Source organism: Anas platyrhynchos, chromosome Z (genome assembly GCF_047663525.1).
Source record: "Anas platyrhynchos isolate ZD024472 breed Pekin duck chromosome Z, IASCAAS_PekinDuck_T2T, whole genome shotgun sequence".
Classification (NCBI taxonomy): Eukaryota; Metazoa; Chordata; class Aves; order Anseriformes; family Anatidae; genus Anas; species Anas platyrhynchos.
In genome coordinates this window covers 55106261-55250439 of record NC_092621.1, presented here as the reverse complement: position 1 = coordinate 55250439, position 144179 = coordinate 55106261, and the positions used below count along the sequence as shown (strand labels likewise).

The 144179-nt window shown below is 42.6% G+C and overlaps 2 protein-coding genes and 1 long non-coding RNA gene across 10 annotated transcripts; all 3 read right to left on the bottom strand.

Annotated features, from left to right (window-relative positions):
• Positions 1–13733: 13733 nt before the first annotated feature.
• Positions 13734–16435, bottom strand: LOC140000702 (uncharacterized). Its single transcript, XM_072031356.1, has 2 exons — positions 15015–16435; positions 13734–14882 (listed from the first exon to the last, which is right to left on the bottom strand). Exons 1-2 carry the CDS (start codon positions 15269–15271, stop codon positions 13805–13807), a joined length of 1335 nt encoding a protein of 444 aa, XP_071887457.1. The 5' UTR covers positions 15272–16435; the 3' UTR covers positions 13734–13804.
• Positions 16436–28647: 12212 nt separating this feature from the next.
• Positions 28648–39383, bottom strand: LOC140000786 (uncharacterized). The gene is made up of 3 exons (XR_011805991.1): positions 39238–39383; positions 36372–36558; positions 28648–31294 (listed from the first exon to the last, which is right to left on the bottom strand). It is a non-coding gene; the product is annotated as an uncharacterized lncRNA (long non-coding RNA).
• Positions 39384–77177: 37794 nt separating this feature from the next.
• PCGF3 (polycomb group ring finger 3) lies at positions 77178–133587 on the bottom strand. Of its 8 annotated transcripts, none has more exons than XM_072030870.1 (11): positions 133157–133546; positions 132509–132664; positions 108087–108129; positions 101268–101385; positions 98153–98249; positions 90541–90596; positions 89446–89556; positions 88903–88991; positions 87511–87648; positions 84374–84454; positions 77178–82604 (listed from the first exon to the last, which is right to left on the bottom strand). In XM_072030870.1, the coding sequence occupies exons 4-11, from the start codon at positions 101374–101376 to the stop codon at positions 82557–82559; spliced, it is 729 nt and encodes a 242-aa protein (XP_071886971.1). In that variant the 5' UTR covers positions 101377–101385; positions 108087–108129; positions 132509–132664; positions 133157–133546; the 3' UTR covers positions 77178–82556. The 8 variants fall into 8 exon arrangements, with proteins under 8 accessions (XP_071886971.1, XP_071886970.1, XP_038026288.2 ...); XM_072030869.1 differs by having other exon boundaries at positions 132501–132664; positions 133157–133540; XM_038170360.2 differs by lacking the exon at positions 108087–108129 and having other exon boundaries at positions 133157–133583.
• Positions 133588–144179: the final 10592 nt, after the last annotated feature.

The following is a 144179-nucleotide window of genomic DNA, read 5'->3' as shown; positions in this document are numbered from 1 at the left end:
TTCATGGTCTCCAAGGAGAGATTAAGTCATTTTCAGTATGTCAATTATTTTCAGTGTTTATATCAGCAAATCTGTTCATAGGTTTTCAGATATCTGGTGAGTGGCAAGGGATGTTTTCAGAAAGGAAGCACCAGCTACAGATGCACCTCAGGGTAACAGCCACAAACAACAAGAATGGCTTTGAGCTCCTTTTCCCTCTCTGCTTCCACTTCCCTAACTGCTGGTAGCCCTGCAGTGAATTTCAGCTTTGCACAGAGCAATCTGCTTGCCCTGATATGTCACCAAGTAGCTAGCAGTCCCTGTTGCTCTGTCAGAAAGAGTCCTCCCTGTGAAATGTGCTGCCAGGGGAAGTTTCCCAAGAGCCCTGAGAATAAAAATGTCCTTTCTTGATCTAACTTTAAAAATTCTGACAGATGGCTGAGTTTCTCCATCTTCCTTCCCTCCCACGTTCAATTCAGTAGAGTCCTGCCTACATGAATCCAAAGCACACTGTGAAATGTTCTTTGACTTGCCATTTGTTTTGCTGCCAGGAGAAAGCCAAAAACGTCAAATACAGAATGCCAAAGGGCTCCCTACCAATTATGTGAGCCTCCCCTGTCCTACTGCAGATGTTTATAAATCCCAGGGTTTTTCCCCAATATCTGCAGAGTGTTGGGGGAGTAGAATCTCTACACCATGCCTCCAGAAGATGCCCAAGCAAAGAATAAAGTTAAAAGTAAGTTTAATGGTCAATGCAGTGTCACTGTAGCAGAAGAGGGAAGGATTTTGTGTCTCCTAGTCTTCCTGCAACTATGGTAGGACTTTCCAGCAGGGAAATAGATTGACACTGGTTGCAATCAGTAAGCTAATACCCCAGGTAAAGCCATAATGCTCATATGGTGAATGGGAAGTTATCAGCCCAGCACACAGAGGTGAGACAAGGAGAGAAAGAGAAATCAGATCTTCCCACACTGTTATAAATTTCAAAAACTTCCTATTAACGAAGCACCAGGGCTCTGTAATGGACTGTCCATCTTAGGTAGGTAATAACTCAACTGCCAAAACAAAATAACAAAACCCAACAACAACAACAAAACAAGTTTAGTTGTTTTGTTTTGCCCTGCTCTCTGTACTGCACTCTTAGTAATCAGGCTGTCAGCAGAGAACAGAAGAGCATTTGAGCTGGGTCAGAAGTATGTCAAGGATACATTTACATGAAAAGCACACTGCTTGTAGAGTGATCTTAGGTCTTAGGTGAAGATTTTTTCTGCACATAGGAACACTCACCCTTCATATAGCTCTCACTACACAGTCATACGCAGAGCTGTCCTGAGACAGCACAGTTACAGTACTATGGGACCAACAAAGGGCTATGGAAATTCTTCTCCAAAATGACAGTGACATCTCTTTAGGATATTAGCAAAATTTCACCCTTTAGGTTTGTTTTTCACCCCACGTGATAAAGGCATACTTCTGCACCACTTTGTCATCTTAGGTCCTCTTCACTGAAACTACAGGAAAATGCTGCCACGGCATAGTTCATGAATCCCTCTGTAAATCTCAGCAGATTACATTTACATCATCTCATATCCCATTAGGCCATGGTTGTTGTGTGCCTCTGTTGTGTAGATTTCATGTCACATCTCATAGCATCACAGCCACTCATGGTGCAGCATGAGGTAACGTCGCATAGTCATTGATGGTGATGGTGCCAGTAAATCACCCTGCTGTCTGGATAACCAACCAAGCAGGCAGTCCATGACGAGGGACCAATCAGGCAGATAAATCATTCTGCCTGGGTAATGTCACACACTTCCCACATAGTACAAATAATCTACAGAAAAGGTTTGCATGGATGTAAAATCACTCTACCCCTTATTCCATGTTTCCATGTTTGTCTGATGTTACCTTTTATGTACATTTATATATATATATATATATATATATATTTACATATTTACATATTTGCTCTGGTTATAGTAGAGATGGCCAAATATGGAAATTGCTTGAGATGACATGGTGAGAATAAACAAAAAATAAATACAAGTTGTCACCATTGTGGATCATGCTATGCATTATCTAAAGATACCCAGTGCCCTCACAGCTCTGTAAAATGCACCAGCAACTAAAAAAGGAAAATTTCCCCTGACACAAACTAAATCACAGCTAAGTTCAAAGCAAAAGCAAAACAAATAAAGCTTTTGGTGGAGAAAATTTAGAAAGAGAAGGAGCTATCCCAGGTGCCCAGCCTGGCCCCCACAAGACTCACATGGCTGGGCAGCACCACCTTCTATCAGAACTGACAGCATCCTAGCAGTTATATAAGCAAGCAAACAAACAAATGCAAGGGCTCATGCTTCAAAAAATAAATATCCCCCTGGGTATGAATTTGGCTGTCTCTGGGTACCTTAATCATCAGCCAAGTTCCAGAGATGCTGTTATATCTGCAACTCCTGCTATATTCAGGCAGCTATTTCACCCCAACCTCCATATGTGTGTATGTATGTGTGTCTACGTGTGTGTGTGTGTGCACAAAGGCTTATGTAGCAGCCTTTCTATCTGTAGTTTGTTGTTTACTTTGCATTTAAATTTACATGTGTTGCAGGTAAAATTTTCACTGTGGCATAGTTTTGACCCGCAGAAACTTGCTCAGGTTTCTTTGAAAAGGAACCCAATCAGACCCTGTGGAAAGGATGAACGATAACTTGCTGGAAAACCAACAGAAACGTAAGAACTGCCAGCAGCAGACAGCGCTCCCTGCCTTGCCATATAAATGACACCACACATTAGGATTTTCTCTTGTAGCAGCTGTGCCAAAACACTGATATGCCATCCCTCCCCCAGACCTGTTGTTTCCAAACAAAAGTAAGAAGCCATTCCGAGGTGACCTTCAGTATACAGGCTGCCCAGAGAAGCTGTGGGTGCCCCATCCTTGGAAGTGTTCAAGACCAGGGCTTTGGGCAACCTGGTCTAGTGGGAGGTGTCCCTGCCCATGGCAAGGTGGTGGAATTAGATGATCTTTAAGGTCCCTTCCAACCCAAACCACTCCATGATTCTATGAGTCTCTGAGAGATGACATGACCAACATGAGTGTGCCATGCCCCTGTCCCACTGAGGCTGTGGGGTGTTATGGCAAGCAGCTTTTCCCTTGTTGTCGGGTTGGCTGCTCAGCACAGGGCTCCTGACACCCTGCAGCAACGCCAATTTCTCGCAGGCATGCAGTCTCCTTTACTCCAGCCTGCAGAGAAGCCTGGAGTAAGTCGTAGATGTCAAAGCAATGGAAGCGTGCAGCTCTCTGAGTATACCTCCACATCCCAGGAGCAAGCTCTAAAGCAGCAATAAAGTACCCACTTTACTACTTACACATTCTACCCCCTTCGTCCAGCGATGAAGAGCATTACAAGGCTGGCAGTGATATTTGACTGGCGAAGATACTTCAGAGAAGCCATATTAAACTCTTTGTGTGTATATATGTGTATGTTTGTGTGTGTGTGTATTCGTATCTGAGAAGAATGGATTGAAATTGTAACAAACAGCAATAACCTACCCTTTCATATTCTTCTCCTAGTTACGTGCCAACATTCATTTTTAATATTTTCAAGCTTTATTGGACAGTTCTTGTTTAATCATTACATGGGAAATGCTTCATGCACAAATGAAAAGTGGAGAAAGGGATGCTCCAGACACCCTGCAGGACAAATAAAAACAACATATGCAGCGGGGCTCTCATGTTATTCCAGGGCACAAGCAAGAGGTTTACTCATTTGATCGTACTGTTTTGTAGACTGTAGAGTGGGAAAGAAACATGAAAACACTTACCAGGACAAGATGTTCCTGCCACTTCTCATTACTCAAGCCGAAATACTGCCTTGCATCAGTACAAAAATACCTGTATGTCTCAGGAAATACCTGTGTCAGAGAATCAGTTTTGTCTGTAGCTGGAGATAGGGTGAGGAATTGAAAAAAATGTAGGGGGATAGAGACTAACAGGATGAATTGTCACCATCTTCAAAATTTTGTGCTATCGTCACAGAAGTATTTTCAGCACAAGAAGAAAAGGGAACAATTTTTCACCATGGTGTTGTCTTGTCCCACAGATGACCCCTTACTTCTTTAGAGATGTGGGATTTTAAAAACCACAGACAAAACTCACATTTGTGATTTTGCAAGATGTTTCTTCATATACTCCATATACAGGTACCAAGCTGGTTTCCAAACAGTCTGCTTGGAAAACTTGACAGGGGTTATCTAAGAATCATGGTTTATTATTTGTGACTTGTCCATCTGTTCACTGAAGGAATACTTTCTTTACATACAGCCTGCTCACAACTGCAGTGTCAGCCTTCATTGTGCTTGTTTCTCCACATGGACTCTGTCATGTACCCTGTTCTGTCCCAGTGCTCTGGGGGATAACAGCAGATACAGAAGGGAGGAGGAAGCAATCTTTGGAATAGTCACAGGAAATGCACAGTACGTAGGATCAGCCGCTGCCCTACAGATGCAAGGAGATAAAAGCCTAGAGTAAGAGCACTTTGGAAAGATCAATTCTGGGACGGATCCTGACACTCTGACCAAAGGACTGAGCTTGTGAAACAAATGGGAAGAGTTGAAAGTGCACTAACATCAAGAGTGTTGTAGAAGAGCATGCTGTTTGGGATTGACTGTCCTCGCTTTCCTCTGGTAAGAAGATTGCTGCAGATCTCTTTACTTAACCTAATAGTGCTCTTCCCAATATCACCTCTCCACAGCCTCCGTACCTCCTCTGCATCACTACTTCTGCTTCTGTGGGAGAGCCACAGCTGTGTGCCTGCAGTCAGAGGACACTTACAACCTTATTCCTGACCCATTTGTGCTACGCCTGACAAAAGATATTTTCTTGCCTGGACGTTTCCTAAAGAATACTGCTGCATAATGTTGCTTGCTCCAAGGATCCAGAACATACCCCTGCATCTTGCCAGTCTATATCCAAATAAAGTGTCTTTTCAAGTTTTCCCTGAAGATTTAGTTCCACAGTCATTAAACTAGGCTTTCATCCTGAAACAGCACTTGCATAAACTACAGTCACCAGAAAAAAATCAAGGTAGAGGTATAACAGAGCAGAGAATAGGTACAGTCAATCTCCAGAGATGCACACAGAAAGGAGAACTGCCATCACCTGGAGGTCCAGAGGCCAGAGCACACACCCCTCTACACAGCCAAAACACTACATTGAGCAGTCACTTCTCTACGCTGTATCTTGTCTGTCCTAACACTGTCATGGTCTGTTTATCTATACTGGGACTGTACCATTTCTTATCAAGTGTCTGAACACAGTAAAATAGTAAAATAGTATCCTGAGCGTACCACAGGATCACACTGCAGATGTAGTGACCATATGCTGAAGACTGAATTGAGTGCAGACATACATCCTGTTACCTTCAGCTTGCAGAGGTTGTCCCAGCTTTGAATCTAGCATTCAAAAAACCAGCCCCCAGGCTCAGGCCTCTGGTAAATATAAAGCAATTATCCCACAAGAACTACTCACATTACAATACATAATTTCCCGCCACACACTGATTGTCCTCAACTTTTTTTGAGAGTGGGGAGAGGAACCTTGCATTCCTCTGAACTGAAATGCAAATGATTTCAGCTGTCATTGAATGAATCCATGCCCATCATTTTCCAGCTCTGCCCAGAGGTGTTCTTGTCCAGGCAGAAAGAGCTTTATCCAATTAACCCACAAAAGCTGATGCTCGGGAGACCTTTGAACACTTTACAATGCTCCCTCAGAACCATGAAAGGGAAACTTTGCAATCAAGCACTCAGTAAAGAAAACAGCTACAAACCACGCTTATCAGGTGATGGTACTTCAGAGGCAGTATGGAAAAAAGCTTTTTCTCTTACTGTCAGGTCAAGCCTGGAACAGCTGGCTCCGTGCCACAACAGAGACAGAACCACTCTGCTTCTGCAGCCCTCCCCTGCACATGCAGAGAGGGAGGAAGAGCAGAGAAGCCCTCCAGAGGACACAATGCCATGTTTGGTTCATTCTTGTACAAATCAAATACTGCTTCCCAGAAGAGACGTATCAGATCAGGGTGTGAGTGAACGCACTCCATCTTGAACACTGGTTATGCAGATAAACTTTGAGAGGCAAGAGTAAATTGGGAACACTGTTATAAATCTCTATCAGCAAGGTCTGCCTCACCTTCAGGCCTTCAGAGTTCCTTCTGCAATTCAATCACATCCTAGTCAAGCAATGGTAACTTTAGGCCTCACTTGGCTGTTGTTACGCTGAAGAGAAGATAATGAATTTTGATTCACACATGAAGTTTCTACAAGGACAGACTTGTAGAGGGTTAATATATTACTGTTTTATAAAGGTTACATATTAAACATTCATTATAACATAATATTTTAAAAATTAAATGATTTTTTAACAGGGTTTAAACAGGAAGTCCTGCCAGATGGCCCAGGAAATGCTCACCTATTTAAATATATATAAAACACATGCATATCTTACTCCCCTTATTGCATATACCTGCATTTTTGTAGGCAGACACCTGGGAGCATATTTATCACGGGGAACAGAGTTTGAGAGACTTTGTCTCACAGACAAAACCAACAACATCAAGGGATCCTCATTCAACTTTGCTGCACTACTCTCAATGGATAATCATGAGGTGCATTCCAAATATACAAATATCCAAGCTTCTGTGGATAGCAGTTTGTCTGATGGGTGCACATACCACAGAAGAGAAAGGACTGTGACTGAGAGAAATAACATCGGCAGAAGTAGGAACACTGGATGGCTAAAATCAACTATCTTAAAAAGGAGACTGGTCATTTGTTACTGTCAGCAGACACCAGGTTTTTCACTACAGCGTTGCACAGTCATCAGGCCAGAGAGCCTGTATGCTGGCATAGGCAGACAAAACTGGGGCAAGTGGCACAAACTCAGCTGAGTCTGGAGTTACAGAAAAGTCTTTTGCAGAGCAAGTATCTCTGAAGCCCCATTCCAGTGTTCTGGTCAGCTGCGGTGCTGCTGAAAACTGTTCTGCATATTCTCCATCACCGGGAGTCCTCTGGCTCATCTCAGCTCAGGTCCTCAGGAAGTGATAAGGTGAAAACACAAAGCCTGTTATGCAAGACTGCAAATATAGAACCAGCATTCCAATGTTGTTTGTATGAGCGAAGTACCAGGACAGATGCAGGAAATGATTTGACACATACAGGTTTAATTAGAATTAGGCTTGTCAGATCTAACCCATATCCTAATTCAGATACAGTCATTCATGCTTCTTTTTAGGGAGAGAAATGGATATTTTAGAGACCAAAACATGGTCAGCTTTTAGGCATCCACCTTAGGACAGTAACAGTTCTGTCCTCACAGTGACTGTTTCTCGCTGCCAGCTGAAGGTCTAGGTGGAGCCACATCTATTTATATATCCATATATATAGTGGATATATAGCCACATCTATTTATTCAAGCAGATTCCAGACAGGACATCTCGTACTGCCAAGTCTGTGGGAAGTGGTAGTTTGCATCACCCACTATGGCAATGAAAGGCACCTGCTTTAACTGGTGAAACCAAAGTGCTCTCTGCAAGTTAAGATGCCGTGTATTTCTGACAATTGGTATTTGGCAGTGGTGACTCACCTATTCTCTGTATTTGTATTCTGTATTTGGGAGTAATGACATGGCTGGTTTCGGGGTGAGAAAGATGGAGAGATGGAGAGAAGGGTCTGTGCTCTTCTCAAACAACTTGCATTTTTCAAGAGCTGCTTGTGTGGATAGAAACAGCTGAAATGGAATGATGCAGAAATGTAACACTAGTGAACTTGTATTAATGGGGAATGATGATAATCAAAAAAATGAAATTAAGCAATTCTACACAGTATAGCCAAGTTTCAGGTTCAAATGAATGTTTCAAGAACTGAGATAAGGTCAGGAGAAACCATGGTACAGAAATACATCTCTGTAAATGGGAACTGGCTGACAATTCACATAACTGCCAAATATCATCAAGGTTAAAATAATAAAATAATAATAATAATAATAATAATAATAATAATAATAATAATAATAATAATAATAATAATAATAATAATAATAATAATAATAATAAATCATTGTTATTATATTAATATAATATTATTAATAATATAATTAATAATGATTAATAATAATTAATAATAATTGATATTATTATTAATTATCTGTTATCTTCTATTATTATTATTATTATTATTATTATTATTATTATTATTATTATTATTATTATTATTATTATTATTATTATTATTATTATTATTATTATTATTATTATTTCCATAGTGGATACTTTTGGCACAAACTGGGATGGTATCCTGGAAGAAGGATCTTTCCACACTTCTGTTTCTTTCAGCAAGTATCTGAAGTGTCTGCAGCCACTGTTGGGAAGAAGATAACCAACTGACAGACCTCCAGGCTAATCTGGAAGAAAATTTTTATAAGTTTTCTTGCCTTAGAGGTCCATTGTTTCTTCAGGGGGTTGTGTCTGAGCATCAGAAACCCTGCTGACTCTTTCCAGGCTTCTGAAAGAACCTCTTCAATAACCCTATCACTCAGGAACTCTGCTGAGAGGTTGAACTGGATCTGGCTGGGATGGAGTTGCCTGTCCCTGAGCAGCCCATACAGCACTGAGCTGTGCACCTGAATCTAGACCCAGGCTGGTATCACACCAGTGTTTCAGCCAGGGCCAAGCAGCATGGCACAGTATCAGGGCTGGTTCTCCAGCTTCCCCAAAGACCTGCAGACTGGTGTGGGCAAGAGGTGAGGGGACAAAGCCAGGATAGCTGACCCAGCCTGACCAGAGGACATCCCAAACCCTCTCAGGCTCAGCACCAGAAGCCGGGGAAGGGGAAGAAGGAGCAGGGGAACTCTCATTATGAAGCCCTTCGCTTCCCGAGCACTGCTGCACATACCAAGGCCCTGCCTCCCTGGAGGTGGCTGGGCACTGCTTGCTGATGGGAAGCAGAGAATAATTGTTTTCTCCATGGCCTTTCCTCTCCTTCCATCAAACACCTCCTATCTCATACCCACTTGCTTTTTTTCCTCCATCTCATTTTCTCCCCCTCATCCTGCTAAGGAGGGGGAGTGAGAGAGAGGCTAGGTGGTAACATAGCAGCCTACCAGTGTTAAACCCCAACATGAACTCAATGTTACATGTGGGAAATAGAAAGCACCCAGGCTATCATCTTGACTGCAGTCAAACCAATAGTAAACAAGCCCTAGAGCACAGAAAAGAAAAGAGCACTTCTAAAGTGGAAGAAGAAACAATAAAGCATTTGTGCTTTTATCAGAGATAGTTCATGTCTAACTGAATTGGTGACACTCACTAATCACTTATTTTACAAACAACAGAAATGTGCTAGTATTCCCTTGTCTGTATTTCAGTGAAACATTGATCAGCTGTCAGATATATAATTTTTACTTAAGATGGAGAGAAAGGGAATTACTGGGAAAAAAAAAAAAAAAAGAGAGAGGCAAGAACAAATAGCACCAAAGGTGTTGAGGAAGACTAAAGACCTGAAGAAATTTCAGGGAAATTATGTGTACCACACTGATGCTGGTATATGCAGAAGGATTCCAGTATACAAAAAAGTTTGTTCCGTGGCTGACAAAGGGCAGCAATTGAGTATAAATCTTTTGGGTAAGTTTCTGGTGTCTAATCAAGGGCTGGGTGGTGATTCAAACATGAGTCTTTTGCCTCCATCTAACTGAGATAACTATTTAATCAAAACTTAAAAGCAATCTTTGCTTGAGACCTCTGCCATGTGTAAATTTGGCTTAAAACTAGCTGACAGGTTCAAAATTTTGGAACGGAAGAGAAAAACTGCCATATACACTCCCACACACATTAATCCATAGCCTTTTCCATCTAGAAAGCCTGTTTTAAAATATTCATCTATGTATAAATAATGTATTAAATTATTTATAATGCAGCACATTTAATTATAATTAAATATTAATGGCAATACTAAAAGGAGGCAGACTGAAAAGATCATATGAAACACTGAAAGTGTAAAGCATTAAACAAGGTTGTCAGAAAGTGACATTCTGCTTCACTACCAGATGATCAGTGCTCTCATACATTAACCCCCTCAGCTGGCAAACCTCTTGTTTGCAATGAATTTGGGAACCCTTCCCCTCTGGAGGATGGGGGAAGAAGACCCTGTGAGCTTGCCTGGAGACATTCTCTGACAAAACTAGAAAAATGCGTGAAGGAAAGAGGAAAGCCAATGTACAAATAAAATAAAATAAAATAAAATAAAAGCTTCTGTGGCTTAGCACCAAGTGTTCAGCTTTGCAGATCCCCTGTGCTGGTGGAGGGCACAACCAGCACCTGTGCACTTTTTGTGAAAGATCTGACAAAAATTGAGCTACTTTGGATGGCTTACATTATTGCTTTAGATGCATCTTTGGTCACCAGATCACAGCAGCACTTCAGAAAAAAATAATGTGGGCAAGCTCAGTCAGACTGTGTTTAAACACTGTGTGAAAAGTAAGGCTTTAAAGGAAAATGGCCACACTAAAGGCCAGGGAGACAGCAGGAAGATACTTCTGCTCCCAGTGTGTACATTGCTGACACAGTAGGGATAAGTACACTTTCTGGATCCTGACCCTTTCTTTGTCTTAAACATGTCATTAAAAGATTCAAAGTGTCAAAATAAGATCGAGGAAATTGATTCTTTATAAAACTATGCACAATTAACATCCACAGTGTCTATCTGAGAAAAACCTCCAAGTGGAAATGTAACATTTTATATTATCTTTGTTTTGTTAAAAAAAAAAAAAAGCCTAATTTTAAGGGTATAGTAGGTTTACAGGGCAAGGTTTTGGTAGTGGGGGGCCATAGGGATGGCTTCTGCAAAAAGAATCCAGAACCTGCCCCATGTTAGACAAGGACCCGCTGCTAGCCAGAGCCAAGCCAATATGCTATATTGTTTGCAGCTCTGTGAGAACAGATTTAAGAAAGGGGGGAAAATAACAAGAATGGCTGCTTCACAGGGAGAGAAAAAGGAGTGGGAAGCAGCCCTGCAGCGCCCAGGTGAGTGCCGCAGGAGGGCAGGAGGTGCTGCAGGCAGGCAGCAGCAGTTCCCCTGCGGGCTGTGCAGGGAGAGGCCCCTGGTGGAGCAGGCTGTCCCCCTGCAGCCCATGGGTCCCCCATGGAGCAGATCTCCACGCTGCAGCCCCCCCATGGGTGGAGGAGCCCCCGCTGGAGCAGGTGGATGTGGCCTGGAGGAGGCTGCGGCCCATGGAGAGCCCCCGCAGGAGCAGGCCCCGGGCCGGAGCTGCAGACCGTGGAGAGGAGCCCACGTGGAGCAGGGGCAGAGAGGGACCGAGAAGGAGTGGTGGAGATGAAGTGCTACAGACTGACCACAGCCCCCATTTCCCCCTTCCCCTGCACTGCTCGGGGGTAGGAGGGTGGATGGAGGGAAGGAGGTTTTGTTTTCCTTACTTTCTCTAGCTTGCTAGTAATAGGTGACACATTTTACTATCTCCCTACTCTGAGTCTGTTTTGCCCACCACAATAATTGTTGAGCATCCGTATCTCAACCCTTTGCACTCCATTTTCTCCCCTTTCCTTTTGAGGAGAGGGAGAGAGAGAGACGCTGTGGTGGAGCTCAGCTGCCCACCCAAATAAAACAACCATATTGGGATTTATTTTTTTTCCCCAATTTACGAGCCATTTTCTCAGCATACATGTACTTCTCAGACATCACCAATAGGCATTTCTGGGATTAAATGACTCTAAATTTCTAGATGACTTTTATAAGCAACATTATGTAAGACATTCGGCCAGGCTTTGGCGGCTCTGATGTATTTCAGGCATGTAAGACTGTGCACTTTGGTGAAAATTCAAGTCAGAACTGATCTGAAGGAAGCTAAGCTATTCCAGTTGTAGGTAGCTGCATTGATCCTATTTTTTTGTTTTCTGTGGGGTAAATAATCTTAAAGAAAACTTTTAATAAGACTATTTCGATGCTGCAGCTGCAGTAAAAAATAACAAAGTTGTTTAACAAACCTTACATGACTCATATGTATAACTTTGTCAATTATGGATTTTAATTACATGCTATTACATAAAGGCTACTGGTTTTCTTACACAGAACACTTCTTCACCTTTAAATTTACAATTATCTTTTTAGCAATACACAGACTGCCTCTTAATTTGTATATAATATCATCTTGCCCTCACGTTTTGTAATAATACATGTTTTTCTCTTCTGAATTCTGCACTTTTTCATTTCAGTTCTCCACACAATTACACTGCATGTAGTGCTTTTGCCTGTGACTGAGAGCCACATGTCCACTCAGACAGAGTGCTTTGGAGAAATTAGTTCAAATCGTGCCTATATATTTGGGATCTCTAAGGTCAACAGCAGCAAGCATGCAGGTGAAGGTTCAAATTCCAAGTGAGATAAATGCAGATTATCATAATCATGACTTCAGTCTGATTTGACTGAACAGAAAATATTGGAGTGTGAGTGTACAAACATGCGTATTTTGTTATGGGGCTCCCTTAAAAATAGTTGCTGTTAAACAGAGTTTTCACAATGAGCAAAAAGTTGTATCTTTAGTGAGGCCTTTTTTTTTTTTTTAATTCAGCAACTTCCAGATTCATGAAACAGGGGCTATATCCCCAGGAATTCCTGTGACAAAAGGATCTCCCAGAATCTGGGAGACAATCCAATTACAATTTAAAGAAACTCACAGCAAGAGTGGCTGACTAAAGATAGAAGTCTCTGAGACTACCAAGAAAAGAAAAAGAAAGAAGCAGGGGAGGAGGGCAAGGGGACAGTACTTGCCTTTTTCATCTGAGTAAAGTGAGTGAGGAGAAATACAGATTTTTTTTGTAAGTTTTGGGGTGAATGGGATCAAGGTCTCCAGTGTCAGTTTTGGGCTGGTTTGCTTTCACTCCTTTCTTCTGTTTAATGTCTTTTTTGTTGACATGGACAGTGGGATTGAGTGCACCCTCGGCTAGTTTGCCAATGCCACCGAGCTGTGTGGGAAGGGATGACATGCTGTAGGGAAGGCAAGCCATCCAGAGGGACCTGGACAGGCAGGAGGGGTGGGCCTGTGTGAACATCATGGGGTTCCACAAGGCTAAGTGCGAGGTCCTGCATCCGAGCTGGGGCAATGCCAAGGATAAAGAGAGCTTGGGCAGAGAATGGATTGGGAGCAGCCCAGAGGAGAAGGACCTGGGGGTGGTGGTTGACGAGAAGCTCACCATGAGGCAGTACTGTGTGCTTGCAGCCCAGAAAGCCAACCGTATCCTGGCTGCACCAAAAGCAGCGTGGCCAGCAGGGCTGGGGAGGTGATTGTCCCTCTCTGCTCTGCTCTCGTGAGTGAGCACAGGTGCAGCACCTGGTGCTTGGACTTGTTGAACCCAGGCACCCCCTGGCACCAAACCTCCCGCTGGGAGCAGCTGCAGAGCTGCAGGCCTGCGGCTGGGCAGCACGCGCTGTCAGGGGGAGCACAGCAGTGGGGCCGGGCACCTGGGGAGGGCAGGGGAGCGCCGAGACAAACACCCCAGCCCTCCTGGCCAAGGGCAGCATCGCCGTGCCCCAACCCCACCACACCTCACAGCGGGCACGCCAGGAGGCGGTGGGCACAGCAGCGGGAAGAGGGGGAGATGGCAGTAGGGCTGGGGATGGCGACACCAAATACATTGTTAGCTGCACTGAGACTTTATATAAATATGATTTATTTTCTACATTGTATAGTTTTATGTCCTGAGGGCCTTCCGTGTGCCCCACCCGCTGGCCCGGCCCTGTTGTGGCCAGCTCCTGGGGCGCTGCCCTAGTGTTGCCGGCGGGGTGGCCTCTTCTTGGCTGCTGGAGAAGAGGCCTGGGAGGTGGGGGCCCTCCTCTTCGGGGCACGCCGGGGCCCCCTTTGGGGATGGTCCCTGCCCTGGTCTGCTGTGGAGGCTCCAGGCACAGCCTCCGGTGTCTCCTCCTGGGGCGCTTCTTGTGCCAGGCTGGAGGGGGGGAGGCCGAGACCTCCTTGAAGGGCAGCACTGGAGCTGCCCGCGAGTTCCTCCGTGCTGGCTCCAGCAGTGCTGTTGGAGGGCTCTGCACCAGCACCAGGAGGCCCCTCTCGGGAGGCAGAAGGCCTGGGGGCAGCTGCGGGGCTGCCTGCCTGTCCCATGGCAGCACGGGAGCCCTCCAGGCCCAGCAGGCGGTGGGCCACCCAGCTGCACCGCTGCACGGTGATGCTGATGAGCTGCTGCACAAAGGTGGCTGCGTGCTCCGGCATGGAAAGCTGCAGCAGCTGCACCAGGCGATCTTCATCCAGCCCCAGGAGGCCCACGGCGGAGGTGAGGAGGTCTTCCACCATTTGCGCCTCCGCGTGGTCAGCCCCATGGATGCGCCTCAGCTCCTGGCGCAGCCAGGGCAGCACGGGACGGATGAGAGTTGGGTGGTCCCGCAAAAGGGAGGCCCAAACTTCAGGCTGGAGGCCTCCCACAAGAGCCGGCCCTGCAGCTGATGGTGGTGCTGCAGGACGGTGACGGGGGTCGGTGGTGGCTGCGCGGCCACGAGCTCTCCCTGCCGGCTGGGTGATGAGAGACGCTTCTGCCGGCGCTGGGATGACGACCTCCTTAAATTTGTTGTCTGCCCGCACCGAGTGCACGATGGAGCTGACCCTCCTCTTGCAGAGGGGGCACTCGGGCTTGCTCTCCACCCACTGCTGGATGCATCGGAAGCAGAACTGGTGGAGACATGGCATCACGTAGCCCACGTTGTCCCAGGTGTCAAGGCAAATGGGGCAGCGGCTCTCCAGTGCCGTGGCCATGCTCTCCAGCTGCTGCAGTGGGCTGCGTGGAGCAGGGGACGAGGGGCTGCTCCTCCTCACTGCTGCTGCACCAGCAGCTGTCACGCTGCAAAAGGCAGAGAAGAGGCCACGGTCATCGGCTGCTGTGGGGGCAGCTGCAAGAGCTGTGCAGGTCCCCAGAGGAGGAAAGCCTTCCAGCTGCCCAGGGCCCAGGGCAAGGTGTCCCCACCGCGCTTACCTCTGCTGCTGCGAGCGCTCCTCCTGGGTCTCCCGACGGCCCGAACGACGCAGGGCCGTGGAAGAAGCTCTGATGGCTCTGGGAAGGGCACTGAGAGCTGCTGCAGCAACTCCCAGGGCACGACACCAGCACCAAGGCCAACCTCGCTCCTCACTCCAGACCTCACGCAACCGCTCAGCCGGAGTGCGGGCACTAGCCGGCGCGCTGGGACTCTGCGCCCGCATATGAGCAGCGAGGGCCACGCAGTCACAATCCATTGCTCACAGACGTCACAGTCCATCGCTTGGAGACGCCACCAGCCACCCGTAGGAGGTATCCCAAGGGCCCATCCTCACCTCGGCAGCTCTCTGGCCCCAAATTCTGAGCCTCCCGCAATGCTCGTGTCCACTCCATGTCCCCCAACTTTTGTCTTGCCCGTGGCACTGGTGTTTCCCAGCAGGCCGGGGTCCCTGGCTGTGCCTTCCCAGGGCCCCGTCCCGGTCACCTTGGCTACGCCATGTGTCTTCAAGCACATACAGCAGGAGGGTCCGTTCGATCACAGCTCGGGCCTGCCTCTCAGGCTGCACCACACAGTCCCTCCAGTCCTGCCCATGCCCCAGCACTGCTGGCCTGCCCTCTGGGCTCCCGTGCTTCCTCCCACGCTGGGTGGAAGTCAGCCCTCTGCTTGCTCCCGGGGACTTTCTCCCGTCTGTCTTTACTCGCTGGGGAGAGCAGGGCTGATGGTGCCCTCTGCTCAGCACCCATCAGGCCTCGCCCAGGCACTGTGTCCTTTGTAGGGTCCTGGGCAGGAGAAGGCAACCAGGGCTGGCTCAGCATGGCTCAGAAGAGGTTTAGGGGCACCTAACAGCACGCTCTGGTGCCTTTGGGGAAGGCATCAAGGAAAGGGGGCCTGGCTCCTCACAGCAGTGCCTGGTGGGAGAGGGAGGGGCAGTGGCATCAGATGAAACTGGCCAGGTTCAGGCTGGATAGAAGGGAAACAAAAGCACAAGGTAAAAAATCTAAAAGACAAGAAAAAATGTTTTTACAAATACATCAGTGCAAAACGGAGGACTGAGGAGAATCTCCATCCTTTACTGGATGCAGGGGGAAACCTTGTTACAAAAGATGAGGAAAAGGCGGAGGTGCTTAATGCCTTCTTTGCCTCAGTCTTTAGCGGCAATACCGGTTGTTCTCTGGATACCCAGTACAAGTCCTACGAGGAGCGGCTGAGGGAGCTGGGCTTGTTCAGCCTGGAGAAAAGGAGGCTCAGGGGCGACCTTATTGCTCTCTACAGGTACCTCAAAGGAGGCTGTAGTGAGGTGGGGGTTGGCCTGTTCTCCCACGTGCCTGGTGACAAGATGAGGGGGAATGGGCTAAAGTTGCGCCAGGGGAGTTTTAGGTTGGATGTTAGGAAGAACTTCTTTACCGAAAGGGTTGTTAGACATTGGAACAGGCTGCCCAGGGTAGTGGTTGAGTCACTATCCCTGGAGGTCTTTAAAAGACGTTTAGATGTAGAGCTTAGGGATATGGTTTAGTGGGGACTCTTAGTGTTAGGTCAGAGGTTGGACTCGATGATCTTGAGGTCTCTTCCAACCTAGACGATTCTGTGATTCTGTGATTCTGTCCTACATCCAAGCTGGGGCAATGCCAAGGATAAAGAGAGCTTGGGCAGAGAATGGATTGGGAGCAGCCCAGAGGAGAAGGACCTGGGGGTGGTGGTTGACGAGAAGCTCACCATGAGGCAGCACTGTGTGCTTGCAGCCCAGAAAGCCAACCGTATCCTGGCTGCACCAAAAGCAGCGTGGCCAGCAGGGCTGGGGAGGTGATTGTCCCTCTCTGCTCTGCTCTCATGAGACCCCACCTGGAGCGCTGCATTCAGCTCTGGGGCCCCCAGCACAAGGAGGACATTGATGATGAGGGACAGGAGACCCTATGAGTGCCTTCAGGATCTTGAGTTGCTATGAAAACTGCATAGTCACATTCCGTAATAAAGCATTTGCACAGCTCCTTAATTGTTTCAGTGTCCTCTAAAATATCTATAATGCTTCAGAATGAAGCTGGTGCCTACTACCCTCTCCCCCTTGGCCTGTGACAATATAATGTGATTTTTACACAGAATCACAAAGTGGTATGGGTTGGAAGGCACCTCTGGAGACTGTCTAGTGCAATGCCCCTGCTCAGAGAAGGGTCATCTACAGCAGGCTGCTCAGGGTAGTGTTAAGTTCAGTTTTGAGTGTTTTCAAAGACAGGGGCTTCATCACCCCTCTGGGCAACCTGTGCAAGTATTTGAAGAGTAAAGTTTTACCTTTTGTTTTCTTACATCACTTTGTTGCTTTTAGGTGTTTCTTTGTCTCTGAATCTGCTTTCTTTTTGCCTGTACCCTCTGTATCTATTCCTAACCCTAGAAGACAGTATCAAAGCTCCTGTAGATGCACTGTCCTTCAACAATTATTATGTTCAGCTCTGGCAACCCCAGCACAAGAAGGGCATGGATGTATTAGAACGAGTCCAGAGGAGGGCCATGAGGATGATCAGAGGTCTGGAGCAGCTCTCCTATAAAGACAGGCAGAGGGAGTTGGGGTTGTTCATCCTGGAGAAGAGAAGGCTCCAGGGAGACCTTACAGCAGCCTTCCAGTACCTAAAGGGGGCCTACAGGAAAGCTGGGGTGGGACTCTTTGTCAGGGTGTGTAGTGATAGGACAAGCTGTAATGGTTTTAAACCAAAAAAAGGTAGATTTAGATTGGATATAAGGACGAAATTTTTTACTCTGAAGGTGATGAGGCCCTGGCACAGGCTGCCCAGAGAAGCTGTGGATGCCCCATCCCTGGAGGTGTTCAAGGCCAGGCTGGATGGGGCTTTGGGCAACCTGGTCTGGTGGGAGGTGTCCCTGCCCATGGCAGGGGGTTGGAACCAGGTGGTCTTTAAGGTCCCTTCCAACTCAAACCATTCTATGTTCCTATGATTCTGCTTCTTTTTTCAGCTTCTCTATCTCCTGTGCTACGTGCAACGTTTTTATATGAAAAAATGTGCACTGAATCTTACGGACAATTACATATACATGCCTCCATATTTATCTGAAAAACTTTACTGATTCTTATGGAGGCTTTCTAGATTTGCATCTATGTTAACAAAACATGGTTCTTAACTTGAAAGCTCTGTTTGGAGCAGTGTGGCAGAGCACAGAAGATTGCTGTTAATTCTGGGTTGACTCAGGGGAGTGGCAGATGGCTTCTTCTCCTGGAAACACAAGGGAGGTTACAGAGAGCAATCACCTTGAAAATCCCACCCAGAGCAGGATCATCATGAGCTAACAGCTCTTCATAGCTTTCTCTGGTACTTGGAGATGTCCACTGAAGGAGACTGTACTATCATGCCTAGATGGTGATTTGAATGGTCACACTTTCCCATCCAGTGTCTGTCACACATATTTGGATTTCAGTCCCTGGGCTGGCACAGGAAAGTGTCCAGTTGATTCAAAATTATTTGGGATTGACTGCTGATCAATTCCATTTACTCTTCCTTGTTGTTAACAGCTCTAACTCACCTTTGCTGGGCAATCCCTGCTGTTTAACCCTTGCAGGTTCAGATCTGACCTTCTGCCTCAGCCAGCATGGCTGTGAATCAGCAGATTGCTTGGGTATAAATTTGGAGCTCTGTGTTAGATTGCTATTCCCATTTGCACTCCTAAAGATGATTAAATTAACTACAAACTTAGCTGGGTGCAACCTGTGTTGGCAGCACAGCCTCTGTCAGGTAGAGGACAGATGCAGCGGTGTTTTGCCAGCAGATGCAAGCCCTCTGTACCTGCACCCAAGGGAGATGCAGAACAGCTTTTATCCAAGAGGTGTCTGATCACATGGCTGCAATCCTAAATCCAAATCAGTGTGATCATCATAATAACGCATCATCTACAGCTCAGGTACCATTGAGAGTAGAGAGAGAAAATGGAGGTGGAGAGAAAAATAGTGAAGCCAGGCAGCCCAAAACCATTTCTCACTTTCCCTTTGAAGTTTTAGTCTGGAGAATATACTCTACTTCATCCTCTGTTCCTCTGTAGTCAGAAATGATGGGGAAAAAAAAAAAAAAAAGGAGAGAAAAAAAAAAGTGGTGGTGGTGGTGGAGAACCCCTGGTTATCTTTCTTCTGTTGAATGATCAGAACACAGACCTTTAAAATATATCCTGTAACTCTTGGGCCTCAGAAGTTGCCCTGGTCCAGTCCTGCTGTACACACCCAAAATGTTTCATCAGTTTGACAAAATATTTCAGCAAGGGTGAACCTGTACTTTATTGCAGGAATCAAATGGTACAGAAAGTCCTGTGATTGCTTTGAAACAACATAATAAGAACACCTCAGATACAGAAGTAGGAGACATCTTGTACAGTGTTCAGCTTCACCTAGAGGTCTAATTTCTGTTCCTGGTCTGCTCTCCTACTCTCTTGGGAGAGTATTCTCTTTCATCTCCCAATCTTTTTCCCATCCCTTTAGGTTGGGGCTTTTCAGAGGAGGGAGCAGTTTTTAATCTAGCTCAATAGGATCCTCATCTTAGCAGGAACTCCTAGGGACTTGCCAACAATTAATAAATAATAATTATGTGCACAGCATAGAACCTTGGTAGCAAGGTTCACGTTATCATCTTTTGTCTTTCAAGTACCCACCCATACAACATTTATACCCTTTAACATAGGCTTTCTGGGGGAGTTTGAAATTGTTTGCGAAGTACTTTGCACATGAAAAGCCTCTGTTTAAATGTCATGTATCTATTATTAATAGTAATAATGCAGGTGCAGCAGCAGGCAAGCACGACTGCCTTTTTGAGGATCACAGATGCTTCCCACCCATAAGAACAAAGAAATGTTTCAAGCTCTAGCTCCCACATAAATATATATAACACCTTTCAAACCAAAAATGTTGACTCAACACTAAATTAAGTATAAGGAAGGCAGAGCAGCATGGGGAAGAGTTATTCAGAGAGGGGTAGCAGGCTAATGTCCTCTTCATTTGGGACACTCAGTGGCCCGTAATAAAGAAATGATCCTAGCAGTTAAATGGGAAGCAGAGATTCTAGATCTGTGCAAAATAGAGGCTGTAGGATGTACATTATTTCATCTGACACAAGTAGAGCAGCAAAGAAGCAGCAGCAGCACAGTTTCCAGCACAAGCTAACAAGTGGCATGTCAGTTGCTGCCTGCGTATTCAGTCATAATTTCTGCTACTTCTTGCTTTTGTCCCAGGAAACAACGTGTGAGAAGAACATATTCTAAGGACATGTCAATGAGATCTCCCTCCTCTTCTCCTGCTTAATAGGAGAAATTGTCTTATCTCCTACACATTCATCCTGTCCTTTCCCACAGCCCCAGCCAGTTGCTGAAGACAAATTGACAGGGAAAAGCCCAGGTGTCCATACACCTCCTTACCCCTTGCTGGCACAGTGAGGAGCAAAGCTGGCTTCTGCTCCCTCCCTGGTCTTTGTATCACACCTTAGGAAAACAAACAACAACAGAAAGGTAGCCAATGTCCTCAGCGCTCAGCCAGCAAGCAAGGCAGAAACATAAATCTCTGCTCTGAAGAGTCTGAAGAGAAGCAAGAAAGGGGCACCGAGTGCTACACACAGCCCGTGGAGCATCAGGCCAGCTAGACATTATCACTCAGGGCTAGGACTGGACGCTGGAGCTACTCTGCCAGCAAGATTATTGGTCAGCTGGCACCAGATAGCCTGCTCCCCTTCCAGAGGGCCAGAAATCAAATTTCTGACTTAATGGCTTCAGTTATCGTGCCACAGCTAGACAAGCTCTGACAGACCAGAGGGGAGTTTGTTTCATCAAGCCTCATTTTAGTTTCAAGCCTTGTTCTGTCCAGGCACACTAGCCTCCTTCAGAAATTGCTCCCACAAAAGCTCTCACTCCACATTCTCATTGCAGAGAGCATGTGGGTAGCTCCTGAAGACAAAGGAATGAATATTAAATAGCGTTCATCCCTGGGTTAGTGATTAGTTTCCCACACCTGCACTTGTCTAAATTAATCTTCAAATTAGAAGCAGATATTCACAGTTTCCTATCTTTCCCTCCCCTGGATATCTATATTCAGAGCCATGGGCACAACCCTCCTCCTCTCTGCATGGGTAAAGATGCCAGTGTGGCTGCTGGCTGATTGATGGTAAGTTGCACAGCGCATCCACACCTGCTTCAAGCCAAGAATCACCAGCAGTGTTCGTTCTGGCTGCAGACCGTTCTGGGGCTGCCAAGCTAAAAACTGACTGGCATTAAAAATATATATAATTAAAAAATAAATAATAATAATAATAATAATAATAATAATAAAAAAAAAAGCATGACAAATGTCCCTCCAGGACTTTGGATAGCTGTTTCTGTTAGTGCCCTGTCAAGAAAAGTTAGCCAACAACCACACTTGGAAAGTGCCACTGACAGGAGGAATGTGGAGTGAGCCGTGCATGATGTCCCACCTGCTCCCCACCCTGCAGCTCCGTGGGGATGCAAGGGAGGAACAAAACTGCAGGCCCAACTCTGTTCCCACAAGCCAGATGGTTACATCAGGTGCTCACAGATCTAAAGCACTGCTCCCTTACTCCTGATTCACTGAAGGCTAAAAGGAAGCTGTGACTGGAAAAAAAAAAAAAAAAAAAGGAAGAACAGCTCTCCCATTTTGAGAAGGCCATATCTCCACCTCACCCTCGAGAGCTTGAAAGTGCTTCGTCTGAACAGTGAAACATCCCTGTCAATTGATCAGGTCTCCCTTTGAACAGCAGTCACAACTTTTGCAAAGATGAGCACACAAATTAGACAAGCTGGTGGCCAGGAATGATTTGACTGGCATGTAACCTGTTCTGACAGGTACCTCAGAACAAACCACAGATAACAACAGCCTTCCCCTGTGCTGAGACATGGCCATCCTCAAAGGCAAACAAAGCTTGCACTTTGTAAACTTGCTTACGTGACATCTCTATCACATAATGCACCATTGCAAAAAAAAAATACCTGAGCTTCTCTTGCAAAAACCATCTCCAGAATTATGATCAGCTAAAGAGCATCAGTCCTATACAGCTATACTTTTTTTAGTGCCAATACAAAGATACAAGAGCTATCTCAGGTATTTCTCCTTGTCTCTAAATCTGTGAGGGTTAGGTATGCCTTTACCCATGAAGGAGATGGGGCATCTAGGCAACACTCCTGCACAAGGCTCCCCACTCGTGTAGGACTAGGAATTAGGACTCTGCACAAATACTGGAAAAGAACCCTTCCCCATGCCTGAGTGGCCTCTGAGCCTTCTTGTTGCCATCCCCTGTTACCTACCAAATGGACAGTAGGGCAGGATTTTTCCACTTACTTAAGCAATGGAATACCGATACCTGAGCTATTTGCTGTCTGTTCCTGTTTCACCGTCTCTGCAATCACTGCAGCTGAATGAAACAAAATGTAGTCTCTAATTCACAGTGCCCTCTCCAGCTGCAAAACCCATGTGGAGGATCCATGCTACAGAGCAGCAGCCTGACACCCTGCCACATCAGCAGTAACACAAATGGTTGGTTGGAAAACTGGATTATGAGCTGCTCATAAAAATTTGCATTTACCAAGGCACATAAAGCTTTGCAGGCATGTGAAGCAATGACATAGTGAATACAGCCATGGGAAGCAGAGTCACTATGAAGCCCGTGAAGCTGTCGTGATGTTAGAAGAGAGCAAAGAGGATTTTATGGGGGAAGCCAAATGGGAACAATTCTGGTATTTGGAATGGCAAAAGACCATGAGGTCACTCACAGTTTCCCTATGGGACAACCTGTCTGGAATCTCACTCCTGAAGGTATTCCAAAAGAGATCATAGACTTCACTAACAGTTACTTGTTTGTGTGTTAATTTGTTTTCATACAACTTAGTCTGAGCCCAAAAAACCCCACAATTCTCCTATTAGAAGCCCAGTGTCTGGCTGCTGTACAGATCTTCAAGCATTCCCAGGCAAGCCCTCAGCATCAATCTTCCACTCCTAGTGAAACCCATCCTAGTTTTTGCAAAGGAAATCCCAACCCACCAGAGTCAAAAACTGTTGTCAGTTCAATCTGAGAAAAATAAAATGAGCTGAGAAGACACATGACTGATTACTTGCGTGGGACCCAGAGTCTCACTAGTCTCACTATATATTTGGAAAAGACCAAAATCCTACATAAGGTAGCTCAAGATGACACCTCATAGGGTTTTGGAGAATAAACATACCTGCTTTATAACCATCCCAAGGTTATAGACAGAGTCTGATTTCCGCAAGTCAGTACCTGACCAACACTGTAGAGCTCAGAATAGATGTCATCAACAAACTTCAAGTGACTGATCGGCTAATTTGATGAGCTAATATGACTGATTAGCTATAGCTACTGGGACTGACAGTTCGGTCCTTGTGGAGAATATCATGGAGATGAAGGAGTGTTCAAATGATGATGTACAGGTTTTGAAGTCTACAAGGATATTCTACCAAACTTGTTAAGAACAAATTCCATGCTAGGCCAATTGCAATGAAGTTTTTCTATTATTTCTACAAAGCTGTCTCACTTTGAACACGTGAGACAGTTCAGTGTTGGGTAGTCATCTGTCTCAAAATGCTGAGAAGATGGGGCTGCATTCATTCCAAACTGGCTGTCATAAAGGCCTTCACCTTTGATTACATTGAGGCAGCGGTGATCTCAGCCTTATTGTAGTTCTCTGCGTAATGTAGCTCCCAAAAGAGATCCCAAGGTCCAGAACAGACATGGAAATAACTCGTGGGTTAAGAGCTGACTGCCTTCTTCCCCCCAGACAGCTGAGATGCATCTCTCTTTCCCTCTCTCAAGCGTTTGCTGCTCTGCACACTTTTCAAAACTTTGGAAGTTTTGAAGATGTTTCCCCTGCTCAGCTGCCAACCCTACGTTAACCAATCACCTGATCTTTTGCATTCCAGCAAAAGTCTCCAATCAGTTAGGAAGGAAAGTTAGTTCTGAAAATACTCAGTCACCTCTGTGCATGCCAAACCCTTAATGGCACTGTGCCAAACGCAGATTGCAGTGATGAATCGCGTTGTGGAATGAATGGCAACATACATATTTGGCTCCAGATCCAAAATGTCACTTCTTTGGCCATTTTATTTAGGGTAGCACTCCCCTCCCCTCCCATTCCCTCCCAGGCCCATTCCTTACTTCCCACCAATACCCACCCCCTCCCCTCCCCTCCCCTCCCCTCCCCTCCCCTCCCCTCCCCTCCCCTCCCCTCCCCTCCCCTCCCCTCCCCTCCCCTCCCCTAAACTCCCCTAAACTCCCCTCCCCTCTCCCCTAAACTCCCCTCCCCTCCCCTAAACTCCCCTCCCCTCCCCTAAACTCCCCTCCCCTAAACTCCCCTCCCCTCCCCTAAGCTCCCCTAAACTCCCCTCCTCTAAACTCCCCTAAACTCCCCTCCCCTCCCCTCCCCTCCCCTCCCCTCCCCTCCCCTCCCCTAAACTCCCCTCCCCTCCCCTAAACTCACCTCCCCTCTCCTCCCCTCCCCTCTCCTCCCCTCCCCTAAACTCCCCTAAACTCCCCTCCCCTCCCCTAAACTCTCCTCCCCTCCCCTAAACTCCCCTCCCCTCCCCTAAACTCCCCTCCCCTCCCCTAAACTCCCCTCCCCTAAACTCCCCTCCCCTAAACTCTCCTCCCCTAAACTCCCCTACACTCCACTTTACTCCACTCCACTCCCCTATGCTCCTCTACACTTCCCTCCTCTACACTCCCCTCCCTACACTATCCTCCGCTACACTCCCCTCCCCTACACTCCCCTAAACTCCCCTCCCCTACATTCCCCTACACTACACTCCCCCAAACCCCCCTACACTACACTCCCCTGCACTCCCCTCCTCTATGCTCATCTCCCCTGCACTCCCCTCCCCTGCACTCCCCTCCCTACACTATCCTCCCCTACACTCCCCTCCCCTACACTCCCCTACACTCCCCTCACTATCCTACACTATCCCAACACTATCCTACACTAGCCTACTCTCCCCTACAATGCCCTACATGCCCCTGCCCTGCCCTGCCCTCCCCTCCCATTCCCTTCCCTCCCATTCCCTCCCTTTCCCTCCCCTTCCCTCCCCTTCCCTCCCCTTCCCTCCCTTCTTGTCCTTTTTTTTTCCCCCTCTCTTCTCTTCTCCCCTCTTCTTCTCCCCTCTTCTCCTTCCTTTCACGGATCTGAACGCAGAAGGGGGAGAAGCGTAACTCCACATCGCTTCAGTCGCTCTGGCAGCTTGTGTCACTGGCTGATCCATGGGAATCCATCAGCAGCAATCGGAAGCGTTCCAGCTGCTGTGGGACCAGTCAGGGAACAGTCTCAAACTGGGAAGCGCTGACTTCCTTCAGCGGCTCAGACAGGTGACTTTCAATTTCGCCCTGGCTGGGTTGTGTCCCCTTGCTCTGTCCCCACCTACACTGCAGTTTGGTTTAGAAGCAGCAGCACGGTTTGGAAGTAGTTCCACTACTTCCATTTTCGGTGATTTGGCTTGGCTCGCCAAGTGGTTTCTGTCAACAGAACACAAGAAGGAGATTTTGGTTAGAAACAACTACAGGAGGAGCTCCTTTCCACATGGGCAATGAATATTTATCCTTTCCTCATGGAGACTACAGTGTAAGAGATAAGGACAGATCATTCCGAGAGATTTTTCAGAGAATTGTCCCTTGGGGGTGCTTAGTCCAGAGGACCAGAGTTCATCTGTCCAAAGTACACCATGGAAGCACTCTGAATTACTTCCTAACAGAAGCATGGCCTTACCATGTCTGATAGGGCTTTGGCTGGTTTCAGCATTCTTCTTCACTTCATAAATACCTACATTAAGTACTGTCCCATCAAGCAAATACCTTATTCTCTTGATATCTCTGAGTTGATGGAAGACCCAAGACACTTGGCTCTTCACATCATTGGAAGAACCAAGTGTACTTCCAATATTCACAGCTTCGGAGGAAATGGAGATGAGGTTGAGAGTGGATGAAAAACACCAAGTGTTCTTCCCATCTTCACAGCTTCTAAGCAAGTGGAGATGAGGCTGTGCAAGAACCAAACAAACTGCTGATCCAGAAGCAGCCTAAAGACTGTCTTTAACCAGGGCCTTGCATTCTTCATCTTTCTACCATTACTCGCCTTCAAGGGCATGATCCTTATCTTATTGACTTCCTACCACTACAGCAACACACCTGCTTCTCTCACAAAACTTACGGGTGGGAACTGGAAAGATTCACCAGCATTCTGTATTTCACTCCTCATCTCAATTCTCTTTTGGCCTGCGAAGCTTTTCAGATCAGAGATGAAGATCAGATGTAATCTGGAGTTTGGGATACTGCAAAGGAAAAGAAGAATCATCCTGAGAACTCTTTTCAACCTCACTTGCAAGCGCCAAAGTCAAGAATACCAAAAGGAAAAAGGATGCCACTTGATCGTGGTAAGCATAAATTTGAGCACAGGTCTCCTCTAAGTGAAGCGAGGTTAAACAGGTTCCAAACAAGGTTAAGGAGCACACCCACAATCATTTCCATAAAACTGTGTTTTCAAACAAATGGTTGAAAGATTTAGATTTTCTTACAAGCGACGAATGAAAAAGAAAGAAAGAAAAGAAAATGACCAGGACATGCAGTCTAGCTTACTCTAGCTTACTTTGCCGAGTTCAGAATCTGCGTCTTGGGTCACAATCAGGAAGCAGCATTGTGCAGAAATGCCAAAGCCTCCCCAAATTTGTTCTATCTTCATCAACAAGGGCTTTGATACTGCTGCCTCCTCAGCAACATCGGCAATTGACTAGGAAAGTTGGTGTCCACCAGGTCTAATCAGGACTAGGAAATCCCTCTTGCCACAGCTGCACACTTGCACCAGAGTTGGCAGGTCAGAGCGATGGACAGAGAAGCATCTAGAAGAGTGTTAGAAAACAGACTTTAGAAGAGATTTCCATCAGCCCAGGAACAATTACTTGCTCATCCCTTCAGACTGAACTCTAAGTAGAGGCAGGTGATCCCAAGCTGCGTTCCTGACATCTATGCTGCAAAGTCATCAAATGTGACATGTTATTCTACCAGTCTGTAATGAACATAAACAAGAGTTGGAGTTGAGGATGTTGGTTTAGAATCAAGCTCAAAGTGTTAGTCCTTGGATATGGTTTTGTCTGCAAGTGTTTTCACTGTTTCCCAGACAGTGTCTCCAGCAAGCTAGCCGTTTGTTTCGTTTGTTCTGTTCTGTTTTGTTCTGTTCTGTTTTGTTTTCTCAGTAAGGTTTCTTAGAGAGAGAAGATTGAAGTGATCGTATTGCATGCCCATCCATCCCTCCCCTTTGCTTGTCCAGAGCTTTTACCTTGTCTACCACGATGCATGAACTTGGTCATAGGCACAGTTGTTTCAAAGACATTCTGCTGCTCGACCTGTTGTGAAAACAGAAAGCTAAGTATTTGGACGAGAACATGCTTCCACCTGCACTATGACCTCCACAACTAGATATGGAGCCATATCAGCCAGAAGGAAGTTTCCTTCACAGCTGCTGCTTCTTACACTATCTGGACTCTTACTTTTACTCTTACTTGCCTTTCCTGCATTAGCAAAAAAAAAAAAAAAAAAAAAAAAAATTTGGAGATTACCTTTGCCATCTGATGTCTTCGTTTCCAGAAACTACCCTGAATCACCTTTATGAGAACTGTCCCACACTGCGAGACTGCGAGCATGGGTGTTGCAATCAGGCCAGATATGTCCCTTCTACGTCAATAACCAAATCTGTCAAGTTAAGAACATGGAATTAATGAAAAGGAAATCCTTCTATTTTGATCTGAGTTCTTTTTTTTTTTTTTTTTTTTTATTTCTAGACCAAGAAGAACCAGCAAAAGTCGGGTGAAAAATGAAATGAAAAATGTTAAGGCCAGGCAGCTTGCTCACTGCAAGCGCTAATCTGAAAGCAGATGGAGTGCATCTTCATACACTCCATCCTGAGACACTCCACTCAACAGGCCAGCCCAGCTGATGAAGTGCATTGCTGTCCTGAAGTTTCATGTGATGGGCTACTTTTAAGTCTCTTGTTTATGCTGTAGTACTTGAGGTCTATGGCAGGACCACAGCACACTCTTATTTGTCTACCCTTCTTTCTTGATCGTGTGTGGGAAAGAGAGAACGTGCAGAGGCCCTCAGCCACATGTTGCACCTGTCACTCTGTGCAGCTACATCACTGAGCCAAAGTACCAAACTTCATGCTTGTGAAAGGACTTTACACAAACTACAGAAATCTAAAATGAAGCATCCAAACACTTACAGAAGGGTGGGCCCTCTCGATGCACCTCAACGTGGGATCCACAAGTCCTCACGTGGTTTCATCCAGCACACTTCTCTGTCCCTCCTCGCTCAACTTGCTCAGAGGCAGCTGTTCCCAAGGTGTCACAGTGACATCATTCAATTCTGTTGCTGAAGTCATCACCGTAGGCCCCTGGCAGCGGCAACACAACACTCTCTGTTGCTAATGCGAATGTCTCAGAAACAAGTAGAGAAGTACCACTCTCCCCAAGCTGACTTGAATTGGAGTAGTTCCAAAATTATTCTCTGCCCCCCTACATCTGGGGAAGGTGTGTGAGAAATCTTTTCCTTAAGAAAGGATTACAAGCCAAAAAAAGCTTGCTTCGGATACGTTCCCCTTACTTTTAGAGCTGTTCACCTTTGATTTCCAAGGAAGAAAAAAGAAGGTGAAATCAACAATTCTCCTCCTCCGAGTTGGGAATAGGAAATAAGCCCAATTATTTAGGAAGCCTGAAAAAGGAAACTCTACATTTCCTTGTTAAACACCTTGTTGCTTCTGAAAACTTTTCCAGTACTTTGCAGCTGCAGTGCTTTTCGGTGGGTGGGCAGCCGAGCTCCATCACAGCCACTCTCTCCCTCCCCCTCCTCAAAGAGAAAGGGAGAGAAAATACGATGCAAAGGGCTCAAGGGTTGAGACAAGGACAGGGAGATCGCTCAACAAGGATCGTGATGGGCAAAGCAGACTCAGCATAGGGAGACAGTAAGATTTCCGGCCTAACTACTACTACTCCCAGGCTAGACAAGTGAGAACCAAAGGAAAGAAACCAAAACCACCTTCCTTCCCCCCATCTGAGCTCTTCCAGCTCCTCCCCCCGTGCAGCGCAGGGGAACAGGGGGACTGGACTGGGGGTTGTGGTCAGTCTGTAGCACTTCATCTCCACCACTCCTTCTCGGTCCCTCTCTGCCCCTGCTCCACGTGGGCTCCTCTCCACGGGCTGCAGCTCCGGCCCGGGGCCTGCTCCTGCGGGGGCTCTCCATGGGCCGCAGCCTCCTCCAGGCCACATCCACCTGCTCCAGCGGGGGCTCCTCCACCCATGGGGGGGCTGCAGCGTGGAGATCTGCTCCATGGGGGACCCATGGGCTGCAGGGGTTCCCCAAGGCTCCATTTTAGGACCAGTCCTCTTCAATGTTTTCATAAATGATATGGATGAAGGAGTTGAAGGTTTTTTTGAGCAAGCTTGCAGATAATAAATTGCATGGAGCTGTTGACTCTGTCAAGTGAGGTGAGGCCTTGCAGAGAGATCTGGACAAATGAGAGAGCTGGGCTACCACCAACAATATGAAGTTTAGCAGCAGCAAGTGTCAGATTATCTACCTGGAAAGGGGCAACCCTGGCTATATGTATGAGATGCTGGAGAGCAGAATGCACAGAAAGGGATCTGGGGCTTGATGCTGTGACAGAAAAGGTTCAGGCTATATATCAAAAAAATGATTCTCCACTGAGAGAGTCATCAAACACTGTAAAAGGCCCCCAAGGAAGTGGTTACAGCACCAAACCTGCCAGAGGTCAGAGGCATTTGGGCAAAGCTCTCAGACACATGGTCTAATTTTTTGGATGGTCCTCTGAGGACCCAGGAGTTGGACTCGATGATCCTTGTGGGTCCCTTCCAAGTTGGGTATTCTACGGTTCTATCATTCTGCTCCGGCACCTGGAGCACCTCCTGCCCTCCTTCTTGGAGTCTGCAGAGCTGTTTCTCATTCCTCTCTCCCAGCCGCTGCTGCACAGGAGTATTTTTCCCTGTCTTAACTGTGCTCTCCCAGAGGCCCACCCAGCATCGCTCCCTGGCTTGGCTCTGGCCAGCAGCAGGTCCGTTTTCGGAGCCATCTGGAGCTGGCTCTGCTCTGACATGGGGTAGCTTCTAGGCTCTGCTCACAGAGGCCACCCCTGCAGCCCCCTGCTATCAAAACCTTCCCATGTAAGCTCAGTACAAGATCAGCTATATTTTTTTTCTAATTAATTCCATGCACCCTGAAACTTGAAAGAATAAACCATTGTCAACTCTACTTTGCTAACAGAATTAGCTATGGTTCAGTAACTCCTATATAGTTAAATACAATAGCTAACCCAGTAATAGCTATATAGCAGCTACTTGAATCTGTATCAGACGTTAGTTACACTCACGAGCTCTAATGTATTCTCTGCATAGGTGGACTCAAATGGCGAAGTTTCTTCCTGGTTTTGGAAGCAAAACCTGTAATTATCTTACCCAAAAATGCTAACTCAGATTTTCTTAGCTGTGAACAGTGCTGCATACATTTCATCTGCACGAAGTACTATTAGCATACAAAGGGCAGTGCTAAACAGCAGTGAATTAAGGCAGGTGGCAATATTTGTTAAAAGAACTGGGCTGTAGGTCAGATATTTTCTAACGTTTTATTGATGAGCTGCAGGATAAAGGTCAACAGCATGCTACTTAAATTCACAGAGTCACTAAATTTGGAAGTGTTATTAGCATCCCTGAGGTGTCAGAAATGGTATCCAATAGAACTGAGAAAAAATAAGTTTATGTTTTGCTTGGAAAATACCACATTTCTGCATCTGAAAAAAATTAAATTAAATTAAAAAAAAAAATCTAGCTCTTCTGTGGGGAGGGAATATTTCCTTGAGGTCATTTAACTAACAATTTATGGTTTGTCTTCTTTACAAACTGAGTTTACACGGGGTCTGAACATAATTATTGTACCTAGTTTGCACCTTGAGAAAAACTTAAGGTGTGGATTTTTTTTCTTTGTTTCTGTTTTTGCTTTGTTTTGCTTTTAAAGTTTTAAATACTTTTTTGTTTTGTTTTGTTCTTTTGCTATGGTCTGAATTTTTGGTTAGACCTGTGTGGAGCCAGGAGTTGGACTCGATGATCCTTATGGATCCCTTCCAACTCGGGATATTCTTTGATTCTATGACAACTAACATCACCTGCAACAGCCGTAAGCCACGTCATGTTTCCTGGTGGTGGGAACACAATCCAGAGCTTGGTGAATTCTGCCTCACACTGAAAAGAAGTTGAAACACAGAAAGATCAACAAGCAATTTTAAATTTCAAATTGTAAATTTTATGTCATTAGAAACACTTGCCATCCACAAGCTAGTTACTCCTGTGTTAAATTTTCTGACATATCTTGCTTACTTAACAAAAAGTCAGAAGTATTGTAAGGCCCCTTTTTTTGCAACAATCTGAGAATTATGACCAAGTGAGTTTTTGCCCTTTTGCCCCATGGGAGATTTCCATTTTACGTTGACTCACTCTCATAGACAGCAGTATAGCAGATCTGCCAATACATCATCCAAAACGCAGTTTCCCAAAGGTATGGTGTCACGCCAAAACACAGCAGAGCCATTATGGACAAAGTAGAGCAGGGCAATGTTCTCCTGTCTTTCATGAACTCTTAGAATATCAGTGCAGCACGGACAGCTAATGGTAATTTTTGGCAGAAGATACAGCCTTTGGTGGAGGTTTTAATACCCCACCCCTTTTCTTTACCTTCCAACATTGCCACAATTTTATATGAACAGCCAGAACCACATTAGTCCCTTTCACCAGAGATTTGTCTCCAGAGTCTTCAGACTCATATGCAGAAACATTACTCATTTGTTTGTGCTGTGCTCCAGACTCCACGGGTGTCTTTGACTTTCATAGCAGCTTCTCAAGAGGAGAGCACGGACACACTTCCCTCCTCCTCCAAGTTCTCTTTCCTGCAATTGGCTGTTTGTCCCTGGTACTCCTCATGCTGAACAACTCCTTCACTCATCCCGATTCCAGCTTCCTTATGTCACTCTTACCTTGGTAGAAAGTTCAACCTGGAGCTGCACGTCCTGAATCAGAAGTGGCGTGTGCTTAACCTGTACCATTTGAGATAAGTCCCTTTAGATTGTGAGTGTTGCCTATGCTTTGTCTGAATGTATTAATGATAACCCAAATCCTCAAAACTCCACCTAGGAAATACATAACTCAGTTGCCATCACCAACAGAACTTGAGTTGTGTTTACAAAACAGTGAATTGGACAGGTTCATGTAGTAGCCAGGGATCCATATAGCATTTTAGGGCAATTTTCAGTGTCTAGGCTTAGACACTAATAGCACCAAATCAGTGCCCATAACTCTGAATTGAAAGTGTCACAACCCTGGGCACCTGCTATCTGTTGATTAGTCCAGATTAAAATACAACTTAAAGAAGTTCCTATTTGTTACAACAAGAACCAGAACATGTCTTTCTTCCAGGGCTTAGGTTCACAGATCTGTTGCAAAGACCATTTCAGCTTGCTTGCCATTCATGAACATTCAGTCTTGTCAATCAGCAACAGGAGCATCCATCTGTCTGCCCGTCCAACAGAGCAATTGCCAAAAACACCATCCAAATGAGTGCATTCAGACGAGCAGACATGGATAACTTTGTGCTTTGTACCTGTGGTCTACGAGGGATATGTGGATACTGGAGAAATGAAACAGAGAAGCTATATTCTGCCTTTTCCTGTCTCTGCACAGGCAGAGGGGCTTTCTTTCAGAGGCTCAGCTTTTAATGTTCCCCTGCACAGTCTGTCTAAATAGTCAGCTGGAAGCAGGGAAAAACTGCCTTCAGCCCTGTGTTCAAGATGACAAGATGCAAGCCACCTCTAGTGGTTCAGAAACCACTCAGCCACATCAGTACAGATTTGTTAGCTGTAGAGTACATCTTATTTCAGAGTCAGATGGTATATTGTTAAGCTGGGTGAAGTTAGCTTGTGCTCCTTTGTGTACTGTTCCAAGCACAGATCTAAGGATGTTTTCCCACCAAGTGATCTCTTACTACAACCCCACAGAAGAGAAATTATTTACCTGCTCCTTCTGCTTTTGCTTTACCTAGAAATAAACCCTTCAGGATTAATACATAACCCAGCAGTCCATCAGAAAAGCTTCTTTGGGCACCTCAGAATAACAAGAAGCACAAATTTCTGCCCTGCAAGGGATCTGTGTAATCTGTGGAAATAACTGCACTGCGGAGTAAAATAAAATCTCCAGTATTTTCTGTGTAGGTTCACCTGAAGCACAAGGGACACTGACAGATCAGCCTCAGAGAACCATCACAGGAGGCATGATCCACAGGGCTCGGTTTGTTGTGTGTGTTTTACACAGTGATCATGTGGAAGTCATTACGTTTTACAACTGCCCTAAGCATAGCTCAGTGAAATGGGCCTCACTGAAAAATGCTCTTGATCCAGGACAGAGATTAAAAGAGATTGTGGAGGGATCAAACATCTGAGGCAATGCCCCCTGCAAAAAAGCTCTAATATTCTCCCTTTGCTTATATAGTAGAAGATCCACCTGCAGAACTCTCTGCAGACAGAGACCTTACTCATTCCCTTTGCAGAAATACATTTACTTCTTGGAGGCAGTGAGCCAGCTCTCATTTTCTGAAAGCAAAAAGACTAAAAGCAGGTTTTCATCACTCAGCTCAGCCCTGAGCTAGCTTCAGGATCAGAACAGATTTCAGAAAATACAGGCACAGTTCATCTCTTCCCCAGATCTTGCTTATCTCCTCTTCGTTAAGAACCACTTCTCCTCTTTGTTACCCAAAACAGGCCCCTTCATCCTATCCATCATGGTCTAGATATGGAATTATCACTAGCACCAGCATTGTCTGCTGAGTGACTTGCTCAGTAGTTGTTTGTGCCTGTTGCTTTCCTTAGGAAATTGAACCCTGCACACCCATCCCAAGTTGTCTGCAGTCACAATTTCCCACTTTCTCTAAATGTAGGATAAGGGATAAGTAGGGAGCTTGCCAAGCTCAGCAGTAAGTCAGAGGAAAGCCCCTGGGTGCTAATCCCCAGCCCCCTCTCAGCTGCTTGCATCTGACGTGCTGGTATTACAGGACTAGTGAATACAGAGTTCAATTAGTGCATATTTATTTAGTGCAGGTAGCGTGTCTTTTGATTTATAATGTGCAGAGTTGTTTTGTGCTCTTTAAGATGTTTTGTTTGTTTTTATTTTCCCATCAGTGTCTTAAAAAAACTGAGAAATTTTCACCTGTCCTAACATTTTTCATTTTGTTCCTTGTTTTTCAGTTCCTCTAGACCCTCTGCTTTCGTATACCTGCTTGCAATCAGGACCACTTCACTGTCACATTTCCACTTCAGTGTGATGCCCACATTATTAAAACCCCACAGAGCTCTGCAAGAAACAGTACCATTTATTCCAGGAAAGGAAACAATCAACACAAGAGTGTTATTAGTCCCACTGTATTTTTGGTCACGGTGGACTTAAGATTTATGATGGACTCTTCAAAGTTTGTCAGAGTATTTTTGGTCAGCAGACCACAACTTGGTCAGCTTAGAGTCTGCAAAGTGAAATACGACTAAAGGATGAGAAAAGTAGAACTGTTCAGTGTAATCAACATTTAAGTAGAAATAAACTTCATTTAAATTGAAGATGAGTACCCAAAGGGAGTACTCATGATTCTGTAGGCAAGAGCACCCAACCAAACAGGGATGATCTGGATGTCTGTGTACAGAAAGTAAAGCAGGACTATTCTTTCAGCATCAGCTAGAATTTAATCTCTTAGCATTGTGATTTTTTTTCTAGCTTCTCACAAGTTAAATTCATGCAGATCCTTTGGCTGCATAACATCTTGCTTGGGCTGTGAATGGTAAAGGAGAGGTATTTTAACACTAATGATGCCTACGCCTTCTGAAGCCTGATGTTTCTGTCACCCACTGCAGACAAACTGCTTCTCCCCAGCATGCCCTGATCTGGAAACTGCAAGCACAGAATCATTTAGGTTGGAAAAGACCTCTAAGATAATCAAGTCCAACCACTAACCTAGCACTGACAAGTCTACCACTAAAACATGTCCATAAGCAAGTTTACCAAGAGGCCCAAGTCTGCCCTCTCAAAGTCCAAGGTGGTAGTTTGGCTAACCCCAAAACCTTATTTTTCCATGAATAAAAAACTCTACATGGTCCCTTTCATCCTTTCTCCACCTGTGTGCCTGAAAGCAGTGAGACAGTACCTAGTACCTAGACCAGAAATAGAAAATTCCTCTCCACTACTCACAGGTAGGAGGCTTGATGAAGCCTTGTGCAAAGGAGATGCTGAACAAAGATGCAAAGCTAGACAAACATTTTTGGAAGAAAAATAAAAGAGGAAAGGCAAATAAAGTGAATAACAAGAGGAAAAGGACCAAAGGCTGAAGCAGAGACCTTGTCCTTCACTGATGCAGCTGCACAATGGGCAACTCTGCATTCCTAGGAAACGTCCACTCTACCATACGAGGGAAACTGTCTCCCAAGACAATCCATAGTCATGGCATGTTGGCCATACCTTTTGAATTCAACAGAGACTGATGGCAGCTCAAAACTTTAGAGAAGGAAGATGCTGATGACAAGACAAGCACAAGTCTTCCCTTGCATTTGAGCTTAGGCACAAGAATAAACACAAGCCCTTTAAGCAGTTACAGGGCTCAAACTGGGAATCAAAAAGGAGAAGTCACTGCTTAGTTTAGTGTGTTTCTTTAGAATATAAGTGAAAATTCATTTTCTCTGGATTCTTTTGCATTTTAAAGCATGGTTTTGCTGCCAACAATCAGTCTCAATGAGCAAAACACAAGCATTTTTTATTCACTCACCATAAAACACAAAGAACTATTTAAAAGCATTTGAATATAAATTATCAGGAGAATTAGATATGTACTGCCACTTTTCATACTGGCTTTTCAAATCAACAAGCTAGCCTAGAGACCTGTGTTTTACCACATTATTATTCAAAGGAGTTCAAATCAAATGAAGCTATCAGAAAGCAGAGTGGGTTCCCCATATTAAAATTATCAGTCAAGTGTTAAATTTTTGTGCTTGATTACATTGTATAATTGCTTCAGGTTGCCTAACTGATGCAATATAAAGTGACAGAAGTGTTGAAGTGCCAAAAATAACACATTACCTGAAAACAGGTACCAGGCTCTGAATGCAAAATAGCTGTAACCAAGAGTTGCAGATATGGATGTGTCATTTGGTGCAGAAGTTTCCACAAGTCACACATTATTTTGGATCAAATCTCTTTTTCAATAGCAGATGCACATGCAAATTCCCTCAAATCTTACCAATTCTTCATCTGATTTCAGACAAGAAATTTCAGGTTCTGTGGACTTGATGATCTTGGAGGCCTTTTCTAACCTGAATGATTCTATTCTATTTTATCTGGTGAGCTTTTCCACTGGTTTATTGCTGTTTTATTCATGCATTACTTCTCAGGTCTTCGGATTGGCAGTTCAACAAGTCAGGCAGCTCCTGATGATAACAAGATGATTGAGAGATGTCAGTAAACCAGGTAATACAATGGAAACAAATACCTACTTTATTCTTTTTCCCAAGAATATAGCATTTTGAGAAGGTTTTACATTACTTGTTCTCTGAATTTACTAACAATTTTATAAATACAAAAGTATTTATGTTATTAAACCAATATAGCAAGTGTACAATTGTACCAACACTTGATCAAAATTAAAAAAATAAAGTTGGTCCCTGTAGGAGTCTACTTTCCCCTTTACAGCCTCATTTGTTTTTCACAGCTCTGCCACTGGCATTGCCCCAACTATAAACAACTGAGAAAATTGAGAATTATGTATAAAGAAAACTTCTTGATGCATTACTATAATGAGACCCCAGTGATCACGGCAGATATAATGCATAGTCTGAAACTAATTAGGACAATCGGGTAATTATATTCTGGAGAGAACCAAAGTGGTTGTTCGGTTCCTACTATAAAACTACCCAGAGGCAAATGAAAAATATCTTTCCTGAGAAACCCCCAGAACATTCAGAAAGAGTATGCAGTGACCAACCCTTTTGCAAGCTAAAAATCACTGCAACTGCAGAGCCCTTCAGCTGGATCTGTCAGGTGGGCACAGCATGGGGCATGCCTGAAACTGTCACTATATTCATCCTCAAGAACTAGCTCTGATTCAGCACAAATGCTACCTCTGCTGCTTCACAGCACTCAGCTCACCATGTCTCATGAGTGTAGCGGAGAGGAAAAAGCTAGATATTACAGACACTAAATATGTTTGTCTTTCCAGAGACCTGACTTGCTATTCCCAGCAACCCTTCAGTTTCCCCAGCATAGGGGAGGACAGATATTTCTCCCTTGGTTTGTGAAGCAAGCGTCTCATTTCACCAACCCATTCTGCCATGCAACTTGGAGTTTTGCATGTGCTTTACAAAGGTCCCTTGCCTCATGGTGACCTTCACTCCCTGTCGCCTGGGATACCTAGTGTCAGGATCCACAGTGGACTTTACCAAAAATGGGCCAGCTCTCCTGTGAAGAATGCTGCTATGAAATACAATTCCTTGTCATGTTATCCATCCTTAAGGAAAAGAGCACATACACTATGCATCAAACTCATCAGAGACTGAACCTTGTACAAAATATAGATAGCTCCTAATGCTGCTTGACTGATTTACTCAGAAATTTAGTCATCTTCTCTGACTGCCTCTGATAAACAGTTTTGCTCTGCCAAGAACAGCAGAACACTGCAGCCTGCAGGAGCTGGATGGTGGTTTAGAACACATCCACTAAAAGCTAGAAAAGAGATCAATGCAGCCTTGTATTTTTCAGTCCTTCAGCCAGCATGCTGAAGTCCTTCACCACTCCTGCCTTGAATTCCCTTGTTTGTGCATTCAGATCTCATGGTCCATTCTTACTACAAACACAGTATTTCTTTGTTCCCACCATCCCCCTTCATCAGCCAGACTCAGTTCTGTTCTTTCCTCACAGAACTAACACAGCTACTTAGGTTGTAAATCCAAGCTCATCTTCCGCTGTATCTCTCTAGAGAACATTGAGAGGGGCAGTTATATGGGCAGAGAAGAGAATAAGCTGTCAAAGACACACCTAGGCAAAAAGCCAGAAAACCAGTGCCCTAAACAGAGACATTCTAGGCCATGCCTAAAAGCGTCCTTATGGATGGGCTATTTGGTCCTGAAATTCAGATCCTGAAGGGTGGTAGAGAAAATTCAAAAAATACTGGAAAGAACAATAAAATCATAGAATCATTCAGGTTGGAAAAGACCTCTAAGATAATCAAGTCCAACCATTAACCTAGCACTGACAAGTCTACCGCTAAACCATGTCCCTAAGCAACACATCTTTTAAACATTTCCAGGGATATTGATTTAACTACTTCCCTGGGCACCCTGTTCCAATGCTTCACAACACTTTCAGTGAAGAAATTCTTCCTAATATCCAACCTAAGCCTCCCCTGCTGCAACTTGAGGCCATTCCCTCTTCTACCACTTGCTGCCTGGGAGAAGAGACTGACTCACACCTCACTACAACCTCCTTTGAGGTAGCTGCAGAGAGCCATAAGGTCTCCCCTGAGCCTCCCTTCTCCAGGCTGAACAAACCCAGCTCCTTCTGTGTGGTGGTTCCACTCGAGTGGGCATCTGAGCTCCACCACAGCCGCTCTCTCACTCCTCCTCCTCAAAGAGGAACGGGGAGAAAATACAATGGAAAAGGGCTCAAAGGTTGAGATAAGAACAAGGAGATCACGCAGTAGTTATTGTAATGGGCAAAACAGACTCTGCATAGGGAGACAGTAAGATTTATTGCTTATTAATAACAAGCTAGAGAAGTGAGAAACAAAGCAAAGAGACCAAAAGCACCTTCCCCCCCATCCACCCTCTTCCACCTCGTGCCCCCGAGCGGTGCAGGGGAACAGGGGAATGGGGGTTATGGTGAGTCTACAGCATTTCTTCTCTGCCGCTCCTTCTTGGTCACTCTCATCCCCTGTGCTGTGGGGTCCCACCCACGGGATGCAGTCCTTGATGAACTGATCCAGCGTGGGCTTCCCACAGGCAGCAGCTCTTCCAGAGCTGCTCCAGATATGGGTCTGTACCACGGGGTCCATCCCTCAGGAGCAAACTGCTCCAACCTGGCTCCCCTACGGGCAGCAGCTCCTGCCAGGTCACCTGCTCCTGTGTGGGCTCCTCTCCACGGGCTGCAGCGTGGAACCCTGCTCCACCGTGGTACTCCATGGGCTGCAGGGGGACACCCTGCTTCACCATGGCCCTCACCACAGGCCGCAGGGGACTTCTGCTCCGGTGCCTGGAGCACCTCTCCCCCTCCTTCTGCACTGACCTTGGTGCCTGCAACGCTGTTCCTCACTCCTCTCACTCTCGCAGCTGCTGTGTTTTTTTTTCCTTGTCTTAAATCTGCTCTCACAGAGGTGCAAAACAACATCGCTTATTGGCTCAGCTCTGGTCAGCAGAGGGGGCCTTACCAAACATGGGGCAGCTTCTAGATCCTTCTCGCAGAAGCCACGCCTATGGCCCTGCTACCAAAACCTTGCCAGATAAACGCACTGCACTCTCCTGCTCCTCTTAAGATTTGTTCTCTAAACCTTTCACCAGCTTTGTTGCCCTTCTCTGGACATGCTCCAGGGCCTTGATGTCCTTATTGTACTGAGGGGCCCAAAACTGAACACAGCACTCAAGGTGAGGCCTCACCAGAGCAGAGCACAGGGAGACGATCACCTCCCTGCTCCTGCTAGCCACACTGCTCTCAATACAAGCCAGGATTCTGCTGGTCTTCTTGGCCACGTAAGCTCACTGCTGGCCCGTTTTCAGCTGGCTATTGACCAGTACTGCAAACTCGCCTTCCACCAGGCAGCTTTCCAGTCCCCAGCGTGTAGCGCTGTTTGGGGTTGTTGTGCCCTGGGTGCAGGACCCTGCACTTGGCCTTGTTGAACCTCATACAGTTGGCCTCAGCCCATCAGTCCAGCCTATTCAGATCCATCTGAAAAGCCCTCCTACCCATAAGCAGATCACCACGTTCACCTAACTTCTTATTGCCTGCAAGCATAAAGACGGTACACTTGATTCCCTCATCCAGATCACTGATAAATATAAAAAGAACAAGCCCCAGTACTGAACCCTAGGGGACACCACTTGTGAACAGCCACCACCTGGATTCAGCACAACTTTCTGGGCCTGGCCACCCAGACAGTTTTTTACTCAGTTAAGCATAAACCCATCCAACTTAGGCCCCTCGCTACAAGAAGGACATGGAGGTGCTCGAGAGAGTCCAGAGAAGGGCGACGAAGCTGGTGAGGGGCCTGGAGAACAAGTCCTACGTGGAGCGGCTGAAGGAGCTGGGCTTGTTCAGCCTGGAGAAAAGGAGGCTCAGGGGTGACCTTATCGCTCTTTACAGGTACCTTAAAGGAGGCTGTAGAGAGGTGGGGACTTGTGAGTGTTAGGGGAGAGGTTGGACTCGATGATCTTGAGGTCCCTTCCAACCTAGGCAATTCCGTGTGATTCTGTGTAAAACGACCATCTGAAAGCAGGATACAGTTGTAATTAAGTATGTGCAAATCGTGCTGAAAAGGTTTTAGTTTTTTCAATGCGGCAGTGTGCTGATGTTAAAACCAGGCCTGGTTCCGCAGCTGTCAGGCATTCTCTTCTGTCAGGCTTTTAGGAGGCTTTTGCTGTCAGCTTTTTTCCCAGTCGGGCCAGGTCACCTTTGTGGCTGCTCCTGCTCCCAACACTTTCCCATTCCCATGATGACTTCTCATCCCCCAAATGACTTCTCACCCCCAAGTCTCACTCAGGGACCTGCCACCTGCAGCCGCTCCCTGTCAGGAGCAGCCATTCCCAAACCAATTGGCGGCACAGGCAGCAGGAGAGGGCTGCATTCAGCCGACCCCCTGCTTACGATGCAGGAATAAGTGCAGGCAGAGGCTTTATAGCGTGGAACAGTCATCATTTATTCCTGGCGTAATCGTGGCTTCCACCCCCATCCCATCCCCAGGTGAGGCCCAGCCACCTGCTCAGGCAGGGGGCCTGGCCTGGCGGCCATCATGGTCGCCAGACCCTGGCTCCTCCTGTGGGACCCGACGTAGCCAGTCTGTGTCCTCAGCATCGGCAAACCGCAGGGATGGTGGCAGCCTGTGCCTGTCCTGCTCCTTGTGCCAGGAGCAGCTGCCGATGAGTTGTCACCCTCCGATGTGGCTGCGTTCCCTGTGCCGGGGTAAGACGCTGCGGGACCGGTACCTTGAGGGGCTCCTCCGCCGCTGCTGCCCCAGCCGTGCATTGCGCTGCAGCCTTCTGCGGGGTCAAGGCTGGGCCACAATCTCAGCGATGTGCCTGAGGCACAGCGGGTAGGTGTCTCTTTCTGCAGCCTGTAGGTGGATGAACTCCAGGCAGAAGGATTGCCTGCAGGGGTTGATGCGAGCTACGTTGGTCATCTGGCCCAGGCAGATGTGGCACGTCTCGTCCTCAGGAGCCTCCTCTGGCTGCTCCTGCTGTGTCCACTGGTTCATGGTGCCTGCAGCTGCCATCACATGAAGATTGTCGTCCTCTAGGGGAGGCTGCCTTGGTGCCAGGTGCTTAGCAGCAGCCAGCGGCTCTCAGCACCTCCCTTGCCTTGCGGGTCGCCGTCAGGACCTCGACACCTCCAGTGCCACCAGCAGGACTACTGCAGATAGAAGTAGGAAGAAAATCTTCTAGCAGCACAGACATTAGCTTTCTAGGTTCAACCAAGTTGTCTGGAGTACTGCAGCTGTCAACATTCTGCATATGGCTTGCAAACGTTGCTATTAGAATGGCAAATATACTTAGGATAGGTTATACTTGGCAAGACTACGCTTAGGACGGATGAGGTACATAGATGTCTATACATTTGAGAACATTACCAAAGGACTTCAATAGCTTGTGCTCAACAAGGATGGCTTCGCGTGTGCCTCTAGCAACACCTCCACCTCTCTCTCTCTCTTTCCAGCTGTTGAACCTCGAGCTCTCGAGTCCCACCAGCCGGACTGGATGCAGGGGCCACACTTAGGGCATTTATAGCCCGGACCTTTGGACACTAACAGTCCTCCACTAAACCATATCCCTAAATACAATGCCGTTGTGAGAATGGTGCCTAAAGTAGAGCTTAAAATAACTAAGATAGCTGAGTTTGCAAAAGGTCAAAACTGCTGAAGCAGTTAAACAATGACTGAGCATGTGCAAAATGGAAAGTATGAAATGAATAAAACCTTGAGCCTTTCATCAGAAAGCCCCCAAAGCATGAACACCAGGGGTTACTGTGGCTGCAATAGTAGGAGGGTTTGACCTCAGTGCCAGGGAAGCTCATGGAGCAGATTCTCCTGAGAGTCATCACGTGGCACTTGCAGGGCAAGCAGGCGATCAGGCCCAGTCAGCATGGGTTTATGAAAGGCAGGTCCTGCTTAACGAACCTGATCTCCTTCTATGACAAAGTGACACGCTGGGTGGATGAAAAGGTTGTGGATGTGGTCTACCTTGACTTCAGCAAGGCTGTTGATACTTTTCCCCACAACATTCTCCTCAAGAAAGTGGCTGCTCATGGCTTAGAGTGGCGCATGCTTCGTTGGGTTAGAAACTGGCTGGATAGCCGGGCCCAAAGAGTCGTGGTGAATGGAGTCAAATCCAGCTGGAGGCCAGTCACTAGTGGCGTTCCCCAGGGCTTGGTGCTGGGGCCGGTCCTCTTTAATATCTTCATCAATGATCTGGATGAGGGCATTGAGTGCACCCTCAGTAAGTTTGCAGATGACACAAAGTTAGGTGCACGTGTCGATCTGCTCGAGGGCAGGAAGGCTCTGCAGGAGGATCTGGATGGGCTGGACCGATGGGCTGAGGTCAACTGCATGAAGTTCAACAAGGCCAAGTGCTGGGTCCTCCACCTGGGGCGCAACAACCCCAAGCAGAGCTACAGGCTGGGAGATGAGTGGTTGGAGAGCTGCCTGGGCCTGATCTCCTGGTTGTCCTGTAAGTGCTGTATGATGGCAGGGCTCACTTCTCCTGTCTACTGTTGCTATCTGTGAATCTGAGATCACAAGTAAAAATGTATTCTGCTCACCACTCTAATTGACATAACACTGACTAGATGGCCATTTTCTGAACAGGTCTGAATTGCCCTTTGCCCAGGCAAGAATAACCTTTGTTTTTGATCTAGACACTTGAGCAGCAAGTATAATGAGCACAGATATGTCACTCACACATCTATAAATGTGACAGAAGCCAAAAGAAAAAATGAGAAAATGTTGAGTTTTTGTCTCATTAACTATGATGCATCCAGGAAAGGGTAGTAAGACCACATGCATGGAAAAAAAAAAAGTAAAGAAAGATTCCCATACACTTCCCTAAACCCCTTAACACATGTAACATTGTCCTGTCCCACAGTCCCCCTTAAACATCTCATAATAAATTTCTTCATTCCCTGGAATGAAGGAGACCTAAGATAGTCTTGTTACCTCTTTTGTTACTAATTACAAGGTTCTAGTTGAAGATCTCCAAGACTATGTCTGGCTCTTGCAAAGACCTATCCTTCATGGACTAAGAGCTCTGACCCACCCATTAAGTCTTGTGCATCAGTATGTGTATTAATTTTCCTACCTCTCAGGTTTGTCTCATATGTTGAATAGCCCTTAAAAAAATACCATTACAAACTAGATAGTCTCTCATTCCACACACATTAGAGTGTTTGGGGCTGATATTTTTGTTGTAACTATGGGAATCCTGCAGATAATCCTGAAAACCATTGGAATATGGAAAACTTTTTAATTTAAGCTAAAACCTTGGCCACAGACCTGTGCCTAACACTTGTTTTTTAGTTTATAAAGATTGAACTACATACAGAAAAATCCTGGTTTCTGAGTCAAAAAAACAGTTTCCTTTGCCATTTCTTGGTGGGAGGTGGGGAAGAGAATAGGTTTGATTTGTTGTGTAGGTTTGTTTTCTTGTTTATGTGAGAATGTGTTTTAGAACAATGTTTTGTTTCCAATAAGATAAAATGGGAAGAATAAGATAAAACAGGAAAGGAGTATCTGAGTGAGTTAAAAATTAGCAAGATATTTTACCACATGAGAAGAATATTTTCTAAGTTGGCAAGCCCAACTTCTGCACTTCATGTTTCTGGATTTAATTTAATGTTACATAATGCAGGGCTAGATACTGCATAGTGGGGAGAAAAAAAAAAAAAAGAAAGAGAAAAAAAAAACAGAACTGGATCACTGTGAGTAATATTCAGCTTTCATAGTTTTGTAGAGACAATGACAAAAGATGTGCAGTAAGCTGTTAGGGTAACACATAAGGATGTCTAAAACACAGCAGAGAGCTTTGTTCAGCTGTTTGTGGAAGGAAAAGTGGTTGTGCTCACCAAACTTCCTGAACTTCTTTGTATGAATATCTGGACAAAGAGCCACAGAAAATAACATAACAATTGATGGACCTGCTCCATCTCAAGAATATGCAGTGGCGTATATTTTTTTTCTTACAGAATATTTCCTAACTAGGGATTCAGCTTTCTGCTGTCAATACCAACAACCAGGATGCTGTTCTGTACTGAGCTGTATCAACCATCCAAATGCTCATCAGCCCTAAACACGTTTCCAAATGTCTCCAATTGTTTATAGATTCTTATATAAACCTGTATGTTGTATCAAAGCATCTTGCCCAGCCCAGCTGTACATATGGTTCTGACACTGAGTTGGGTAGGTCATGTAGGTTACCCACAGGTCTCAGTTTTTGGTTAGCCTGTAGGAACCTTCTCTCCACATTTCAACTCCCAAGTCCCATGGCACATCCTGTACCCATGGCAAGAAGCAAAATTCTGCCATTAACAGAGGTTGGCAGTTCACCTGAGGATAACAGATGCCATAGCTTGGCAACTGGCTTTTCCTTGTGAGCCTTTCTCCAGGATCACTGCTATGAAAACAGCCCAGACTGCCAGAAGGCTTCTGAAGACAAAGCTTGTTGCTAGAAACAGTTCTGTATTGATGCAGAGCCAGATTTTCTCTGCTTCTTTCATCTTAATTCATAATTTCATTAAACACATTTACAAAAAAAAATTAAATACGTGCACTTAGAATTCTAATTTCAAAATGCACTGAGAAATAGGAAGGGGACAAGCCCACAATTATCTCAGTCTTTAATGTAGTTGCATAAAACCCATAGCAATTAAGTTGCAAAGTACCGTAATTTAGATAAACAAACAAAAAACAAGGGTGGGTGTAGAAATGTTTGCTTCAGAGACAAAATAGATGTCACAAACTGCTTCAAAACAAGACTGTAAAACAAGCTACAGCACACATAACACTTCTTGGTGATTCTGGCTGCTGCCTGTACATGGTTACCTTCCTCATAAAGAGGGTAGCATTTGGAAAAGGGGCTGGAAGGGAATGGATAGTTTCGATCAGAGGTGCCCACACCAGGTACCACAGATAAATTATGCCAAGAGCTACTAAGAATTGTCTCTTCCACATCAGTGGCCACAAAAAAGAGCACCAAAGAATGCAAAAGGGGAATATAACTCTTGTATTTTAAATGACAGCCTATGACTACACCCCTGAAGCTTCAGCGGGAATGTTAGAAATCTCAAAGCCAGCCCCTTCCCACCACCCCCACAGTAAGGGTAGTCTGGGCCCCATAAGAAGAAGGCAGCATAAATCACTGTCTGCAGATCTCTTTGAGAAATAACAGGCTTTAGCTTCACTGGCAAAAGCTACTGTGCCTCTTCATCCAATATTCCATCAGTTGCATGGTTGGTGTTGTAAGTGTTCGAGAGAATGACCACTTCATCCCAAAAAGTCCACGACATCCCTGAAAGTCCACGACAGGATGCTGAAGACTAAGAGAAACACGGCTTAAATGTATTTTCACAGACTGCAAGAGAAATGTATAATTTCCCCTGTGAATAAGAGGTGTTTTGTTTTGTTTTGTTTTGTTTTGTTTTAAATATCACAATATCCCCACAGGACAGAAATCCCAGTTTTAACTAGCTTATTTCTGAAATTTGTCAGCATTCTGGCGCTTTAACTGCCACTCCAGAAAAACCAGGCACAGCTTATCTTTCCCATCTGTACATGCAAGCCTGAACAGCCAAGGTGGGAGAGGGAATTTAATAAGCGATTCCATCTCATATTTCTTCAGCTTCCTCTCGTTAAAGCTTTAGCAGACCACAAAGAGAATACAATATCAACCATAAAGAAGGCTTTTACTGTCAAAAAGTGTAAATTATTGGCATTTAAAAATAGTAAATGGTCTTCAGAAAAATGAAATTCCCAAACAATTCCACAACCTGAAAACTGAAACAAATTTAGTTCTGGCTAAAATTCTGTAAATGTTACATCAGCAGTTTCAAAACATTTTCCATCTCTTTTCCTCATAAAACTGTGAATAGCTTACATTTTAAAGTAATACTACACAAGCAATGTCCTGAAATACTTGCAGCTTCCGTGCCTCTCCAGAAGGGTCAAAATTTTCTAGGGGAAAAATTTAATATTTAATTACTTCTAAGTCCTGTCTAAACTCTCAATAGTTTTCAAAAATATATATTTTGAATGGGGAATGACACAAGACATGCCTGACCAGCTTCCTGACTGTTGTCGCTGCACGTTTCACACCAGAATCCTCTACACCACTGCAAAACAGCTCTTCTGAGCAAAGGACAAAACACGGTAGTACCAAGGAGCACTGTCACTTTTCATCTCCAGAAAGAAGTCCTGCTTCTTCAGTCCAGGACAGAAAATCTAAATTGTCTCTAATTTAAATTAGTCGTTCAGGTAACATCAAGGAAACGCCAAGCTATTTGGCCAAGATGTTTTCTCAATGCTAAACTCCTCTGCTCCACACTTCAGAGAGACCGGATGGGTGCATGCAGTGAGCCTGGTATTTCAGCTTGCATCCACAGCCAGAAATATCTATGAATCATTCATGCTAATACCCACCTCCTGTGATCATGAAATTCCACCAAAAACTTTTCTGTTGGGGAAAAGGTTCCTTACTAGCTTTCAGTGATGCAAAGAAATGCAGGTGCCCTGTTCAGCCTTCCTAGGCTTGTAAGAGAGAATGGGAGACCTTCTCCATGCCTTCATGGGTTAACTCCAAGACTTTAGGCCTCCCATAACTGCTGAACTGGTCCCACAGGGAGACTCTGTCCAGCACTGAACACTGGGCCTACTGCATGTGTGGAGGTGACTGGACCATAGCAAATACTTGTTGCAGCGTGGCTAAAGGTCCCTGGCTGCACACGTATATACTCATTCAGTCTCCCAGGAAGAAATGGTAGCAGTCACATCTGTGTGTTGCTTGCAGCTCCTGGAGGAAACCGTGACTTGCTTTTCTGAGCATGTATCTGTCAGGTCATTTGAACACTGCTGTATCCGTGTGGCAGGCACATCTGCTTATAGCACGTTGCTCCAAATCGTAAAAGTCAGCAGCAGCCAAGCTCCTCCATCTCTGTCTTGCTGGTGTAGTTGCTAATCCACTCTGGACCAGGACAGACCTGCCTTTACACAGCCACCACTTCATCCTCACCCAAGCCAAAGACAAACATACCTGTGTCCACAACAGCGTGCTTATAGACCACTCATCCTGAGTCCAAGAACCACAAACACCATGGGCTGAGCTGCCAGATCCTGGTGGGAGCAGCCAGGAGCAGGTCCCAAAGGAGAGCTTGGCTGGTATCTCACTTCTCAGGAAGGCTGCTGGCACTTGCAAAGTTGTAAGCTATTTGGGATCTGGCCGCAGGTGGCTCCCTCACAGCTCTTCACACATCCACACCTGCCTAAATCCTCACGGAGAGGCACTGTTCCCTGACTGTTTCCGAGCTGACATTATCAGGCACAGAGTCCCATCCTGTTCCTGGCAGTGCCACCTGCTGAGGAGAGCTTGCCAGCACACACCGACCCACACCGCCCTCTGCCAAAACCAGGGCTCCAGCACGGATCCTGTAAATCCTCTGAATTGTTTTCTTCTCTTCCCCCTGAGCACTGGATGGAAGTTATAGTAAAAAATTAATGCTCTGAAGTGCTGGGAAAGGTCAAAATCGTTTAAAAGTAAATAACAGAGTTAGAACAGAATACAAAGCCCGTCTGCTCTCAGCTGACACGTCTGGCAGGCAGCACCGACATGAAGCTCAGAATTTTACAGGCCATGGTAGCAAGTGAAGACTAGAACAAATATTTAGGGCTTTCATCTTTTAGCACTTCACAAGCATTAAAAGCAGTCAGAAAAGCAAATCTCTTGTGCAGGTCTGTACCTCCTCGCTGCGTAGTCAGTGCAAGGCCAGAGGCGAAAGCATTAGCCTCCTCCATATCAGCAGTTCTGCTGTGCATGGGAGGGAGGATTCCTGCTGGCTTCAGCAGTGGATGGACAGTCATGTAGGATTTTCTGTGTCCCTGACATCGATCAAGCTAGTCGTCATGCTTACTATGATGTTTAAATCATTCTGCTGAGGCAGTTGTGTTTGAGCCTGTGCCTCCCTGGTGGAAGATTTCACCCATTTGGTGGACGTGGTTGCTCCAAATGTGCTCCACACCACCACATTTGTACACAAATCAGCAGTGTGATCAGCAGTAAGCATTCATACCTCATGCCTATGGACCTGCCTTCCTCACTGTGGAGCAGAAATTTTTCACTTTGCTTTCCTAGACTTGAGAAGATTCACAGCCCTCAAATGACTGGGTATCCACAACTTGAAATCTTACCTCCTTGACACTACACTACGTGCAGGCATTTGCCTACTTGCTAGCAAAGTTCCTATTTATGGAAACTTCTCTTGGACACAAATCATGTAAAAGACTACTTAGCCTTTGATAATCTGTAAATGTCAGGTTACAGGTGAATGTGAGAGTTCATACAGTTTCTCTCTCCTGTTCTACTAGTTAATTTGAGTAATTTGGCAATTTTCCTTTGCATTTAACTGAAAGACTTGGGATGGTGCAATGCTATATTTCAAGCCCTAGTACCACATGCCAGTTTGTTTGTTTGTTTGTTTTTGAACTTCTCAGATTTATCTATTTCATTTGGGGCTGAAATGTTCTGTGACTCATTCCCAAGGCAGATTAGGAAAAGGAATCTGATCGGGATGGTTTCTGAATTCTGCTTGTGTGGAAGATGTATCACTTCTTCACAGGTTTCAACTTCAAACTGGTAACTCAATAGCTGAAACATTAATTGCTATTTACTTTTTGGCTCTCCTGTATGCAGTGGACCAAGCTAAGACAGTGAACTAAAAGCTGAGGCTATATTAAGGGAATACACATAATGACCATGCTTTGCACTACTGGCAATTGATTGAACAGAAAATTCACTGAACTGCCCTGATGTCACCTGTCTGTGAACCGTCTGGCTCTAGTAATGACATCTCCAATTGAAAACATTTCAGCCTGTTTAACCTCCATCTCTCTCCAGCTCTGCCTGAAGGCTGACTGATTCTGTCTTAGGATATGCTGGAAGGTCCATAATAGTTCGTGTGGGAATAGCTGAGGAGTTAGGGCTCCACGGGTTTGAGAGACCTTGGTTAAAAACACTTCAGCTTCATCACCTGAGGGAGGAGAGGCTTTACAGGCTTCTATTTCTATTCCTTTTCCATCCAAAGCTCTTCACTGAACTACTTCGTTAAATCCAAGGTTAAAAATTGGGAAAAAGCATCAGTAGATGAGAAAGAGTTGGATTAAATCCACACATCCACAGCTTGCTTTATTCACAGCCTCAAAATTTGACAAAAAGACTCCAGAAAAGAGAAGGTTTCACAGTCCTGAGGCTGCTGGGTTAAACAAAAATTCTCCTCTAACGTCTCTGAAACAGAAACTGTGCCTTCACGCATAATAAAAGAGCAATGAAGAACAAAGTCGCAAGCCAAAGCTTCTCTTTTCCACTCCAGTGTACTTTTGGATAAAAGGAAATCAATAGTAGCTGTGAGATTCACATCAGATAGATCAGCTCATGAGCACAGCTCCCTGATGCCCTGAGGATGTCTGTGCTGTCCCTGCGAGCAGGTCAGCCTAGCCTGAGGGCACGAAAAGCCCACCGCAGAGTGCACAGCACTGAGAGGAGTCTTTGATCTCTGATAAATTGAAGACTTGGTGGGAGCAGGGGAAAGGGATGCAGATAGTTTTGTTATTCGCTATAATTGAGGGAAGTATTTTTAAATTCCTTTCTCTGCAGCAAAACTCAGAGAAGATTTCCTTTCTTCCAGTTCTCTTTGTTCTGCAAAATTCATTTTTCGGCTTGAGAGGCTTTTCCTCCTCACAACAGAAAAGGGATGTCTTTCTGAGGACCGATATTACAGTGTATGTGTCCTGCCGGATGGCACATATTTGGATTTCTGTCTCTCACAAAAGTCCCAAGGCAGAGGTCAAACTTTTGCAGCAAGCACTGGCAGTTTTGCCATCATTCTGCAAGCTGCCAGCTCTCAGGGGGACCTCACTGCTGGCCTGCTACCACAGACAGGCCCACAAAGAAACTCACCAGCAGGCTGGGCCTGGGAACTAGGAGAGGACATGAGCTTCCACAGGCTTTGAGAAGGTGCCTTTGTCCTTTTCCACACACAAACATCACTCACATGGTGCAGACCTTCCTTAGCATAGCACCATCCTTTTCTCAAAGATTTGGCTGCTTGGGAGAATATTTTCCATTACAAATCCAGACTCTTATCCTCACTCAATTTACTGCTGCAAGCATTGACAATTGCCAACAGCTCTTCCTCGACAAATTTTTGATTTGGAAAAAATGTCAACTCATTTCAATGCTCTATTTTCAGATCCAAACTTATTATGAATCCACCTCAACTCCATCTCTGATCTGCAGATACCAAATGCTGTCTCATCTACTTGGCACTCGATACTGGGAGACTGAGCTAGAGGAAGATCTTCCCATCTTCCAGATTGCCTGCATTTTCTTTCGGCAAAGGAAATAGTTCATTTTTTACAATGGAATCATTCATGAAAATGGCATTGAAACAAGCACCTGGGCAGGGTTTTGAAGAGAGTACGTGGAGCCATTAATAACTACTAGTTATTTCTCCCTTTGGTTTCCAGAGCTCTCTCCTTGGTGATGCACTAATAGCGCACATCCTGGAGATGCTGTCTTTGTAACCATTTTAGATTTGACAGCAGTGTTGATTCTGACATGCTTTGTTATGTTTTATTTGGAAATTTATAGGTTGAATCTCATAGACTGTAAAGTTATGAATGCAAGTGCTGACAAATTTTACTACAATATAAAACAGATTTTGCAAGAAGTGAAAGGAAGCTTAAATATCAGATAGCATGGAGAGACTCACATCAGCATTAAAGCACACTAGCTGCATTGGTAAACACTGTAATAAGCAATAGACAATAAAATTATGTTTACCAAGTCAGCCTAAATTGCTGAAATCTTCCCTGGCTGTCCATAAAACGATGCAGACTTTACTTTAGGTTATAGCAAATCTCATCTAGAAGGATCCAGCTGAGAAAATGCAGTTGCAGAGACCACCTGTGGCAAAAGAAGCAAAACACTGTTCTTCCACTCCCTTATTTCTAGGAATCTATTTGGGGAAGTACAATGGTGGTTTTTGTTTTTTGTGCTTTTTGTTTGTTTGTTTGTTTTTACATTGTTGGTTTTTTTTTTGTTTTGTTTTGTTTTGTTTTGTTTTTTTCATTTTTTCAAATATTCTTTTACACAGAAATTGCAAGACAAAAGAAGCTCCCCTTACCAAGCAGATAACTGCCGATTGACAAAATCACATGGTGTTTGCTCTGTTTCTGTATAAAATTGGACCTCCTGTGGTTCTGGAAAGGTCTTCAGACATGAGCATATGTCTGCATCTATTCCCTGCCAAATACCAGATTCCAGAACTTGAGATGAATGGGAATGGGACAACGGCACACATGCTCTAACCTCCATCTTGAGCCCTTAATATTCTGTAGGGTGTAAAGAAAACATTAGCAGAATAATATACAAATTCCCTATGGGAATCTCTGCACCATCCCTTACTGGCCTTCTACATCTTCTTTGTACGCAGTACATGATGAAAGACAGAACAGATGTGTTCACAGGTGCTTCCTTCTCTCAACACACATGCAACATGTAAAACAAAATGTTAAAAAAAGAAGGTGAGACAAGATTGTATAATTAGGGACTAGGAAAAAAGAAAAAAAAAAAATGCTAAAAGAGATTGTTGTCCTTTGTTAAATTGCAAGGGAATAAACCAGGAGGGACACCACCTAGCTGGTAAAAGCAGGAATTGCTGCCTCACCAGTATAAACTGACTCAAAAATCTAGATGTAGAAACAAGAACTGCATAACTTCTCTAGGAATGCCAGTGGCAGATTAATGGACAATTGCATCAACCTTTGCCAGCTAAAGAGCTAGTCCCATTGCATCAGTACCCAAATAAAAGGGCTGGAATGAACAATGGACTCCCGAGCAACATAAAATACAGCAGGAAAAAAATTATCAGCCTGTAGGAAAAGCTTAATTTCTGCCAATGTTTCCCATAATGACATTTAAAAATAAAATTAAATAAAATAAATTGTATTTTTCTTTGTTTTATAAAGTGTGTAACTTGATTTTGGTACCAAGGTCACTTCTCTGTTTGAAATGTGTGTGTGCAGAAAGTGAGGAATTCTTTTTTTCTTTTCTTTTCTTTTTTTTTTTTTTTCCCTATTTTCAGTCCATAGTTTATTTTTAGACTTAACCTTTCATTCTGAGCTAGAAAGGGAAAAAAAATAAAGCAGTGAGAATTCCCACAGGACAAGGGAAAAAAAAAAAAGGTGTTGCAGAACACTGCTTCTTGAGGAAGACCTGGAGCGACCTCAGCCCATCCCCAGGTCTGTAGGAGATGATCCCCTGTAACTTTGCCTCTGGCCACATTTTAACCCCCTCTCCCTCCCAACAGACCTCCACAGCCCTGCCCATCAGAAGCCTTTCTGTGATCACATCGCACATTATTTCTGCCTGATTCCCAAGTCCACTGGAGGTTACTGAAATGTGTAAAAGCCCCACGGTAGGCAGGCTAGCTCTCTGCGCATCTGAAATCACCGTCGCTGTATGGGCCAGGAGAGACTGGCGCAGCACGTTCGGAAATTTGTTTAGAAAACAGTGTAATCTGGAAACACCCTCAGTGGCAAACAGAAAGGGGAGAATATTGCACAGAAAGAACATCAAATGAAGAAATTTGCGCTAGTCAAAGCCCACTCGAGCACTCTGCATACAATTGGTGTCACTGCTGACTAGTTAAGCTGTTTATGTTACAATGGGAAAAAAGGGGAGCATTTTTTTCATCTCTCAGCTCTAGTTCAGCTTGATTCCAGGGTAATGTAATGGATGTAAGAAATTTCTCATTTTTGATTCCTTAGCCTCTCATTCAAAACAAAACATAAATCAAAAAATCACAGGCTGAGAAGGATCGCCCTCCTTAAGTGCAACTATACACAGAAATTCCACAGGACAACAGTCACGGCCATTAGGAATCTATCTATCTGAAATTTTAATGTGCACAACTACTCGAAATGACAGCTTGCTCTTGCAGCCCAGGCTGTATTCAAACCCAGAAGCTGCGTCGAGAGCCTCTGACTGGCACATGGCAAAATAACTCAGTTGGATGGGGAGTGCTTACCCAGCACGGTGTGAGGGGACAGGAGTGGCTGGGCACGGACAAAAGCACAGGGACAGTGATTACCCCAGTCCTCGCACCCGGCACAGCAGTGACTTTCACACTTTCAGCTCTTCCACAAAGGCACTGCCCAGATGATAAGGTCAGTCTACTCATTAGCTGCTCACACATTTTGCACAGGCTGAATTAAGGTTTTTTTTCAACACCGTGGTTTGGTCGTGCAGCAAATGCCAGTCGCTGTGCTGCACGTGTTTCCTCTCACCCACTAACGGAGAGGCAGCGGCACTATCAGAGCAACCAGATCTCCAAAAGATCCCAAATTCTCCCCACAGGCAACCAGCATGGGAAGCCACTCTCAAAGGCAGCTCCCAGAGAACAGAGTATTGAATGTAGTAATGCAATCCCAAAAGAGAAAAAGCCTGAAGAGAAGCAGCATCCATTTTTCTTGATAGATGTGGTGGTTTCACACTGGTAGCTCCAACACAACACTCTCTCTCCCAGCTGCTGTTGCACAGCAGTTTTTTCCTTCCTTCAGTCTGCTCTCCCAGAGTCCCACCCAGCATCGCTCCCTGGCTCAGCTCTGGCCAGCAGCAGGACCCTTTTGGAGCCATCTGGAGCTGGCTCTGCTCTGACATGGGGCAGCTGCTGGGCTCTGCTCACAGAGGCCACCCCTGCAGATCGCCTCCTACCAAACTCTTGCTGTGTAAACCCAGCACAACAGCAAGCACCCCAAGATGCCAACTTCCACTTCAATGCTAAAAGAACAGACAACCTATCAACTAAGTCATCATCTAACTGAGGAAAATCTTGCCAGTTTAGGCAGACTGCAGAAAAGCATTTGCAAACACTTTTTTTTTTTTTTTTTTTTCCTAGCAGTGCGACATCCAACCCTATTTCCAACCACTTTCAGTGGCTTTTTGAGCTGCAAAAATCCTACTGGGTGCCCAGAAAAGTCTCTCTCTTTACCCCAGTTCTCTCGGAGATGTCCAGCCTCCTCTACCAGATGCACACTGAAACTCCTGGCACTGTCAAATCAAGCCCTTACTGCTTATCTGCTGGCAGAGCACTGTTTCAAAGCAATAGCAACTTTGCTGAATTTGACAAATAATACTTTTTTTCATATAATCAAGCAAGCTGATCATATGGACAAGACACTTTGACAGCATTGTGGTCAGGGCCAGAAGAGAGCATTTGTTTCTGTTCTGGGCAAAGTTTTGTCAACAGAGAGCCAGGAGATCTTGTTACTAGAAAGTACCACGCCTGTGGGTTGCTTCTCCCATGGCACAGGCTCACAGTTCCGGGTTCACAGTTTTCGTACACATTAAGAGAGACTGCAGCTCCCAGCATCTAGATGTGATGAAGCTTCTGAAGGATTTCACAATGCTTTTCTGAAACTGGTTGCATATCAGCCATCAGTATGTGTGTTTTCATCTGTGACAGATCTAGGTTCAAAAACTCATCTACTAGTTTTTTAAGACGGTTTATATGAATTTCAGAAAGCTTTGGGAAATATGTATGTTTTCCCCACTGATACATATAAGGATAAAAGATTTTTTTAAATCTTTTTTGTTTGTTTTTAAAGAACTCTCCATCTGTTTTTTTTTCCAAGTAAACTAAGATGTGGGGTGGCCCAGAGTTGCAAAAGACTTGCCCAGTGGTGATCTCTTGTTCTGTACCTAGTTCTGGAGCCCCCTTGAGCAGGCACAGGTTTCACACCTTTAAGTGTTGGTATTCCTCATAAGGATGCAAAGGTTCCCAGCTTCTCTTTGATTAAAGCACAGAAGATGCTTTAAATAATTTTTTCCCTGAATATTACAAGATAGAATCATAGAATTATAGGATCACAGAAAGAAATGATGCACCTTTGAAAGAAATTTGAAGGACTTCATGGTCCCCTTCTCACCACTTAGAGACTCCACCTGCTGACACACGCGCCGTGGCATTTTTTCTTTATAATCTTTCACTTCTGCAGCACCTGCCCTTTTCCCTGTGCCACAGCCAGGCGCGGTGGTTACTTGGTACTGCTCATGTGAGCGCTGCAGGAAGAGGAGCAGTAAGTCCATTCTGAGCAGCGTGCCTGTTAATTGAAACCAACTGGAGCACAGCACAACGCAGCTCTTAAAAACAAAGGAGATAAAGACGCGTGCCAAATCAAGTGCATTTCTACATCTGTTTCCAAGGTATCACAGAACCTCATCAAGGGTGGTAATGGAAACTGTCGCCGTAGAGCTGCCTATAGAGAACCATGGCTCAGATTATTTTATTTTTTTTTATTATTTTTTTTTCTCAAAGGCCTGGGAATTGCAAAAGAGCAGATGCTGTCACAAAATGGGCTGCGACTGTGAATTCATCATAGCTGCACCACTACACATCCAACATCTTTTCCCACTCTACTGGGAAAGAGCAATCTGGTGCTTATAAATGCATACGCTGAGCCCTGAGGATGACTTCTAGGGAGGGGGGGGGGGGAAATATGTCTGTACAGGTACACTGGTCATTTAATAAATATACAGAAGGGAGGTTTGCAATGCTATTAAAGCTCTTTTTCAGTCACCTAAAGGAAAATGCCTTTGTTACTATGAGACCAACACTGCTGAAATCTGAACAGAAAATTATGGAATCTGTGATAACAGCTTTGGAGAGGGGGGAATTCCCAACATTATATTTTAGAACTTAGGAAGCCTTTCTGATCTGGAGACAAGGATAACATTTCTGTATAATATCAACAAAGAAAGGATCACAAGGTGTCGAACACTAAATGCATCTCTGGGCCGTAATCTTTTCAAGGTAACAATCATTTCTTTTTCCTGTCTGTAAAGCCACTAGTATAATGAAGCCTTCAGTCTATTAGTCACACCTAAAATGATAACTTTCTGCTATTACTACTGATGATTGCACTGGGCTTTTGGCTAAGGCTGAGTACTGTACTGAGAAACATTTAATGCCATATTCTCCGGGCAAGAATGGCACAGGGAAGATTTTGCACATGAAGTACTGTTTCCCAAACAGCAGCCCCTGGAAGCATCTCAGGAGGGCACGAGAAACTGAGGCAGTCTTACGGCAGGTGGGATAAGCAGTCATGATGGGCAAAGGTGAAAGCAAAAGCTATTCTTGATGCAGCTCTGCAATTAACAGCCAGGACACATCTCTGAAGCACACATTTGCTCATGCAGAGGGGGAAGAATACACAGACACAACCTTCACTGCTGTGGATCATTTTTTGTTACTGCTAGATCAGTTCTGCACCTATCAAATGCCACCACAACTGGGGGAAAATATCCGTACTAGTATAAATCTATCATCAATTCGCCTCTGTCAAAGCAACTAACTTTGATTTGAGACTTAAATAATATAACCTGACTGCCTGCTTTGATGCTGCTGCTTCTCTTGTTTATAAATCACACACACAGAGAGAGAGAGAGAGAGAGAGAGAGAGAGGAAAATGTCTTAATTTCTCTGCTTTCTGTATTAATTTAGCCAAATGTTTGACCGTGGACACCTAAGTCCTCTTCCCAAAGACTAGTATTCTGTTGCTAGTTCTCCCATTATCCCCAAATTTCTTTTGGTTCCTCGCTGAAGCTCTCTCATGTAACCTTTGTCTTCTCTCTTCTGCCACCCAGTGCAGCCAGCAATGCTGAAAGGTCCTCTACTCCTTTTTGCCCAAAGCTCTAGAGGACAAAAGACATGGGAGGAGCCTATGTGGCTGCTTCTCCCTCCTTGCCCAGTTTTTTTCCTTGCAGCACATTCCCAGATAAATCTGTGCTGTCCACACAGACCTGGTTAGCATTCCCAGACTCTGCTACTGACCAGGAACTACAGTAGGGACCACCAGGGACCACAGCCATGAGATCTGGGGAGCCACAGACCTGCAAGCATGCTGTCTGCACTGGCACGTTAGCAGAAAGTCTTCAAGTGGACAGAGCTGGCAGGCACTCGAATAAATGAGACATAACAAGGAGGGGTCATGTTGGCATGTGTGAAGGAAAGCGCTGCCTCACAAACCTATTAGTGTTCGTGGGATGACTGAGACGACATGCCAGCTTGAAACAGTTCTGATGGACTTTATCGCAGTCTTCAGGAGACACGGATCTCCCGCAGGATAACAGGTTAAAGTCCTCAGGCATGATTAAATGAATGGTTAAAAAAGAAGAGATAAAGAGTGGGAGGAAACAGGATTTTTTTTCCAACAGAGGAAGATCTCCAGAGAGATGTGCATTAGTGACCTTTGCTGTTCAACACAGCCTCAAATAAGCTGTAAAAGGTCAGGAGAGAATAAGGAGGGCAGAGGCTTCACTAGTAACACGAACCTAATCAGAGCCATTCAGACGAGAGCCAGCTTTGCATATGTACCTGCTAATACCTAGTGACTAGGTAATAAAACAGCAGATGAAATTTCCTGTAGATAAGCACAAAGCGATGCACATTGGTGGAAAAAGAAAAAAAGAAAAAAAAAAGGCATCAATATCACGTATAAAATGATGGTCTCCAAACTAATCATAACCACGGAGGGAATAAGTTCCTGGCTGGTGATACAGTAAAAACAACTTGCTCTGTACTAGACAAAGATGTCATACAGCCAGAACTACTACAAATGGGATAGAAGGCACCACAGACAACATCACATTTACTTTCCTGTACAAGTGAATAAACCTCGGATGCTCTGTGCAATTTTTTTTTCTTTCTCTCAAGAAAATATAATGGATTTACAAAATATGACAAGAAGGTAAGAGGGGTGGTCAGATATCTGATACAGCTTCTGCCCAGTGAACACCCCCAAAAATGCCTGGATCAGAGGGAGAGGATTATGATGTTTGATACATGTTGTTATGATACAGTGTGTGGGGAGAGCGGGATCACATGAAATGACGAGAAGCTCAGAGAGAGTGACCAGGAAATAATTGTTCAGCTGACTCCTCCAGTAAAAAGGTGGGGACATCTCATCTACCAGTCTGTCAGAAATTCAAAACATATGAAAGGAGGTGACTTTTGAAACAATACGTAATTCATCTGCTTACTTCTCCACTACAGCATGTGAGAGGTTTACACAAGTCCAGAAAGGAACATGGAGAAATTCACAGGAAAAAGCCAGCTGGGGCAGGTAACTTAGGTCTGCCACCTGCAAGATGTCCAAGAGAGTGCTGGTAAGGAACCATGATGTGCCCGACCCATTGAGCACAACTCTTGGCACCAGCTGCTGACCAGGACACCGGGACAGGGCCTTTGGTCTAATTTAGGCCAGCTGAACTCACCTTTTAGGCCTGGACGCAGACAAAACTGTCAAACTTCTATGAAGAGCAAACCTCTAACATCCTGAGCAACAAGAGGAGCATTTTGGGCCTGCTCGAGCTTGACAACAAGTTCCAAGCAGTTCTCCCTATTCGTATCTCCCATCTGAGGATGAAGTTGAACTTTTCCAGCTGGTTAATGAGCTGATTAATGGTTCTGATGATAACTCACAGTAACTACAGACCTGTAGTTAGGTAAGTATATAAATAGACAATTATTGCCCAACTATAGACCATAACTTGGTTCCCTGCAGTAGGACGTCAGGAAGTAGGGGTTAGCTGGAGGAAGAAGTTTATGGGGTTAAGCAACATCAGTAACACTGATGTCATTCTTTGCAGCATGTTTTCGAGGCCGTGTGCAAACTTATCTAATTATAGATTATAATTATAAAGACTAGCATGCTGGAATACTAGCACCTGCCAAAATCAATAATGTCAAAAGGTGGACATAATTAAAAACAATATAATTGTAATTCTGCCAAGAATCAGTTCTGGCACACTGTACTACTCAACTCAGACCAGAGCTGTTCCAGTGGGTTCATCAACAACCTAACTAAGCCACAGCCATTTTCTAAGGTTTGTAATTACTGCAATTTGCCTCTTATTTTCTCTTTGCTCTAAAGAAAAAAAAAAAAAAAAAAAAAAAAAAACGTGTTCAATTCCATTTAACCTCAAAGTGCACAGGCTACAGTCTTATGAGTAACTTCTGTCTGCACTAGAGCCACAAATCAGAATGTCTTCCCCTTGCTCTACACCCCATTTCCACCACATGTTTCAAAATCCTCCACTTGGGTTGTTTCAGCTTAGGATTTTTCCCAGATATAGCCTTAATGCAGAAGTGGATACTGAGAGCAGCTGAGGTCTTTTGTGGTCTTTCCATCTTTGTGTATTTACATTTTCAGGTACGCCTTATGCTGCCTTATGTTGGTAGTGATGGACCAATCATAGCCATATCACAGGAGGGAGGCTGAAATCTTTGCTTCCTCTATCTGATCTGGGAAACAGAATTTCTGTGGTCCCCTCTCTGAGCCTGACAGTGTTGGGAGGAAAATGCATTTGAGCAGAACTCATCAGGGTGGTGACAAATTAAATTCACCTACCAGAGATAAAAATCACAAGCCAGCACAGATCAAATGATGAGACATCTTCTCATGTAGGGCATCCTCTGAAGCCCTCCTGAAGTCATCAGTGACAGGTGTCATTATTTTCCACCACTGATAATGCTGCCCTACACATGCACATTTTGCACTGAAGCTGAGGGATTAGGCTGCTGCACAAGGTTTTGTATCAGGTCCTTGTCAGTGAGGGGAAAATGCTTGGTTTTGCCTATCAAAGGGAGGTTCTTTCCTGTGGATATGGCTGTCGTGATTTTCAAGCAGCCTTCTGTCCATCCCCATAGCCATCCCCAAAAGCTTCTCTGTTTGCAGAGCAAAGAAACAAGTCATGCTTTAGCCACCAACCTTTATGGTGGATATTAATCAATTAAGCAGCCCTTATTGCCTCCAGCAGAGCTGGTTCTGAGGGATGATCTTCAGCAGCTCTCCCCACATCTTTTTAGTCCCCACTGGGGTTGATTTTGCCAGCCAGAGGTTGTGACATGGTAATGTAATGTACCAGTGTCTTGGACAATGCAAGGACAACCCTGCAGTCCCTGTGGAGGTGGAAAATGGGTGCTGGCATGTCCCCCTGCAGCATGCCGTAAGTTTGGCCACGCCACACAGCCAAGGCTGGCATCACTGAAGTGCTCGCTTAGCCAAAAGCCATGCCAGGATTTCAGATGCTTCGAGCCAAGAGTCCACTTAGGAAAAGCCAAAGAGATGTGAAATGTAGCATTTCCCTGAGAGTCACCTTGAACAACTAGACCAATCCGTAAAATTCAAGCTCTGTTCTTGAAAGAACATGAGCATGAAACTTGCACGTAGATACGCAACAGAGATATCCCCAAAACTTTCAAATGCCATCTCACATAATAAGACTCCATCTGCATGCTCCTCCTTTTTTTCCTTGGCAGAAAGCAGTCAACATCTCAATCACTAATCCTCAGTGGTACCACCCGTCCTTTAATCATTCCTTTGGTGAGGAAACTCTGAACAAAAGCACTCAAAGCTCTTCACCAGTACTTGCTGAGTTTGGAAACTTAGTAAATAATGGCTATTTCAGCCCAGCTCTGATGGCCAAGGGCAGAAAAGTTGTGTCCTTCCCATCTCTGAGCTTCATTCCTCATTTCTAACTTCACAAGGCTGAGGTGCAGATGCACTCCATAGAAAACGTAATGATACCGTCCACTTTTCTGCAAATTGTACAAAAGGAAATGGAACAGATGTTAAACACTGTTGCTAGCCAGAGAAAATTAATTTTAATTGTAAGATTATGAACCGTATGTTTCAGTTCAAAGTCCAGTGTAGCTTTTACAAAATAAATAAATAAATAAAATACCACAGGTATGTCCATTCATTTTCTAGAGCTTGGCAGTATGTTAAAAATTATGTCTGATACTCAATTTTTCCAAGGCATATAACAGTAATAAATAACAGAGAAGTAAGAAAAAAAAGTAATTGTGAAATATGTAGTGGTACTTTTCCCACTACAAAATCATCTACCTGACTTCCTTAGTCTCCATAGGCTAAAAAGTTTAATTAAAAAAGAACATGGTTATCAGACCACTTGCAGAAAACTCATTTTAGCATGAATTTCAAGGTAGAAGCTGGCTCTCCTGGGGCAACTGTGATTCACTTTTTTTGACCTGACTTCTGGAGGCAGACTAAGCTAAGCAGAAGGATAGAGGAATTATGCTAAAGAAGATAGCTGGGGTACGTGCAGTGACATTCTCTGCATGAATAAAGCAACAAGACAAGGATTTACAATCTCAGAAAAAAAAAAAAAAAAAAAAAAAAAAGGTGAATACTCAGCAACTTTGCAGGAAAATAAATTCAAACTAGATTCATACATTCTACTCTGTCGTGAATTAACAGATTTTTAATGCATTCAGCTGCATTACACAGAATAAACATTTTCTGAATGTTTACAAGGTTTTTTTATTACCCACCCAAATCACATTACTGCAGTTTGACTTTAAGGCTGTGGTCTGCAGAATAAAGAAATTGAATTTAAGCGGGGAATAAAATCGTTGATCGATGCTGAACTAGTTTCGCTAATGTATTTTGGGTAATTTTTGCCAGCTGGAGGACCGGCCTTCAACATAAATCAAAGGGAACCGAGCACGGCTCAGTGCTCCGACCCAGGAAAAAGAAAAAAAAAAAAAAAAAAAAAGAAAGAAAGAAAAAAAATAAAAAAAGGAAAAATAAAAGGGTGAGGGGGGAGTCATGCAAAAAAAGTCCTCGAAAAGCATCACGACAGAGTCTCGGCTGAAGAAGTCTGGCAGCCGGGGGCGGCGGGGTGGCCTTGCGGGGGTCGGGAGCGGCGACAGGCGGCGCGGCAGCGACACCGGGCGGCGACAGGGGCGGCCTCGGGGGAACATCGGGGACTGCTGAATTCCCCCGGAATCGCATAAGGTGACCCCTGTCTGATAGGACTGGCAGGATTTAAACACCCTCGATGCTGAAAATGCATCGTCCGAAGGCAGGTTGTGCCGGGAGTGACGCCTGAGCGTGAATCACTGCCCTGCCGTGCTGTACCTGTGCTTAATTAATTAACGACGCTGCTCTCCCGGGAGGAGGCACGGGAATTCTCACCAGAACTGTAAGGGCTGGATACGTTGCCAAAATGATAGATTTTAGCGTAACTAAAAGCCAGGCTTGTAAGTAAATGCCAAAAGATTAGCCTTGTCTTTTGGCTCACCCTTTTTGCTAATAAAAAAAAAAAAAAAAATTAAAAAAAAAAATAAATAAATAAAGTGTTGCAGTGTTGCTTTTAACAAAAAGGTGATACAGAAGAGAAAGTTCCTCTGGTGAAGATGCAAGATATTACTCAGAAAGGCTAATTTCCGTGGTTTGGGCTTAATTAAAATCAAGGACAAAAACAGCCACAGGCTGCCAAAAGAAATACATGTTTACAACTTCGGCTAAGCCAGAAAATCTCAGTAGCAGTTAACAGTGGCAGGTCAGGAAATGCAGAAGAAATAGTAAGGTGGATGCTGTCTGGGTGGTAGCTTCCCAGCAGTGAACCTGGGTTACTCCAAAAGAGCAAGTGGCCTCAGCGCCAACAAGAGGCACGGCAGCTGGTGCTCCCCACAGAGGTGGGAGATGTGCGGTGAGCATGCCCTGGGGCTGAAGCATCTCTTCTCTCTCTGAGGGGGAATCTAAGCCCGTTTCTGATGTTTGCAGATTTTGCAGTGCAGTGTTATGATTCGCATACAGTAGTGCTGGGCAGCACCACCAGATCACCATGCAAAGTGTGAGGCATCTTTAATTTTGCAGGTGTCAGTCCTTCACTAGCATGCCTCACAGCACTGATTTTTTATTTTTTTTCAAAGATGAAAAGACTTTCAAGAAGATCTGAGGCCTCAGGAAAAAAACGTGGACTGTTCCTATGTATGTGTATGCCCTCTCTGCATTCTAAATTTTAGAACAGAAAAAGCCTCTCAAGGGCACTGCAGGAAGGAAACTTCTGAATTATCTGTGCCCTGGGAGCACTGGGCACAGTGGAAGAAAACAGTGATCCCTCATTCCTGCCATGACACATCTTTCACTAGAGCCTGAACAGAAATGACACCCTTAGAGCATCCAGTTCAGAGTTCATCTGGTGAGATACACGGGGACTTGGCAGCCTTGGCAATTCGGACAAGTGCTCCATCCCGCTGTCCCACCAGATTGTCCGTCTGTCTGTGAGCTTGCCTTTGCAGAGGCTGCACACCAGCCTTAAGTAGTTGCTTTCAAACAGTGCCACTTCCTGGTTTCACCGCACCACTGCACGTTTGTGGCTGATTCATAAGAAAAGCAGAGCTGTGGACTGGACACATTGCCCAAGGCAGCAGTCGGAGCAGGAGCCCAGCCTGCACTCCTCACATGGGATAAAGTCACAGGGCTGAGGGAGAGGGTGCTTGAACCAGGAGAAAATCTGATATTCTCCTTCCAGAGATTGTTCATGTCCTGAGGAAAGTTTTATTACCTGTTTGGAGAGCACCGCAGCCAGTTCCAGATCCCCCGTTTACTCTTCCTGCCTAAATCTGCTTAACAGCCTCCAAACTACAGCACGCATCAAGCGTCTCCAGCTAGCTCCCTGATACAGACTGCTCTCATTACCCAGCTAATGTATTGCTGGATAAGCCTCCATTATTTTACACCCTTCTGCTAGCTTCTCATCACTTTCAGCATTCCTCCCAGAGAGTTAAATAAAATTCAGAACCATGAAATAAACAGGAATCGCTGCTGCCTTCCCACAGCTGAGTACATTGCAGACATCTAAATTTAACTTCTCCTACGGCCAGCAGTTAATTTACTCCAGTTATTAGCAGTAAAATATCTCACAGGATCTTGCAGCCCTCCAGCTTCTCTCTAAGGCAGGCAGTGGTCAGCTGCAGGCTTAAAAAAAAAATAAAAAAAGAAACATTTGACCATGAAGGGATACTGTGATCATTCAATCACTTGCGTGCATTGCTTCCTATGGTAAAGCAAATATTTGGGGAACGTCATCTCTGTCTTTCTCTAACTGTAGGATAGATGTCGGTAATGAAGCTGCAGTGGGAGGGTATTACCAACACCTCCCTGCAGGGATTTTTGGAAGAGGTTTATGTGCCTTTCGCATGGTTTCCACCAGCATTGTTTATAACCAGCCCGACCATCTGACGTGCCCTTGAAATATTTCACTATGTTATCATGCAGCGTTCTGCGTGCACTGCTGGTTCCCTTAGGCACAAAGCACTTAAAGGAAGTGCTCCTATAAGAGCGCACGATTTTCAGCTCTAGGTTGTGTTCAAGAAAGCCCACGAAGGCCTGGGAAGGGCTCCAAAGCCATCCAGAGCTCCAAAACCAACTTGACTGAGACCTATGGTCAGTTTTGTGCTGAGGAGCTGGAAAAGCCCAGATTCACTTAACTACCCCCGATTTATTGCCACGAACTAGATCATGCAGGCTCTGCTGGCTCTGCCCTCTCAGCCCCTTTTGTTCCGTCCCACATGGAGCCCACTGGGGTACCTTCACATCCACATCTGGATGAGGGAAGTTTTTCAAAATGCTGGGGATAGTGCAAGGGCTGAAGGGAAGACATCAGACGTCACGTCCAGCCGAGCTCGGATTCCTCTGCCCTCCCTGGAGTCTGCAATTAGCTCAACAAAACTGGCTTTTGAGAATATCAACGCGGACAGCCCTCGAATGCAAACCCGCGGGAGGTGCAGCATGAAAACAACCATTAGTTGCTTTTAGAGTGCTCTGTGGATGACAGCCCCCCCTCCTGCCACACAGCACAAACAGCCCACCCCTGGCTGCGATCCGGCTCCCGAGCTGCCCGCAGAGCCTGCCGCTGGTCGCTGCCATCGCTGCTGCTGCATTCAGTGCCCGCGGGCAGCACAGCACGCACTGGCTTTGCCAGCTGTACTCCATTATGCTTGCCCTAGAGAAGCCGCTTCCACTCCCGGCAAAGGCGAACACATGAGGAGAGGAATCTATGCAGAGCGTTTAAGAAACCTCAGCCTTATCTGCAGAGGCTTTCCAGAAATTATTGCTCTTCCTGCAGGGGTGAGCATCGCCACCAGGTTACAGAGAAAGAGCCCAGCGTGGTGTGTGATGCTGGTGCACCTGTATCACCTAATTCACAGCATATCGTCTTGGCAGGAGACATGTCACAGCCTCAGGAGCGTTAACTTTTTTCTTTTTTTTTCCCTCCTCCAAATAAAGCACAATACTTTGCTTCCATTTTGAGGAACAATTCTCCTGCCAGAGGCCTGCAAGGTACAGAGCTGGGGAGAATCCCTGACCTTCCATGCTTAAAGGCAAGGCGAAGGTCACAGAAAAGGAGACTCAGACAGCATCTTTGGGGTTCAGTGCTATCAGCAGATTTCCGAAGTGATTTGATAGAGAAGCCACATGGCAGAGGCATGGAGTAAAGGCCAGTCAGCACACTCAAAGCCTCGGTGCTGCCTGTCAGCACAGATTGTGCCAGTCACAGTACTGCTGCTGTGATTGGGGATCTCTCCACTGCAGTATATGGCTCAGTACCCATGGGGAAGGCAGCTCTGGGAAGCCAACAAGCTTCAGTCCATCTTGAATGATATGCAACTTTGATTTTTAGAATCTCAGAAATCTGTAGATTTAATTTATTTCCATCCATGTCAGATTCAGACTAGTCAGCGTTAAACACTCTTTGTCCTAACGATTGTTTGTTCTAGTTAAAAGTTTTCAAAATACTGCATAGTGAGGCAAACAATGTTAATTTGACAAATATATTGAAAAACCATTTTATTTTATTTTATTTTATTTTATTTTATTTTATTTTATTTTATTTATTTATTATTTTATTTTATTTTCTCTTTTTTTTTTTTTTTTGGAAGAAGAATTGTGTAATGAATTGGAAGAGTCTTTTAATGCGTCTCCATTGATGTTTCCCTTGGTCACACTCACGGGACATCCTGTTAGAGCTGAGCTCAGCTAGGAAAATGAGCACATGCAGGAAACATCACTTTGACTGCCAGCACTGTGAACTCCTCCATCTGCATCCCTACAGGATCTTTGGGGATCAATCTCTGCACGTGCAAAGATGAAATGCTGAAGGCCAGAGCTAAAATAATGTAGCTGACATTTTATTGGTGTGGGATGGGGCAGGGGACAGTGTTGGTAGTGAATATAAGTTTTTTTTTCATCTAAATGAAAATGCTATAAAATGCTCTTTCAGTCACCCTGTATGTCTGAGAAAGGCTTTGTGTTAATCATTATGATGATACGTCTTTAGCAGAGGAATAAGTGTACAGACAGCCAAGAGGAAAAATGTGCATGCTTTTATTCACGAGGGTTTAACACAGCTCCAGTGAATTGCGACAGCGTACAGCAGGACCAACACCGAAGCGTGTACAAAGCAGCACGAAGTCCACATATTTGTAATTCTAGATTAAATATTCTGCTAAAATACAGCTGGATCCAACAACCTAGAGCAAACCACTCCTGCCTTTTAACATAGTGCACCACAGTAGAAGGCTATTTTCTTCATTTCTCTCTGCTGAGGTGTCTTTCCTCTGTTAACATAATAGCATGTTGGAAATAGTTCAATAAAGTATTGCTCTGGAGAGAACTATGAACTCTACATCCAAGAATCGTAGTGTCAACCACCTGTATTCCCCTGCTCTCCTAGCACTGCTGTTCTGAGTCCTTTAAATCCTACTTCAGTAGCATTTAAAGCACCAGGTAGAGATTTCTTCACTGCAAGATCAAAAAAAATTAAAGCAATAGAATTATAAAATAAAATAAAAATAAAAATAAAAATAAACATAAAAATAAACATAAAAATAAAAATAAAAATAAATAAAAGTCTTGTTAAAAATAAACATAAAAATAAACATAAAAATAAAAATAAAAATAAATAAAAGTCTTGTTAAAAATAAACATAAAAATAAACATAAAAATAAAAATAAAAATAAATAAAAGTCTCCTGTGTTTTTTAACCTATAATTATGGAAAGACAAATGAAACACAAAGGAACCCCAAAAGCTAGAAAAGGCAAAGAATCTGAAATAGAGATTTAGAATACGAAGTCCATGGCCATTTGGCCCTCAGACTTGAGCAGCGAACAGCGGTGGTGCCCACTACCTGACAGGCAAGCTAAGCTCCTGTGTGACACCAATGCCTATGCTTGAAGGCACTGCCCAGGAGTCCTTCAGACAGAAACAAGACAAGCAGCACTTGGCACGTGTTCTAAAGGAACAGATATGGTAGCCCATACAAGACAATGTCTCACCCAGAAATAGAGCCCCTGTCCCCCTCACCCACCTGTACATGTTCTGAGCTCTGCCCAAGTGGGCTACATCCACGTGTGAGAGCACAATGTGGCATGTGTTCATGTCTCCAGTGTGTGCTTGGAAAAGGGAAAATGCCACTCCAAGTGGCAAGACAGTTTCTTTGCACCATGAAGTTAGACGTACTCTGAAAACTGCCCCAGCTGAGCAAAGGAAGAGCCAGAACTTGGCAGTGGGCAACTCACTCTGTGGCATACATTGCAGGGCTTTTAAACAATTTTTGAGAGTTATGGCTTTCAAAGTCTATTCAACGTCTGCTATTTTCTTAAAGACTGACGTGAAATGGAGCTCTGTAGTCTACCAGAACAGCCCCTTCCACATCAGCTGTGCAGCACAGAGAGGTGGCCAAACACGTGAGAAAAGGCCCCAGGTGAGGGTGAGAACAGGAGAACCGTGACGGGGGTTGGTCTGTTCTCCCATGTGCCTGGTGACAGGGCGAGGGGGAATGGGCTTAAGTTGTGCCAGGGGAGTTTTAGGTTGGATGTTAGGAAAAACTTCTTTACCGAAAGGGTTGTTAGGCATTGGAACGGGCTGCCCAGGGAGGTGGTGGAGTCACCATCCCTGGAAGTCTTTAAAAGACGTTTAGATGTAGAGCTTAGGGATATGGTTTAGTGGAGGACTCTTAGCGTTAGGTCAGAGGTTGGACTCGATGATCTTGAGGTCTCTTCCAACCTAGACAATTCTGTGATTCTGTGATTCTGTGACGTGAGGAGCTCCTGCAGAGGGTTACACCCAGGACTGTGCATACGGAGCCAGTAGTCCTTTAGCTCACAAATGGTTTGACTTTAGTTTATACAGGAACCAGAAAAGTTATTAATACCCCAAACTTGAATACTAGAGAAGTACAGCACGGGGGGAAGTGCCAGGTAAACTGAGAAACAGCGGCCCCTCATCCCCAAATCAGACAGATTAAATCAGCGCTGAGTGGTTGCGTTCCAGCTCCCAAAGTCTCCTACACAGCCCTGTGATTATCAGGCATTACTCACAGCTTTCTCTCCAAGGCTCTTCTTGCACAAAGGATTGCATTTAGGTGACAGCACGTAGATTTCTGTAAAGTGCTTCAGGTCCTCAAAAGCAGGCGGGTGCACCGTGAAGGTATTTCAAACACAGGCACGCTCGGGAGAGTTTTAAAAGCAATTCACTTCTGTTGTGGTTTAACACAATGTAAATGGGGGATTTAAATAGTTTATTCTAAATGCTCTGTTGACTACATTGTCTAGTTTAAAAAAAAATAAAAATAAAAATCTTCCTGAACAAATATTATTGAGAAAAACAAGACTAAACCTGAAGGAAGCTGGGAGCGCTTGAGCCATGACACAAAACTCATCCTCATAACACTCATCCCACTCATCCACCAACAGCACGTTTCTGATACCTTACCTGTCTGTTCAGCCCTCACTTCCTTCCCTACTTTTTTGAGTTTTAGGGTCACAGGTTAAAGAAAAACAACAACAACAACAACAACAACAAAAACACACCTTATTCAAAATGGCATCAGTCAGCAAGCAGAACAGGTGGTGCTGTGATCCCAGAACCAGGACGAATGGCCACAGTAGTGCAGTTGGGACAACTGATGGAGGAGATGGCCTCTGTCCCTGGGTCTGGCAATTCCTCTCTGTGGGCATCCAGCTGCTTCTTGCTGAGTACAAGCTGGGTGATGCTTTGCTCAGAAACAAAAGCTGTGTGACAGACTGTTTATCCCATATTGGCAGCTACCACCTGCAAAACAACCACAAAGACCAACAGCCACGCATCCAGCTGAGCTGAGAAGCTGCTCCATTGTCATCTGCTCAAGGATGCCTTGCAGCAGTCAGCATCTGACCAGCCTTCCCAACAAGAGAAGTGGGCAAGGCCTTCAGCCAGCTCTCCTCTGCCACCTCTCCTGCAATCCTGCACGTCTGCAGCTGCTATACCAAATTACTTCTGCTCCATGAGGAACGTTTCTCCACCTCTATTTAATTCTGAAATTTTGGAATTTTGAATTTTGGAATTTTTGAAGTACTTTTGGAAGTATCTTTGGAAGATACTTATTTGCTCACCGCTTCCAGTCCTAGGGATGCTTGAATGCGGAGAAACTCAGCTAGCAACAAAATACATTGCATTACTGATCCTTAAAAATATACAGGCTGGAGGATGGCAGCAGGGGCTAAGCAGTAAGAACAACTGTTTTTATTTTTTTGTGCTGTAATTAAACATTTTCCCTTGGCATTTGAAATCATCACTTGAGCATCTTGGATATATCACACTTATCCAAGGAAGCCCTGACCATGCAGGCAGGGTGCCATTCTCTGAGTTAGATTCAGCAGGACAAACCACAGTCTGTGCTGCCAGGAGATTACAGGCAACTTTGCCATGATGGCACACGACCTCTCGTTATTTCCTACCTCATTACAGCACCAGCATCCTCTCTGTGAAAGACGCTTCTCATGCCAGACGCACATACCCCCTGATGGGCATGGCCACGACACTGCCACATGGGTTGGACCTCATGCCTCAGCAGGTGCCACATTACTTAACCTAGCACACAGTTGTCAGTTCATGATAAATCATCTGCACACCCACAAGGAGCACCATGGCAGGCCAGTGTTACCACAATGCAGCCCCAATGTGAGCATTGCCAGTGCTGAAACTTCTTCTTTGCAAGAAAATTCTTCCTATAGATGACTGCATACACGGCTTAGAGGCTACAGCATACACAAGAAAGAGCATGTTTTGTTTCTGGTGACATTTATGAGCTTTGGCTTCTAGATAGAAGATCAGTACCATCAACCCGTTCTTTGATTAAGAAAATAAATGAAAATCCGTGATTTCATCTGCTTTGTCAAGCATGTACAACTCTCTTGGTGATTTCAGAGCACAACCTCTTTCACTCAGAAACCAGTTCTGGGAAATAAGCACAGCTCTGTGTGCTGGGCTGCACTAATCAGTTCTGGAAGCAGATTAGGAGGGATGAGGACAAACAGCGACTGACCCCCACAGCAGGACTGCAGAGAGAATTTAAGCAGCACCTCAAGAAAGGCTTTGCTCGAGTATTGGCAGAGGGAGCTGATAGCATTCAACAGGCTTCATTCACTGAGCCCCAAATCTGGCTCTGCTACCTTGAAGCAACACTGAAAACAAGCACTTTTGTAAGTAGAGTGCTGCTCAGCACTTTATTTTATATTTTATTTTATTGCTACTTTGAATGGGTATCTCCCACCATTCTAAAACAAGCTGAAAGTGGATCACCAGCTGGCAAGGAACAGTTTTGGAACAGAAACCCTTTGCACAGCAAGACAAAAAATCAGAAGAAGGAGCTTCAAGAAAAGCCAAAAGCTCTTCTAGCTCAATAAGACAGATGCTTATTTTCATGCCCACTAAGCAAGAGGATGGGCATCAGCATCACGGAGGACAAAAGCATTTGAATTACAATTTTTATGATGAAAAAGGATTATTAGCATCCAACCCAGCCCTGTTGTAGTATATTTCTCTTAGCCAGTCCAGGGATAGCACCCCAAATTCAGTGTTTGCTCACATGCTGTAGCTCTGGCATTTCCAGGGGCCACAGTGAAGGAGGCTGTGCACTTGCAGATCAGTTTCCTGCACAGCTCGGAGCCCACCAGACAAGTCTGCAGCAGCTGAAGGCAGGCAGAGGGCTGTCCTCCAACACAAAGACCATCTCAGGCTGCTGCTTCTGTCTCGGTGCTCCATGGCCTCAGTGGGACCTGAGGAAACCCTGAGCAGCACACGAATAGCAGCATCCCTCCTTGGCTTTGGCTACAGGATTGTGTGCAAGGAGATGGAAGACGCCTATTGTAACACCTGTCTGGGCAAAAGCCACACACGTCCTGAGCGAAGACCACGGGAGGGGAGCTGCTCCGAGACACGCTGCTGACACACAGGCTCCACTCTTCAGATGACACCTGGCAGAAGCAGCCCCAAGGCACCAGCAGGGCTGCCTCATCCTCTGCCTTCCTGGGAGGAAGGAGAAGGTGGCAGCAGGTTTCACTCTTTACTGTTACAGCCAGGGGAGATGGAAATCAGAAGAAGGGCCATTGTTGTAAGCAAAATTCTCCCCCAGCCGATGCCTTGCTGAAGTGGATTGATAAGAATCTTACATGCAGAAAACAAACAAACAAAATCAAATCCAAAGACCAAACAGTACACAAATGTGTCACAACAAGAACTGTCACTATCATGCATCGGAAAATCTGTAGCCAGTTTACCGTGTCTGCTGCTCTGCAGATGGCAGATAGCAGCTCGCTATCTCAATAGCATCTCGGCAGGTAGCAACTGTTTGCTTCCAGGGTTTTTGTCTTTTTGGTTGGCTGAACAGTCCAACATTGCCTTGTTAGCACAAATAACCCCTACATGAACCAGATAAAGGAAAACAAATCAAAACAAAAACAAACAAACAAGGAAAAAACAAGGAGTGACAATTTGCAGTCACATGTGCTAAGAACACAGCAACGTGCAAAGGAAACTGAAGAGGCGTTCAGCACAAAATCCAAAGCACTCAGCAAGCTCCTCATGTACTGCAGCATGTATTTCCCTGTTGGTTTACTTTTTCTTTTTCTTTTTTTTTTTTTTTTTTTAATTTTTCCCCACCATGCCCTTTTCTATCCATTTAGCTGTTTAATTTACGGCCATAGGATGCATAGACTTATCAGTCATCGCAAGCGCCCTCTGCGTTTTTGATGTTGCCCAGGCACAGCCTTTAATGTTTCCCATCCAATTCACCCCAGCTGATGGCCTCCAGGATCTGCTGGAGACTTGATTTTTCTTTGGCAGGTAACAAACATCCTTCACATCAAGTCTATTACTTGGCCTTGGAACACTGTCAGTCCTTTCAGATCCAAAGCCACAGTAATTACGTTTTACATTTTCCAGGCACTTAGTGCATTAGTCCACATACACTTCCTAATTCTCTCTGTGAATTGGGGATAATAATTGGCTGGCAATAAGAGCAGCCTCTGCTCCCAGTTTCAGTCACGAATGCAGGAGCCTACAGCTCTTGCTCTGGCACGAGGATGGAGCTCTGCCTGATCTAGCCCTGCTCTGCTCCCAGTTAGTGCTCTAGTATGTGCTGAAGTTCAACGAGTGCATTCAACACTCAACCCAGGGATACACCACAGCTTTGCTAGACAGTTACCACATCTTTTTTCTGAACGCAGAGAGCCTCTGTAGGTGTTAACAATTACGCCTGCCTCAGACCATGCTAGCTCCAGGGCAAAGCACGGCTCTTCCTGCTCCAGAGATAGCAGAGTCAGTGCACCAGCCGGAGATTTCTGGATTAAAAAGCCACCATCCAGAAAAAGGTCAAGCACACGTGCCAATCCTACTGCACGACCAATGTATCCCCAGCCTGTTGGCCTCGTTAGTGATGCCAGTTTCATTCATGCAGCCAGATTATTAGCCCCTCTTCCTCCCATCCTGCCTCCTCCCTTTGCCCCTGTTTTTACTTCATGGCCATATCACCACAACAGGTCTCCAGCCAAGCCTGCCCTGCAGGCACCTCTCACAGCATGCAGCCTGCTCTCTCCCAGCACCGTCCTGTGAATCATAACCACCGAGGGGATGAACCAGATCTACAAAATCATGCCACTATGTGACTTGTACAGGACCAGGCACTGGGGAGGCATCTGACCAGGGTCTACTGCCTTCCTGGCAGCAGCTTGTGTCTTGGGTCGCCTGTTTAGCATCAAATCATTCAGATGAAAATGAGCAAAGTTTCTGTAAGGTTTTGTGAACCACAGTAAAACCATGTAAACTCTGTCTGAGCATGAGGATAGATGGAACCTGGACGCTCTTGAGGAGACAAGTGGTGAAGCAGCCACTGTCCTATCAAAAGTTACGCAGAGCTGGGGCTGCTTGTTTTGTATGGAAAGGAAAAAAGATGCTGCTTCTCTAGAATGAGAAGCCAGTTATGCCTCTGGAGCCAGGATACACCAAATCAGCTGAGGTGCCAATGGTAAAGGGCCCAGAACCAACTTCTCAGTATTCTCACTTCAAACCAACATTATTGTGACCATTCAAACCAACAATTGCCATTTTCAAGCAATGCCACGTGAGATACAGTGAGTCTGAAAGCTGAAGGAAGGGCTTAAGCACCAGACACTGCAGCTGTAAGGCTGAAAGGAAGCAGAAGAATGCATCTTCCTCAGGTGACATGAAGGCAGGACCAGCAGACACATTCTGCTTGCCCCCCAGGTTCACCACGATACCGTCAGTCTCTTTCCAGGCATTCTCAGAAACAACCAAACACACTTAAAACAAACCCAAGTAACGCTGTCACGATCCATTTCAGCTGCTTACAAAGACATTGCTCAAGTGGGAAAACAAAAGCATCTGGAGAATAGGCTGTATTATAAAACACAAACTAAAGCAGAAGCTTTGTTCTGCAGCCTGCTGAGAACCAGCAGACCCACCCAGGAGCTGCGAAGCTATTGCTGCATCGGCAGCCAGCATCTTTCATGACAGCAACTGAGGCCTTGGGCTTGTGCTCTCGTGAATGAAGCAGACCGAACTAAGGCAAGCAATGGTGGGTTTTGCATCAAAGGGGAAATTAAATAAATAAAAAACCTTAAAGACTTCCACAAAAATGAAACTTCCCTCAGGTGTGGGGAGGAAGAATTGTGTGTAATTGTCAGAGGCAGAGAACAAGAAGCGAGGCTGTAAGGGCAGTATCACTTCGTGATGACCCAGTCAACCTTCCCCCCAAAGCCAGCTGTTCAGATTTCTGTTTTGTTCTCATTTGCACGGTTAGGTCATGCATTTAAATACATTAGCATGCAACCACCATACGCAGCATTATCAGGTACAGATCTGTCTAATCCAAACCCATCAATACAACATCTCTACACAATGACAGTGCAAGTCCAAGAATATTTTCATGTGAAAGACTAGAGGTGTTTAGACAGATGTGGCCCACATTTTACCCTTGGTAGGAGACTCTTCTTGTAAACTTTTTTCTCTACCAGCTCCAGGCCACTGTTTGAATTCCTAATGGAAAAGCTAATCGAGATGAAGTTTGAAAAAATAAAATAAAATAGAGGAAAACAAAACAAAACAAAACGCAAAGAGATTCAAGTTAAAGATGTACAGGGACTTGCCTCATAAAGGTGCAGAGCATTGCATTATACCCCTGTCCAGACACTTACATACTCAATTAATACGATTTTTTCTTTTTTCCTGACTACCCTAATCTCCAGAAAACTCAGATAAAGTCATTGCACAAAAGTAGATATTCCACTTGTAAATACTGACTTTTATAGCAGAGTATTCAGTCAGAGGAATAAAAAAGCATCAGTTAGAAATTCCTTGTGCTGGATTACCTTTGGGGAAAAACGTAGTTTGCTGCTTATTAGCTGCAGGGCAGGTTTCTGCTTTCAGAGTTAGCTACACAACTATTAGCACAGTTTCTTATTTTGAAGCTTGGGAATTTCACAGTCAGACAAGAATTGCTTCTGCTCTTGTTTAGTAGATCAGCACCATGGCCAGGTAACAACAAGGGTTTAGTTTTGCCCCATGATGTATTTCTGTTTTCCACAATGTACAATGAATTATTTATTTTTTTATTTTTATTTTTTTTGACACCTCATTTCAAACTAACATAAAGTAGTGGTAAGAGAGATAGAAAGTCAAATAATTTATTTTTTTTTCTGTCCAAATCAAAGGCAGAGAACATTCTGAATTACTACAAGTATATTTTACATGGTACAATACGAAACATCGACTTCCAAAACAATTTTTGCAACAAGTATTTTAAAAGTCACATTCACAACAGATGCTGACAGCAGTGCTTTAACCATTCCTTAAGTGAGGTATACATATTAAATCAATCCCCCTGCATACCTGAGTAATTTCTCCATGACATATATGCCAATTAAAGACAGCACAACTTGCATGGTGTTATGTCACTATGAACTTCTGCTTGTGTAAGAGACGGCAGAGGTTTTCTTCTCCTAACTACTATAGCATTTACACAAGTCAACAAATCTGCAATCACACTGGCATGAAGTAGAAGCCCTCTGTTCTAGCACATCAGCTCTGCACTCCTGGATTTTTTTGCTGAAAATACAAGAAGGGAAGAAGCAGTCTGAACCAGGACCATCATGGATTTGCTCAGTGGCAGATGAGAGCAACCGACAGTACAAAGTACAGGGAACTGTTAAAACCACCAATAATGAGAGCACAGATTTAAAAGAAATAGTGCTTGCTCAGGAAGAATTAGCGCTTGTATTTATTACTTTAATGTGACTACATATAGGCAAAGGGACCCTCCTATGGTAAGTGTCTCATGCTGGTATTTAAGCTAATCAGTGGCAAATGCCTGATTTCTGCAGGACAATTATATATTGGTACTGTCAGTGCAAGTAAGAGCTGTGTGTAAGAGCCTCTAACTTCAAACCAGCCCACGGCTGTTGGCAATTCCTAACAAGCCAGTAGCAGAAAAAGAAGGAGAAAAAAAAAAAAAAAGTCCTTACAGTTCTCTGAGTATGTAGAGAACACAAGCTATATACAAGCTATAAATTTATATTACTGCATATAAATAATGCAAGGAAATCAATTACTGTAGCATGTGTTTTCGAGTTTACTGTAGAATCTGGACTAGGTATTTCAATTAATTTCAGCTAAAAATCCCCTTACACCTCTGGTGTTTGGGATTTAAAACCATTCTCAAGGATCTTGACGAAAAAGACAAGTTCTCAATTTTAACAAGTGAGCAAGCACCAATGCTAGCCAAATACCAGAAGACACTCATTTTTGAAAGGCAAAACAAATTCATTAAATGTTCCAATAAGCAAGAGCCCTTTTTTCTTAGCAGTTCAGATAAAAAAAAAATAAACAAAGGGGAAAAAAATAAAGGTGTCTCAGTCCCCCAAATAAAATCAGAATATGCATGGTTATGCTCTGCAATTTGACGTGTTAAAGCACACATTTGTGGTCCAGAGTGGTGCAATCTGCCCCTGTGCATCAGCATGACCAGGTAAAAGTGAGACTGAAAGCAACACATAGTTCCAGCAAGTACAATTCTACCCACAGATAAATTAATATAAAAGGGCAACTATGTTTTAATTCCATGCAGCTGAAGCCATTCCATTTCCTAGCCAGCAACTGCACGCCATTCACTTGTCACATGCATATCTCCACCTGGGCAGTGGGGCAATGCTTCAGGCATTGCTAGTGTTTTATTTGAGTAGGATGGGTTATAGACATATTGATGACAACCATGTAATGTTGTTTCAGTCACACTGGGTTTGTTCAGTGCTATTATGTTATGCTGACTAGGTCCTTATGTTCTTGAGAAAAAAAAAATGGGACAAGAACTTCCAGCCTGACAGGATTTCAGTTAGTTTCTCTGCTTTTATTAACAAGCATATAATATTAATTGGCAAAACACTGGATACAAGCTTCACTATCATAAAATCAAAACATTAAGCAATAATCCAAAAAGGCTTATTCAGACAAAACTAGCCACCAATAGTACAAAAATACACAGCAACACAAAGCATAAAAAATTGTAAACTTTCAAATGAAGCTAAGCCAAAAATATGGTTTTACACTGTGACAGTTTCAATATCTTTATTATGCCATATATGAGGATAAAGGCTTAGTGGTTGCACTGGCTTATTGTCCCTTAACTGTGAAATAATCTTGTTGCAGAAGGAAAGAAACTCTCCTTTTGTTTGGATGACTGAACTTGAATTCATGATTCCAGTAAACCAATGCTTTGATTTTCAAATAAAAAAAATTGGGGAAAAACAAACAAAAAGTCAAACAAACATCAGCCCAGCCTTTAAAAATCAGGACTCCATCCTTCAGCTACACCTGACTTCGCATGAATGAGCCTGGGTGTTCCTGTGGAACCATCCAGGTTATTTGCAAAGTTACCAATGGCAGTGCTCACAGGACACTTAGTTCCTACCCTACCACTCTCATCTGGGTGCGTTGTTGTGACCTTGAAAGATATCCTAAATGAAAGATTTCCTAGAAGCCCTATGGATGGATCAAACACAGATCAAACAGCAAGACTGGAGCTTTAGTTTGTATATAAATAAATTGTAACTCAATGGTAAAACATCGTTAGCTTGCCGCAAAAAGCAAGTTAAAGCAAGTTCATAGAAAGTGTTTGTACTGATTGCAAGTTTAGATGAAAGCAGAGACTGAAGTAATGTTCCCATGTTCCTTAATGTTGTTCTCTCTACAGCTTTTAACTTCAGCAACAGATGTCAAAACCTCTCAGTTACAGTTAATTATATCTTATGCAGAGATTCTAGTGTATAGAACAATTTTTTGTCCTGTTATCAATGTTACACAAAGGAACTGAATTGTAGGTTGTATTAGCATCTCCAGTGAAACATCCAAACCGAAGTGATTACCTGAGGAAAGAGAGAAACTAGATTCTTCTGTACAGCCCAGCCTTCTGTACAAAATGTATCTTAAATATTGTTGAGAATATAACTTACTAAGATTCATCTGCTGATGTACAGACTGGTTGGCTTTTTCCTATTACATTTATCTCAACGGTAAGATGCATAATGTTGTAAAATTGGCTCATTGTATGGTTACTTTTACCATCCTGTAGGAAAAAAAATAAAATTAAATGAATCCCCTAGGACTATTAATGCTGTTATGAAGACAATAGAGCCAGATAAGCTTTCAAAGGCTCATAGCCTATTGGAAAAAATAGCACCATCATAGTTGTAGTCTGATATTTTTTATGGTCCCATATCCCCAGAGGTGATAGTGTTGTAAACACTATTGCACGACCAATAAAAATAAATATTCCCAGGTTTGATGGTATACAAAGATACCAGACATAACAATGGCACAAAACATTTTCAGATAGGCTGCAAGTCTTGCCGATTGCTTCCACAATTCACATTAAGGTTTCTTGCAAGATCATTTATTTCAGAATATTGCTGACAGATAGTTCTTGTACTTACACAAATTTATATCCCACACTCCACTCTTAAAATAAAGAATAATCAAAACCAACATCCCCAAGTAACAGCCCCAAATAAAGCCCCATTTGAACAAATCAAAAATGCCATCTACAGTCCTTTTTAAGTTTAACGGTAAGTAGATGCTACATTTACAATTTAAACATATGCCTAATAAATGCATGTTTCAAACCTATTGCACAAAAACATAAGTAATGCTCTTTATCCATATAAAACAAAAACATACAAATAAAAGCTACTTAAACTCAATGTAAAAGGAAGAAGCTTGTAAAAACATCTTACAATTTCATTTTATATGCCCGTAAATAAAGTTGGACCATTGAAACCAAAAATACTTGGATGGTAAAATAAGACAGAAGGTTTAAAATAGAATAAATAATTTTATAAAGTTAATTTTTAAAACCCCAAATCTTATTTAAATTCAATATTATATATTCTATCTGAATTCTCTGTTTTTAATGAAACTATATTTAATGAGACTCTGACCCTGGGTGATTCATCAGTCTCATTGCTGCTGAGGATAATGTAACAAGATACTTCTTTACTGTAATTATTTACCAGCATAAGCAATTGTGAAAACTACTTCACAGTAATGCCATCTTCAAAGAAATCCAAAATAAACTGAACAGGATCTCGCTAGGACAGAGATATCTATGCTGAGTCCAACTTTCAGTTCAACTTTGAACAGAATCAGGGTCATTTTACCCAATATAATCTTGATATAAATTAACTGTCTCCTAAGCTTCACAGAAGTGAAACAGAGCTCTGACCCAAAGGAGGCCTCCCTCTCAGTTCAATTCAATTGCATTGTAGTCTTTTAGTAAGGCTAGAGTAAATAAATATATGGTCCAGACACAATCACACCCCTCCTGAGGGAAAGAGTTACTATACCAAAGACACTATGACATATGATTTAGAAAAATAACAGGGGTTTCTTTCTTTTTCTTTTCTTTTCACTGATGAGGTTTTATCAGACTAAACACATTGCAAAAGCAGTTGCACACAAATCTGAGGAAAAAAACTCCCAAACATTTATAGATATTAATACTGTCTTGAATTTACCTGTCTATATAGGTATCAACAGAGTTTTCAACATATTGATAGCACCATAATAAATTCAAGTGATTCTAAAGAGGGCTAACAACTTCCAAATATATGTTCTGCACTACAGATTTTTGTCTTTGTTTTTTTACAGAAAACGATAGATTGGAAAGGCTTATGAATTTGCTTGTTTGCTACTGAGTCCTCAGCTGTACAACTACACAGTGGAAAGTGCTAAAATCCTAACATACTTTAACAGCACTGCATCAATGTCTGGGTGTACAAAATATTTCTGCAGTACACTCATTCTGAGGTAGACAGATCTCATGCACGTGTGTGTGTGTGTGTGTGTGCACGCTTGTGCACACACATAAACACACAAAAACTATCTTAACCAGGATGCTGTCTAGGGGATTTAATTCTATGTCTACGTCAGGTACAGCCAGTATCTGTACATTTGGGGTGTACAGAAGGTGGCAGTTTATAGTCGTGTTGGTATTCTCAGTGCTTCACTGGCTAGAGCCAGTCCCTCATTTACACTAGGACAGTAACAACCACACGAACAGCTCCAGAAAGGCCCAGTATGCCAGTTTGCATATGCATTCACACCACCTGCATTCAGTGTTTTTATAAACAGGTAGACTCAGGATCTCATTTGTTCTACCAATTCAATAAATGTTAAATACAGGTGAAAGCTGAAATACATATGTGAGTCTGGAGACAGTAAGACAAAACCAGAGCCACATTCCAATTCCACCGCTCTGTGTGCATGCACACACCCACACACAAGGCCTGGATGTGGACCAGACGTTCAGATCTAGCTACTTTGTGCCCTCGTTTGCAGGGACAGCATCGCTTTTTAGCCTTCATTTGGCTCCCATCTCCATCTTTCGGTAGGCTTCCTTTCTTTTTCTACTTGCATAACTTTTGATTTCCATTCACATCTGTGACTATCCATAAAAATGAAAAATCCTGTTTTCAAAGATAAACAAAAATTGGAACATCCCTTCTGCAGCAGCAGATCTAAGAAAGGAGAGCTGAAGACTCCGAAGAATGAAAATGCAGGAGATACGCTGAGGAATGTGGTGCTTTGAAAACTCAAGAGGAAGATGACTGAAAATACTTAATAAAGCTCTTGTGATATCAGCTTCCTGTTATCAGTAAAAAGTAATACTTCGTTGCAGAAGAGGGGAAGGAGCACAGATAGAGAAAGCAGGGCAGCTACAAGCAGGCTTACTTTCTTATCCAAAGGCAGTTTATCAAAAAAAAAAAAAACAGTAATAATAATAATAGGTATAGCAGCTAGCATTTTCAGCTGACTGGAAAATGCTTCTGAAAGTTAGAAGGTTAGCTATTTCCAGATGCAAACTGTATTATCGGGAGTTCTAAGTAACTTACACCCTGGCACACAAATGCTCTCACATCTGTACTATACATGCTATACAGTACACATCTTGCAGAAATCAGTTTCAACTACTGTTTTTAAAAAGCTGACAATTACAAAAAGCCTTACAAACAGTGCAGTGAACTCTGCTAAGTGCTATTGAGGGTGCGCTCCATAACATACATGTAGGTTTATATGTGTATAGATATGTACACACATACACAGCATATATGTCACCTTGCATCCACTAGGGCTGATGCAAGTAAAATTACGAGTTAAGGCCAGAAGGTGCAAAAATAATCTTGTCTGACCCCCATAACATCTAGTAATTGTCCTGAAGAAAAAGGTATGGTTTCATAAGAAAACAGGTGAAGGAAATATAAAGCTGTTCATAAAATATAAAGCTGCTCTTAATTACCTAAGTAACTTTTAATCACTAAAAATTGTGCAATATCACCCAATGTTGTTCAAGAGCCAGGGTTTCAACAGTCAGTGACAACAAATTCTCTCTAAAGTAAAAACTGATTTCTGCAAGCCATAGCTAAATAAGAAATATGTATTTATATATATTTGTTAAAATTCACAAATCTAGCACTTTTGAGTACTTGTCATGATGTGATGCCATGGCAAAATATCAGGGCACACTAAAAATCAACTGCAGTGACTGTTGTTAATCTTACCAAATCAACATGCAAAAGGGGCATCAAGACTTTACCAAAACAGAAAGTGGGGGAAAGCAACAATTGGGCAAAATTAACAAACTCATTGGTTTCCCAGATTTTCAGAAGTTTTCAATGCAGCATAATAAATATCACCAGTCACTATATCATTAGTTATTTTCAATGATCTACAGAACAACTTGATTAAAGCCAATGCAATCAGGCATACTATATAACACAAGAACACTTTGCAAAAATATAGTTTTTAAATATTCAGAATGTGAGAAGTAACTAAATGCAACTTGGTGTCAAAAGCAACATTTTAAAACCACCCCACAACATTCTAACTTATTTCTGTGTAACTGTAAGAGATGAATCAGGCTGAGCTACATGGAACTGTGAAGTGTTTTCAGTATCTGTAAACTTAGTGCTGGTAGTGTCTTGTTGAGTTGCAATTTCTTTCTTTCGTACAAAATAAGTATAAATATTTTCTGTCCGGAAATCTAGGTAACACATCCCTAGGAGAAATATTCAGAAGGACAGTCCGCTATGAAAGCACTACAGTCTTCCAAAATTATTCGGCTGGTTTGTGTCATGTGATTAGTGATGCACTAAGAAGGTGCCAGATGATAGTCTCTGCAAAAAACTCTGTCCAGAAGGACAATAAAGTTCTCTTACAGCAAGTCCATTTTGGGTCTGTAATGTAGCAGTAGAGGTGCTTTCTGCAAGACAGAAATATAAGCTAAGTTAAGAAACAAAACCAAAATTAAACTTTTCAGTACATAAAGTTGCAAAAGTAAATTTCAGTACACAAAAGTTCAAAATTAAACTTTTCAGTACATGTTTTATAAAACAAAGGTTAAACAAACTATCAGAATAGCTGTTCTGTGCAAAAGCATGCAGTACTTATTAACTGTAATAGTGTAAAAGCACATGGCACTTCATACTTAACAGGTCTTACTCAATTCTTCTTCTGTGAACGTATCCATTGCATTTTTAAGTATAGGTAGACTTACAACATTCATAACATCCTGCATCAAGGAGCTGTGTATCCTGTAAAGAATTGCTTCCATTTGTTTGTTCTGTAGCTCCCACCTGTGAGTTTTCATTTTATGCCCTCCGCCTCTTTCACTTGAGATGGCAATTTATGGTTGCCTTTTCCATGTGACTCAAAATTCCACAGATTTACATAATAAAGTTAAATACAAGACTTCTACAGATGCATATAAATTAGCGCTCTTTTTCAATTCTTCATTTTTCCATAAAATTCCTAGCATTTGCTTTTTTTCTTCTTCCATCTGGTTTCAAAGCCTTGAAAATTCAGCCAGCTTACAATCCATCGTTTTATATAAGAAGTTGAGCCCACTGTTATCCCCAACATGTATTCTTTTACATTTACCTACACTGAACTCAAGTTGCTTATTAATCTCCAGTTACGGAGAACTGTAAAGGTTTGCTTCAATCCTTTCTGATCAATCTGTCTTCACTATCCCAAATAACAACAGCATTGTAATTGAGCTGTTATTGCATTAACCAGACCCTTCCTAGTCATTCAGGAAGGGATTCTAGTAGGATTCTAATTGTGACCTCTCCATGTTTCAAAGACTGACCACTGACTTCTATCCTGCATATGCAAATCAATTGTTTTTCTGCACAAAGACAGAAAAACAATTCTGTACTCTCACTTGCACCTCTTCCAGATATGCAACCAAAGTTCCTAGCACCTATCTCAGTGTACACTACAGGTTTATGCGTTGTTGTTTGTCCATTATGAATACCAACTCCTCATTCAAATAGCTTCAAATACACATACACTGATTCTGGAGGTGTGCCTCGACTCCTAAGTGTTCACCCTTGCAATTCATTCTTATACTTGTTTCACTTGAGCTGCCATTATTGTGATAACTTACACTCAGAATAAATGTTCCACTTTATTATTCAGCTGCGAGGGAGTTGTTAAGAGAAACCACAATCAGTAAGTCAAAGATGTACTCACTTAACAAGCCATGTTTATGCCTACTAAATACTGCTGGAATTCTCCTTAACTAATGCAGACAAACACTGCAATTACTCCCTCTCCTTGAGAAGTACATCAGCCTTCTTGAGCTAGAGAAGAGAAGTGTGTTGAAAATTTCTGCCTTGCCTGCATCACAATCTATTTTCCCACTTATACAGAGTAAAACCAGTTTTTACCTGACATAGCTAAAAATAATACTTTCTTGTGGCTTCAACTTCCTTTCCCTAAGTTGATCACAATTTGACGGTTGACAGAATATACCCTTTTTTCTTGCAATGTACATTTAATTCCTTTTGGCTTCATTTTCTTTGAAACAAAATTAATAATTACTGTTTAAGAATGTTGTATTAGGTATCTATTGAAGTATCTTTTTATTGAGTTTATAGTTACTGCAGTATAGTTCCAAATGACACACTTTATAACTTTTTTTTTATCTAGCCACTCCATGATTTACTTGGAACCACTGTGTCATACCTTAAATCTCCATCTAGTAACAACTACAAACTTGAGTGTGTGGTCCTTGCCAAGAATCTCTTCATTGCATAATATGTCCAGCTGGCAAAACAAAAAAGACAGTTAATTTGTTAGGACACCGTACATGAAACAAAACATTTCTGGCAATACTACAAACATTAGGCATTAATTTTGTCTCCAAAGACAGTGGAACCATTCATCTTGTAATTTTTCTGCAAACAAAAATTGTGTAAGGGAACTGTCTTTTCTCAATATAAAGAGAAGCAAGAATGTACCTATCTCGAATATCTTGCATGAGCTAGACTTAATTATTTGATTTAGCTTCCCAAGCAGCACTAAAGCCGTCTCCTAAAAGCTTTATATGATTTTGAGAAAGACTGATTAAATGATGAAGACAGAATCCACAAGTCCAAGGAGAGCTTTATTATTTACCACATTATGAAAAAAAATTACATGAACACCAGACAGGTGACTTTCTGCAACAAGGCTGTATTTTTTAAAAACTGTCTGCCACTCTCTCATACACTATATTTATGTTTTTTTGTTGGTAGTTTTTTTTGTTTGTTTTGTCTTTTTTTTTTTTTTTTTACTTTTGCAGATCCTCATTTGTTTATAATAAGTTGTTAAAATAAGTTGTTTTTACTTGTCCGCCTCAGCACTGAAAGGTCTTGACACTAGAAACAGTAAGGATATAAACATAAAAACATGAGATCATATTGTAGTCAGCCCAGCACAAAAAGTTACTTTAAAACAACGCAAGGACAAAGACTCATAACTGTATAATCATAAGTATGTGCTAATGTAAGCACAAAAGAAGAGTCAGGAATGTTCTAGGTAACCTATGCTTCATTAGCGTAACAAAACGCACACCCCTGGGTGGCAATCTGACATGATAACGAGCAACCCACCTTAGGTTAAAAAGCTGGCACAGAACTCAACCACACACATTACTGAGCAAGTTATGGAACCAAAAGCAACCAATGAGTGACTCTATCCGTACCTTTTAAATTGTATAAAAGGCCTGGCACTCAACTCTGGGTGTGCTTGCTTTGTGAATTATTGCCTGGCCCCCAACTCTGTCAGATTTGAAATAAAGGTTGATCAGCAGACCTTGACTCGGTGTGCTTATCAGCTCCAATTCACTGGGCACAGACACAGCCCTTTTTCAAAGGACAACAATATAACTAATAACCAACTCAACTGCAATAGCTGAAAAAGTGATGGTGCAAAAGTGATTGCACCACAATTTATGTACCCTTTAAGAAAGTGGGAGGGATAGCTAAATAATAAAAAGGTACTCTTTGAAGTTGGTAGGAAGGATAGTAAGTTACTAAATCAGACTGGTGGAATGGAACAGAGGGCTTGAACACAAAAGCAAAGATTCAACTGCAAAAAAAAAAGTCTCATTTAAAGGAAAAGAAAACACTTTTGATCAATGATGGTACATATGCCGCTGTTGGTCTACAGCCAGAAGTCAACAGAAGAGGTCGAGGCACCAAATGTTACAGTTTTGTTTCAGAAAGCTTAGCTGAGTTTGGGGATGTACTCCAACCTAAAGACAGAGTACTTTGAAGTACAGAGAAGCTAGGAAGGAAGAATGACAGAGATGCAAACCAGATCTTGAGGTTTGACCACAAAGTTGTTGACATTTTGGACTAGAAAGCAGATGCTTGAGATGCAAAGACACTGTGAACAAGACACAAAAAAGTAGTAAATAGAGACTGCATTCCTATGTTTGCCTTAAGTGTAATTTAGAATATGAAATGGGAGAACTGTGAAAAGTTGTCTTTCTTTCTGTACCTTTCACCATAAGTTCTTCCCATGATTCCAAGTACTGTCTGCAAAGGAAAGGTGAAGTAGGTATATCATAACACTGCTTGTCATAGGCAGCAAGACTTCAGGATGAACTTCACTGACAGCATAGAGGAAAAAAAGTGTAGGAGGAACAGCCCTGCAAAACCCCGGGTGAGTGCGGCAGGAGGGCAGGAGGTGCTGCAGGCAGGCAGCAGCAGTTCCCCTGCGGGCTGTGCAGGGAGAGGCCCCTGGTGGAGCAGGCTGTCCCCCTGCAGCCCATGGGTCCCCCATGGAGCAGATCTCCACGCTGCAGCCCCCCCATGGGTGGAGGAGCCCCCGCTGGAGCAGGTGGATGTGGCCTGGAGGAGGCTGCGGCCCACGGAGAGCCCCCGCAGGAGCAGGCCCCGGGCCGGAGCTGCAGCCCGTGGAGAGGAGCCCACGTGGAGCAGGGGGTCTGGGGGGAGCTGCCCCCACCCGTGGGGGACCCGTGCTGGAGCAGTTTGCTCCTGGGGGATGGATGGACCCCATGGGACAGAGCCGCGTGGGAGCAGTGCTTGAAGAGCTGCTGCCTGTGGGCAGCCCCCACAGGCTCAGTTCAGGAAGGACGGCAGCCATGGGAGGGACCCCACGGGGAGCAGGGGCAGAGAGGGACCCTGAGGGAGCAGCGGGGCTGAAGCGCTACAGACTGACCACAACCCCCATTCCTTGTTCCTCTGTGCCCCTCAGAGAGAGAACGCAGAAGAGGGTGGATGGGGAGAATGTGTTTCTAGTTTGCATTTAGTACTCATTGTCGTATTCTGTTAGTAATAGGTAATGAATTATATTAGTCTCCCTATGTTGATTCTGTTTTGCCTGTGATGATAACCTGTTAAGTGATCTCCTCGTCCTTATCTCCACCCCTGAGCCCTTTCCATTATATTTTCTCCCCCTTTTCCTTTGAGGCGAGAGTGAGAGAGCGGTTGTGGTAGAGGTTAGCCATCCAGTAGGTTAAAAAAACAAAAATATACAAGTGCTGTATAATCCCAAGAAAATATAATAGCTACATTCAATTGTAACATTACAAGCTGAAAGAGGAAGAAGGAAAACTTAAGGGAAAAAAGACTGTAAATTGTAAATTGAAAGTGGAAAGAAAAAATTAATTTGAAGAAAAATAATGTAATTGTTTACATTAATTTCCTTAGCTTACAAAGGACAGGAAAATGGCTACATAACATATAATTTAAGAAATGGTGAATGTGTTTATTTTCTGAAAATAAAATCTGACATTGCTTTGCAAAAGAATGACCCCACACTTTCCATAGGACTTTTATCTGCAAAATCATTTTTAGAAATTAAAATATTACCTCATTAAAAGAAGAAAGATTAAGTTTTTTGGCAATGAACTTCTTTAGATGCAGGACTGTTGCTTGCGCTGAACAGCGAATCCATTTTCGTTTCAATCCACGCAATTTGCTGCTATTGCATTCCAAGCAGATGCTTACCTTCAGTAAAAAGGAAGCAGTCAGGGCAGGGTAGATCAATTTTCTGCAGTTCTCATTATGTATTCCATATGCAGTTTATATTAATGCAACAAGGTGAAAAATTGGAGTACTAATATTCCTTAAACTGAAATGCATACAGTCCAACTGATGAACACATTTTCTAAAATTTCATCAATTTAGTAATAAATACTGCTCCAACCAAAAAGGGATCTCAAAGAAAAAAGTTCTAGGAAGAACTTTTATGTTGAAAAAAGGATGCTCCAGTTCAAACTCCCAAACCACCTCTAGTTGGCAAGGACTGTACATCACAATATAGTATGAAATAAGAGAACTATTGCCAATTATTAATAATGTCTTCTACTGTAACGCCTTGCTTTTAATGTGACTGCTAAACCCAGTTTAAAAAAAATAAAAAAGTAATGCATGTTGAAAAGTGAATATAATGTTTAAAAAAAGAATACGTATAATGGATCTAACAGACTTAAAATTCTGAAGATTAGCTGCAAAAAAAAAAAAAGAGTCTCTTCAGTTTCTATGTTTCAATTTCACTTCTTTTCTCATCCAGCTACATGTTACTTTGTCTAAACTCTTTGCTATGATTCCCTTTATGCAATAAGAGGATCTAGAACTAGGAACAATCCCTTTGAAAGTACTCATGCTTTATAATTCAAAACAAAATTAATCCAGGTTAAATTTAATCTAGACATACATAATAGGAGAACATAAAAGGGAAGGAGTGTTTATCCCAGCAGGACATTTCCCTTTCAAACATGTGTTGTATTTAAAAATTAATGGTGGATTTTCTGGCTTTCATACTATTTTTATGATATAGTGCTAACACTGTCTAAAACATGGGAGATTTAAAAAGAAATAAGTATTAAGTGAAAGTGCATGAGCTTTTATTTGTAACTATTGAAATACATTCAGTTCAATGTACCAGAATAACCTTTGGATACACCCATTCAGAACAGGACCCAAATAACCTATATCTATGTTAAGCCAAAAGCCAATAAATAGTTTGAAACTCAAAAAAGACAGGAATATCACATTTTATGAAAGCATCTTTAAAATATTCTCCATTCCTGCCAAAACCCAAGGATTAATTTAGGGTTACACAAAAGCATCTTGCAACAATGCATTTTTTTAAAGCAGATAACAGAAAAAATAGCTTAAAAGTCAGGGCTTTTTTGATAACTTGAAGCAGTAAAGCAGTAAAATACCAGATAAAAATAAAAACATGCCCTGTGATCCCACCTGTTCATCACTTCGGTGGTAGTCATTATCCTCTTCCTGTTTTTCCTCAGAAGTTTCTTTGTTTGAATTTTCATCTGTTTTAGTTTCACCTTAGATAAGAAAGCAGATATGTAGGATATCACTCTACAGAAGCACCTTTCAATGACAATATGATTCAAAGAGCAGGGTTCAGGACTGCTATACAGAATAAACTTCCCAGCAATGCAAACTTGCTTCGGCACGGGCTGCTGTCAACCCCACACATGAAAGAAAGGAACTAGCATACAGCACAGCTTCTGCTGAACTCCTAGCAGTGGAGAAGCTGAGTGGTTTCGCAGAGTCCCCTTGTGAGCACTATTACCGAGATTTCCTTCCCCAAGAGTGCTTATGCTAAAAAGAAAGATTATGTGAACAAATAAGGGACAAAACAATCCTGCATGCCTATTGTACACCACTATGAAACAATTCTGATTGTTATAAACTGAGACACACACTTCTGACCTATCTGCTTGACAATTATGAGCAGTCCCCCACCTAAGATGTAATAAATAAAAGACTGTTTACCATTCCGATGGGAATCTAGATGCTGTTTTGCAGAACATGTCTCCCCTTTGATATCCCCTGGAACTTCCATGCCAAGTTTGTGATAAAACTCCCTTTGTTTCTTCATTTCCGCTGTTAAAAATTGAAATATTAAATCCTGTAATAAAGTTCTAATGCAGCATTTATGAAATTATTTCAAATCCCTTCTTTTGTAAGTGGAACAGGCTTGCCATCAAGGAGTGGTATTGTCAGCACTTAATTCCACATCTTTGTTATTGCATCAAGTCGTGCCCAATCTTATCTTTCAGAGTTAGAATACTACAAAGTCATCCACACGGCTACGATTATAACATTTCTATTGAAATGAGATGATTTTAAATACTATGCCTTATTCTGAATCCCTCCCACAGTATTTCAGTCAAACCACTGTTTTTGAATTTTTGTTTATAGTTCTGATTTCACTATGATAGAATTGATTTTATAAAATCTATTTAAGCTTGCTTATCGACATCTAAGAAATTCATTCTTTTCAGCTTAAATAGATTAAGATATTCTATTTAAATGAAAATCACATGCAACATCAACAACAACAACAAAATACAGAACAGTTACTATAAAGTACTTGTTTAGTTGTACAGATCCAGTCTCAAAGAGGACTATGAAAGTGCAAATTAAGAAAGGACTTTTACAGTAGAGGAAAACTTCCATGAATCTAAAAGCTCCTCTGCATTACATGCTACCTCTAAATATTCTGGAAAGCTGGCACAACAGGTCTAAGCACACAATTTAAAAAGAACAAATGAAAGCTGCAGCATACAAACATGCAAAAGCTGAACTACTATTCTGTTAATACTACTTTTTGGTGAAATATCCCATCTTGCCTTTTTTTCCCCCTCAAAAAAATGACTGCTTGTAAAGATATGAACCTAAGTCTATCACTAGAGATAGAACAAATGAAATAATACAGTTCTTTGCTGTATTTTTCCTCAAATTCTCCCTCACCCCCCTTCTGTATTTTCATCACTTGAAAATGTGTGTGTTGTTTTTTTAAACTGTTAAAGGAGTAAAGAATTATGTGCAAGACTACATGTAAGAAAAGATCATACCACAACTTACCTTCTTGGAGGCCTGGCACAAGTTTGTAAACAATATCCTGCATTGTTCTGTCATGACTATCAAGGAAAAAAAGGAAAAAAAAGAATCAAAACATTCAAAGCATTGATTCAAAAGATACCTGTTACACAAGTTCCAATACAAAATTGATCTAAAAGCTCTAAATTTGTTTAATTTCTAAAGCCGATATTTATATCATAATAGAGAGGACAGTACCTAGAGAGGAATTAGGATAAAATATAGACTAAGAAAAAAAGAAAAAGGAAATTAGGGGAAGAAGTGGGTTCTTCCCCTCCTGCAACAAGGCTCATGTTGTCACTAATAATCTCAAAATTCCTTGACAACTTTGAGGTAAAAACCTTGTTACTGCGAAAGAACAGAAGCTAGTGTGTTTATCATCTCTACGGATTAATCTCTCACATTCCTCAGTTATTTAGTTATCTGTACAAGACTTTTCCCTGTTACAGCAAATATATATATATATTAAAAAAAAAAAAAGCAGCAAACACACACAAAAAAACAACACCCAAGAACATAAAGAAATTTGAGTTTGCTCTTAAGCCAACATTTTTTTTATGAGCAACATTATGTAGCTCAGAAGCCTATATAAGGTAATGTGTCCCAAACGAAAGAAGCACAATGAACCCACACATGGCAGAACTGGAAAGGCAGCAGGACTATTTAAGTTTCTAAACTGTAATTCCCATATCACAACACAGTTTGCCTGCAATTTCTAGATTATTCTACAGTAAGTTACTGTCTAAAAGAAATATAATATTATCCTAAATTCCAATTGCTGTGGTTTAACCTGGCCAGCAGCTAAACACCACACAGCAATTCGCTCACCCTCCCCCCTCCCTTGCTGGGATGGGGGAGAGAAACGGGAAAGTGAAGCCTGTGAGTTGAGACGAAGACAGTTTATCAAGACAGGAAAATAATAATAACAATAATAATAATAACAATAATGATGATAATAGTACTAATAACAATAATGTGTACAAACAAGTGATGCACAATGCAATTGCTCACCACCTGCTGACTGATGCCCAGCCTATCCCCGAGCAGCCAACCCCCCACCCCGGCTAGACACCCCTATATATTGCTCTGCATGACCCCATACGGTACGGAATACCCCTTTGGCCAGTTTGGGTCAGCTGTCCTGGGTCTGTCCCCTCCCAGCTCCTGCTGCACCCCCAGCCTGCCCGCTGGCAGGACAGAGTGAGAAGCTGAGATGTCCTTGGCTTGGTGTAAGCACTGATCTGCAACAATTAAAACATTGGGGTGTTATCAGCACTCTTCTCATCCTAAGCCAAAACATAGCACCCTACCAGCTACTAGAAGGAAAACTAACTCTGTCCTAACTGAAACAAGGACATATATTGGCGCCCAACATGGGGCACGAAGGTTTGAGGTAATGACAGATACGACCAGAGCGTGTTAAACTAAAATTAGTATTAGACCTGCTTAATAGTTAATAGTCACAATGTTTATTCCTTTAATCTCAAATCTGCTGTGCCTGTTTTCTAAATTGAGTTTTACAACACGTTACCTTCTGTATGTGCTCCCAGTCATGCTGTTTATCCTTTCCGGGCCCTGGTTTCAGATCATTATGGTACTGTGCGGTGTAACAGTGGCTTACGATACGATGAAATTTCTAGCTGGTATTTGTACTTAGCACTGTCATCGACCCTATACTTTGGAAACCAGATCTCGGAAATTATTAACAATTACACCTATTGCCTTTTTTTTGTCAGGGACCCAATCTTTAGAGGGGAAAGGGGAAGATATTTTTTCCTACTTGTTCACTCTCCCCTTCTCCTTCACCACCCTCTTATCCTCCGAGCTTGTTATGATAGTTCTCCAAGATTTTGAATATCCTTGGGATACTCAGACCAGCATGTTCTTGTTGTTATGTCTCCTGAATGTGCTTCAGGTTTTGTTTAAGGTTAAACAACTACTTAGGAGTCTCATCCAGAGATCTGTGCTGAGGCAGGATAGTTGTGAGTGGCAGGGAGTGTGGGAGGATATGGGCTGGTTTCTAGAGCAGTTGGCACCCCCAGTGTTTTGGAAATTCACCCCTCAACAACTGCAAAATCCTAAAAAACTGGTAGAACGCTTGAAAAAAGGGTGTCATGAATCTGGCAGTTCCGAAGTGACACAGATCACTGTAGCATGCTGGGGCCTGGCTCATGCCTATCAAGCTGCAATTGATACTGCTATCAACCTAGTGACAGACCCTGCGGCCACTCCAAGTCCTGTGACAGATCCAATGGTCGCTGCGACCCCTACGGTGGACTCTGCAGCCACTCCAGCTCCTGTGGCTGGGTCAGAGAAACGAGCTGTAGCAGTGCAAGCTGCCCCTGTACAAGACAAGGTGAAAAAATTCGGGTCATTTAGAACCCAGAGAGTCTTCTGCTAGGTCTGCTAGGTATAGAGACGACGATGCTGGGCCATCAGGGATTCAGGAGGAGGAAGATGAGGATGCTGAAAAATCAACAGTAACTACCCAAAACCTATACGAGCGTGAGCTACGAGATGTGCAAAAAGATTTTGGTCGTTGCATAAGTGAGCAGTTTGTCACCTGGCTGCTCCGGTGCTGGGACTCTGGAGCCAATTGTGTGGAATTAGACGGCAGGGAAGCCAAGCGGCTGGGATCCCTTGCTCGAGACGCCGGCATTGACAAAGCAATTGCAGATGGAGCACAATCCACCAGCCTCTGGAGGCATCTCCTGTCAGCTGTGAGGGAAAGGTATCCCTTCAAGGAAGAACTTTTATGTCTACCAGGCAAGTGGACCACTATGGAGAAGGGAATCCAGTACCTGAGGGAATTAGCCGTACGGGAAGTGATTTATGAGGATCCAGACCTCAGACAAACATCCAAAGATCCAGATGAAGTCAGGTGTACACGACCTATGTGGCGGAAGTTTGTACGGAGTGCACCATCATCATATGCCAGCTCATTGGCAATAATGGCCTGGAAAGAGGATGAGGAACCCACAGTGGATGAAGTGGCTAAACAACTTTGGCAGTACGAAGAAATTCTCTCCTCTTCCTTACAGGCCTGCGTCTCAGCTGTAGAGAAACCTTCTGAAGAGTTCCACCAACTCAAAGAGAATCTATCTTCCTCCCCACCTGAACAAACCAGTGTCCACTGACCAAAAGAGAACACTTGGGAGAAACTTTCTGAAAAGGTTCACCAACTTGAAGAGAGATTATTCTCCTCCGTACCTGTACAAAGCAGTGTCTCAGCTATCAGGGGTAGGCGTTCATCCACACAAGGAAGACGATATGGTGAGTAGTCACGCCGTGCCACCCTGTGGTTTTACTTACAAGACCATGGAGAGGACATGAGAAAATGGGATGGAAAATCTACTGCAACCCTAGAGGCATGGGTACGTGAGTTGCAAAAGAAAACAATCTGGAAAAAGGGATTCTCTGAAAAGTTTGCTGCTCCAACTTCCAGCAGACAGTCCTTCAAACACAGAAATGAAGAAGATTCTGACCAGGATTAGGGGGGCCCTGCCTCCAGCCAGGGGGAGGAAAGGGACAATCGAGTTCATTGGGCTGTGTGGATTCGATGGCCTGGCACATCACGCGCACAGAAGTATAAGGCTTTAGTAGACACCGGTGCACAATGTACTATAATGCCATTGAGCTATAAAGGACCAGAGCCCATCTGTATTTGTGGAGTGACAGGGGGATCTCAGCAGTTGACTGTATTGGAGGCTGAAGTGAGTCTGACTGGGAATGAGTGAGAAAAATGGACGCCGTCAAATCCCAATAGATGTGATCAACAAAATAACAGCTATGTCTCCCCCAGCTAGCAAAAAAGAAACATAAACCTTCCTAGGTGTTGTGGGGTTTTGGAGAATGCACATCCCAAATTACAGTCTGATTGTAAACCCACTCTACCAAGTAACCCGTAAGAATGAGTTTGAATGGGGCCCTGAACAACGACAAGCCTTTGAACAAATCAAGCAGGAAATAGTCCATGCAGTAGCCCTTGGGCCAGTTCGAACAGGACCAGATGTAAAGAATGTGCTCTACACTGCAGCCGGGGAGAACGGCCCCACCTGGAGCCTCTGGCAGAAAGAACCTGGGGAAACTCGAGGTCGGCCCCTGGGGTTTTGGAGTCGGGGATACAGAAGATCTGAGGCCTACTGCACTCCAACCAAAAAAGTGATATTGGCAGCATATGAAGGAGTTCAACCTGCTTCAGAAATGGTTGGTACTGAAGCACAGCTCCTTCTGGCACCCCGACTGCCAGTACTAGGCTGGATGTTCAAAAGAAGGGTCCCCTCTATACATCATGCAACTGATGCTACATGGAGCAAGTGGGTTGCACTGATTACTCAGCAGGCTCAGATAGGTAACCCCAGTCACCCAGGAATCTTGGAACATCAGAGATGGAAGGCTGCTGTATGGAGTCCTACACGACGAGTTGCAGAAGCTGCTGATCGAGAAGGTGAATCGAGTCAGTTTGCAGAAGTGAAGGCCATTCAGCTGGCTTTAGACATTGCTGAACGAGAAAAATGGCCAGTTCTCTGTCTCTACACTGATTCATGGATGGTAGCAAATGCCCTGTGGGGGTGGTTACAGCAATGTAAGCAGAACAACTGGCAGCGCAGGGGCAAACCCATCTGGGCTGCTGCATTGTGGCAAGATATTGCTGCTCGGGTAGAGAACCTGGCTGTAAAGGTACGCCACGTAGATGCTCATGTGCCCAAGAATCGGGCTATTGAAGAACATCAAAACAACCAGCAGGTGGATCAGGCTGCTAAGATTGAAGTGGCTCAGGTGGACCTGGATTGGCAGCATAAAGGTGAATTATTTATAGCCCGATGGGCCCATGACACCTCAGGCCATCAAGGTAGAGATGCAGCATACAGATGGGCTCGTGATCGAGGGGTGGACCTGACCATGGACGCTATAGCACAGGTTATTCATGACTGTGAAACGTGGTGCAATCAAGCAAGCCAAACGCTCAAAGCCTCTTTGGTATGGAGGACGATGGCTGAAATATAAATATGGAGAGGCCTGGCAGATTGATTACATCACACTCCCTCAAACTCGCAATGGCAAGCGCCACGTACTTACAATGGTGGAAGCAACCACCGGATGGCTGAAAACATATCCTGTGCCTCATGCCACTGCCCGGAACACCATCCTGGGCCTTGAAAAGCAAGTCCTATGGCGACACGGCACCCCAGAAAGAATAGAGTCAGACAATGGGACTCATTTCCGAAACAACCTTATAGACACTTGGGCCAAAGAGCATGGTATTGAGTGGGTGTATCACATCCCCTATCATGCACCAGCCTCCGGGAAAGTTGAACGATACAATGGACTGTTAAAGACTACATTGAAAGCAATGGGCGCTGGGACATTCAAAAATTGGGATACGCATTTGGCAAAGGCCACCTGGTTAGTCAATACTAGGGGATCTGCCAACCAAGCTGGACCTGCCCAATCAAACCTATTACGTACTGTAGATGGTGATAAAGTTCCTGTAGTGCACGTAAGAAATACACTGGGCAAAACAGTCTGGGCTACTCCTGCCTCAGGAAAAGGCAAACCCATTCATGGAATTGCTTTTGCTCAGGGACCTGGATGCACTTGGTGGGTAATGCAAAAGAATAGGAAGGTCTGGTGCGTACCTCAAGGGGATTTAATACTGGGTGAGAATAGCCCATGAGTTGAATTGTATCATGTTAATTATTCTATAATACTGTATGTCATCACTACCATGATTGCTATATACCATAGATGAGAATGGTGATTAATTAGAATGTATTGGAAAGATTGTAACCTGAGCATGACACAAATGGTATGGAATAAGGGGTAGATAGATGTCCTGGTGTCAATTAGGACAAGAGTTGATTTTCTTCCTAGTAGGTGGTAAGGTGCTACGGTTTGGCTGATAACATGCTGATGTTTTAATTGTTGCAGAGCAGTGCTTACACCAAGCCAAGGACATCTCAGCTTCTCACTCTGTCCTGCCAGCGGGCAGGCTGGGGGTGCAGCAAGAGGTGGGAGGGGACAGACCCAGGACAGCTGACCCAAACTGGCCAAAGAGGCATTCCGTACCATATTGGGTCATGCTGAGCATTATATAGGGGTGTCTAGCCGGGGTGGGAGGGCCAGACTGCTCGGGGTTAGGCTGGGCATCGGTCAGAGGGTGGTGAGCAATTGCATTGTGCATCACTTGTTTCATACACATTATTAGTAGCAGTACTATTATCATCATCATTGTTGTTGTCATTATTGTTATTATTATTATTGTTATTATTATTTTCCTGTCTTGATAAACTGTCTGTATCTCAACTCACAAGCTTCACTTTCCCGTTTCTCTCCCCCATCCCAAGAGAGGGATTGGGGGAGGGTGATCAAATGGCTGTGTGGTGTTTAGCTGCTGGCCAGGTTAAACCACAACACCAATCCATAAATAAAGTCAGAAACAGAAACTAAATATGTCTCAGCTGCTGCAAGGTCATTCCTTCAGTAGAGCCTGGAGTACAAAATCCAGGATCTGACTTAAATAACAGGTTTGCAGGTTAAATAACAGGTATTCTCAGGTTTCTCATCACCTGACTTGTGCAGTTCACAGCAGTGGAGACCAGAGAACAATTACAGAAATGGCAACAATTCAAAGACTATTATGTATGATTAGAAACCTCTTGAAATAGTACCACATGAAGAACCAAAATATCATGAATTCTAAAATTCATGTCAAGCAATAGCAACCCAATTTTCAACTGTCACATATGGATTTACAGGAATATCTCCAAAAATATTTCAACGTAAATGAGTAAATCTGCCATTACTATGTGATCAAAGGTGAGAATTTAACATCATTCAGATTTGTTAAATAGATGATGTTTGGTTTATGTGTTTCCCAGACAGGGGGATGAACAGGCATTCGAGTCTATATTCTAACATGTATTGTGAAACTCCTTACTACCATAAATAAACAAGTAAACCAAAAGAAGGCAAAGCAAAGACTGTTTTAATCTTGAAGGGGCAGTATTTTATAGTTATTGCAGTGAAGATACTTCCTTTGAAGTGCATTCAATGACTAAAAGCCAACTGCTGAATTCCTTTCTAGCTGTTCTCAATTTGATGCTCTGCTTCCTGTCTCTTTTTGACATGGAAAACAATCTTCTGAATCAAGGCACTGGTATATTCCTGTAGCTTTACAGTAGACAAAACTGCTGTCTTGAGTGTTACTTGTTCCTTCCTGCCTATCGGTACTCACTTCATCCTTCAAAGCACGATTCGACAGGGACTTACGGTTTTGATGATTTAGTAAAAGAATAATTTCTACAAATGTTTCATTTATGTAACTTTAATGAGTCATTAATAACCTCTCAAAATTTAAACAGTAAAGTGCATACTTTGCATATTAAGATTTAAAAATACTAACAGATGTTAAGAAATTGCAAATTCATAGCAAAGTTTGATCCTGTTATCTCCTCACATAATCATGTTCAACCTTCCTTTTAAATGCGTAGCATTCTGATCAGCAATTAAGAAAATTTAGGAAAAAGCTGTGCCGTATTAAAGAGGTTAAAACAGTCAAGAGTGCAATTAGTTGCATTTTTGCTTTCATACCTACCCAATATACTGCAATGGGTGGCTCTGATGTATAACAATTCTACAAGTCGGACAGGTGTTGTTTTCTTCCAAATATTTCACTAGGCAGCTTCTACAGACTGGTAACAAGGACATCCATAATTAAAAAGAAATAAAATAAACATAATAATAATAATAATAAAAGCTTATTTTCATATGGTTACAGAAATGCTTGTTACTGAAATATACACAAGAGTAATTTTTACATTTTACATTGTGCAAGCATATCTAACCACACGCAACAGAGTTTCCAACATTTTTCACAAGTGCTCCTGATACAGAAAAGCGATGCACTAGAAATAAGGCACCTGTACATAGCCAGAGTCTGCCTAACATAGCATACAACACACTATCCCATTTTGGAATTTACTAGAACTACAGTTTCGAGCACACCGCTTTCCAGCATCCAGCTTGCACGGATGATACTATACGCATTATATACCATACTAAGGTACTAAGCCAAGCTGCTTTAACCATGGCCACATAGAGAAGTGTACCGTGGAAATGAACCTAGGACAAAGAAATCATTCGTATATCTATTATTTTTTAAAACAGAAAATGTTCCAAAACTGGATATCCAGGCGATATTTCACCTCTAATTTTCACAGGGTACTTGACAGTTAAACTTCCATCAGAAAAAATAATTCCATAGGGACAGATATTCAGTATTTGTAAGAAGTGCTAGCAAAACCTGCTAAAGCAGTCATACGTTATAGAGCTGTACACTTTTTGGAACATTTTCCAGCTGCATATACACATGTATTCACATCTGATTCAAAATCAACTATTTATTTATTTCTTAAGAAACAGTACAGATAATACACATCGCTACATGATTTCATCTGAAGTTCTAAATAATCTCAAATTAAAAACTGTAGAGGAAAAAAAGTGATGTTTTTCTTCCTCAAACAGCAGCAGTTCATTTTGGTACTAATGCGTTCATTCTTATCACACAAAATGAAAGAATTCCTTTAACTACAGTGCCATCTACCTCTCAGACAGGATGATGGTACATTTGAAAATAAAAAAACATCTGTTAATATCAGGGAAATTATTCAGCAGCAAAGCAAGCATCCTGACTGTACTCCACATGGTACTTCCGTGGTACCAGCAATAGTACTGTTGTTGGTAGAGATTACGGTTGGGACAAGTCCTGTAGCTTTGTGCACAAAGCAGAGATCTTGCATGCATGGCCGTCTGTTGCAGTGGAATGCCACAGCAGTAACTCCATTCGCAAGAGTGAAGCTATACCCTGATCTTACCAAGTCAGTGAAAGCAGAACCAGGGACAAGCCCCAAATGGGGAAAGAAAAAAAGAAAAAACAACAACAACAACAACAACAAAAAAACAGTAGGAACAAGCAACAAGCATTCCCTGGCTTTTGAAGAAAACACTGTGTATTAATAAAAACTTACTTCATAAGTGAATGTAAGAAATGGTAAGGCTGATGTGAACAGACTGGAGAGCTTGTTTTTTGTACTATTAGAAGAATGACGAAATATTACCCTCTACCTCTAAGTTAGACAAATGACTTGTCAAAATGTTGTTTTTATATGTAATGTCTTGTTGATGTGAAGTGAAGACTTCAGGACAAAAATTACAGAAAAGTCTAGCTTAAGGATCCAGTTGTCTCCCCTACTCTCCAGAATGCGCACTATAGAAATTAAGATGTGAAACACGAACTGAAGGGACAGAAGAATAACCAAAATGGCATGGAAGCGTGACAAGAATAGCAGACTCATTAAAACTGATGAGCAGAACTTAGAAAAGAAGTACAATGGAAAATGTAATATTAGACAAGTCATGAGTATCTTATTTCTCCTTTGTATGAAATTTTAAGTGGCATATAAGTCAACCGAAATAAAAATTTTCATTTTGTGGAGACAAAGCCATTGCGATCAAGTAATTCCCTTCTGAGAAAGCAATGAGGCCATAGGTGATGAAGCTATTTGAACAACATACTAGTTTTATCAGAATAAAATATGGTGACAGAAGCATTGTAAAATGCACGGGATGTAGGGAGTTGCATAGCAAGTACTCTTTAATAGATTAATGCAGGTAAACATAAACAAAACAAATGATGTTCTCAGCTCCCAATAAAATTGGACAAACAGAAAATCAGTCCCAATAAAATTGGACAAACAGAAGGGCCCAGCTTACAAGAACATGCTGGTAACCTGCAGGAATTCTGAAGACACAGCGAGAAAAAATACTTTTGGTAAAACCCTGTCATGTAAAGTAAAGCCATGATTGTAGCTACTACAGAAGATACTGAATGCCACTAGCACGGGTCTTCTGGATTGAAGATTAATTCCTCAGCTGACACCTACCTTGGCAAAGGAAGCTAAGAATCAGAACTGATTTAAGACAGAACAATTCTTGAATTGGCACTTCGGACTAAGTGAGTCCCATGGCTCTTCCTCAGGAGGACTGATTTTTATTGATTCTTTTCAGACCTCTAGTTGGAACTCTGCTCATATGCCAGTTTCCATCACGATATTTCAAACCCTATCATCCTTACATACTGTGATATTAGCAACAAATGTACTGAGAAGAATTTATAACTTCAAGTGAAGGTGGTTTTGTAGTTATTGTTTTATTGAAGTCTAAGGCTTTGTGAGGTTCAAGGGCATAATTCCTTGATCTGAAACTGGAAATTCACAGAGCAACATAACAAATACCTCAAAATATTCTGGAACAAATGCTTACTGTTAGGGTACAATAAAATATACTTATTCTTTATCAAATATGGTTGCTTTCTGCATAAAGACAAGAGAGCAAGAGACATCTGGCAGGCTCCAGGTGGAGCACATATGCTGGGTCAACTGTCACAGAAGAAATAACTAGGCATACCACATTCTTTTAGCAGGAAAATTAACTGCATTTCTGAATACATATGTTACCACTTATCTACGGCTTCAAGTTTGGGCAGTAAAGCTTTAGTGTTCTCTTCACTTGTTTTGTTAAAAACATCATTTTGTTAAAAGACAGTGTCTAGCAAATCATGCATTATAGATGCATAATAGATGTTTGAATTTCAACTAAAAATTGTTACGTCAGATTGCACATCAAATAAAAAAATATTTAATTATACTCACACGTATGTAAGCATTCTGTAACAGTGGTAGCATCAATCAGGTATCCATTGCACAGGCGACAGGTTATGTGGGCATTAATGTCCCAAAGCTTAATCTTTCTTGTTAGCATCTTTGGTGTCTGCAGAAAAGAGATATTATAAAGTAACATAGCTGTAATGATGAGGTAAAAGTTGTTTGGGCATAAATGATTAACTAGAATTCACCTAAAAGATATGTTTACACAGCTAAAGGCTCTCATACACTGTATATATATACACATGTGCGTGTGCACACAATGGTAGCATAAACTTTGAAAGAACTTCTCAGAAATAAAAGGTGAAAACAAGAAGTTTTTACAAGTCAAGGTTTCATTGTATTACAAGTTAAAGTTTCACTAGCATTGAAAACAGTCTAATTATCTATTGATAAGCCCCTTGCTGCCCATGGGACTTGGATATGAGATCAAATCCTACCATTCTGTTGATCTAAGTAATCGTATTTGGTTTAGTCATAGGAAAAAATTCATGGGGAAAAAAAAAAAAAAAAGGAGTAAAAGTTCTCAGAACAATTTGAAAGCATTTTTGCATTTTTAAAATTCAGAAGTCAAAAGAACTGGGGCTGGCTTGACATAGTATGCTTAACCACAATTACGCATCTGCCTTGTGCCACTATGGTTAAAGCACAATTTTGAAGCCATCTCAATTAACGGAGCTGAAAAGTAAACCTTATGAAATCTCATTTTATTTATACTCAAGTTAATAGAAGAGCAAGTTACAAACCAAAATTGTCTCACCGGCAGAACTGCAGTTTGCCATACTAAGAAATGTGAACTAGAAAGTTTACCGTTCTTCAGAGCAAAGGATGGCATAACCATCATTAGATGGAAAAATAAAATAAATAAATACTCAAAAGTTAGAAGTGAAACCACTCATTTAACTTCTTTTGCAGCAACTCCAGTTACTTCAGAAAACAGAAAACAAAACTTGTGCCTCAAGAAGCACATTGATACTTTTAAAATGTATCTGCATTTTCTTTTTCAAAATGTATTGACAAGAAAATTGTTCTGTTACCACAAGTTGACAGCATTAATTACATGAGCCATTTTAGGCTGTTCATAACTTATCACATCGGGCTCCTGCAGTGCAGATGTCACCTGATTACACTGTTCTCTACTAAAATGACTTGACTGTCCCTGGCTCACAAATACTAGTTCTCATCTAGTTTACTTTGGGATAAATTTCAGAGTTTGTTTGGCAACACATTTTCCCCAAATTTCACAAAAATGTCGTGACAAGGTCGTACCACCTTAACTTAAACAAAGGAACAGAACATGACAAATTAATTAAGCAAAAAGAACTATCACAAGGCAAACTTTCGTAAGAATCAGAAGTATACCAGCGATAAATTAATACTTTATATTTCAATATTAAGTTATGGAAAAGCACATCCACCACAAGTGCACGCAGGATTGCATTGTCCTATACAAAAAAGGACTAGGAAGACTTCTACTTCTCACGTCTAAGACAACACAGACATCAAACTTGTTTATAGCATCCAAATTTCTTAATTAAGTCAGTGACTAGCTGTTACAGAATAATGGAAGTACAAACCCTAGTGCCCAATTGCAAAGATAGGTCAAAATCAGTGCTAGGAAACTGAATTACTTTTCTAAACCTAATTTTACAAGTTTGCTTCCAACCATCTGAAAAACACATACACATTAAACATTTTCAAGTTAGCGCATAAGATATCCAGTTAAAGAATCTATTGCATGAATTACTTAAATTTTAGGAAAAAGATATGTATAACCACTCATAAGAAGCATTCAGGAAACAGCTTGGAACTTCTATTAATGTAGGCAGCACCTTGAAAAACAAAATTCATGAAAGGCAGAAGAGAAACCAAGCTACAGGAATACTCAGAAGAGGCCATATTAGTACAATGCTAGTTACTTGCCTGGTCAGGAATTCAGAAATAGGTGTTCAGGACTGAAAGATTAAATCTAACCTTTAATGAAGCATACGTGCCAAAGATACTACAGTGAAAACTGAAGCAAAGAAGTTATTACTTTTCTTGAAAGACTTTGACAATTTTTCCCCACTGTATTGCCGTAACAGGCATCACATGATATGGCACTAGGAAAAAAAAAGCGCAGCAAATGAAAACGAATTTAGATGTGACATAATATTATGAGAATGATGAACCAAGAACACAGAAAAGAAGGTAAATATACCACAAAGGAGTAGTAAAGCCATGTTTAGCAGAAGAAGGGACAAAACACACTCCACTGACAGAATGAGAAATAAATTCATGCACTTCTTAACAACTGAGAAAATACATGTCAGACAGAATATCCTGAGAAGGCCTACCTGGCAAACCAAACCTGTGAAAGTTTCATATACCTTTCTAGAATGGCTCTCAGAAGCTCAACAGATGATTAAGAACCGAAACAGGAAGCTATTGCCAGAAGTGACGGAATGGTAGCAAGTTTTTTCCAGTGCGTTAGCTACCTTAGTTTCAAAGCAAGATTAAAAACTGCAGTAGGAGATTTCTACAGAAGGCCTGGCCCACACTGCTGCCATACAGCAACTAAAACAAGAGAAGGAAGCATCCTCTGCGTAGACAGCCACAGAATCTTCAGTGTAGCTGATAAGCAATGCAACTTTTTTAAATACCTTTAAGCAAGCCGTCAGGATCAGACTTCACTTTAACCAGTATCTCGTGCCCTCTAGTGTCAGGAAAAAAAATGCTTATTTATTTTTCAAAACAGTTTGTTTTTCAAATCTGTAACAGCAGGAGGACTTATACAGTGTTAAAAGGAGGAACTAGCAGCAAAATGGTGCATCACAAAAATGTCAGTTTAGTTAGACTACATTTCTAGAGACTTAGACTTTGAAGACAACTCAGATTCCTTCCCTGAGGGAAAGAGAAAAAATAATTAAGCCAAACTAATGACATAGATTAGAAGAAATGAAAGGATAGAAGGTCTAAAGCTACAGCCTCATGTAAGAAATTAAACTCATTAATAACAGCAAAAATTAAAAACTCAGAGTGATTCCAGATTCATCAAATATCTGTTCTGTATTGCTTCAAAGGAAAGTAAATAGCGTAACTTCAAATTACACCATCAACTTTTTTTTTTTATTTTTAATTATTATCATTTGTGCAGGATAAACAGGATAAATTTTGTACTTCGAAATACAAACCTAAACTACTATTCACATTTTGGAAGAAACTCTCCATGTTTCTTCCAAATCACCAGGGGAGGTGATTGTACCCCTCTGCTCTGCCCTTGTGAGGGCATATAATAACAGGACAAGGTGGAATGGTTTTAAACTAAAAGAGGGGAAATTTACATTAGATGTTAGGAAGAAATTCTTCACCCAGAGGGTGGTGAGGCACTGAACAGGTTTCCCAGAGAGGTTGTGGATGCTCCATCCCTGGAGGTGCTCAAGACCAGGCTGGATGGGGCTTTGGGCAGCCTGATCCAGTGGGTGACACCCCTGTCCTGGGCAGGGCAGGTGGAACTAGATGATTTTTAAGGTCCCTTTCAACTCAAGCCATTCTATGATTCTACGACTATGTGAATAGAGGTAGAGCATAGGATGACGTATGTTAACAGCTATCAATTTACAGGGTGTACTAGTCTATTTGAAGTACACATCTGCCCTTGAGGAACTCCAATATTCCCATGTTGCTACAGCACACTGCTGAAAAAACTTAGCCACTTTCATCATGTAAGATCACAAGTTCTCACCAAATACATATACAGATACACACACACTCTTTGAGTAACCATGTATACATGGAATAACCACATATACATGGAAGTTCACTTCTGTAGAGAAAACAAGGATTAGGAGCAAACAGAAAAGATAACAATTGCAAGAATTGCAAAGAATACCATACATAAAAACCCAAATCTTATTTCTAAGTCATCTTAACTACACCTTAATTATTACAGAATCTCCCAGTTATTTCAATGTGACAAGCACAGTAATGAGCTACAATCTATTTGTTAAAAGTGTATGGTCTTACAACACATCATTACAGCTAGCAAATCTCAGCTCATTTACTGAGTTTACCAGACCAAGCTACTGAAAAAAACTAGTTAGGCTTTTTTTTTTTTTTTTTAAATAGTGGGCTTCCATGAAAGCAACATAATACGTACATTGAGAATCTCAGTGTTCTTGACTATTTATACAGTAATCTCAAAGAGCTTCTTCTACCATAATCACATGTAGTAATATAAAGGAAAGCGGGAAAAGCACATTTACCGGATGCTGGATTTCTGAGCTTTTCCAACAGAAGTAACATCCTTCTACACAGACTTCTTACACTTTCTGCACAGACAGCTAATCCATATTAGTAATATCATACATTGCAAGTAAAAACTGTCACTGAGCAGCATGCAATGTCCAAAACACAAAGTTAGACTAAGAACCACCAAGATTAGCCAGTAGTAAGCGTATTTTCTGGAGAGAACCAAGCTTTCCCTTTAACACCTTCCCTTTGAAAAACGGAATGAATTTCTCCAGATCTGAACTTCATTCAGGTAGTATCTTGCACAAATCTCATCTTCTCATCCCTCAACCAGAAAGCACTATTTTTTAAAAAGAGAGATAAATGTGAATTCAGGAAATTCCAAAACAAGTAATCTAAAAATAATAATAATAAAAAAGCATCTCTGAATACATGTTCCCAAGCAAGTCTGTAACTTCAGAACATAATAGTGTTCAGACAACTGGATAAAGCCCCAAGCAACCTGGTATGACCTCATAGTTTACCCTGCCTTGAGCATTTGGATTAGATGATCTAGTATCTCTTCCAACCTGAGCTACCCTATTATCCCATGAATTTACTACCCTATTACACTACCTTAGTCTACCCATGTGATAGGTATACTTAATTTCTTGCTATTTTGGCTACACTCAAGATGTTCATTTGGGTATTTCAAGGAACTGGTGTCTGGTTATAATCACACAGATTTAAACTCAATGAAGTTAGCACAATCCCATTTAAAACTTCTGCTTTTAAAAGAAAAGTGGAAGAATTAGTTTGATGTTTAGTCACAAGTGCTATCCTGAAGTAATAATAAGAGAAGATAAGTCTACTTTTCCAAAGCACCACCTAGTCTGGTGTCTTGTATTAAAAAACAAACAAAAAGCGTAATACACAAAACAACCCACACAGCAAACATGCAACTTCAGAGGACAGACCAGGATCTGAAAATTTATAACAACATTTTTCAGAACCAAACAGAATCTTTTTCACAGTTGAACACTGCAAACCTTAGTCCCCTGTAGCAGTTAGAAGACTACAAATATCTTTCTTAAATGCATGTTTAAAAAAGTCAAAGTCAACCAAAGAAAATCTATAAGACATAGGCCTTCATTTTTTCTCCTACACAGTTACCTGCTTAAATTATAGCCTATTACAGCAGGTTGTCTCGAATAAACTGAAGGAAGTGTAGATAACTTTATAAGACTCTCAATTTGCTGACTGAACAGTAAATATTTTAAAGCTTCTCACTCCTCATCTAGCAAACAAGTGAATGTTAAGAGTCAAAACATGATTTTCTTTCCCTCAAGACCTTGTTGTTGGAATGAGAAAGTTTCATTTATCAGTTCTAGAATCACAAAAGATTTCTCAGCAACAGATGCTTCTTAATAATCAACCTGAATCTCACCTGCTTTTACAGGAATTGTAAAATGCAAAGAAGTTAACACTCAGCAGGTTACAAAGATTCACAGGTTTGTGTAGTTTGGAAGTAACTTCCAAAAGGTTCTAATCCTGCTTTGCACTCAGTGGCCTTACTCAATTTACCAACTCAACTTCCTGAGAATACGAGTATCTCAGACAATAGCTGAAGAGCCACTTTTTACGCATGCCATCAGTATTTTCCACTGGGAATTATTTTAGAGTCATACCAAAACAAATCAACAGTGTACTTACTGCTTTAAAGAAATAGGAAACCACCTGGAGTTTCAGAGACCTGAATCAACCCTTGAAAGAATGAAGAAGTCCTGTTTGAGAAATTTTAAAAAGAAAGCCCTGAAAAGACTGGGCTAGATCAATCTTTGTCATTGAGGATAACTAACAAAGCCTACTTTCCTGAACTCTGCTAGTAAAGAATTCTGAAATGGATGAGAAAGATCATGGAAGAGCTATCCAATTCAATCTTGAAGAGACTGCTTTCCTAACGGCTGTAAAACAATTAATTATTCAGAAACAGCCTATCTACAATGGAAAGAGAAGAGGCAATCCTTAAGTGATGGAATATGGACAGCACACAAACAGAAAGTTCCAAACATCCTAGTAATATGCCAAAATGATTACTTGGACAAAGATTTATGTTTCTTCATCTTGGTTCCAGTTGATATTGGTTTATAACCACGCTGCTGGAAGGGAACGCCATCAGCCTCTGACTGTCTGGTATTACATCATACACGAGGCAATGCGTGAAGACGATTATAAAGGCATCTGGACTACATTCCTAATTCGAATAAATAAATAAATGCACACACACAGAGTCAGGAGATGCAGACATGTGCATGTCAGTCAACTGGTGTTGTTCATCCTATTATTTCATCTACTAAGGCAGCTTTCCACTATCAAGCAAAAACGTGGCAGTTTATTACAGATCTCTGCAGTAAAGCCGCACCACCAAGACAAGGCTGAATGCTCATGTACAAAGTTTTAGTTTTGGGGACTGAAATCTCTCCAAAAGATATGATTAATGTAAGCTCACAGAGAGGATAAGCAGAGTCTCTCTCAAAGTATGGCCTTATCATTAATATATAAATGAGTCAGGAATATTTTGGCCTACTTGAGGCATACCTCTTAAAACAGCATTTCTTTTCAGAGTCTGCCATCCAGAGACCTGAAAAGACAGAAAAATAGTCTGAAAGTTAACATCCAAAATTCCTCAAATTCCTGCTGCCACTTAGAAATACTTAGCTCACCAAATTCACCTAGAAGTTTCTACATTAATTTAAGATAACAGCAGGGTGGAGGCATACAATTTGTATCTGATTATGTAAAAGAAAGACTGTCTGAACTAGAAAGACTGAAAAGGAAATTCAAAAGAAAAAGATGCAATATAGCCTCTTATGGAAGGATAGAGTTACCACAGAAAACTCAAAAATCCAGCCAGATCTGTCACTACATGATGGAAAAAATAAGAAAACTAGATTATGTCCAAAAATGACAGAAATGAGATAACCACAATTTATGAATTATTTAGATAGTGGTCAGTCAATGCTTTTTTGTTGTTGTTAAAAAAAAATGGAGATCCACAGACAGATGATTATTATTCTCAGTTGTGAAGCTATATTTACAAGTAATCTGTAAGATCCAAAAATACTGTCAAGGAAACAATTTTTATTTCCAGAATCTCTAGATAGTTTCCAAAATAAAGGTGTTTTATATATATCTATATACACATAAAACCTTTGCATCACTTTCTAGATAAGAGGATAACCTCATACAAATATCTCAGCCTGACAAAAGAAGACAATTTCTCCTGTTAAATTTATTCACATGTGGAATATTCAGATGTTACAGAGACAGGTAATCAGTACTACTGCTCCCATCTTCCTGCTCCACAAATCAAAGCATGGCCTGTAGTTACTGATTTTACTGTTATTTCACTAAGGGAATTACAAATACCATAACACAAAATATTTATGGTAGTACTAGGCAAGAACGTCAATACAAAACAAATAAAAAATATCTTTGCAATTCTACTGTCAAATACTTTTACTGCATTCAGAGAGAATTCCACTGTTAGCTCTAAGCGATGCAAAGTTGCATCAGATGCTCTTTGACTGGAACCCACAAAAAAATCTTCACAGCCACTCATAAACCACTCATAAGAATGGGAGAAGAAACAAAGCGGCACCTGCCACAAGATGTACTTCTGCAGCACAATGGGGAGAACGGAGCAGCCACTTTGAAGACAGAGTCAGAGGTTTATCACCAGCCTGAGAACATATCACAATATAAACCTGTGAGTAACAAAGTCTTCCAAAAGGGCTGGTTATGCATATTCCTCACTGCTGCTGGGAGAGGACATGGTCACACTTCACTTGAGCTGGAAGGAGAAAGTAGTGCTTAAGTTGCGAGAGATATGCCAACAGCCAAGTTGGTCCTCAATCACCACCATATGCTTCACGTTCTGGTTGCAGGCAGACCACGATGCACTATAAAAGCTTAACACGGGGAAATTCAGTTCACTTAGATAGTTCTTGAGAACTGGGCAAGAGGATCAATCTACTGATCCTGCACACTGACAGGATAGAAGACAGTACTCCTATTCCAAAATGATTTTATTTAAAGGACTGTTCAAACTGCTCTTGATAACATGGCATGTTATCAAACTGTAATTCTTGTCTGTACCACTCAGCCCGGTAAGGCAAAACGGGAAGTTGCTCTGAACAGGTACAAATCCAGAAGTGAAGCGGACACCTGAAGGGTTTACAAAACAATTTCAACCTCATTCTGTTCTAAAAGGATAAGTACACTTTTTTTTTCCTTCTGCTGAAATATAATGTTGCTTCATTAAAAAGCATTAAAAATAGTGCTCACAGTGCAGACCCTAAGGAAAAACAGCTATGTGTGGGAGATGCTAGTAATATTGCTGCATAATTACTGAGAGGTACTGAAGTTATAGAGCACTGGAAGCAGAATGAAAACAACAGCAGGTATACCTCAATTCACAAGCGTAGCGGTATTGAAGTGAAAGTCACAGCCCTAAGAGCAAAACATTACAATGAAGGAACTTTGCACAGACCCAAAACTTACTACTGGAAAGAAAACTTTCAAATTAAGATATCAGCCTGCAGTACATTTGTTAGTATCTGCATACAGATGGTACCCAGTAGACAAACAACAAGTTGAATTAAACTGCAGAAAAAAAAATACACAAATTCACACTCTAAGCATGATACAACTCAAGCAGTGTTGCACACTCATGAGGTCAAATATATGGAGAAATACAAGCAGAAAATTTGCACCTCTTCAGCTATCTGGATTAAGTCACAAAAACAGCCTGCCACTGTAATCAATTGCATTAGAAATATGGAAGTTATTAATACCCGAACAAAGAAGCCTCTGTTTCACAAGGTAAATTACTTAAAAGTAGCTTACTAGAATACAGTCGTGCAGCAAATGGAAAAAAAATATGGCTAAGTGTTTCATTTAAAAAAACAAAAAACAAAAAACCACCAACAAAACCCACCAGTTCAATATAAAGTACCTTACACTTCTGCAAATCGTTCCGTCACAGGACAAGATCTCTTACAAGTCAGATATTTATTTCAGGACAACAAGAGTAGTCCTAGCCCTACTTTCCTTGTATCGGCTCAAACAGCTTATTCAGTCCTCTGGAAAATGGTAGGAATATCACCTCAAGTAAACAACTTCAGATGCGGGATACTTTTTTTTTTTTTTTGAGGGAAGAAAGGACAACATAAAGAGAATAATCACAGATCCTGTGACTTCAGATAGAAAAGGCATTTGTTTCAACTGTTGCCAAGATTACTACTGTTGAATACTCAAACATCAAACAGTGCCTCAGCCACTTAGAACAGTAATTTCAAATAAACTGGAATGAGAACATCGTGCTGGGTTTAGCAACATGGAAGAATATTTTCTTCTGTTTCTCCAAGTTGAGTTTTAAAATAGTGTAAACTTCAGCAGAAGTCTGTGTGTTTTGTTTGTAAAGCCCTTTTTAAAGAACCTATTAGACACAAATCTTTGTTGAGCAGGATGAAATATGGCTCAAGACCTGCATTTGCTTTAGCAAGTCAAGTTAAGATAAACAGCTGATATGTTGCCTTTGCATGTCTTACTTCATCCACTTAATTATGTTAAGGCACCAAATGCATACATGTACTCTTTTCAGTATCACGCCAGCAAATCCTCATGTCTCAGTATCGTGCCTGGCAAGTAATTTTACCCATTTTTAGGAATGGATTAGTACCAGCAGATGGCACTAGTGCCCTAACCACATGGAACAGGTCTATGCATTGCTATATTCAAGGCAGAAAGAGTAAATAAACAAAGCATGCAAACAAAACCCACCAAACCTTACACATCTGTTGTTTCCACCTTCCTAAAACAAAAATCCACTAAGCATATAGTTTATTTCAATCAGTTCATAGTACTTTGACATTACTGAGAAACCTGTGTGGCCACCTTAACACTGCATGCAGCGTGCTTTCTGGTGTTTCTTGGTCAGGAGTTTTTATTGTTGTAAGTTTACCTTCTGTCCAGTGGAACACAGCAACTTCAGTTCTGTGCCCACCCCATAGGCATGCTGAGCAACCTGCTGAGAGCACTTACAAAGCAGCTGACAAGTCAGGTTCCTCCAGTTCCAGTGGAAGTTTAAGAATTAATTTTTCAGCATCTTGAAGACAGAGGCAGCCTCCAAGAATAGTATGCTATGTTTCACTTATCTGTGTATTTGCCTCACTGCTGCACTGCTAAATGCTACTAAAAACTGGTATGCAATTGAGCCCCGAGGCTGCAGCCTGCCATTGCTGGCACAGACCCTCTCAGTTGTGTGCACAGCCCAACGCACAGCTCCCCAGCACTCCTCTGCTCCCCCAGAGGCCACCCTTCACCATGGGCTCACAGCCTTAGAGGCACACCATGGACACAAGGGCCCCTGTGATCCAGGGAGCCCCCACACCTCACTTACGGCAACTCCCTGGTTGTAGGCACCTCAAAAGCCTTCTGAACAGAGGTTTTACATGCTGTTCCTGGCTGTCAGATCATCCCTGCATGCAGAATTGGGAACCTCCTACCCAGACAAAAATGAAAGACAGGCTGTGCTGATCAGGCACAGGGTACTGCCTGGCAGACATACTGACCAGCCAGCTACATGGGACCAGCCCACTTAATCCCCTTTTGCCTCTGTTTTTCCACATTTGTTCCTCCCTAAATCACCCATATGCCTCCCTTCCGCTGCCCTTGGCTCATCCCCAAAGCAGCCTGTAAATCTCATGCCCTCCCCAAATGCTGTTTCCCCACATCCCTGTGCAGCAGTCTTGCAGGCCCCTCAGACCAAAAGGTGCTCCAGCATCCACTCAGGCTGGTAGGTGTCCATCTGATGTAGCTGATGGCTTTCCAGGGACAGCCCTGGTTAGGTGACATCCCTGATAGTGTGTGCCCTACACTGAGTCCTTAATTTTGTGTTCCTCACCGGCCACTAAGTCCCTGTGATCCTCTGGGTTTGTGGAGATGGGCTGCTGACAGGCTGACGGCTCCTGTGATGGGGCTGGCAGTAGTAACACCATGTACAGTTCCCCATCTTCCCCCTCCAAGTCTTGCGGGTGTGCAGATGAGCTTATCATGGAACTTATCAGGCCTCTCTAGATTTATGTATAGAAGCAAGGTAATGCAAGCTGTTCTTCAGCCCTGCCAAAGGGTAATACTGAAGCTGAGGGCACAGAACACAGGATGGATCCTCACCAAAGAAAGGTCTTCTTCCAGGAGGTTATTTCTCAGGTGGCTGAGGGTTTTTGTGAGCAAGAAACATTTTCTTTGTACAAAATCATTGCAGTACATTCCACTGAGCACTTAAAAATACTTATCCCTCCTCAGTCTCTCACAGCTAGGTTTATGAAGCATACGAATGCTAAAACAGAGTAAAGTGCTGGCAATTAGATAAATACTTCAGCTGTGGTTCAGAAAAGAGAAGAAAAATGAGGTTAAATCAGCTAACTATTCCAATTATACAGCACAGAGTGCACATAATTATCAGATAGGCCACTTCCTCCCTGTTTCTTACAGGGACTTGCCAGCCCACCATAACTAAAGCGTAGGATGACAGCTTGACTCCTACAATCAGCATAACATTCTCCACTATTTCAGTTTGCAGCCATTTACAACCAAATCTCATTCCTTCATAATGACCATTCCAAAACAGAGGGTTATGTTAATTTCACTACAGATAAAAAGTGACATATTACAAGCTCTGTAAAAATGTTCAGAGAATGTACTTACTTTTCATGAAGGGACTGAAAAGCCATTGAGCTACCTTTCTTACCGCAAGCGAATGTCAATACGTACTTTTGGTTTTACACATTTCAATACTTTGGTTTTCAGTTTTTTTTTGGTGGTTGGTGTTTTTTTCTGAGACATTTCATTGCTCCCTAATGAATGGGACGCCTCCCTAGAAGGTGTAACTTTAGAAACTGCAAGTTCCTGATTTCTTCCCAGTATCTAGAATTATCAGACTTTTGTGTCAGAGATACAGTTTCATAACATGTTGTGTAAGAAGGTCATATAACTAAGTAGAAAAGAAAATCTAAAGAGGATGATTGAAATGGTGCAAGTCTCTAGCCCACTAATTTTTTTTCATTCTGTAATAATCCCCAAGCATAGGACTGCTTTCAGCACTGTTATGAAGAACTACCAAAAAAAAAAAAGAACAACAGTAACAAAGAAAACTTATTTTGTGGACAGCAAGTAAAAGCTCCTTCAAGACAGATAGCTAGAAAATTTCAATTAATATATCATTAATAGCTTTACAAAAATAATGAAGAAAATTTAAAAAACAGTAAACCCTACAAGCCCAGCTTTAAACTGGCTGTTTGAGTTGGTCATTTAAAAGGTTTTTATTTTGTTTTGTTTAAATCCGTAGTCTTGGTTCCATAATTGACAAGCTAGTGCAATGTTTTTTCTCTCCCTCCCTGCAACCACCTGGCAACAGAAACAAGCTGTGCCGGAATATTTCTGTGGTAAAATTGCCTGTGCCTAATAAGCATAACTTGTTCTTCAATATTCCTCCCAATATTTTAGTGCTAGGTTTTAAGTTGTCACATTTTAAAGTCAGAAATTCTCACTATTCATTAGTCGTTTCACATTACTCTTAAGTTTTTAGTGATTAAGACATAGTCAAGTATCAAAGAGTAGCAGGTGACAAGACAAGACAAAGTATGAATAATGTGATCTTTAGCCAACTTACCTGAAATAATCACGATTGAAATTTTCTAAAATAACAAGACAGACTACAATGGTAATGTCAGCCATCAGGTAATTAAAAGGGAGACAGAGAAACTAATATCACATCACTTTTAGGAAAGCATCCTTTAAAATGACCATGTTCTATTTGTTACTTTGATCTACTATGCTCGAGAACAGACTGCACTTTGGTCTTCTTTTGAGGATACTTGACTAACAGGTTAAAGGGAAACCACTTGGGGTGTAGTCACGCCATTACTAGTACTGGCAGTAAGGTGTCTAAAGAACTGTACAGCCCTAGGTGAAACATGTTTGTTTTTTACATGTTTGTTTCATTCATTTCAATGCAAGATAATGCAATGCAAAAGCAAGACACCACTCTTTGTAAATTACATGTAGAAAACGAATAAACTGAATAAAAATTGAATAATTTAATTGAAAAAATTAATAAATTACATGTAGAAAAATGTTTAAGATTAAGTAAAATAATAATCAGGACATAGTAGGATTAAATTTATCTTAAATCTATCTAAATATAGAATCATTTGATCTTTACTCTTGCCTCATACTTACCTTTTATGGTACAATGAGAGCAATTTTTTTTTTTTTATAGAACACCTGTGTCTGACTGTACAAAATTATGCTCTGAAGTGAGTTGTCAACACAGCAAAGATGACTGTTCAGTTTTCTGCCTTCCACACTACTAGTATAACATATAATGAGGGAAAAAAGGAACTTCAGCAAGGCAAAAGAAATAGCAACTCATCTGAGGACAAGTGACTCCAAATGCATCCTATGCCCCTTCGCGCAAGCTTTAACAATTCGTTTTCCTTCATTTCACTTATATGTTCCTTATTCCTCTCTACAAACACAATCCTTTCCCAACTTCCGCAGTAATTTTTAGAAAATTTACAAAAGAGTAACTACCATAAAAATATTGAATATTACAGAAAAACAGAGCCATTCAATCTCTGTTTGGCATCTGATCATAAAAAAAAAAAAAAAAAAAAAAAAAAAATTACTGGACACATGTTTAATACCAGTGCTGAATACAAAGAGATTTTAGTATAATTCTGTTTAAATATTCTCCTTTAAAGTTTGCTTAGATTTGGAATTTTGGCAGTCCTCATTAAAATTGACTGTACTGGAATCCTGAAGAGTTAAACAATTACTACCTACTGGCTAAATTTTTACCAAAGAAAAATCAGATAGCACATTTCTAAAAGTGTCTACAGCCAGAAATATGCAAATAGCTGAATTGTAGTGATATAGGAAGTTAGTTTTTTTGTTTAACATGTCAGTTGACAACACATGCTTATAAAGCCCTTCTAAGTCCAAATTAAAGATGGCGCTCTGAAAAAATCAAGAAAAATCATTAACAATTCTACCCTTAATAAAACACTGACAAAAGATTAGAGAGTTGTAATATGTGATATTATACTGTACATTATAACTCATCTACACCTTTTCCTACCTGTTAGAGTGACAGAACACCGTGAAGAAGACAGGCATCATCCCTGCACTTGCACTTCATTTTCTGTAAATGTTGAATTTTACTATTTGTATAATACATATGAAGCAACAGTCACCACAAATTAGAAATACAAAACCCCCATATACAGTGTCTTCCATCCAAACCCATGAAAGCATGGGACAGTGGCAAATAGCAGATACATTAGTAAGGGATTAACTAAATGATCCAAATAACACTTCATGCACTACTGTTTCTCCACGACTCAGCCTGCTGATAGAGCACGGTCACAGCAAACTCAAGATGATGGTGATAAATTTGTGTTTTTCCTCCATAGTTTGTGCTTGCTGATTTACAGCTGGCATATTTCATACCTTCAACACTTTCATATACACTGCATCCATTATTAATCCACTCCTATAAAGAGTGCCTGTGACCTCTTTAAATCTTTATTTTAGAAGCCCGCTACATAATGTTCTTGCAGGTAATACATACCTTTCCATATAAATACATGGAAAGAAAATGAAAGCACAGTTAAATTGTACTAACAGGGATGCAAAATAGCAGACATTAAGCTCCCTACTCCTGTAAAGCTGGAAAAAGATTTTGGCTTGAAATCTCTTCAGCTCTGACAGTGAAAGCAAACATATGCGATGAAATGCAAGACTCAAGTTTTCCTGACTGCAATTGGTAATGATTGAAAATTGCCTCATACAAATATGCATAAAGCATCAATATTAAATCAGTGCTGGCATTTAAAAAAAAAAAAAAAAAAAGAAAAAAAGGTTCTCTTGGTTCTCTTTAGGAAGAGAAGCAATAAGAGCACAAAGTAAGAGAATGGCAGATTTTTGAAGTAAGGAAAAATGTATATACACACTAAATGCAACCCGGCCTACTTTGCTGCATCCCACCTACCATCAAAACTTTCAGCCCTAGTGTGTTATTCCCCTTATCTTTCCTTCTCTACCTCTTCCACTGCCTTAACACTTTTTTTTTTTTTTTTTTTTACAGAGTCAGGCAACAGATAAATATGTATCATATCCACCCAAGACACACATGCAAGTGTAATTATGGAAGAGGCTTTTCAAGTGGCAACAGATGGCAGGCATCTCCTATCAGAAATAAAACATGATCATGAAAGGAAAAGTATACATAAGAATTTTTAATAGATGATTTCAGTTTTCTTTCAGAGTACTAACTTAAAGCTACCTTAAGTATAGTTACAGTAATCCACCTTGAGCTTATGGATTTCAATACAAATTTCATTGTGTAAAGATACAGCATCTTAAAATCACTGGAACTAGTCCTAAGAACTGATACTAAGTTAAAAAACAAAAAAGGAAAAATGTAATAAAAAAAAAAAAAAAACATGAAAATGAGCTGACTGTGGTAAAAGCACTCATCCTAGAGAAAGAAACGACTATTACAAAAATCATGCATTCATGTAACTATGAAATCATATTTGAATTGATTTCACTCAAATTTAATCTGGGCAATCAAATTTCAGAGGCAAGATATTAAATAGCCACTAGATAGCACCAGACTCCAACCACCAAACTCCCAAGCCAGCACTGAAGTTCTTCATGTACTGAGGGCAAAGGTAGCTTTGCAAAAACCATAGAACGGCTCAGTTTGGAAGGGACATTAAAGATCCCACAGCTCCAACCCCCTGCCATAGGCAGGATGCCGCCCACTAGATAAGGTTGCTCAGGGCCTCATCCAACCTGGCCTTGGACACCTCCAGGGATGGGATATCCACAGCTTCTCTGGGCAGCCTGTGCCAGTGCCTCACCACCCTGAGTGAAGAAAAAATGTCTGCAATGAGCAGCCATGCCTCTGGAAACTTGCAAACTGAAAGCAAATCAAGTGGCCGTAATGCAACAGCATTAAAACTGTGGGTTTCTTTCTGCCTACAACAACCTCAGCCTTCCCAACCACTTTTGACCCCTGAAAACAAGTAATGTAATGGGCAGAGAAAAAGTCAGCAGCAGAAGGGCAGTGGAAAGGGAAAAAGCAAGACAAAACGACCCTGGAAATGTCAAAACTCTTTTAGAGCTTGGTGCTTTAAACCCATTTAGAGAAAGTTAGGATGAAATTTTCTGAAATTTTTATATATCCCAATAGAGTCAGTGATATTTCAGGGGGGCAGAGGGGAAAGTATTAGAAACATCTTCCATAAACATCTTTCATAACTTCTATTCTCATCTGTTAACAGTGACTGCAGAGCATATAAACAGTCACTTGGCTGTCATGTGAGCTTCAGGTTTGTATTTAATCTAAGCCAGTACCTTACCCTCCACAGAAAACATTTCCACAACGCTGCTTTCATTGCTTTTGAGAGTTGCAAAAGTATGCAAATAGTGAGTAACAGTAAGCGTCTACCGATACTCTGAAATCGTGTTTCACTAATGCGAGCCATTTCCATTTCATTCCGGTAAAGCTCTGGCAGCTGCAGCATAGGCAGACACAAGCTGAGATGAGAAAATGAGGAAAGATGATGTTATCAGAACAGATGTTTCATTTAATACTAGATAATCTAAATAATTCTTCACATTTGTGGTATAATCCCATTAGAAGAGGTGATTTAATGGTCTCAAAAGCTTTGCAATAGCAACACAATTATTTTTTATTTGTATTTTGAGGAATCTTTCTTTAATCAGATGGACTTACTACTCTAAGTATGTGGCTTATTGTACAAGCACGTGGTCCAGTCTTTCACTCAGTCTAGTAAAGCATACTATTACAATGAATTTTAGTTAATAAAATTTCTCTTTAGAAGAGCTTTTACAGATTACAACCTCACAAATTCTATCTTCAGCAAATTTTCTTGCAAGAACCACAAACTCTAAAAGAAGTTGTTATTCTGAAGTAGTAAACATTTAGCCTTATCTGCCATCTAGCTGTCTTGGTTAGCACAACTACAGAATTTCATCACTGCTGCATCAAAGCAGGACTTAATGGAGTCTTATTAAAACAGCACCTTCCATATAGGTAGCATTGTTTCAAGGCTTAGGAGCACTCTGGGCATGACTCATCACACTGTAGATAGTCTTCTGCTGGCCTGATAAACTCACTTATTCACACAAAGGTTAAAAAAGAACTGGAGAATACTCAAGGGAAGAGGCTGCATGCACTGCACAGTGATAACTGTGAGCTTCCTTTGGCAGCAGCAAGCCATTAGCTTGGCTCCACTGCATGTGAAACCACAGCCTTCGGAACTCATAAGCAAGCTGCTTTCAAGCAGCCTCTCGCCATTAAAACACACTTAGCCATTCAGACCATGTTTGTGAGGGAGCAGACAGGCTAACAAACTGTGGGGTGCGGAATAGTACCTACGCGACAAGAGAAGGGCTACTTTTCTGCAAGACAGCCTGGAGAAGAGCACCCTCTGACCAATCTGATTTCTGGGAAACCAGTTTTCCATTTCTAACAAAGAATCACTACATTCTAACATTCTTTATATAGATATAGAGATATAGAATATATATTAGAATATAGATATAGTGATATAGAATCACTTCAGAGTGATTCTTTTTAACAAAGAATCACTACAATCACTACATTAATTACATACAAATTACGCTTTACATTCTATTTCTTTTGTTTAGTGCTGAGAGTACAAGTTCATTTCTGATGAGTGTCTATTGCAACCACTGATAAAACCGGGAAGAACCTTAGAGTGTCAAAAAAAAAAAAAAAAAAGAAAAAAAAGAAGCCCACACTATAAAACCCACAACATTATCTCAGGAGCTAGCTTCCTTCTTTCATTAGTGAGTATCACTACAACCTCGTTGAGAATTTAGAGCCAGAAACTACAAACCATTAAAAAGGCAATTTGTTTCAATCCAGAAACCTAGGGATCCAAACCCAGAGCTTTAGTGAGGCTGTAGTAGAAGGGACCTGAACCCACGCCACTTCTTTGAACATACAATGTCCACGCACTTTAGAGAAGGTAATTTATGACTGAACCACAGCTGAAACAGATCTTTATCTTCATTACTATTTCCTCTGCAGAACAGATGAGCAACTCACAATGCCAAATTAACCTTAAGCTGTCACTTGAACGGATGTGTGTGCATTTGCACTGATTGCCCTGGAACTCCATACATGATAGTAAGAGCTTGCCAAGTCCACCACGGTGAAGACAGAAGTTTAAAGGACCCTGTTGCCAACTCCTTAACCAACCAACCAAACAAAAAGCACTTAATTTTTGGTAACTATTTTAAAAGATCTTCTCCTTCCTCATTTGCCATATATACATACATTTTAACTTCCTTTGTTGAAAGAAGTCTTAATCCATGAAAACATCTATGTATGATGCCATATGTGTTTCTATGGTACCCTAAACCAACCACTTATTAACAAAGATGAGGAAAAGGTATATCTGTAGAGAGTAATTGTAGAATCTTACAACCATTCAGGTTGGAAGAGACCCAATCACCAAGATCACCTGGTTCAACCATCCCCCTTCTACCACTGTCACCCACTAAACCATGTCCCTAAGCACCACGTCCAACCTTTCCTTAAACACCCCCAGGGACGGCGACTCCACTACCTCCCTGGGCAACCCATCCCAGTGCCTGACTGCTCTTTCTGAGAAGAAATGTCCCCTAATTTCTAAACTGAAAAAGGAAAAAGTTAGAAACCCTCTTCAGGGTAACCTGAGAAGAGGGGATTTTACACCTCTTATGTGAGCAGTCACAGATCTTTATCAGAAAGAAGCTTCCCATTCTCACGCAAATATTGCCAGCTTTTAAGGAAGAGAGGGTAAGTTATCTTCATATAGGAACTGAAAACAATTCCTCTTGGTATATAACAAAAGGCCTTTAGGAATTCAAGTTTTCAGTCCCCTGTTTCCACGTGTTAGTCTAGACACAGTAACAGCCCACTAGTACAGTAACTTTCAAGATGGGAATCTGTGGTGAGAAGGCAGAAGTCACCATCAGGTAAGTAGGAAGGTGCTGCAATGTAATCCTGTGAACACTTTACCAGCAACACTTGTCTTTTTAACATCTTCATGTAGTTTAACAGAACGCAGACTACAGCACATGACAGTTAATCAATTCAATCCATCAAAACAAAGATTTGAAAGAATCTTTAAAAAAAAAAAAACATGCCTTTGGTAAGGAAAAAAAATAAAAATCTGTGACCAAAGCTTTCAACTTCACTGAGCTGTCCAACAACCCTCTCCAAGCAGCTATGAAAGAAGATGAGCAAGTGTTACTGGAACTGCCCTGTACTTTGCAAATGGTAATAGGCATTCTCTGTTCTTTCTGGATTCAAATGTGCACACAGTAAATGAAGTTAGCTACTCAATGAACTGCACCACTCAAATGAAAGAAACCCTCGCAGAATCTTCTTTCTGCTTTTGTTCTTGAAACCACAGGATGACTTTAAGATGTAGTCTGCTCTCACTTCTCCTATTGTTCTAGCAGTTGCTTCGACTGATTTCTGACAGAGCTGAATATTTAACGGTTTGCTGCTCTCCTTTGAACTCCTGCTGCTGCAGCTCACTTAACCCAGACATGGTCATTCCCTTTCAAGTGACAGCAAATGTTAAAGTGAACCTGGTGGTTAGCTTTCTTCACAGAAAATGCATTGTTTGTTTAGTATTAAGTTACACAGAAAAATTTTAATCAACAGAGCAGAAAAGCTTTTTTTTTTTTTTTCTGTTCACAAAAGCTGGATGTTTGTCTTTATTTCTCAGTACTTGATTACCTCAGTTCTTACCCTGAGGTCTTGAAACCTCACTTTTGAAAAGATTTTCCCTCATTAAAAAAAAAGAATTAAAACATCTAAAGGTAATTACCTTAAGATCCAAAAGAAGAACATCTGTTAAAGTGAGAACACTGTGGCAGTAACTTCAGGAAATCAGGACCATCCGAGATGGGACTTGCAGGTGTTGCAATAGATAAACACCAACAGAGGCTTGCAGATGCTACTTTCAAAGACTGGAAGATGCCTCCTTCTTAAAAATGCAGGAGAATGTGCTAGTAAGACCTTTCTTTTTCTTAATAAGGAAACATATAAATACATCAATAATGCCATTAACAGTTGAAGTACAGTCATCATCCACTGTGAGCATGAAAAATACCTGTGGCCTCTGAAATTCACTGCAATAGCTTGTATTTTGTTGTCAACATGTACTGCACAGGACCGGATTCATCATCTAAAATTTACTACTTGACTCCACTGTTGGGGAATATTTTTCAAGTATCTAAGCAATCCCCACTCATTAACTTTGAGAACATTTCACTTTGTTCAGTATAAAGGAGTTGCTAGACATAAAGAAGAGTGACAATCAGCTTTCTATAGTTTCGCTAGCATAAATCCAACTGACTTTCAAAATGAAAATCTTATGGGTTTTAGGCATTTTATCAAATTCAGACGCTGCTGTTAATTTCACAGCAGTCACTATTCTGCAAGTACTTCAGAGAATACAAAGTGCAGCACGTGTAAATAGCAGAGAGCTCAGGCTTTCTTATGGAAGGCATACAACAAATGTATTTCTAACAGACTTTAAGGGAAACAAAGGACCTGTTATCACAGTGACCACTTACAAAGTTTCACAGGAAACATCTGTTCCAACTGCTTCTGAACACTTTAAGACCTGAAGTAGGATAGGGGAAGAAAAGAGGAAAGATATTCAGACCATCTGCATTGATACCACCACCTTTGACAACCTCCTCACCTCAAACCACACCAGTTTTCTTGACCTGTGTTCATTAGTTTATGGATTTCCAACGCTCTCTGCTGTGCACACCCACCTCTTTACATGAACAAACACACGGGCCTGCCCACACACTCAGCCAATTTGTCAAGCTGACTCCGTCCAAAACTAAACAAAGATACAATCATACGATTGCCCCAAAACTCCAAAGTACAGAAAACTTCATCGAGTGATAAGGAGACTCATCAGTACCCTTTTACTTCTCACTGGTAACACTGGCAGTACAAGCCAAATGAGACAGCCAGGACAGCTGACCCAGCCTGACCAGAGGGCATCCCAAACCCTCTCTGGCTGGGAAGGGGAAGAAGGAGCAGGGGGACTCTCGTTATGAAGCTGTTTGCTTCCCGAGCACTGCTGTGCTGGGCACTGCTTGCTTATGGGAAGCAGAGAATAATTGTTTCCTCCATGGCCTTTCCTTTCCTTCCATAAAACTCCTCCTATCTCAAACCCACTCGCTTTTTTCCCCTCTGTCTCACTTTCTCCTCCTTATCCTGCTGAGGGAGAGTGAAAGAGAGAGAGGAGCTGTGTGGCAACGTAGCTGCCTACCAGTGTCAAACCACATCACCTTCATATAGTCAAATTCAACAGCATTTTACCTGCAAACAGCTTGATTATTTCTAATGAGCAGGAATACAGCAGTCCTACTATTTGGGGAAGACGCTAACATCTGTCTTTTCTTTTATGAGGACTGTGAAACAACATTTGCCATTTTCTTCAATAAATGCTCTAGACTGCTTTTAGTGAACGACCAATTCATATTGGTCCCAGTCTGCACGGACTAAAGCCAAATGTTTCAGGTATTAAGTGAAACAGGTAGTCTCATTTTCTCTTGTTTGCTGAGTAGAATCACTGGCCTAAATGAAGTTTTAGAAACTTAAGTGTTTTTTTAAAAAGAAAATTGATCCTTAGGCCCGTACAGTTATGACAGTAGGTAGCAGCATCTGAAGCACAAGAATGCCCCATCACACAGCAGGGCAAAAAGCTGTCGGTGCCACCTGCCCTCTGCAGAGCAAAGGCAACGAGCCAGCACCTGCCAGCCCGACAGGGGAGGGCAGGGATGGGCAGCAAGGGCACAGCAATGTGTGCTCAGCACAGTGGAGCTGGCTGGGCATGTGTGAGCCTCCAGCAGAGCTGTGGGATACAGCACCTCGAGGGAAAAGGCTGGCATCAGGACACAACAACGGGTACGCTCCTACCAGGAGAGGAAAGAGCTGGGAGGAACTGGGAGAGAAACAGCACAGAAACTGAAAGAAAAAGTGGAAGAGAGTAGCATTGGGAAGAAAATAGAGAAGGAGGAAGGAAAATAAAAGTTTGTCTTCAGGAGAAAAGAGGATGTTAAACACTGAAATCCCCTCTGGGTTGCTGTGTTTTTAAAAAGCTTTTCCACCTAAAATGAAATAAACTATAAGAACAAGAAAAAAAAAAAAACTGTATTCATGCAAAAGGCACAAGAAGCATTCATTCCTCCAGTGCCACTCCACTCAACGCAGTAGCTTGAGCTTTTTCAGCTTTCGTCTGACTTTGACATGCTGACCATTCTGGCTTAACCATATTAAAATAAAACAAGAACGGAAAAAGCAGCACTGAGATACTGATATTCTGACCCTGGCACCTTAACACATTTCCACACACACAGCTTTTCAGCAATTAAGTCCGATACCTGTATCAACTAGACCTAGCAAGCAGCACAGAGGTTTGAAAACATCCTTTACTAATGCATACAAGATATTTAAAATTACATTTCATCAGTCATGCTTCTCATAGGCCACATATTCTGGACCCATCAAGTTGCTTGTATTTGGGATCAGCCACATTGCTCCAAGTAAAGATTCCACTACAAGCTTTTGGCAGCATTAATGAAATCACTACAGTAACTTCACCTTGATACTTTTTTTGAGATTTCCTTAAATTGCTATGCATGCGCATGTAAAACGAGCACCACATTTTCGTGCAAAAGCCAACACATTCGCAAGTACCCATCTAACTGACCATGCATTTTTTTAAACTACTTTGCTTTTTTGTTTTCTTCTAAGAAAACAATCATCATTTTCCAACTTGCTACGTAGAATAACCATGAAGAATTCTTCAGCCTTCCAGTTCAAAAATGTTTGTTACATTATCTACAGGATAACAATGTTTGAAAACTCACATTTGTAGTTAGAATTCTTCCTTCAAGGCCATCACACACTGCGTTTATTTTCATTTCCACATCACCATTAGGTCAGTGTTTTGCATGTGTGTGGGAATACAGAAAAAAGGTCAATGTCCAGCGATATGAAACAAGCATTATGTTCCACAGACAAGCAGCACTTCATAGAAAATATTTACTATTATCAAATTGTTTTGGTTTTGTGTTTCACTGGCTATCTTGCAGGAAGAAAGGATTTCCGAAACTTAACTCTTAAGGCATTTTTTCACTGCATAATCTAAAAATGTGTTTTCACTGCATAATCTAAAAATGTGTTACACTACAAGAAAATCTTGTGTACCATACAGATTACCGTTCAATCACTACAAACTCTGCATCCAAGTGATTATTAAAAGGTAGTTTCACAAACCCTAACACACACACACACACAAAAAAAAAAAAAAAAAAGAGGTATGAAATGAGGCTGAAACCCAGAAAAAAGAGGGCAACACCATTACAAATCACCACCTTGTCCATCAGTCCTAACACTACAACATGACGGTGGTTTAAGTGACTTGGACTCTGACAGAAAAATCCAGTGCTAACAAGTGGCGTGAGAGGGGATTCAGCACTTAAAAAAATGAATTCTTTGCTGTGGCCACCTGATCACTGGCTTTTGCTGTTGTTATTCAAAACAGAAAAATTCCACTTTGCAGCGAGTTGATCTTTAAGAGAATCTGAAAGGTCCAAATTGTTACAGCAACAAAATAGACTGTCTCACCAGAAGACTAGTTTCATCTGCGTGGGCTTTGACAGCCACCTTTCTGCTGTTTTAGAAGTCACTGGCTGCAGCTGTCCACCCCTTGCTGGAGAAAGCCACCTTGAGGCAAAAAATCCTTACACATCAGGTGCTTATTTTAACAGTACAGAGCACTGGAACAAGGCAACAATGAAGGCAGCTTTGTGCCTGACAGTATGGACTGAAGGTAGCAGAAGAGCAAAGGGAAGCTCTTGAGGAAAAAGACAAGTGGAAAGAGCTGTAGACCCCCCACTTGCCCATCAGCTGTAATTCCCAGGTGCTGTTCTTACCCTCCAGATGCTCCACTGGCATATGTATTGTATCTCCAAAGACAACAGTCTGTATTTCCCTTCCTGATTTATGTTCAGAAAGATTTACACTTCAATAGAGTAGTCATGGAAATGTTCTCTGAATTGCCCAATGCAGCTTAACCCAATCACACAGAAAGAAAACAAATACCAGTTTCCTTTACCACGACCAACTCAGCACCAGCTGTGGAACTCACATCAGCTTCACGTGCTCCAGGCAGCAGGAGAATTAACTGCCTCTTGAAGTCTCCCTCCCCAGCTCTGCATACAGTCATTTCATCACGAACTCAGACCTGATTCTTTTAGAGTCAGAAGTACAGAAAACAAACCACTGAACAGAATTTGTTCTTCCTTACCCAGTCATGGTAATGGCACTCTGTATGTAGCTCATGGGACAGCTTAGTTTTGTTTCATAAATGAGTTGAAGATATGCTCCACATTTAGATCATCGCACAAAATTCGTCAGAATCCCTTAGAAGAAGGCACAGATCACTTTATACATAAGTAATGAATGTTGTTGAAAGTGAAAAAGTTGACACAGATAACCAATAGCTAGGCAGATAGCTCTCTCATTACAACTTCCAGTACATAAGACGGCATTAAGAACAAAGACAGCATTAATAGCTAGCTGGAATAAGAGACTAAATTAAAAAAAAAAAAAAAAAAAAAAAAAAAAAACACAATCAGTAGAAGAATGGGAATGGAACAGCAGACCAACTTCAATGTTTTACAAAAAAAAAAAAAAAAAAAAGGAAAGAGACAGCAATGTGAAAAATGTGAAAAACTACTATGAAAGCAGACAAATAACCACTAAAAGGCTGCTATGCTGTCAGGAGCCAGGCGTGCACAACAGCATTTCACACGGACATGAACGAACCGTGCATATACTGCAGAAACTTTCTAGTTCACAGTAGTATATCAGACAACACCAAGTTACGAAAAAAGCAATGGCAAGTCATCAGCTAAAGCTTTTTGCATCAGTCTTTTTACTTATTCTATATGAAAAGGTATCCATCATTAAAAACATTGCTGAACTTTAAGAATTACAATAGAATTGATATTTAATTAGCATCCAAAGAGATGGCTGATAGCAACTGAAGTCTGCAGCCACACAATGAGACACGAACTATTCAAAAACTGCAGGAAGAAAATATCCTCTCAAAAGGTTCAGTCTACCCAGGGTCTGACATTCCACGCAAGGAATAATCAAGCAAATAAGCAAACACTATCATTCCTATGTATCATCATAATTACATTCCAGGTATACCTTAAGTCTCCTCCAAGAGCTTGTAAAGGCAAAACCACTTTCATAACCTCTTATTGCTTCCTACCATGCGTTTCAAACCCTAGATTGGTATGTGACCTGCACAGTAAAAATGGAAGTGGTATTTCAGTGCAAGACTGTAACTACCGCAGCCTCCTAGCAGTATCTGTAGGCTTGAATTTGGCTCCTCTCTGCAATTCACCAAGAGCTACTTCTGGAGATTGAACTATGCCGTAAGAGACAATCAAAATAACTTACTGAAGCTAATAAAAATGCCATGGTTGTTTAAACAGATGACACCTTCACTCTCTCCCTCCATTCTTTACAACACAGATTAATAAAATACCTCACAAGAAAGACACAATATTAAAAGTTGGGCTGACAAGGACAGGAAGGAGAGTGCTTCACAGCATGCTCAGGACAGATCTCCACACAGCAAATCCTGAGCATTTTTAGTCTCAGGAATATACCACATGTGGATCCCTTTGTACATTATGAATGTTTGCAAAAACCATTCCCCTGAAAAGTGCATTCCCCTGACTTTACATTAAGGGCGGGAGAAGAGCGAGCTGACTGCCCCCACCACGTTTGCATGTGAAAATTGTCAATGTCTGCAGATGGTGATAATGGATGACTAACTTGAAAAAAAGGTTACTTATTATGGGAAGCAGTAAGTGGCTAGGGAGTCTGGGGGAGAAATAAAAGAAGCTCATTTTTCCCCTTGTATATGCCCCTCCACTAAATGTATTTGACAACAACAGGAGGCCTAATGATGGTGGCTACAGAAGAGGAATCTGTAATCTTTTATTTTCTCTCACAGAAGCTATCACCTGGCCACAATAACCTTACAGAATTTGAATAACTGTTACAGGTTAGAGGAAACATGTTCCTGATAAACAATTTCTGGTAGTAGCATCTAAGTTTGTGCCTAAAAAGTCACATTAAAAATGACTGCAACCAATACAGAACTCTTCACACCCACATATTCAACATATTCACCAAATGAGATCTCCAGGTGCTAATAACCACTTAATACCATGTGAATCACTAGGCACAGACGGGTTCTGGTGACTTCTGTCCAATAACTGAGAGAACTTGAAGTGCTGGAAAATAAACTGAAGAAAATTAGCTTTGTCAGCAGGCCACGAGCTTTTTATCTGGTCAGGCACCATTTATGCTACCTCAGAAATAAGGGATTTACGCTCATTTCCTCGTAGACAATGGCCAAGATAAGAAGCTTGACTGAAGCATTTTATGAATATAAACATAAGTCTTCTGTGAAATGATTATGGAATAACCTGATCTTGGGAGTGATATCTACCTCAATCTAGCCAGTCAAGAAATAAAAGAACAAGATTAGAAAGTGCATGATTAATAAAATGGTATGCATATGAAATACTTGATTTGGTGCCACAAAGCACAATGGCGCTATTAACCAAGATAAATGTTATTAAAAAGCACCTTTCAATTAAACTGCTCCAGCTCAATGGTAGTTTGATCCAAACTTTTGGTAAAATAAGCTATTACAACAGTATTGCAAATAGGCTAGATTTTGTATTCCCTCATAGGGATATGGATTTTAGCAATAAACATCAGAACTTAAAAGTGCAGATTCCAGATAAAGTAATATCAATTTATCAAACCCAGACACATTGGAAAGAGCGAGCTGGGAAGGAAAATGTATGTGTCAGTTTTCCAAGGGAAAAAGTTGGGCATCTCTTCACAAGTTGTCTGAAGAGTGAGTACGACATCCCAACAGTGCAAATGTTAACACCAAGACCTTTCTTTCATTAAGATTTTAACTAAATACCTGTAAGTTAATCATCATCTAGTGGCAACCCAATGCAAAAAGCATGAACCTAGAGCATAAACTGGTTTATGATACAGGACAATTTTGCAATCAGCCTTAGGAAACTGTTACAGGAAAAGGTGGTTTCATCATGTTATCCATTCAACAAACAACACACATCCATGCAACTGTTCCTAAAAAGGGTAAATGCTTATCTCTAAACCTGGTGGATTTCATTCATAGAGCACAGTTTTTGGCTACGCTGCTCCCACACCAACACAAATGAACTCTTCCTTGAGTACAGACTTTTGCATGAGGCCAGAGCAACGTGCACTTGTGGGTACGAAATTCTAAGCGAGCACTTCACCAAGCGGTAGCATTATGCTTGAGTTTCCCTGAAATAAAGAGTCAGTTAATCGCAAAAAACTGTATATGGGAATGGGTGTGCAAGTCGGTAAATGATCGACCAGCATAATGAGAAACAGACTACTGGAATCACTGGCTGTGAGACTGGGAAGCTTCTCCAAGAGCTGGCAGAACCGACCAGGCAAACGCTGCGTGACGGCTTGGGGTCCACACCTCCGGTGGAAGGAATAACTCCGAGATGCAAAGAAAAGCTTCTCAAGGATTAAGGCGGCTGGTTTGAGTACAGCGTGTTTGCGTTCTGTTGAGATGAGGAGGTGGCATTAGAAATATCTTTAACAGAAACACACTTAACAGAAGTGAGAGTCTGGAATATAGACAGCTAGTTTTGAAAACGGGTGTGTGCATTTTCGGTGGTTTGCAGGATTAGCTATTTGAACGAATGCATACAGAACCACAGAATCAGCTAGGTTGGAAGAGACCTCCAAGATCATCTAGTTCAACCTCTGTCCTAACGCCAATAAGTCCTCCACTATTCTCTCGCTTCTTGCCTTTACTGACTCCTCAAATCAAGACCACAGTGCTTGTGTCTAGAATATATTCCATGTTTTAGACAAAAACTGTAAGCAAACCCAAACCCAATTATTAAGACAAGGGGGAAAACACAAGAACACACCTTGGACTTCCAAATGTCTCTGTGTCCAAAGGTAGTTTCTGCCACTAAAACGCAAGTCCTTTTAACACATACAAAGTTCTAAGCCATTGTTACATACAAGGGCAGAATACAAAGCAGGTATCTGTTAATGACAGCCTCAATACATACTATAGGGATAATGATAAATCTGCTTCTTGTCACCTTGTGGAGATATAGAAAGTAATAGTTTAAGAAGTTCCTCCACTAGGAGCAGAACAAAACAGGATGGTTTTCTTTGCACTTACCTATTTCTTCCTTACAGTCTTACCCCGCATTGTACTGATGGCCAGCAGACATACCTGAAGAAACTCCAGTCCTCACTCCATGCACCCTTACCACTTTCCCCTAGCAAGTCCCTCAACTTTTAACTGAGATTTGAACAAGAGGCAGTCATTAATGGCAGGTAGTCACCTTTTCGACAGCAAGAACACAAAACTCACCACACTTTGTCTTTCCTTCTACTTCTGAGTGGCCTGTGCTACCCTCTTAATTTTGAATAATTTGTCCTACATTTGGCAAAGGAATAAATGATCCCTCAGTTGTTGGGTTTAGCATTAAGTATTTGTTCTGATTAAAAAAAAAAAAAAATGTGGGGGGAACAGTGCCACCAATCAAGTCACTGCTGTTTCCTTCCTTCCTATGTTGGAAGGACATGACTGCAAGACTTCCAGATCAGTGCAGTAACGAGCTTCGATCAAACTTTCAATAGCAAAAAGACTTCCCTTCTCACAAGTCCTCATCGCACTATTTAATTTTCATGGTCTGTTGATTTAAATATAGAGCCTCCTATTCAGTAAAAATAACCTGAGAAAATCTAACTTGGAGAACAGTAGCAAGTTGGTTTTTTTTTTTGTCTATTTAAAGTAGATTATAAAACAAAACAATGTTTACAGTATGTCTTCAGTCAGACATGAAGCATATTGTTACTTATCACAATAGCAAGGATTGCCTTTCATGCGGAATAACCTTTTTGTCTCCTCCCTTTTATTACACCTATGACTTCCACATATCATACTTACAGTTTAATACCAAAAGCCTGCATTTCAAAGAGGCAGGTGTGAGGAATATGAAACTATAAACTTCCTTCAAGACAGGACTTCAAAAGAAGTCTAGTATAAGCTGAGACATAGTATAAGGTGTGGACAGCTTCTTCCTGGCTTTTAAACTTACTCCAGTAAAACCAGGCAGGATTTTTCTAGGTTTCCTTTAAACCCAACAGTACACCTAACCTAGCAAATTGGAGTAAAAACCATCATTGAACAAAGAAACTGAGTTTAAACCACTAAACAGTCAGGAACCCTGACAGTCTTACTGCATCTCTGAACACCACTATCAGCTTGATTTTCCATTTAGTATCTCTATTTCCAGTTGTGTGCCAACTGGATAACAGTTACAAAAAAACAAACAAACAAACAAAACAAAACAAAAAAACAGAAACTGTCTAACACATAGGACAATACTGTAAGACCTTGTGCATGTGTATAAACAATCCATTAAGGGAGTAGCTAAAAAGTGAAATGCTATCATCGTGTGTACTTTTCAAAACATTATGCCCACATCCACTTCATGGGTCATATCTGGCTTAGAGCTGCAATGGAAACACTTCTACTTCTTACAGAATTTCACAGAGAATTCAGTGTTTTACTCTGGAATTATTTCAGACCTGAGAGATCATCACCTGCCCTTTTAAGATAAAAAAAAAAAAGATGGAAAAAAAAAAAAAAAGCTAAAAAGGCCACCTAGATTACAGTCATTTGGGAAAAAGGAAATGGAAGCTATTAAAGCAAATATAGAACTCCTCTTGAAAGAAAGTTTACATAGATCTCAGACATAGAGTTGAAAGGTGACCTCCTCCAATGCTTGTACATAGTCCCTAAGAGCAGGTTGGGCAACTGGAAGAGCTAGAAGCTGTACTTTACAGTCTTCCAGTGGCAGAGGTCTTTCATGGCATGGTAGTTAATTTCTGCCATTCCAGGCATTAGTATTATGCTAGCACTGTTATAAACTAGGTCAACTTTAGCAAAACATTTTCAAAATGTTCTGTCTTGATTTTCTATGCTGACAGCAGAGCCACCAGATCAGGTTGGCTAGATCAACCCACGTAAAGAAACAAAACAGATTTCCATCAAGCAGAAGTTTACGAAATGCTTTGAAAGCTGAATCTTTACAAGCTTTCAGTTGCAGTACCCCTATGCATCTTGTTAGAAAAAAAAACGCCTGGCCCTTTTCTAACTAATTGTGCCTGATCTCAACAAACACCTTCAGCTCTGCACAGGTTCTGTGTTCTCTTAAACACACAACAAAATGCCTAGGAGTGCAATTTAAATGGAAATAGTTAAGCCAGTGGAAGGGTACAGAGTTTCTATTTCTATTCACCTTGTCACCAACCAGAGAAATTTAGGAATTGTAAAGCAGCCTGTAAGAAAGGCATGGTATGCCTCACAGTATGGACTCCTACCTGACCTGCTGCTAAAGGAAGAACCTAAAGTTCACGAGTATCCTACCAAACAACAACCAACAACCACAAATAAATAAAAACAAAAACAAAACGCAGCACACAGCAGCAAGAAGACCTGCAGCAACATATGGAGCCTGTGTCTAACTGCTCGGGCTCCATCACGGAGACCAGCTCACGCTGGAAGAGCCACACACGGGACGGAGAAGTTGGCAGGAGCCTACCCCAAGGCGCTGCCCAACTTTTCTCCCCTCGAACCCTTTGTGTTTCTGGATTCCCACCTCCTCACCCCCAAGCTGAGCTCCTCGGTGCCACGCTGGAGGACAGCCACGGAGGGCTGCCTGCAGACACCCAGCCGAAACGCGCCCGCAGGAACCTTCCAGACCCGCGGGGCCAACGAAGCGAAGGTTTCTGGGGGGCTGGCTCCTCGGGCACATGGATTTTCCTGCGGGAGGAAGGAAACTGGCCAACACACATTTTTTTGACACCTCCAAAAAGCGCCCCAGCTGGGGCAGCAGCCGGGCACCCACCGACCACACAGGCGGGGGGGCAGCCAGGACACCCCGCACCCCTCGCTTTTTTATATCTTTATATTATTTTTTTTTTTGAGGGGGACATTTCTTTTCCTTTTAGGGACCCCCAGGGAGCGGGTGGGGGCCAAAATCAACCCTAAAAAAAAAAACCATAGGGGGGCGGTTCAATGCGCAGCCCCCCAAAACCCACACACACAGACAGTGGGGGTGGGGGGGGGGGAGGGACACGGGCGCCCCCTCCCCACCCCGCAGCGGTGCTGGGAGGCCGCAGGCCGCCCCCAACCCCTCGGGCGAAGGGGCCCGGGGGTGTTTTTGGTGTGTTTGGGGTATTTTGGGTGTGTTTTGGGGGTGACACCCCCCCCCCCCCTCCAGCCCGAATCCCCCCCCCCCCCGTCCCCACTGACCTGCCGGTGTCCGATCCCGGGTGGTGGGCGCGGGGGTGGGGGGGGGGGGTGCTGAGGGCTGTCTGTCTGTCTGTCTGTCCGGCTGTCTGTCCGGCTGTCCCCCTGCCCCACCGACCTTCCCCGGGCGCGGCAGCGAGCGAGGAGGAGGAGGAGGAGGAGGAGGAGGAGGAAGATGGGGAGGGGGAGGGAAACCGGCCCCTCGTCCCCTCCCCCGTCAAACGGGAAAGGAAAAAGAAAATAAGATTTAAAAAAAATAATAATAATAATAGCGGCCGTGGGAGGGTGTTGCGGGCTGTGAATTAAAAGGCTGGGCCCGGAGTTTAAAACAAAGAGGCGGAAATCGCCGAGCGCGGCCCGAGCCCAGCCGAGCCCAGCGGGGGCGCCGCGATCAGCGCGCATGCGCGCGGGGCGCTCGGCAGGGCCCGGCGCTCGGGGCCCCCCCCCCCTTCCCTCTCCATCCCCTCCCCTCTCCATCCCCTCCCCTCTCCCCTCAGCGGGGCCGCCCCGCGCCTGCGTGCGTGGCGGAGGGGGGGGGGCGGGAGGAAGATGGAGGGGGGGGCCTCTCGTGGGCAGGGGTTGTTTGTAGTGGGGTTGGGGATGGGGTTGAGGAATGTGGGGGTCTGCGTGGGGCAGGGCTGCTTGCACCAGGATGTGAAGGGGGAGAATGTGTCCTGCGCGAAGTAATGGGGGTGTGCGCAGCTCACTCTGCCTCAAGAGGAGGGGCGTGAATAGAACAGCTCCGTGAGGGTTGGAGAAGCCCTCCAGGATCACCTGGCACAACCACCCCCTACCACCAGTGTCACCCACCAAACCGTGTCCCCAGGCACCACGTCCAGCCTGTCCTTGCACACCCCCAGGGACGGTGACCCCACCACCTCCCTGTGCAACCCGTCCCAGTGCCTGACTGCTCTTTCTGAGCAGAAATGGCTCCTCACTGCCAACCTGAGCCTCCCCTGGCACAACTTGAGGCCATTCCCTCTAGTCCTATCCATTTTATCTATGAGAAGAAGCCGACCCCAGCTCCCCACCCCTTCCTTTCAGGCAGCTGCAGAGAGCAATGAGGCCTCCCCTGAGCCTCCTCCAGCCCAAACACCCCCAGCTCCCTCAGCCGCCCCTCACAGGACTTGTGCTCCAGGCCCTTGACCAGCTTCACAGCCCCTCTGACTGACTGACTGGAAAGCAAACCTGTTGGAAGCACTTTGTGGGTTCTGGGGGACAACAGGCTAAACATGAGCCACCAGTGTGCCCTGGCAGCAATGAAAAACATCCAAATCTTGTGATCCAACCAGACCAGTGCACTGGGGGAACATCATTGTTCCTTTAAATTGGCACTTGTTACAACAAGCCTGGCATACAGCCTTCAGTTTTGGGTGTATCGATATGAGAAAGTTATTGATAAACTTGTGTAAATCCAGCAAAAACACCTCCAGCATAGTAGGGGGACATTGTGATGGGACAGAAAGGAAAAAATAAATAAAGAGATCTCTGAGGATATTTAAACTTTGGAAGAGGTTTCCCAGACAGGCTGTGCACTATGCATTTTAGGAGATGTTGAAGATCAGCCTAGACAAAGCCCTGCTTAAAGGTAGAGGTTGTACCTCAGGGTGTCCCTTTCCACTTGAATGTTTCTGTAATCCAGGGATTAATTGTCAAGCAGAGAAATCAAAAAAGGCCAGGCAAATTCAGATTAACAGTATCTCAGTTGGCTAAATCACCCTGGGAAGACAGCAACTTCCTCGATCTGCTGAAGAGCAACATTGCCTTTTAGACCATGTGTGAATACGTTGGTCTAGGTGACTAATTTTGCAACAAGCTGTTGGCTGCTTTTTCCATGCTTCGCCTTTCACCTTGGCTGACATATATATATATATATTTATATCACATATATATGGAACTTTACATATAGTATGTATATATGTAAAATGTATTTTGACATCTCTTTTACACTTTTTCCACTCATATTATCATTTTTCTTCTCCACAGCCTTCTCTGAAGATGCATATCAAGAGTATAAAAAAATTCCTTATACCGACTTTTGCAAAGCTGACAGGCATTTCAACTCAAGTTTTGTTCCTGAAGATGCAAGATGCAAGTTTTTGTACATGCAAGAAAATCTAGTTATTTTACAAACTTACTTTAGAGAAATGCTTAGGAAATCTGAGTGTACTTCAAGTGTTTTAACAACACCAGAATTGTACAAGTGCTGTTTTAGCACTAAGTCAGTCATGATATTTTGGAAATAGAATCATGATTTTTAAAAAACTTGGGAAGACACCACTGGCATTTCTCACTGAATTTGTGGTGAATTTGGGGGTGCTTTCAGCCCCAAAACCTCCAATTTTCTGCTGATGACTGGAGAAATCTCTTAACAATAAAGGAAAGGTGATGAGCATTTATTGATATTCACAGACTGGTTGAGGATAGAAGAGACCTCTGGACATCATGCAGGCCAGCCTCCCTGCTATGTCTAGCTACCTACATAAACATAGCTCAGTTCCCTTCAGGGGACTGTTCTTTAAATACAAAAAGACCTACCCATATCCCTACTGTTAAATGAGGAAATTTACAATGAAAAACAAACAAACAAGCAACCAGCAACGACAACAAGTCATGCACAGTTCCTGGGAGTTCTGCATCTGGGCTGTTCCCCTCTTAGCACCGGTAGCTGCTCCAGTAAGAGGAAGGCTTTCTGCAACAATCTGCATTGTGCAGGGCAGTGTGCTGACCTTCAACTCTCACCTTAGTTAAGTTACCTCCCTGGCTGGTGCAATTCAGCAGAGGGGTTGCATTTTTTTATGACCATCAATTATCATTTGGCTGCTAACATACCAGACTACACATATACAGAACACTGGTAAGATTCCTGATTACTTACACATGTGGAAACCACTAGTATAACAACTTTAATTTCAGCAATTCAGTTTCAGGTACATTCCCAGACAACCTACGTGAAATCAAAAGCAGAGGTGGAAAGATCCGAGGTAAATACTGGAGAGAGAAGAAGGCTACAGGGGAACATGGATGTTTGGAAAAAACTTCTTCTATTATGAGCTTAACTGTTGCTGCTGTGAATTGCAGGGGTAAGGGTTTCTTAAGCATATAGGCTCCAGGCTGTTAGAATGCAGTACCACGATGTCCTTTCCCTTGGGGACTTACTTCTTTTAATCTAAGTTGCAGCCTTGATAGGAAGCTGAGATGCAAAGTGTGATGATATTACAGTGAAACTTTGCAGAATGCCATCTATTCCCTTTGATTAGCCAAGGAACCCTCTGCACAAGGCATGATTGGCTCTGTGCTGGGTCTGGCTGGGATGGAGATAACTTACTTTGCAGCGGTCCATACAGTGCTGTGCTCTGCACCTGTAGCTAGAACAGCAGTGGTATCACACCAGTGTGCTGTCTATCACTGAGCAGTGCTGGTGCAGCACCAGGGCAGCTGACCTAAACAAACCAAGGGGATATTCCATACAGTGTGGTGTCACACTCAGCAATAAAAGCTGGGAAAGGGGAAGAAGAAGGGAGGGCTCTCCTCATCAAGACATCTGCCCTCCCAGATAACCACTACATGTATTGAAGCCCTGCTTCCCAGGATGTGGCCAAACAGCACTTGCTGATGGCAAGTAGAGATTTTTTTTTTAAATCTCACTCTCTGTGCTTCCACATAGCCTTTGCTTTTTTTTTTTTTTTTTTCCTCTTCCTTTTTCCTCTATTTAAATTATCTTTATCGCAACGAGTGTTTTGTTTGTTTGTTTTCTCTTTCCAGCATACTTTCTTCTCCCCCTCTTTTCCTGAGGAGCGGGAGTGACAGAGCAGTTGCGGTGGAGTTCAGCTGCCCAGCCTAGTAAAACCTCCACAGGCTCACATCTCTTCAGGTAACCACAAGAGCTCCTCACTTCTTTTTCCAACCTTTTGCTGTGAGACCAGTGTATAAACCTGCACAGGGATGCAGCTCTGCGTCAGCTGTGTTTCCACCCTGCTGAAATTGACCTGTTGTTGCATTGTCCCATACATAGCTTGAACCATCCACACGTGTTGCCAGTCACAGTACTGAATTTAGGCCAGTGTGCAATTCATGGTCCATCTGCTACCCCAAGTCATTTTCTGAATATGATCAGTTCTCACCCTAGTTCTGCCAAACGGAGAAAGCAGGAGTCTATCTCATATATTGGCTATCCACTGCTGACCAAAACCAACCTAGCAAAGGGCTTCACCTTCTTCCAACATTTGCATTTTTTTTCCTAAGACCATCCAAGGAAAGAAGGAGGTTCATTTATCTTCCAACTCAGGTATACAGCCTTCATATATTTTTAAGACTTTTTTTTTCCTGCTGTATACATGTTGTAATAGACAAAATGTTCCTTTACACAAAGTGTTCCATGTAAGCTGTATGTTTATACTAAAAGTACTTACACTTAGGGTTTTATAGTAAACCACTGATTTAAGTCAGGCATTCTCACCAGTCACTTCTTGTTCACTCATCTTTAACACCTCTATGTTTTCTGACTGAAATTTCAGGCATCAGTTCCTAAAAGAGTTGCATTGTCTAAGAAGGGTAGGAGAGGCAAGAGACACACTCAGATACCTGGTTCTCCCCTGTAGCACACTTGTTTCCCAGGATGGTGTATCGGGGATCCTGTTCATGTTTCCCTTTAGACATCAGGCATAGTGCAAGCAGGCATGCAGTGCATGGTGTGTTTCAGTAGGGTCATGTACAGGAGAGAAGAATTCAGACAGCACTGTTCAGCTGGAATGCACCACCCTAAGTGCAGGAGAAGGCAGTACATCAGTCTGAATGTCATATGGGAATTTCCCAAGTGATTGAATACCTACCATCGTTGGCCAACAAAGATCAGACAGGACGAGAGGGAGGGAGGGAGGAAGGGAGAACAAGTGTACGCACAGGTGACTCACCTGGGAATGTTGATCCTGCCCGTTTGCATTTCAGGCTGAGCCTCTCTTTGGGAGCCTTGATGAGCTCCAGGAGCTGTCTGTAGGGCAAATGAGTGTCTGGGCTGTCTGAAGTCTGTATGAAATGTCTCAGTGCTGATGCAGGTAGCATGGGGAATAAACAAGAGGCGTTAGAGACGTACGCACACCTTCAGGTCTATGACCTTGCTGGCATTGCAGAGGTGTGGTGGGATGGCTCCTGTGACTGGAGCGTTGGAATGGAAAGGTACAGGCTCTTTAGGAAGGACAGGCAGGGGAGATGAGGGGGAGGCATCGCCCTCTATGCCAGTGAGCAGCTGGAGTGCATGGAGCTCTGCGTGAGGATGGGTGAGGAGCTTATGGGCTCCTTTTGTTAAAAAAAAAAAAATCATTTTATTTTATTTTATTAAAGGCAGGGGCAGGTGAGGTTACAGTGTGGGGCTGCTGCAGGCCACCCAACCAAGAAGACTGAGTGGATGAGGCCCTCTATAGACAGACACAAGCAGACTCGATGTTCACAAGCCCTGGTCTTCACGAGGGATTTCAACCACCCTGATGTCTGTAGGAGGGACAGCACAGCAGGGCATAGGCTGGTTCCTGGAACAAAGGAGGTTCCTGGAATGCACTGATGACAGCTTCCTTCTCCAAGTGACAGAGAAGCCAACAAGAAGAGATGCTGTGCTGAAACTCATTTTCACCAACAAGGAGGGAGGGAGCACGGCAGGCTAGCTACCCTGGACTTTGGGAGAGCAGGCTTTGCCCTCTTCAGGGATCTGCTTTGTCTTCTTCAGGGGTTGAGTACCACGTGTCAAAGCTCTGGTGGGAAGAAGGGCCCAGGAAAGCTGGTTAATATTCAAGGATCACATCCTTCAAACTCAGGAGCAATGCGTCCCAGCAAAGAGGAATTCAGGCAAAAACACCAGGAGGCCTGCATGGAGCTCCTGCCAAACTCAAACAGAAAAAGGAGGCCTAAGAGGGTGGAAACAAGTAATAAAGCTAAAGCTTTATTAGAATTTCATTTGGCCAGGGACATCAAGGGCAACAAGAAAGGGTTCTGTAGGTACGTTGGTGATAAAAGGAAGATAAGGGAAACTGTGGGCCCTCTCCAGAAGGAAATGGGAGACATGGTCACCTGGGATATGGAGAAGGCTGAGGTACTCAGTGACTTTTTTTGCCTCAATCTCCACTGGTAAGAGCTCTAGCCCTACAGCCCAGGCACCAGAAGGCAACGGCAAGGACTGGGAGACTGACGAACTGGCCAGTGTAGGAGAAGATCAGGTCTGAGACCACCTATGGAACCTGAAGGTGCACAAGTCCCTGGGACTTGACAAAAAGCATAAACCTCATTTCACAGTGTATAAAAGGGGTATCACCTGTGAGTCGGTGTTACAGGTTTTCCACATTGTTAAGACTATTGATCAAGTGTCATACTAGAAAAAAAGAAATGAGAGGAAGTGCAGGAGAATAAACAGTTCTAGAAAAGAGGACCTAAAATGACATGGGGAGCTTGGGTTTAGTCTAAATGAGGGAGAAACATCAGAAATAGATTAAAGTTTTGAGGTATTTGGGTGGATATTTTTCCAGTGTCCAATGTGGATATATATCTGTGGGATATAATCTCCACAGATTCTCTATCGTGGAAGACTAAGAAGAGGCTAAGCAAGCATCTACCAGGGACTGAAGGTTCACAACAAACACATCCATAAATCCAGCTGAATCTGCCTTGGAGGGGTGCACGGTGTGAGGGAAGGAACAAACAAACAAGCAAGCAAGCAAACTAGCCAAGCAAGAAGACAAACAAATAAACAGCAGCAGCAACACCAACAACAAAAACAACTAGAAGGCCTCCTTGCAATTTCTTTGACTCTCTTTTTTAATTATTATTATTTTATTATTTTTTTTTCTTTTTTTTTTTTTTACTTTTATTTCCGAGAAACTACCTTCCAGCACATCCTGTAAGAAACTGTCCTGATTCAAAAGGGCCTTCAACAAGACTTCATCTTAAGTGAACTTCATGTAACCACCAGTTGCTTCTGTATAGATTTCCAATACAGGAACTGTTTACCAAACATTTGGAGCTATATTTTTACAGTAACCATAGCCTTCACTCCTGGAATTAAAATAATTTCAGTGAACCATTCAAACCAGTTAGCCTGCAGATACTTCTTAGTAAACCACAGACATAATCTCTAGAAGCTCCCAATCAAGTCCATTTCTTCCTGAAAATGCGGCAGCTATGTTTGATTTTTGCATTCTGATTTACTTTTGCAAGTGTCTAATTTTAGCTTCATATTTAGTGTGATCAGGTCCCACTGGAATTTTCCTTGCTCCGGGGTGAATCACTGCACTGTAGAGGGATTAGCATGTATAGTGCTCCTCTGCTTTTCTTCTACAGTTTTTCTTTCTCTCATTCTGCATTCATCTGATTATCTAATTCCAGTTGTACCTTCTTACTGTATTCTTTATCTTCTGGATGGTACTCCATTTATATAGACAAACTTGTTTCAGTTTCTTAATACAGTCTTTTAATGTACAGTTTTCAGATCAGAATGGCTTTTCTCTTATTACATTGGCTCAGTCAGCCCAAAACATTTTTGCTGCTTCCTATAATAGTCCCACTAACACAGGGTCTGTATCCCCAAGTTTCAATCAATTTTCTCCACATTAACTAGAGAACACTTGCTTTATATCATCTATTGTCTTGTGGGCACATGCTGCCTTCCATGGAAAGATGCCTATAGCTCATGCAGTGATCTCCAGCATGGATGGGGGCTTCCAGTGGCCCCTTGGAAGGCTCCTTTTTAGGCTTTTGCTGAGCGTCCTTACACTTTCACTGAGCTTTCAGTTTCTCTGCAAGGTTTCCCTGCAGTATTTTTCACGATGGTATTACAAGAGATTTATCTATTGTCTTGCAAGTATCCAGCCAATGCCCTGTATGCAATCTGAAAGCATCCTCCCTAGTAAGTAAACTGTCCTGATAACTCACCCAGGCTGAGCTGGCCATGCAGTCAGGATTTGCAAACAAGTGTTTTAGGACCAGCTTTGTTGTGGCAGAAGGAATGTGGGGACATCCTGATGACATCCTAAAGCTTATCGGAATTAATGTCAATAGCAGAAAAGTTTCTGCTGAGGTACAAGAAGGGAAGTGTTTCAAGTGCTGCTGCAGTCTTTGAGGCGAAGCGTGGTGTTCTAGGAATCAGCAGAGACGCAGAGGGAGAAAAGGAAGCTCAAGAAGAGACAGTTGCCACCACCAATGGACCTCAAGAATTCATCATATTGAGGTGGCAGTCATGCTTATTTCTCAGCCTGTTACAGCAGCAGGCTGTATTTGGAGGAAAAACAGGATGTCTAAAACCAGTTTGTTAGTCACCTGGACTTATCAAGTACCCACTTCTAGCAAGCATCTTTTAACCTTTTTTATGTTTTATGTTTTACCTCAGGTTAACTAATGTACCTCTGTGAAAAATAGCTCTGCCTTCCCTCAGTGAAGACAAAGCACTACAGCTTGTTGCAAGGCAATTTCTTTCTGTTTTATCTTGGTGGTCCCATATCACAGGGAAACTGAAGTGCACTCCCTGCCTCTGGAGTGTTTAGATTGGAATAGTTTGTGCTTACTGTTTTACCTGAGAAAGAGAGAGAGATGGAGACCAGATGAAAGCAGATACATATAAAGGTGAATATAAGCCCTCAAAGAGGCTATTTCTTTGTTGACGGATGTTGATGTTTTGAAGCCAGTATTTCTACAGGAGAACTGTCAAAGGCAATTTTAGACATCTCAGGGCAAGGAAGATCTCTTGTAGATACTCACACTGAGGGTGTCTGGATCGTACTACTCTTTGTTACCACAGAACCTAGTCACAAGTCTTCACCTGGTTCCCCCACCTCCCCATCATCTGCTACTGTGTGGCAGATGGAAACGGCATTTTTCACTTTTTCTTTAAGAAAAATATTAACTGAAAACACAGGGACAAGTGGGAGGTAATTAAGGACAGGATCCAGTCATCCCATGATCATATTTGCAACATATGGTCCTGCAGAGTTTGAGCCTTCCCCAGTCATTTATGGGCTTCGGGGACTTGGCAAGGAAGGCAGGGAGAAAGAGGAAACCGTCACCCCCAGCACAAGCAGGGAGAAGTCGGCACTGTTTTGTTGTTTTGTCTTCAGAGATGAGACAGCTCTTATGTTTGGGAGCCTGCGGTTGCTGAGTCAAGTAGAGTCCAGCTGCCATGTACCCAGCAGGAAGAGGACAATCTCTGGCAGCGAAAGAAACAATAGATCAGCAATTAAGGCACACCCAAACTGAAATCTCAATGTTTCCACAGATCTCCTGTGTCATTCTGGATATACTGCTTCTTCGGTGCCTCTGCCTCCCAGCCAGATCATGGGAAGGAAGAATGACTGATCCTTCATTCAGCCTGCCTGAGGGGTCCATGTTGATCTGATCACAGTTTTCCAAGCTTTCCTGAGGTATGAGTGAAACAGCACGAGGGAGAAGGCTGCAGACTGTTGGGGCAGAGTACTGCACTGAAATGGTTTGCCATTAAATAGAATATCCCACCTCCAGATTGAGCCCTGCCAGTCAAATCAGCATCACTCTCTAGCACGCCATTTTTTGTCCTAGGAAATATTTTGAAGGTGCTTCAATTTTTATGACTCAGCGAAGTTTAGAAAACTAAGGGCCATGGTGTCTGACCATCCTTCAGATTTTGCAAGGTTGTTGGGCAGATAAGTGGGAGCCAGGATTCCAGCTATGCCTTCAAAACATTGTCATGAATAATTGCCCCTCTAAGACGAAGAATGGTTGGCAGGAGCATCAAAAATTATTTCTTTCTGAGCTCAGACAAGAGGTAGAAATTGCACCAGCTTAACATTTGACAGACCAGGAAGTGACTTCTAATTTTCTCATAAGTCAGAAAGTGCTTCTCCCTGTGGAAAACATGGAAAAGCAGAAAACAGCTGACTGCCACAAGGAATACCACGTATTGACAATCCCATCTACCACCTAATCTACCAAAAAAAAAAAAAAAAAACCAGAAGCGAAGAATAAAAAGAGAATAAAAGTTAGTTGTTTTTAAGAATTGTTTTTAAAATATATTTTAGATACAGTAGTCTGATTTTCAAGATGGTACCATTTTAGCTCCTTTTTATACCCGCTGAACTCTTTACTTAACAGTATTACTTCAAACATTTAAGTACATAACGAAAAATAACATTTCTGTCTGTATCTAGGAAACAAGGATGGCTCAAGGTTATGCATAACCACACAAAAGTTTTTAAAAAAATTGTTGTTCTCCCAACAGAGGGCTCCAACTGTACTACGCGTAGGTACCTACTCACAACTTGTGGGAGCAGTGCACATGGCCCACCTACTAAACAGCTTTCTACTTGAGGTTAGTACAGTCAGAAACTGTGGGCTTCTCGCTCGGCCACCCTAGCTGAGGAGGAAATCACCTCTGCTAGAGCAGCGCAGCAGTCACCTGGAAGGCGGGGGTGGCCACCATTTCCTCCGCGTACACCCATGGCCGGACACCCACACGTTTGCCACCGCTTGCAGAATCTTGCCCTAGGCAGAGCCATCTGTGCTGTTTGCTTGTTCATGTCAGCCCTGCAGAGATACCACTCAAGGCAACGAAAATCTTTGCAGGTTTTGCGTTTAAATTATTGAGCACGTTTAAATGAATTATTGAGTACATTTTCTGTCTGCACTGCTGGAAGTAGAGGTTCCCACACCGAAGTCGTGGACAGGTGGCCTGCACTCGCTGAACACAAAAAGGCAATGTTATAAACCAGGCCAAGCACCCTGTTAGGTAATACACACCTTGAAAAAAACACCACACTTAGCTTCTTCAAACTCATATCAAACATTTCTCATCAAAACAATGAGCAGATAGATCAGGATGCAAAACTTGAAATGGCTCGGGTGGGCCTCTCCTGGGAAGGTCAGGGTGAAGTGTTTGTTGCTTGATAGGCCCACAGAACATCAGGACATCCAGGGAGAGATGCAATGTAGGGGTGAACTCATGATCAAGTGGTGGACCTGACAGTTCAGACCATGACACAGGTTATCCATGAACATAAAACATGCTGCAGTCAAAAAA

What these genes read in the sequence shown, in the direction of transcription:
- LOC140000702 (XM_072031356.1), bottom strand. Translation starts at nt 15,271, where the DNA reads ATGGATTGTGACTGCGTGGCCCTCGCTGCTCATATGCGGGCGCAGAGT. An exon ending in GAGCGCTCGCAGCAGCAGAG is followed by an intron (nt 14,883 to 15,014) that starts GTAAGCGCGGTG and finishes TGCCTTTTGCAG; the next exon opens with CGTGACAGCTGCTGGTGCAG.
- PCGF3 (XM_038170360.2), bottom strand. Translation starts at nt 133,555, where the DNA reads ATGCGCGCTGATCGCGGCGCCCCCGCTGGGCTCGGCTGGGCTCGGGCC. An exon ending in CACCCATTGCAGTATATTGG is followed by an intron (nt 90,597 to 98,152) that starts GTAGGTATGAAA and finishes TTTCCTTGATAG; the next exon opens with TCATGACAGAACAATGCAGG. An exon ending in ACCACCGAAGTGATGAACAG is followed by an intron (nt 87,649 to 88,902) that starts GTGGGATCACAG and finishes TTTTTACTGAAG; the next exon opens with GTAAGCATCTGCTTGGAATG.